This window comes from Haemaphysalis longicornis, unplaced genomic scaffold (assembly GCF_048455015.1).
Source record: "Haemaphysalis longicornis isolate Haplotype H1 unplaced genomic scaffold, Haemaphysalis longicornis Haplotype H1 scaffold_1, whole genome shotgun sequence".
Taxonomy (NCBI): domain Eukaryota; kingdom Metazoa; phylum Arthropoda; class Arachnida; order Ixodida; family Ixodidae; genus Haemaphysalis; species Haemaphysalis longicornis.
The window spans coordinates 401,009,127-401,127,325 of record NW_027526203.1 but is presented as its reverse complement, the minus strand read 5'-3'; the positions used below and the strand labels follow the sequence as shown (position 1 = coordinate 401,127,325).

General features: G+C 49.0%; 1 long non-coding RNA gene and 3 other non-coding genes across 4 annotated transcripts; 1 reads left to right on the top strand and 3 right to left on the bottom strand.

Annotated features, from left to right (window-relative positions):
- Positions 1-19,816: 19,816 nt before the first annotated feature.
- Trnaa-ggc (transfer RNA alanine (anticodon GGC)) lies at positions 19,817-19,890 on the bottom strand. Its single transcript has one exon. It is a non-coding gene; the product is annotated as a tRNA-Ala (tRNA).
- Positions 19,891-24,495: 4,605 nt separating this feature from the next.
- Trnas-gcu (transfer RNA serine (anticodon GCU)) lies at positions 24,496-24,577 on the bottom strand. Its single transcript has one exon. It is a non-coding gene; the product is annotated as a tRNA-Ser (tRNA).
- A 4,408-nt stretch (positions 24,578-28,985) lies between these two features.
- Trnar-acg (transfer RNA arginine (anticodon ACG)) lies at positions 28,986-29,058 on the bottom strand. Its single transcript has one exon. It is a non-coding gene; the product is annotated as a tRNA-Arg (tRNA).
- A 31,834-nt stretch (positions 29,059-60,892) lies between these two features.
- On the top strand, positions 60,893-117,293 carry LOC144155412 (uncharacterized). Its single transcript, XR_013319573.1, has 2 exons — positions 60,893-61,493; positions 104,317-117,293. It is a non-coding gene; the product is annotated as an uncharacterized LOC144155412 (long non-coding RNA).
- The last annotated feature ends 906 nt before the right edge of the window (positions 117,294-118,199 follow it).

The following is a 118,199-nucleotide window of genomic DNA, read 5'->3' as shown; positions in this document are numbered from 1 at the left end:
ATTTTAATTTCCTTAGGAGCGGCAGTTCGCGTTTTCCGTAGTAGATCTTTGATAGTGCGCCAAGTTTTCTGAGGGTCAAAATATATCTCGGCAAATTTATTAGTGTAGTAAATAATCCGGGACTTTTTAATATCAGAGCTCAGCCTATTTGGGATCTTTTTGTACTCTATAAGCATTCTGAAGTCCCTGTTTCCTATAAATTTATGAAAGACTTTATTTTTTTCTTTTATTCGATGCAAAAGTTCATGGGTTATCCATAGTTTTCTTGCTTTCTTACTCTCCTTAATTCTTTTGGTCGGAAACGCAGGATCGAATGCTCCAATAATTTTATCAAAAAATGCATCATAGACGGCATTAGGATCAGTTTCTTGCATTAATCTACCCCAATCTATCGACGATACAAGCTGTCAAAAATTATCAATACAACTCGATGTTATAGGCCTAATGCTATAACTTCTCGCTATGGGTTTCACCCTGTGCACCGAGTGTTTCGGAATAAAACAATAAAGAGATATATGGTCACTGATAGCGGTAGTAAGTACACCAGCATTAACATCGTTTTTATCAAGATATGTGAGGCACAAGTCAATCAGACTCTCCGAAGTGGCTGTTATGCGTGTGGGAACATCAATAAGATCCGAAAAACCGTTTAGTGATATAATATCTACAACGTCTCTAACTAAATCAGTTCAGTTTAAAATGTTTATATTGAAATCACCTAGAATAATTACTGGTGATTTAAAAGATGAAAAATGTTCCAACAGTGGCTCAAAAAAGTGGTAAAATTCTTCTAAGGATCCAGAGGTCAGGCGGTAAATCATTCCAAGCGTGAATACGTTAGCTGTAATGAAAAGGGCTCAAAATGTGGGTTAATAACAGAGTATTCGGGCAAAACGTTATATGAAAATTTATTTTTTACATAAAGGGCCACGCCACCACCCCACTATCTTTTCTACACAATGCCTCGCAATTGTACCCATCGAACTGTACGACATCACAGTCACCGCTAAACCACGTTTCACAAAAATAAAGCACATCGAAATTATAGTCTACAGTAGATAAAAAGAGTCCAGTTCTTCCTATTTATTCCGTAAGCTCTGCGCATTTAAATGGTAATAAGAAAAAAAAAACTGATTGTTTCTGTTGCACAGATACAACATTACGGAAAGATGCAATATCATGATAGCAGCAGGAATCCTTTGCGACGGGCATTGGAAATCCCTATCGCATTTTAGATCGGACGCTTAACCGCCTAAACCAGTTTTTCGAGATCACGTTCGTCATGGATGCGAATGACACCATCGCCCTCGTCCTTACGGACCAGCAGGTGCCCATTCTTTTTCCACACAAAGCGGTAGCATTTTTCTCCCTTCTTCTTTCGCGCAAGCCACAGATGTTTGTTGAAAGCAGTCAGGTTATCGAAGATACGCATGTCAGGCTTTTTTAGTTTAAGGGAAGAGCGGCTCTGTAACCACGCTTCCTTAAGGGTGGTTGAACGAAACCGAGCAATTACAACAGACTCTTTACCGGCGCGTGCTGGTAGTCGGTGAAGGGCGTCAACGTCAGTGCTCGTTATCTCGGGTAGTAAACGCAGGAGTGGAATAAAAAGTATGTGTGTACAGTTCATCACTGTAGTTTTTATTCGCCGGTGGGTATATTATATTATTATATTCATGTATTCTTGCAATTTCTGTATAACTTCCTACGGTTTCACTGGAGTGCCTCTTCAAGATTGCACTTAAGTGCCTCCTCGCGGGGTTGAAATTTTCCGTTGACATAATAAAAGTGGAGCATTGTAAAAAGAACAGTTGGTTTTCTACTACAGCATAAAAAACAAACTCAAAGGACACCATCGTCAAAAGGTATCTGTCACTTTTCTTTGTTATTGTTGATATTATGATAACGCTGCGTTTGGAACGTGCAAAATAGCGAGTATCTGTCTATACGTCGAACGGTAAGTAACAAAACTTTCTCATTGTTCAATTATGTCGTAGGGCGACGGCTATTCTCCGCATATTTCAGGTAGTTCTACATTGCGTAAAGCGCTCAGCTCCGCGCTAATTAATCACGCGCTACCGCGAATGTTAGCATACTCTCGGCGTTGCGCAAACACGGCAGAAAATAAATCGCCTCCGAGCACAGCACGCGAGTGTTTGTTTTCGTTAGCGTTAGGCGGAAGCGACGTTCCTCGCTCAGCCTCCGAACCTCGTTCGCAGTCCGGCCTTTTACCTCGCGACTGGTGGAGCTCTACCTGGCTAATAATACCAGCCCCTTGTTACTTCTCGCAAATTATGTTTAGCCTTGACTCAGTACGCCCCGATGCTTTTTTCACCGTTTCACCGGCGATGTCTTCCGGCAGCCGGATCTAGGAAACGTAGAATTCGATAGCAATGCTTTTCTCTCATGGAGAATTTAGAAGAAGGGGGGGGGGGGGGGGGCGGAAGGGGTGAGGATCGTTGGGAAAACTTACCGTGTGCGTGTTCCTGTCGAATAATTCCATATTCACAAGAGGCCGTCGGAAAGGATTTTCACTTTCACTACGCAGGATATCACTTCAGGGGTAGGTGGTGAGGAGCGGGGGAGGGGAAAGGACGGAAACACAAGAAAAAAAAGGAGGGGAACGTGATAAGGGGAGAAAAAACAAGTCCAAAAGAAAAAAAACAAAAGTAATTCACCACATAAAAACTTCGGGAGGTAGCGTCCGTAACCTTCCATTTGTTTTCTTCGTGTTTTGTTTTATTTGGGGCCGCTGCCACATGGCTCATCATTATGGTGAGAGCAGACATCGAAACCGCGTAAGCCTGGGGCATCGGCTTCGGCAGAAAAATAATTATTGGCAGTCGTTCTTGACTGATGAGCAAAGTAAGTCACTTCCTCCCTTCCCACATTCCGCCCTGCGTACGCCAGTGGGCCGTGACAGGCGGGAGAATAGCGACAGTTATGAATTTAAGGTTTCTTGGGGGGGAGGGGGGGGGGGGGGGGGACCTTGGCGACATTTAATTAAAGTTGCTTTGTAATAGTGTAGCTGCATAAATGTATCTCAATTAACGCGTTCCCAAGTGTCCTCAGACCGATGGCAAAAATTAGGGCAGCGCATTGTTTGATCGTTTGCACCTAGCATAAAAAAATACAAGATGAAATACGAGGAGCTCACTCATGAAGTTGAGAAGTCTTGTTTTCGGATCTTCCGTCCGGCTACTTTTCATTGTGTACGCCGCCGATAACATGAACTGCCGAGTGTTATTTTTGTCATGACTTCTGTTTCGGGGCTTCTACGAGATGAGATTCCTATAATGACGGGCATTGTTCCCATCTTTGTGATTTTACTGTGATAATTGGGTAGTCATAAAAGGGGTATGCGTTGTTGTTCTCACGCGAGTGCATATGCCACTTTCTAGGTGGACACCCCTCTTTCCCGTTCGAATAGTTAATATACATTAGTGGATCAGGTGCTGAGATTGCGCGCTCGGCTAGAAGAAAAGGACGCGTTATTTTCTATTTTCTACTCATCGACCATACATATATATATATATATATATATATACATATATATATATATATATATATATATACATATATATATATATATATATATATATATATATATATATATATATATATATATATATATATATATATATATATATATATATATATATATATATATATATATATATATAGGAATTCGTGAAGTGAACAATGAAGCAACAGAACACCGGGTATTAAACGCGCGCATACAGCCCTGACATTAAGTTATACATTTACTTGGAACGACACGTATGAACGCCAGGCGTATACGCCTCGAGCGCTGCCTGTAGGGGCGCCACTGAAATCCCCCTAGCGGCCCGTTTCGAAAGCATACGCGGGAGTCGCCGGCCCTCTCAGCACTGTCGCCGTTGCGTTTGAGGCACCTTCGCGACCGATATTTTTCGTTTTTATGCGTTGGAAATACATATTTATGTGGAGCAATCACTCTGTTCGCAAATGTGGTGTATTTACGAGAGTGTAAATTCTTCTGACGCGATCTTACTGTGGTACATTTTGTCCGCATAAGCGCCAGGTGTGTGTCACAGCCCGGCGTCGCGAAACCAGGCTATGCATGGAGCTGATTGTAATTCCACTGCCCTGAAATTTACTAACAGTACCACCGTAAGCAGCGTTCGCTCAGATGCTCATGCTAAGGCTACACACTACGATGTAAATCGGTTTCGTGTGCTTTCATAATCCAGCGGAGCACTCATACCTGACAGCCCGCCAGTTACGCTTCATATCTCGGATATTGATCACTACCCTGAACAAGCCAATGTGGCATAAATTTCACGGACATTCTACACAATAAGTACGATGGATAATGCAAAATTACATCCGGGAGTCAGCACAAATAATTTACGGCTGGGTCATCTTGTCGCGAGATGAGCTTTCCCAAACAGTCATCGGTTACATATATCCCCCGCTTATATCTGAGGCCGTTACTAAACGCTTCTTCGAAACATCATCAAATGACACAGGGAGCCTGCAGAATTTAGCACAAAAGTGAAATCAGAGGGCCTAGCAGATACCACACTCTTCCAACTACACCTTTAATCGCTTGTAAACTTCCGTACTGTACACTTAAAAAAATGTTTCCGCCGAGTGATCAGCTGTTTGTTAAAGTCGAAAAACAAAATAAAGGTGAACGCTCAGCTTGTGTGTGATTACTAAAACGGTAATTCCTTGATTTCGCTCCGCATTTGTACACAACGACAGTTAAGCGCCCCCCTCCTCCCCCTCCCTGTCTTGGAAAATATCAGTGCATTTCGCCACCAGTTGGTCCAGTGAGTTGATTTCCGAAGCTCTACTGGGTTTTTTAATTCCCGCACAATCTGTTACATTGCTTCCGGACTTGGCAGACCATTAATTTTTCCGTGGTTTCATTAACTCTCCTTGGTCCATGCTATCAGGCGGGAGTGGACCCATATTTAACGACCCACAGACTTGGAATATACTTAACTTCTATTTATAAGGGCATTCTATAAGGGCTTCTATAAGGGCTATTTATAAGGGCTTCTATTTATAAGGGCACAAGCTATTGTCAGGTATTAGGTAATCGCCTCCCCGAATGATATTTTTATACGACGTATACATTCAAAACAAGGCCAAATTTTTTGTCCGCGCTGCAAAACAATACCAACCGCTCACTGTGCCAATGTTAGGACTAAACGAGGCGTCAGTAGAATTTACTTGCGCCTGAGATATTTGGAGGTGACAGTGGTGATATGCCGCTGCCGTCGCCGACGGCCGTGAGCGGCGAAGAAGCGCGCAGTACCGCGTCCCCGTTTAGCTCTTGTTGGCGTTCGAGCACTCTAACCAGGACGCAGCTGTTTTTTGAAGTGCCACAAACGTACTATTTGCTTACAGACATCACCATAACAAAATGTTCAGGGCGCAGGAAGGCAAAAAGAAGCGAAAGAGAACCAAACATTGCATGAGCCGCTATCAGCTGCGCAGCGTACATCCCGTAAGCACCGCGGAGAAGCGGCGGCAGGCGGCGCAGCGATCACGAAGCTCGAGGCGTATCAACACGATTGAGCAGCAAACAATGCAGCGACGTGCAGCATTTCTTCTCACACCGTCCGTTTCCAAGTAAGCTATATCTCTCTAAATAGCGAAGCCGGAGGGCCCAATAGTAACAAGGAGTCGTCGTGACTGCTGAACTACGCAGAAATGAAGATTGTTGAAAAAGGGGTTCGATAGGGTGAGCTTTGATGTGCAGATATTCACTTTTGCCAACGCATTAGGTAACATTAATAATACGAACTTGGAAGACGCCTAAGTTTCACCTTTAAGTGTAGGACACGATGGCGTAATCGGGCCCCGTTCGCATCGCATGAAAATATTCCGAGAGGCGAAAACTTTCCGCTCTTTCTCCCACACCATCCGTCGGGGCAGCGCCTTACGATCCCAGGTGTGTCGGCGGGCGCCACAAGGTGGCCCTACGGAATTTCTCACTCACGCTGATTTTTCGCTCACGGGCAACGCCGCCGACTGCGCCGGCTTTTCTGCGACACCGGGTCCTTAACTTCGGGCGTTAATAATAACAATAATAATAATAATAATAATAATAATAATAATAATAATAATAATAATAATAATAATAATAATAATATTAATAATAAACTAGCCGCGCTGGCTGAGACTTGGACATGGAGTGCTGGCACTGTAGGGCATGATGGTCGTATGACGCACTCGGTCGGTATATAAAGTAAGCCATACTTTGTTGTCAACATATTCTGCCAAGCGAAACTAAAATAGCCACTGCGTTATTTGTCTGTCGAATGAACGGACTGGCCAGAAGAAAGGGGAAAAATGAAACAACGAGCGGCGGTTCACCTTTTGGTGCAGCCGCTCGAAGCGGAGCCCGCTGAGGGCTGCCAGTAGGTGAGCCATTTATTTCTCATTCTGTGCGATGGCCGCTACGCTCATGTATTTTTGCCCACTCGTTTCCTCTCTTCGAGTCTGGAGTAAACGCGAGCCAAGAGTAAGAGCCCGCCAGTCGCTTCCAGGCCGGATCGGAAGGGAGGAGGCGGCGAACAAGAGAAAGTCCTGTTTACTACACTGCCTAGCAGACACCGCCGACGGTGAACGCCCGACTTGTTCGCGTGGAAACAACGAACCGCATCGCCGTTCGTCTGGGCGTTTGGCGAGTGCTTCGCTTATCTGGGCGGCTGACCTCCCGGCTGAATCCGAGAGGCGTCCATATCGCGCCGCCCCTTGGGAGAAAGTCAACTTGCAGGGCAGCAGGCAAAGTGCGGCTGGAAGACACTTGCTGCTGCTGCTGGTGCCGCATGCACCGCCACCTGTCGCCGGCCGTTCCGCGCGCGCCAGGAGGGTCCCGGAGCAACGAACGGCGGCGGTCTTTTTGGACCACTTGGCGCGTGTGGGGTATTGATCAGTCTGGGAGACCGGGCCGGGGCCCCCCTTTTGCGGGCCCCGTACTGGGGCACGGAGGAGGGCGCGCCGGTTGTCTGGTCGGGGCCGCCGGCGCAGACGTCTGGCCCATATTGCTCTTTGCGCTCGCGCTGGTCACGTGACGCGAGTCGATCGCCGAGCGCTCGCAGCGCCGTCCTCCCCAATGGGGAACGGAGGGAGCCCCAGCGCAAAGCAAACACATAGCACCAAAAGCGGCAGCTCGGGGCGCTGGCCCGGTTCAAGGTCGGTCGCTCCCAATGTCGGCCAATGTCAGGGCCGCCGCGGCTCCCCCACGGCGCTTGCGAAACTCCGCCGCAGGAATGCCGTGCAATGCAGGAAGCGGCAGAGGAAGAAGCGGCGCTGGCCGTCGCCAAGACCACCCCGCCTCCCCCCGCCGCCGACTGGCGCCGCGGCGCACGTAGCGTGCACTACTAATCCGTTCGTCGTGATGAATGTCGAATGTCCAGTACAGCTAGGAACGGGACGGAGTGGAGCGCAATAAACTCGCGAACTTGTGAACACACGTTCGCCATTTAATCTCCCGCCCCTGTTCAGAACCCTGTTCAGAGGCATGTTTGCACTAGACCCGAAAAATACATATCTAAGACTTTTGCTTTTCCAGGTCCTCCAGTTCGCCTCTCGTCCATTATCAGTGCAGGAAATACGTGTGCGTCTCGAGTGGAATGATCCTGCGGGGCACTATGTCGGTCTTATTGCCCGTAATTAAGTCGGTGGCGTCTGTGGTAAAGTAGTGCAGCTTGACCACAGGGCCTGGCATCCAAACAGTCTGAGAGGATAGTTCTCTTTCAAGGTGGGATGAGAAGCCGAATGAACGCAACACTTGCCAACATAAACCATCCAAAAGTTATACCGGCTGCACGATTGCCCGGCGCCTACTTGACGAGGCAAGCCTCACCCGTTCACTGCTGATGGGAAGGAATAACGGAAACGTGGATTTTCGACGTTAATCTTTCGATGTTAAATCACCAATTTTAGACGATCTTTAACAGCGTCAGCCAGCGTGTCCACTGTGACATTTACTCATGCAGCGAGATTACAAACCGATTTCAGCGTTGTGCGCTACGCATGGTGCCATCGCGAAAGATAATTGAAAATAAGTAGCGAGCCACGTCCCGCAAAGGCAAAGCGCCTTTTGCACGCGCGTCGAAGTTCACCGTGCTCTGAGCCATTTCGTTCGGTGGTAAGAACGTACGGCAAATGAATACATGGTCAGAGTGCAGAAACGATGTTTGCAAAGTTTTAGCGCACTGCCTCTCTAGCACAGAGATTAAAAAAAAAAACGAATTTAGCTGTTTAACGCGCCGGTGCTACACTTGGTCTATGAGGCGTGCCGTAGTGGAGGGCTCCGGATTAATTTTGACCACCCGGGTATCTTTAACGGACGCTGAAACCTCGACACATGGGCGCTTGCGCTTCTCGCCTCCATCAGAAAAGCGGCCACCGCGGCCGGAATCGGCCCGCGTCCTTGGGTTCAGCTGCACATCGCCTCAGCCAACTAGCCACCTCGGCGGGACCGCTCTGGGGTTACACTTGTACGAGATTTCGGCGCACGTTAAAGATCCCCAGGTGGTCAAAATTAATCTGGAGCCCTCCACTACGGCGCGCCTCAACGCCTGCGTTGCGTGGGCGCGTTGAACCCTACAATCAAAATCTGGGATTACACTGTTGAGATCGTGTTCAACGTAATAGCGATTGGCCCTAAATGCTAGCGTGCTTGGTGTAACCGGCAAAATATTTCACGTATCAAAAATAAAACCACAGAAGCGACCCCTTCTGTAGGCTAACGAGCTTCTGGTGTTACTTCCTCAAGCTATACGTACAGTTTGGCCTTACGGCTCACGCGTCTTGCCTGGTCAAGCAGGCCATTACTGCGCTCGCAAACGGCCATCTATTTTGCCGGCATGGTCACCGAAACGCCTCACGTCATCGTCCCGTTATATCAATTTCGAACCTGTTTCCTCACAAATGCTCCTTTCCATCACCAGGGACGGCATTACACGGGTGGCCCACCACCCTTGACGTTTTTAATTTCGGGGGTTTCCCGTAAAGCCCGTTAACCGGTATTAGTCAAAATGTGCCGCTGTACGCAACTCGCTCTATTCCGACAAAAGGCCACAAACCCAAGAACTCAAGGGTTACCGCAGTCACCCTCACTAATTTGCCCCTGCAAGAAATTGAGCCGAGTGTCGAAGTGCACAGCGCTGCGGCGGGCCCACTGCGCCAGCCGGCTGTCATTTTTTTGGCTGAGCGGCCTGGTGACATTGTAACACATAGTGTCTGCGCCCGAGTGTAGCGCCCAGGGCGCTGGAGAGAAGGCCCGGCGTCTGCATTGATCGACCCCCCAGCGGGCGCGCCCGCCGAAATCCCGTTGAATTAGGGAGCAGCTCCCGTGGCCGGGCAGCTAGCGCCCCCTGGACGAGACCTTCACACTCGGCTCCACGTGGCGCCCGAGTTGCCGGCGCGTTGCCATGCGAGTGGCCCGGCCAGCCGCCAGCTCGATCCACCGGGCACCCAGGCCGCAAAGGGAACACGAAGACGCGCACGCTTGGGAAAAACTCGACCTCGGCAAAGTTGCAGTATATTGCACTGAGTACTGTCAACAAATAAACGACTTGTTTAATTTTCACGCTATGCTTAGAGAGTTTTACCGCACATACCGGTTGAAGCGCGAGCCTTTGCTTGAGCAACACTCGAGATGTGAGAACATCAACATTATCGCCGCTCCGGCTTCTCCAGCCCTACCTTTGCCCTCGAAAAAGCTCGTACATTGTCATAAGCGGGCGTACCCTCCACGCGGATACAGAAATGGCGACTCCATGGGCTATCTACAAAAGGCGAAACCAAGTAAAACCTGACGGTCCAGCCTCACGGCAGGGAGGTTCAATTACCGAAAAGGGTGGGAAGGAAGGCTGCCACAGATGCTGCTTTCACTCTTCTTCTGAGAGCGTACGGGCAGTCCATGTGCCTGAACAAAAAAGCTCATACGTATGCGACTATCATTAAAAAGAAACCGGCACAATAAAAAAGATGGCAGCGTTTTCGCCAAGAAAATCGGATCATTGCCTACGTTGCAAGTGGCACATAAAGGGTCAATTCAACTAGGGCTCATCCTAGTTCTAGTAAACTAGGACGGACGTTGATTGTCTGATGCTACGAGACGAAGGCGCGTTGACAGGCTACAGCCGCAGCAGTGCCCCACGCCAATCGCCGAGTCGTCCAGAAATGGCGATATTGAAAACATTGCACTGCTTCCTGCCTTTGTTAGAACCCCATGTTTTTATCATCATGGTATGGTATCTGAACCACTTCTGCGTGCCTACGCCAGCTTATTACGGGACCTGCTTTGTAAACCAGCCCTAGAAAAAGTGAGCTGGAGAGAGAGAGAGAGAGAGAGAGAGAGAGAGAGAGAGAGAGAGAGAGAGAGAGAGAGAGAGAGAGAGAGAGAGAGGGGGGGGGGGGGTTTATTCGAGCTTTCTAAAGTGGGACTGGTTCCCTAGTCCGGGAATCCATGAGGTGAGCAGAGAGCCTTCGCTCTGGATGCCAGGAGCAGTTGTACATCCAGGTGGTCGCTGGTCACCAGGTTCTCCCCAAGCTCTGGGGTGGGAAGAGGGGATCGGAGAGGTGAAAGTTTAGGATTGCACCCACACTGTATTATAATATGAGGTATATTTCCGGGTTGTGAACAAAACTGGCATACAGCAGAGTATTGTGTCATGTGACTAATACGGTTATCATTTTTTCGAATCGGGGGTTTTTGCTGACACTGAATATATGAGGCACCACCTAGTATTACGTGGGGAGATACTTTCTTTTTTCTGTGTACCGGTCACCTTCTGACAGCGCATCGAGTATTGCGCCCGTCTTGTGAATTTCATCCGTGTCCGTCGTCGTTTATTGCGCTGTTACATTCAATCATGAATGCGTAGGTTGAGTCAATCGCCTGCGCTATAAATTGATTTAAAAAAAAAGGGGGGGGGGGTTATATCCCAATGTTTTTTTTTTTTTTTTAAAGGCTTGTACATTACAATATCTGGGCACGTGTCGCGCATCTAACAGGTTGCCTAGTTATATTAAATTCCACGTTGTTTGCAGAATGGCTAAGTTTACCGTAAATGGGGAATAATAGGAGCAGGAACCACTGCTGTTTGCTATATACGGGTCACGAAAATCTCAACGGGGACGTCGGCGGTGTAGGTGTTCCTGTGCAACTTTCCTGTGCAAAAGCGGCCCTGATTCTCGACTTGCACCTTTCCACGCCACCTCTACTTATCCATTTGTATTTATCTATCTTCATTTCTAACGCGAATATTTCTTTTGCTCTCCTCCCGACTTTCCGGGTGCTGCTGCTGTGGAAAGCTTGCTCGGACGCTCCCCTGGATTGCTTATCCCTTTGCGACACGGCGTGTACAATTAATTGTACACACGACTTTTAAAAGCATTTTTGTGAGTTACAATCGCCGTCATCCCCACTTGAACCACTCAGCCAGCATTCGCATTTCCCGCTCTACAGCGGGAAATGCGAATGCTGGCTGAACGTCGGTTCAAGAACTCCTACTTGACACGCCAAATGCTCGGCGCGTCAAGTAGGTGTTCTTGGTTTAATGTTTTCTATCTAGTTAAAACGTTTATTAAAGCAAAACTGAAGTTGTTACCTTAATATATAAGAGCTGCAGATCCCAATAATGTATATAAGTTTTCTATTGCAGCAATGGTTAGAAAACGGTGGTCACGTTTACGATAGCGTGTTTACGATTAGGACACGGCTTATAACTACTTATGAGATCGAGTTGTTTATGGTTTTTAAGTGAAATTTTGGTCATCAGAAGCATACACAGGCAGTTTCCAATTTTTCTGACAGCCACATCCTAATGCGTGTCGCGAAGGGTTATAGTAGAGAGTTTTGGCATAGGAGCTAGCGTACACAAACGCTACGGCGGCGGGTGCCAGGACCCGACTGGACAGGTTCGCGGGGGACGGCGCCCATGCCTCGTCGAGCCCGCGCATTCGTTCTGCTAAAGGGAGACCTCCTTGCTCTCCCCACGCGCGCATGCGCAGTCGGGTCCCGGTAACCCACCACCGTAGCGTTAGCGTACGCTAGCCGCTATGCTAAAACTCTCTAGCGCTCACCTCCACGCATCTTGTCCCCTCGCCGTCGCGGCACCGTTTAAAAGAGGCTTCCCCGTATGTCGCAGTCGGTCTGGCTGAGCTATTACTGCCGGCCAACAGATAGGCCGAGCTAATCCTCTCTGACTGTGTAGGCGAAGCATGCGTTGTTCAAGTCAAGGTTTGGCCACTCTTCGTTTGAACATCGCTTTGGCCACTCTTTATGTCAGCCGGGCAGCAATGCATACATAAATTTAAAAAAAAAACGTTGGTTTTCAGCGAAGACTTTAAAGTCGATCTTCGACAATCGGCAAACCAGTGGTTACCGGCCTTCATGGAAGATGTCTACCATTTGCGCCTTTTCAGCAGCCACATTTCCCCCTCATCACTTCCCACGTCAAGCGCTGGTGATCACGTTGTCGCCAGAAGGATTGAGACGTTGAACGTTTCTCGTTACGTCTAGTATTTTTGGCGCACTCGCCACTGCTTCGCTTTGCGTCATTTCCCCTTATGTGTGGGATACGCCAAATAATTTCCCCTTCGCTATTCAACCACCCCTTGCCACTTCTGAAATAGACCCAACGTGACTTGCGTCAGGCGTAGTCACCGTGCATATTAGCCACCATCCCTCGGACACAATTAACGACCCACACGAGTTCTGAGCAGCAAATGATTCTTCTCTAAACATCCGCAACCAACACTCGTTCAGTTTGAATCCCTTTCGCAAGAAAGTACTTTTATTCAAATGGAAGGAGCGTTAACGATCGCGAAGCACTTTAATGACTGACTGTGTTAAAAGTTGAAAATAGTGCGCGATGAATTTTACGTATGAAGCGCCTAATATAGCTCACAAAGGTACACAACCATTTATCGTTGAACACTGCATGAAAGAAACCCGTATCAAAACGAGTCGCATAAGAGTTTTTATAAGTAACAGAACAATATCATGTTAAAACTATGAAATAAAATTAGAGCTCTGCTGCGCAGGGCAAAACCGTCGTTATTGCCTAATTCATTAAATTACAACGTAAGGAAAAATTAATGCTTCGTTATGGAAGCGGCTTAACAACAGTTTAAATAGTGAAAGTGTTGGTCGTGTTACGTCAGACGAGATTGTTCAACATAAGGGGAGATTTTTTCAAGTACCCAGTCGGCAAAGGAATGGGGATATTGCTTTTATAGCCTCAACCGCGGCGGATTAAATAATTAGTGTATTAATCTCCTGGAACAGTAATTGGAATAGTAATCGTTGAAAACAGTAACGGTCCAAAAGGGGGAAGGAGAACCCTTACAAAAGGAAAAAGAGTAAAACATGAAAGGAGGGAAAAGTAAACAAACAAGCACGCACACACATGCATACACCAGCCACGTGCCAAAAGAAGCTGTTTCGACACGCCCAGCCACGATTCTGGGAACACAACGTGCATTCGGTCGGAATCTTGCTATCCCTTGCAAAGCATTGTTAAGCTTAGGCTGTCTTCATTATCACAATTGGGAAACATCGCATTCGTTTTTGTCCACACGTGCCGTCCCGTAAGGTGGAAACACGTACGCAGCACAATTTTCTCTCGTCTCTTCGATGTCAAAAGACTCCACCGCCTCTTCTACACCTTCGAGCTAACGCTCCTACTCCTAAATGTGGTTGTCGATTTCGTATTTTGCAGACTACACACCAAATAAAATTTAGTTCAACTTGTTGTCCCAGTGGACACCATGGTGCCACAGCTCTGCAATGGCCGCAGCGCACTCGGCACATCATATGGATGCCGCGGGGTCGGTGTACAAAGCTTGTACGGCGTTCACCGGTGGCCGAACTGGGGACCCACTAGTTTCCACCATGTTTCATCACTCGATGGTCACCGGTGATGACCCATGCATGACACACGGGGGATTCAATTGTGGGTTATTGGAGGATCACTAGTAATTTGTGACGACTCCGCAGGTAACAGGACCCAGATGTGAGCTTTGGGTGACCTAATGATTCAATCACGTGTGGGTCCCTGGTGGGTCACTAGTAATTTGCGGGACACTAGCGGGTCACTGGCTAACCAGTGGTTAGCTAGTGACCGCCGGCCCTAGCCACCACTTTGTGGGCCACTAGTAAATTTTAACCAGCGAATCACTAGCCACCGCCTATAGTGGGTCACTCAGGGGATTCGGGATGGTTTTCAGAGGGGTGGGGGGGGGGAGGTCAAGCCTCAAGCTCTCCGATTATTATTATTATTATTATTATTAGCTCAATCCGTTCTTGTACGGCTTACATTATTCAATCTGCATATTTCTCTTGCCTGTATGTGTGCATGCGCAATAACCGTTCGCGTGCATTGCCCTATCGCTATAGGCACTACAATTTCTATATATATATATATATATATATATATATATATATATATATATATATATATATATATATATATATGTGTGTGTGTGTGTGTGTGTGTGTGTGTGTGTGTTTGTCAAAGCGTGTAATTGTCGTTCAGTGTAACCAATGGTATTTCCTTTTTTGTGTGTGTGAGATGTGCACGTCTTGCGCCGCCTGTTTCCTTTTGTGTTTGTTTTTTTCTCGTGCGCCAGCACAAAGGCCCTCCGGCTGTTCCTGGCCACACTAATAAGCATTGATTGATTGATTGATTATAGAAATTTGCGTTTTTGAATGTGAACTGCATAGTTTTTTTAGAGAGCTCGGTCAGGGCTTTTCTAACTGAATCTTAACTGAAACACCAACTATTTTACGTAAAAGCCCTTTATCCACTGCGAACATGCTACATAATCTAATAATTAAGTTAATATTTATTTGGCTAGGGAAGAGCATTCATACCCTCTGCGTAGCACGCACACTGCAATTGCAAGCGCCTTCACGCGTGATACAATCGACATTGTGAATAAAACTATGGAAGGAAATCCTTTACGCATACTTACAGGAACAGCAGAACTCCAGTGATAGTAATGTGACAGTAACAAGTCGCAAGAAAAGAAACAAGGCGAATTGGAAATTAAGGAACGATTATCCTTGGCAGATGGGTAACGCGTTCTGACTAAATAACTCCGTCGTTTTGAGCATCGTGCTTTGGACCACTGCAGCCACTTGTTTTATTAAAGCCACGATTTTAGAGCCATTTTAGAGCCATTTATTTATACCAGGGGGGCTGAGCCCCTCCTTTTTGACAACCCTTCCGGAGCCTCTGGTCACTAGTAATTTGGGGGTCGCTAGTGGGGAATTAGTGGGTAACCCTTCGTGGTCAGCCACTGAACCACGATCCAACACCTTGGGGGTCACTAGCAATTTGTGGATGACTAGTGGAGCATATTAGTGGGTCACCACTGGTGGTTAGCCAGTAACCCCTTGTCACCACGTGGTTGGTCACTAATAAATTGTGGGTGAGGCATTGGTGGCAGACCACTGGTGGTTAACCAGCGACCCACCAGCCACCACCCGGTGAATCACTACTAATCTGTGGGTCACTCGCGGGACATTGGTGGGTCAATACTGGTGGATCGCCAGTGACCCCCCCAGCCACCAGCTTGTGATTCCTGGTGATTCACTAATAATTTGTGGGCCACAGGTGGGGCATTGGTGGGTCAGCACTGATGGTTCGCCAGTGACCCACCAGCCACCACCTGGGTGCTCAGTAGTAATTTGTACGCTACTTGTGGGGCAGTGGTGGGTCACTGATAGGTCACTGGCTAACCATCAGTTTTACAAATCGTTATTGGTGCGTCGCTAGACCCATCTGGGGGTGACTAGCAGATCACTGGCTAGCCATCTGTGGTGACCCACCAGCCACCACCAATGAACAGTGTGTCAGTGAACCACCAGCGAACACGCCAATTACCCTTCAGCAACAGCTGAAGTTTCTTTCTTGACTGATTCAGAGAACATACAGTCAGGATGACAAACAAATGAAAATTTCAGTGTGCATAACCTAAACGTGCCACCGACTTCAAAAATCTTAGACGCATGGGCAGACTGTGAGCAGTGAGCCAAGGTCTTCGCCGTCGTCATTACGCTGTGAAAGCGGGGGTATGCGTATGATTCTCGGCCACGGAGACAGAATATCTGTTTGAGGCGAAATTCAAAAACTTGCATGAGATTTCGATGTACCATTAAGATGCACCGATGTACCGTTAAAAATTAACCCATCGGCCATCCCGGCGGCTCACCGCACAGGTCAGGTGGCTTCGGCACGTCGAACTTTACGTGGGTCCTATGGCGCGCAGTAGTTCTGGGCTAATATTTACTTCAGCCCAACTGGAATTATTTAGCGCGCAAAACCCCGATTGGAACTTTTTTTCACTTTTCCGTTCTCGGGTAGCAGCATGAGGTTCATCCATGCAATGAAAGCCAACAATGAGCTTGAACAGAGGAAAACGGAAAATGAGCTATCCAGCGGGGCGCTTTAGGCTTTCAGTCTCTTCTTTCTTTATTTTTTGCACCTTCTTCCTTTCTATTTCGTCGCGCATCACAGCTCTTTCCAAGCGCCCCGTCGCCGTCGCTTTTTTCCCCGGTGAGATGCAGCGCGCGCGTTTGACGCTCCGGAACCTCCGTTACAGCCGCTAGCGCCACTCGAGGCACTGCGGGACTCTGCGTCACCGATTCCATAGGCTTTCTGAAGATCCCCCCAGGTGCCGCTGGTTAACGTTTTGCTCGCTGCTTCAAGGCGCGCGCCATTCGAATGGCGTGAAGGATTGGGACTCAACTACTGACATCACCCTACGTCGGTACTGGCTGTTTATGTAAACTTGTTTTATCTCTTTCATTAGCGGAGTTTAGAAGTGACTTTAAGGCTTTAATCTAAAGTATTAAAACAAAATCGATGGGGTGTAATCCTGCATTCGCATTGTGCTTTAACACAGGGAATGTGTGTTCGTTTATTCTTGATTGGTTATTTGCCTGGATTTACAAATTCGGTGGTCGGATGCGGAAGTGCTGCACTTCCTACCAGGCAGGAAGTGCAGTACCAGCGCTACAACTATGTGGAAGAGCGACGTAAAGCCAAATTATATAAGTTCATACATTGCAGAAATTACAAGCTGCACGATTCATGCGTAAAGCTACGACAGCGGCACGTAATCGACAATATCCACACCTGCTTGGCGAGCCGTGAACTTTTGCATATACTAAAAGCCTGCGCGCAGGTGGTGTTCCGGCGCCCAATTTTCAGTGGTCACCCAAAACAGGCCTAAGAATACTTGTACTACTAATGGTGGGTATAGACGGCTTTTGAATGGAAATAAAGTAGGTATGACCCAAAGGAACCAATTAATCAATAAAATCACAATTTGGACGAATTACAGATGCTATAATTATTAAGTAAGTAGTTACTACGTGATTGACAGCTATTGAATTCAATTGCTTGATGGACTTGTCGAAAGGTATTCTTCTGTTTATTATTAAATTAATAATTAATTATCAAGTCGACCTGTTAGTTGATTGATTAATTAATTGACGCATACCTCAGGGAAGCGGTGACATTTATCGCCATCGCCAAAAGCCGGCTAACCCACCAGCACCGCTCGTAACCGCATGTACCACGATCGTAGAGAGAGAGAGAGAGAGAGAGAGAGAGAGAGAGAGAGAGAGAGAGAGAGAGAGAGAGAGAGAGAGAGAGAGAGAGAGAGAGAGAAATATCAATTTATTGGAGACGTTAGCCCGCCCCTATCGAAGGAAGGCAGGACTACCCAAGGCATTGGAGTATCGATAAGGCACAGTTGTATTTCTAAGAAACAAGAGGAGAAAATACACACCCGAAACGACATCAATTCTGAAATACTATGCGCGCAAAGTATTTTAATGATATATTTTAAGTATATGCATCTGCTGTGTTTGTGTGCACGTATGTGTTCTGTTATGGCAACATTTTGTGTTGTATTATGTATATACCCTCCAAAGAACCGACAGTATATGTGCGGCCAATATATGGAATAATGAAATAATATAGTATACAGTTTGTGCACATGAATGCGCAATATGTACTGAACTGTGAACATTTTGCATTGTATGTAGGCGTATATAGATCTACTGTGTTGCATTTCGATGTCGTGAGAATTCCGCGTTATATACACACTACGGACATATTGTTAGTTTATGCAGATGCGTACAGGTGTATATTGTGCAGTGTGTATAGACTGCATGGTGTGGATCTATTGCTCCTACGGAGAATGAAGGGAGGGGGGGGGGGCAAATATTGGAGCCGCAACGGTCTTTCTTCTGTACATTCTTCTTTGCACATTCTTCCAGGCGTAGTTATTACCGGCCCGTGCACATCGTTTAATATCGCAAAACATTAAATGCCGTTTTCTCAAGGGCCCGCGTCGCTGCATTGAGCCGTACGTTGCTTGGACGAAGGCGCAGGCATTGTCCAAGCAACTGCTTCTCAGTTAGGACTTCAGTGCTCGTCGCACGAATCCGAGCCACATCTTTTGCACCCCCCTGGCAAGCAACCCCCCACGGAACCCCCCATCACAGTTTACGTCGACAACCACATCGTCCCCCATGTCTCCTCCCTCCGCGGGCCGAGTATCACCATTCAGACCAACCGGGGCAACGCGACCACCTTAACTAAACTCCGATCACACGTACTTCAAACACTCGACCTCCTAAAAAGAAGTCAGGCATTTCCGAACCTGAACGCTTGCAACTTCTTCATTCCTTCGTACTCTCTCGCTTTACGTTTTACCTTCCGTACTGCAAACTCAGTGCCTCCGGCAAAACAAAACTAGACTGCCTACGACGGCGCATCTAACGCGTTGAGCTCCTGATAGCTCCCAACCAGACGTCTATTAGCCGTGGGAATTCACAACACCCTCGATGAGATCATGGATGGTCACCGCACAGCCCAGATGGCCAGGCTATCGCGCACACATCCCGGCGGCGCCCTTCTCGCAGCGGTCCACTTGATCTCCCCCTTCCCTCACCTATGGCCTTCCTCATTCCCTTTACGCTACGCCAACTCTTGCATGTACGCCCACTGTCACGTAATATGCTCCCCCATACCACGCCTACCGCCGACCGGCCAGGGCAAGACATCTATCTGCAGCGCACATTCCCCCTCCCATCATCATTCATACGTCGACGCAGCTAGCTACCACGATAAGCCGGCTTTGTCATAACCGTCATTTCTTCTCTCGACAGCAGCTCCCCCCCCCCTACCCCTTCGGACGCACTCATACATATAACATCAGCAACCGCTGCGGAGGCGGCGGCTATCACCCTCGCCCTACTACACTCTCTCACACCCAGAGTCGTCCTCTTGGACTCTTCTCAATCGGCAATGCGCAACTTCCCTGCAAGACTACTTACCCCAATTGCCCTCAAAGACCTCTCCTGTAGAGCCCGTGGCTCTGCTGTGGACCCCAGCCCAACACTGGAACAGAAGCCAATGAGGCGGCCCATCGTACAGCTCGAGCTCTTATCACCCGATCAGGCTCTTCTTTTGGCCCTACCCACGGCACCCCCAGCTTCCGGGACGCTCTAGTCTCGTACCGGAGCATTACCCAGCCCTTCCGCCTCCCCCACAGGATATATCCTCCCCCACCCCCTACCCTCACCCATGAAGCCACTCGCTACTGCAGCGGCTACTTCAAACCCACACAACCCCCTGCGAATCGTTCAGATTTAGGGGAAATCCCCAAGGTGGAGTAAGTTTCTGTAAAGGAAAGTTTGACATCCACCTAAATGCAGCCATACGGCTACAAAGGAAAGCTATACAGCTTTCTCGGAAACTTCGCAGTTGAAGAAAAATTCCTCCTGGTCCAGGATTCGAACCCGGGACCACTGCTTAGCCGGAGCAGTCGCTCTACCAACTGAGCTAACCAGGAGGCTAGTCGTTAGTAGCGCGAAAGCGAATTGATCAACAACTAGAAGTGAAGGACAGGTGTTAATCGTTCAGATTTAGGGGAAATCCCCAAGGTGGAGTAAGTTTGTGCAAAGGAAAGTTTGACAAACTATCTGCGAAACTATCCTTCACCGCATCAACCCCAATCTCTACACTCCGCCTCTTTGCCTTGAATGTCTCGAACCGGATACCCGCTACCATTCCCTCTGCGAGTGTTCCCACGACCCATTTCCCCCTTTTCCTCCCCCCCTTACACTGGGAGGAGGCCTTGGAGAGCCCCGACCCGGAAGTGCAGTTGGCACTAACCAACCGGGCCGCCCAGGTCGCGGAGAACATCGCATCCTCCGCCACCCCTCTCCCTTAGACCCAGTTTTTATATAAAGTGTTACTCCTCCTCCTCCTCCAACATGCGTGTGGGTAGTTTGGTCGGCTGTAAACATACGAGATGATCGTGCTATCGGTGTACATACGCTAGACTGTGCATGTGAAACTTTCCGAGGAAGGTCATGAGAGAATCGTGCAGCACAGGGGCCAAAGAGAAAAAAATCGGCGAATTGACAATAACATTTGACAATAATTGACAATAATCTGGCTAAGTGTGAAGATGGGGGATAATGACAACCCCATTTGAGGTCAAAACTGGAGTGTTGGCCTTCAGATAGGAAGTGACAGGGAAAGGGAGGGCGAAGGGGGGGGGGGGGGGGGGTTCTGAGGACGTGATGGGGGCCGCATACTTCCCCATGGGCCGCATGTGTCCCGAGGGCCGCAGGTTGCCTGCCCCTGGTGTAGCATATTCCCTACGAACCGAAGACTCAATTCATGGCCCTCAGTTCCCAGCAGCTGTAGAGCACCGGAACATGGCGGCGGTCAAGTCGCCGATACAGCAGACTGTGCTCCGAATATCTGGGTCCGGACAGACAAAACTTTAGGTTTTACACACCGAAGCTGCACCTGGGTTATGAGACACGTCGCAGTGAAGGGCTATACGTATTAGTTCAGCTGGATCATCAGGGGATCTTTATCATGCTCCGAAATCTCGCCGCACGGGCTTTTGTTTTCGCCCCCATCAGAAAAATTACGCCCACCTCCCCTCGCGGGAACCCTGTTGTGATGCAACGCATCTCATGGGGGGTTCCATTGGCGTTTTCCATCGTATTGATTACGCTTATAGCAGGGATTCTCACGCGAAGGGGAGGTGGGCGTAATTTTCCATTTTCACCATGCAATGCACATGCAGTACACGTATGCCCAGGTACGGTCTTTATTGCAGACGAGAATGAGTGCCTTGTGGTCCGTAAAGTGCACAGTTAGGGGCTCGACGATTGCATCAAGCAATCGTCGATACTGCGAGAGAGTGCAAGCGTAACGCGGACGACCGTCGACTGAGACCGTCGGAGCGCGGCATGCCGCTTTATATTCACAGCGCCCGAAGGAGAGGAGAGCGCGGAGAGAGAGAGAGTACTGCACATCCGCAGCGCCGCCCACCGGCGCCTAGCAACGGAGTGAGAGCGCGCTGCGCCAACCCGCAGCTGTTTGGGAGAGAGTGTTCACCATCGGAGAGAGGAGAGGAGGAGAGGCGAAGCTGTGCGGACAACGCCGGACAGACGCAGGAAGGACAGAGGGGCGAGCATGAGATGCGTTGCATCTAAAAACGGCTGCTGCGGCCGAGATCGAACCCTTTCCCAGGGCTTAGCAGGAACAGGCCCAAGTCACGGAGCCACTGCGGCGGGTAATTAGGCCTTAGGTAACAGACAAGGAACTTTATTGGTGGTCCTGAGAGACTCCGATGCCCCCTTTTCAGGGGGGTGATGAACCCGCGGGCCACTCCCACGTTTGTACGGGAAGTCCAAGCTTCACCGCCGCATCGTGGGCTCTCTGGACAGCACATAACTGACATGAAAACTCGGAGCTTCGTAGCGCAGAGCTCCACTCTTCTTCGGTGCAGCTATTCGGTCCTCTCTGTAACGAGGGGCATCCCCAAAGCATGTGTTCTAAATTCCACATCTCGGGCAGTCCGGATTATAGCTGTCTGGATCGATGGAGTGAAATAAAGCCAAGTTTGGATACGATCCTGTCTCAACACGGTAATAAAATATTTAGTGGAAATCGGGCACACAGAACAGTGCACACATAACAAATTCAGCCATCTGTTTAGTAATGCGTACAAGCATTCCAACGCTGCATCTATTCACTTTGAGTTTTTTTCCTTCAACCAACGATCAGCATTCACACTGTTCTAGCGATTAAGTTTATTAACTTCGCCGATTGCGCATTTTCGTGCAGATATATGGAGGGCGTTGTTTTGTTGGTGGTTTTTTTTCATAATTTTTCGTTTCGGTTTGTTTTGGGGGATTTCTTATTTTTGTCTTCGTCATGTGAGGGCGATGTATGAGATAACATTTTTTTTATTTTCTTAGCTAGTTTTTAGTACTTTTTTATTTTTAAATTTCTGTGTTTCCTTTTAATTTTCTTCCACCGATAATCTTTACTTACACTAGTTGAATGACTAAATGTGTTACGTTCGCTAATCATGCACTATTGTGCAGATACAGGCCTTTACAGGGGTGGTGTTATAGGGCACTCAAAAAAAAAATACCTGCGCCTTAAGACAATGACTACTGAAATAACTAGTAATTCGGAAAAACCTTGAAGCGCCTTCGACGTTTGTTCGCTCCATTAGTAGGCTATTCCGAGCCCGGTTTTCATTCAGCACATCGTCCTCATCCGCAACGGCATCATGGACAACGGACTTTGTCGCTATATTTGTTGCATCTCATGGCTCATAGGCGCAGTCGCCATTGATCAGGAGGCTACATTACGGGAAGTCGCCCACTTCACCATTTTGTCCCAGTGCGGTAATGAGGAAACGGAGACAGGTTCATAGAAGGGTTCTGGCTATCATGACCACCCACTAAGTCCATCATATCCCTCCCGTGTAAGCCGTAGTTCCCTTTATTTGTTCTCCCTCCGCGTAACAGTTCTTTCTCCGCATGAAAACTTTTGCCTCCGATTGGCTCTCACAGCAAGTGTCTTTGAAAGTAGGAGGAATCCGTTCCTCATCTGTCCTTAAGCCACATTCTGCCGCGACGCTTGCTCTTCGTTTTCTACTTGGATCGTTGGATCGTGCAAACAGTTAATGTGCGAGACCGCCAAACAACGGTGTTGAAAATTTTCAGTTCGGATACGTGACAGCAACGTGCGGACAATAAAGCGCCATTGCGTGGAATTTTGACGTCACCCAAACAGCACGCGCGCAGCCTGTTTTTGTATTTCCCGCAGATAAGAAGGAATGCAACCACCACGTCTTGATATCAGTCATGACGTCATGCTCAGTTTCGGAATGCTGGTGAGCCACCGTGACAGAGAAATAACAAACTACCATATTTTCTCGATGTGGGCCTCTATCTCCCCTTCCCCAACGCCCAACAAATATTTCTCTTCTCTACTGGGAATGAACCGCCATAAAGCACCCTCTCCTAGTTTCATGCCAAAAGAAAGTCTAAAAAAGTCAGCATATATGTTTACCTTTTGTGTCGTGTTCGTAGTAACAGGCGAGGGGACCAGTAGCTGAGCAAGGAAGGAATGACCCACCGGTCGTTTATTCAGTCGGTTATATAGCTGCGTGGGCAGCGAGGGGAAGGGAGAGTTGGGCAACAAAGTGAAAACTGCTATCGGCGCACACGCGCGATAGCCCGATCTGATACAGACAAGTCATTGCCATGTGCTTCAAAGAATATCTAAGCAGGCCTACCGCCGGTAGCCCCAAGGATACAAACAACAAAAAAGGATTGGGGTGCTTATAAACGATAAAATATGGTACATCAACGCTGTTCCTGGTATGTTCGGAAGCATTAACTTAGTACTGCTGGTCTAATGGGCAAGCACGTCCAACATAACCCGTAACGTCAGCAGTATTAACAACTCGGACGGAATGGACTTGCGAAGGAAGAGCAAGTCAGGCAGTCTCTGGAAATATAAAGAGCGTAGAAATAGCCTTTCCAGAATTTAACAAATTACATTTATATCTGGCAGGACTTTACAGAATAGTAGTCACGACTCTTTCGAACAATAGGCTCAGCTTAGCTTTGCCCCGCCTCTGTGTTGCAGGCAAGCAGAGGGGTATCCACCCTGCTCAGAATTTAGGCTGGCGTAAGTGGCGTATTTCAAGCGGAACAAATCTCGCCATAATGCCGCTAGATGTGACAAAATGAACTGAACTTCGTTACCCAGTGGTAAGGAAGACAGCCGTTCTAAAAGGCGCTCCTCCACGGACTTACTATCCGTTAATGCGTGTGTAGGACATACAAGCGGCGAAATTTGTTCCTGAGGAAGTCTTCGTAAGAGACAAAGAAATATGGCCTCAGTTTGACGTAGTTTTAGTTAAGAAAACCACGAACGCTTGACGAGCATGTCAAGAGGGTGTAAAGACACGATCAAGAATACTGCCATAGAAATGGTACATTTACCTGTGAAATATCCAACGAGAAAACCGAATTGGGAAGGTGTGCAGTTTAATTTCATCTGTGAAAGATCCAATGATAAAACCTAATTGGGAAGGTGTGCAGTTATTTAAAAAAAAAAAAACTTCCGACGAGGATGGGATTCGAACCCACGCGGGCAGAGCCCAATGGATTAGCAGTCCATCGCCTTAACCTCTCGGCCACCTCGTCCTGACGACGAGACTGCATACGAGATGCAAGTTACGCGCTGCTGCTGTGCAGCCAGGGGATTTTTTTTGTATGTGTGTGTGTGTGTGTGTGTGTGTGTGTGTGTGTGTGTGTGGTGTACGTGTGTGGCAGCGGCGCGCCTATTGTTTGTCAAGACAATCGTAACATCACTTCCGCGTACCGTGCCAATAACGCAATTCTAGCAGGGGAGCTGTTCCAGGGCTGGCCCTGACGACAGTCTATTCTGATATCGTGTAACGCTCCGTTTCTCCGCTGCGCACAAACCGGTTCCCAGATAGAAAAACTTCATTGAAATAAAAAAAGGCCCGAGAGCCTTCATATTTTGATATAAAACGGCTTATATTGCCCCCAGAGAAATCTCTTCCCAGCAATGCATCTGTGTTTAGGGGTGAAGCCGACTTTAAGGGGCCAGGTGTAAGCTCCTTAGCCTTTCTAATCTGGCTTTTCCACATTCTGTTGCACAGAGAGAGAGAGAGAGAGAGAAAGAGACTTTAATGATGACCAGCGAGGTTAGCCAAGCCGTTGCGCTGGCTTGCTACGCTACAAGATAGAAAGAAAGCAAAGAGAAAGGGAAAAAGAGAAAGAAAGCAAAAAACAAAAGAAACAAAACAAACACTAAACAATACGATAAAAATGAAAAGATGTCATTTTATGCGCCCAAAATTTTCAATCACAAAACTCTGTCCAGTTCTGTGCTCCGAAGAAACTCCAAGAGAGCTTTGACTGCACGTGCAGCCTGACTGAGACCCGAACAAGGTCCCCCCCAAAAATACAGCCCTCAGTTCAAGTCCCGCACCAAGCCGCCTGCACAAAGGTAATGTTAGTTTCTCTCTGTGCACGGTGTACTTTGGGCACACGCACATAACATGGCGAATGTCTCCTCGTGAGCCACATGTGGGACAAAAAGGTGAAGATGCCTGCTGGATTTCGTAGAGGTAATGCACAGTGATGCATGACAATCTACGGAGGGAGTTTGATTAGAGAAAACGGCACTAACTCTTGCGTTATTGAAGGTATCCTGAAACAAGTTATATGAAAATTAGCCGCTAAGGTAACTCTACCATTACGCCGAGTTCCATTTACTTGTTATGAATAGTTATTTCACAGTGACGTTGAAAACGTTCGAGAATTACTGTATACTGCCAATACATGGCCATCTACGGAGGGAGTATGGTTACAGAAAACGGCTGTAACTCTTGTTTTAGCGGAACTATCCGGAAACAGATTATATGACAATTAGCCGGTAACATTGCGCACCGCAGCTTTGTTGGTCGTCCTTCTTCAGACAGTGGAAGGGTACTGAATTTTATTTTACTTATAAACTGGCTCTCAGGTTGCACTGCTGTCAGCGACGCTGTCGTCGCATAGCTGACGGCCTAACTATGATAGCCTTATCGGGCCTCGGTAGCAGCGAGGAGGATGTCACCTGGCACTGTCGAGGCCTAAATGAGGGGGAAGAAGAAGAGAAAGCTGGTTACTTCTTCCCATCCGCCGTATTGGCGCATTGCCCCATTTGTAAACTGTTACGTCTCTCGTCGAACTGTTCGATTTCTGCGTGACGATTCCTCCTCTTCATATTGCCTTTAGCCCGTGCCCTTGCAGCAGACTGTAAGACGTCTCCTCTAAGTAAGTTCAACTTTCAACTTTCTTCGTCATTGAGGTTTTAATTTTGCCAGGTGACATCGTCGTTCTCGTTGTTGCCGAAGCCCAATAAGATTAGTATCCCAATACAAATAGCCTCACAAGCACTCCAGTTTAAGCTGCAGAGAGACCCATGCGAAGGGGCTTTATACTCTGAAGAGGCCAAACATACTTCATATGTGGTATGATATTCAATACTCTGTTGGTGGCTCTTACAGAGATCATTTGTTCTTTAATCAGTCAGTCAGTCAGTCAGTCAGTCAGTCAGTCAGTCAGTCAGTCAGTCAGTCAGTCAGTCAGTCAGTCAGTCAGGCAGTCAGTCAGTCAGTCAGTCAGTCAGGCAGTCAGTCAGTCAGTCAGTCAGTCAGTCAGTCACACAGTCAGACAGTCAGTCAGTCGGTCAGTCGGTCAGTCAGTCAGTCAGTCAAGTCAGTCAGTCAGTCAGTCAGTCAGTCAGTCAGTCAGTCAGTCAGTCAGTCAGTCAGTCAGTCGGTCAGTCCTGCGTCGTCGTTTCCGGTTTGCGGTGATGACGTCCTTCCGCGGACTATTGATGACCACGACTGATAGCCACGGCTGCTCCAAACAGCCATCGCCAACAGGAGGAGGAGGAGAAAAGGGAACGGAAAGGCCGCGAGGTTATCCAGGCTTACAGTCCGGATTCCTACTCGGCACTGGGGAAGGGGGTGTTCAGGGAATGAATGAGAGGGCACACCAAAAAATCACTCAATGGGCCTTTAGTAATGTTCTCCCGTGGCGGAGCTATAACATTCGGGATATGTACCTGCCGCGGTGGCGCATTGGGTAAGGCGTTGTGCTGCTGAGCACGAGGACGCGGGTTCGATTCCCGGCCGCGGCGACCGCTTTTCTGATGGAGGCGAAAAGCGAAAATGCCCGTGTGTGCGAGATTTCGGCGCACGTTAAAGATCCCCAGGTGGTCAAAATTACACGGGAGCCCTCCACTACGGCGCGCCTTAGTGCCTGTGTAGCGTCGGCGCGTTAAACGTCATAATCAATCAGTATTCGAAACATGTGTTAAAGAGTGATCGCAAAAGGAACCGGGTGTGGTTGAGTCCTCGTGTTTTTTTTTTTGTTTTTTTTTTTTTTTTTGCTCTACGCGCACTCGCTCCCACAATTTATACCGCTTTTACTCACATTATATCTCGAAACAACACAAAACGACGAGCCTAAATTATCAAGCTATTTGCAACTGAAACTGACCTATTTGTAATCAGACATAAGTATTAACATAAACTAAAACCTCTTAAACGAACTTTGCGAGGTTGCGCTTCCACAAGGAAATTCTGTTATGTGCGATAGCACGAAGGTAACTGCAATTATTTTCTACTGTCACCATGTATAACGTTTATAAGGGTGTAAATGTTAATGCAATTCGTTCATCGTACTAATACTTGTTCGACTGTTACTCTGCAAGTAAAAAGCGAGCGTCGTCCAGGGAACAGCAGGATTTATTTCACCGAATGACCACTCATTTCACAAAAAATAAGGCGTTTCGCCCGCTTCCATGTGGTTCATAACAAAAAAGAGCAGGGAAAAAAATTCAACCAAGCCGCAGTCAGACGCGTTACCCCTTGCGCCCCCGGCCCCACACACGCAGTGCACGTGCCACATAGAGGAGGCTATGGCTGAACACGCCACATTGTGAAAATGATCTTGACTGGTTTCAAGGATAGCACTTCGAACAAGGGCGAGGCGAACTGCGAAATAAGGCCAGTGTGCTGAGGATATGGAAGCTTACTGTGGCGCACTTCCTTCCCTTGGTGGTGCACGGACGTATTTTCACACAGCCAAAGACGCCGCAACGATCGTGTACTACCAAAAGTTTATCGGGACGAACTCTCGCTCTGCAACAAATCAGGAGAGCACAAAAGGCCGTCAAAAAATTTTCTCTGTTATTTTCGCATCCAGAACAGCTTTGAGCAGTTCTTAGAAAGTCCAAACGTGACTGCGTCAAGCATGGTGGTCGCCTGTCTCGGTAGACAAGCTCGAGGACTCATCTGGGTCGTTTTCTGGGTAGCTAATGTGCGCAAACGTTGAATACGGCAGTACTTCGTCCAAGCCTTATGTTCAACGTCAATGTACATAGACAGCATACCATTGATGGTCTTGTTCAGACGTTAAGTTCAATAGATTGGGGGTGGCATGGCGTTGTCCTTCGGTGGTCCGTGTTGCTGTAGCGTAAGATCCCTTGCATGAACTCAGCAGTAAAGACCATTCCTTGGTATGTGATAAGGACTTCAGGGCCTCTATGTGGTAGCACAACTTAATGAACAAAGAATTCGGACACTCATTGTGCAGTTTATGATTGGTTGCACTCACATTTTCACTAGGAACTTCGTAAGAAAACCAGCGAAAATTATCGGCTTATTAGCTACTGAAACTTGACGCATAATTATTAAGATGAAAAAAACAATCTTCTTCTACAAACTTTCCGTTGATGTAGTTCCGGCTCAAAAAAGGGTGTTATGCGTGATGGCACATGCAGAGTTGAAAGGACTTTTTTTCCTGTGTAACGATTAATAGTATTCATGAAAACGTAATTGTAAACTTAGTTAGTTCTATACTAATTATTCCTATTTGGTACCTTTTTAAAGTGCGTCTAGTAGATAACAGGAGATTCATTCAACTAAATGATGTCTCGTTTCAGGAAAAAAAAGATGTTTCACATCCTCCCGTATGGTTTGTGAAAAAAAAAAAAAAAAAAAAAAAAAAAGGTACGAAAAAATTTAAACGAGCCTGCCAGGATTCGAACCTGGAATCTTCTGATCCGTAGTCAGACGCGTTATCCGTTGCGCCACAGGCCCGACGCCCTCGGTGCACGTACAACATTTAGCTGAACCCGCCAAATTGTGAAGAAGCTCTTGGCTGCTTTCAAGGATAGCGCTTCGAACAGGGCTGAGGCGAATTACGAAATAAGGCCAGCGGCCTGAGGAGATCAACGCTTACTGTGGCGTACTTTCTTGCCTTGGTACTTCCTTATCTTCCTTCAGCACCATCAAGGAGGTCTGCCTCAAGTCACCTCTCTCTCTCTCTCTCTCTCTCTCTCTCTCTCTCTCTCTCTCTCTCTCTCTCTCTCTCTCTCTCTCTCTCTCTCTCTCTCTCTCTCTCTCTCTCTCTCTCTCTCTCTCTCTCTCTCTCTCCGGCTCCGTCTCAACAAACACCTTTACCCACCCGCTCACCCGTCACTCACTGTGCGTGAGGCTCGATTCCTCCGGCACATCCAAACGAATTCTCTCGGTAGACAGCCCTCTTTTTCTGACTATCGATCCGGAGAAAGCCTTTCTCCTACTGTCGACCCCCGCTATCGGGCCGACCCTTCCTGTCCCAACTGTCCCTCTGCCTATGATGATTTACCCCGTTGCCTTTGGCACTGCCCGGTGGCTCAGTTGGGCCCAATCCGTCCCCTTCCCTTTCTATCACCACCTGGTTCGCCTTGCTTGGCTCTGAGGGGAAAGTATAGCGCCGACTGTTCGCCGGTCGGAATGTTTTTAAACTTGATCCCGTCAGATATTTCTGCAAGGGATGCGTCACCAATTGACTTTGACTACGTGCTTTGCATGTTATTGCAGTTCTCGACGCATCCGATAAGTACGCTTCGTGTCGTATTTATCGGTAACTCGATCAAGACCCCGTTTATTACGTTTCGGAAATACAGGAATAGAATGGAGTTGCTCAGCCGCTCCTGCAGTGAGAATGACCGAAGGTTTTGCAGTCTTGCATGAATGGAGTAGAATTGCGGCAAATTCTAACAGCCCGGAATGAAGTTGCAACAGTATAGGGGTGCCAGAGGTAAATCTCGGTCGTAATGTCGTGTGGTCGCGATCGGGTAGACTGGATGTGGCGGTGCAGGTTGAGCTGGAGTAACAGTATTGATGAGAACTATGTAAATATTGCGCGTACGTAGCGTGCAATGGGGTGTTTCACAGAGGTGCAACAGACCATCTGTTCCCTTCAGGTCCAATACGTCATCGAAATTATTTCAACGAAATAGTCGCGAGACAATCCTATGGCATATCTTGAAGTTGCCGAACACAAGTAACGCTAAAAACTCGCTCTGATACTAACGCGCTTTTCTAGGATGCCGTAACAGTTCTCGCGATGGGCAGAAGGCCGGTACAGTTAGGCGCATACACAAGGGTATCCTTCGTGAGGGCACCCTCACCTTATTTTTCCTCCTAGTCACGTGATGAGTGAGCGAGATAGGTGCGGTTTCGGGACGCCTGTGAAGGAAGGGGGGCGCTGGTGACGTCAGCATTACGAAGGATGGCTAGGCTGCCCTCACCGTCACTCAGTTCTTCTTTACACACGGTATTTTCTAAATTCGGTATCACTGATTGATTGATTTATTTATTTATTGATTGATTGTAGCGTTTAACGCGCCAACGCAACGCAGACGATGAGGCGCGCCGTAGCAGAGGGCTCCGGATTAATTTTGACCACCTGGGGATCTTTAACGTGCGCCGAAATCTCGTACTCACGGGCGTTTTTGCTTTTCGCCTCCATCAGAAAAGAGGCCGCTGCGGCCGGGAATCTAACCCGTGACCTCGTGCTCAGTAGCGCAACGCCTTAGCCACTGAGCCAGCGCGGCGGGTAAATTCGGTATCACGACCAATGAATAATTCTAGCTGCACATGTCTTTCTAGCAGCCATGGGCAAGTGTATGGGTAACGGAGCTCATCAAGGTGAGCTGAAGGTGCGCGGCCGAGTAAAAAAACCCGCCCGCATCTTCCCACGGGGGGAACTCGAGTAAATGCGTCGCAGAGTGGTGGGGGTATCGCGTGAATGTTGCGTAATTGGGTATGGTTTGGGAATGCCTAATTATTATTTCGTCTTTATTATTCTTATTTATTGAATGAAGGAGAAGCGAAGGCAAGGAGTGTAGTTAAAGTCTGTCTTTATTGCTTGGTGCCGTCGTTGTATTGGACGGAGAGGATGACTGCTTTGTGGTCGCTAAAGTGCACTGTCAAGGGGTCTTTGAGGAGCGGTCGTGCGATTGCGTAACTGGTGAAGACGTTGCTTCCATCGCATCTACTCGAGTCAAGCAAAGTGTCAAGTCAAGCGAAAGCCAAGCAAAGACGCCCTTGACTGAATTCCGAACGCGCGCTCCGCCGCTTATATACACACCGCCCGCGTTCGAGGGAGAGGAGTACGGGGGAGAGACGCGCATGCACACACTTCCGTACACAAGCGCGCGAACTTCCCACGCACCCACCACGCCGTTATCACGTGTACACGCCCTGCCGCCATTACTGTTGAGCGCGACGCAGCGCACGGGTAGCTACGACGCATGCGCGCACAGACGCGCTCCCCCCGCACCGCCGCAGCTGTTGTTGAGAGCGACGGAGCGCACGGGGTACACGCGCTCCTCCCGCACAGCCGCACCTGTTGTTGAGAGCGAGGAGGGTAAGGGGGAGAGACGCGCACCTGCGCCTCGACGCGACGCGCATGCGCAGTGAGCGTGTGGACGGCGCCGACAACATCGACGAGTGACATCGCGAGCCTAAAAAATGCTCTGCATTTAAAAATCTCTTCAGAAAACGCTGGTGTGCAATAAATGTGAATGCTCAAGGGTAAGCATGGGTCTAAACTGACAATCGGGACTGGCTCAGCAGTGTTCATTTGTGCGCCCGTAGTTGGCCGGCGCGTCTACTTGCGTCGCCTTATCACCAGCCGGCAGAATAACGCACGGGTGAGTGCATGCGTGGTAATGCAAACCGCCTTGTGAATCTGTCCTCCCAATTGTGTACTGCCGAGCTAAACAAAGCGGTATTACTACGAAGTTGTAGCACATGAAACATAGGAAGGAAATCTGTGGACCCGGGGGCGCTTATTCTGGGATGTCCCGGCCTTCGCTATGCGCTGTGTCCAATGGTCGCCCACTGCTCGTTAAAGCAAGAAAGTTTTTGGCACTCCCAGAACTGACAGCATATATAGGGTGCCGGGCAGGGGACAGAAACAGGTGGCGGAGTATTGGGTAGGGTACATTTCACAAAGGAAGGTGTGACTGGTGATATGAGTTGGTCTGTAATCTTGAGAAGGTGCAAGTTTATTTATTGTTTTCTGGATAACTGGGTATGTCGAGGTGAAAATTTTCTTCAGCCTTGGTGGTAGTGGGCCATGGTGCCTTCATACTTGACCAGCGGTTCTGCCTGGAGGCCAGCAGGTGTTGCTTGTCTCTCGTAGGTACTGACTCAGCGTATATTCGCGCGGACAGTGTAGTGGGCCGTCTCATTATTAGTGAGGTATGTGTGCCCAGGTGCCCAGACGATTTGTATCTAGCGTAATTGAGCGATGGTTTTGAGGATACACGGGGCCATTTTGGAGATGCGTCCCCGTTGGTAAGAGCGGCATACTGGCAGCGAACGAGTAAGTACCTAAAAGATAAAAAAAAACCATGGTCGCAAAATTGAACAGCGGTGAACATGTTTCAGTGGCAGTTCTGTGCAGACCACTTCAGTTGCGAAATATTCTCATTCAAAAAAAAAATAATAATAAAATGAAGGTGAACCACTGTGCACACTTTTTTCCTCTTTGAGCAGAGTTGAATAGGTGGCAAGTAACTTACACACTAGGCTGTGGTACATAAAGCCGATATTGTCTAATGGTACAGCGTTTCTATTTGTCAGACGCTGCATAACAAATTAGGCTCTGTGATTTTTACGGCTTTTTTAAAGACGATAGTCTTTTTTGGGCTACTTAAACCCAGAAATTTTGGTCTGTCTGTATGTCTGCCTGTCTGTCCGTCTGTCTGTCTGTGACTCGATTCAGCCACCCGGCCAAAGTAAAATTGATATTGCGCAATAGTCTTATATACTCACAGCCACATGTAAACGTCTAAGCCCGGTTTATATGTTCATACTTGTCAACTTTGTTGAACAAGAACAAGACATTACGCAAATATAAGACAGGAAATTAGTACGCAAGGGATATTTACAGTGTTCCTTTATTAAAACATTCATGGATGCTTGGTTTTTGGATATCAAATCATATCCTACATCTACTGCAGAAAACCGCCGCCTCCTGGCGGCACATGAAAAATCACGCGGAAACAGCAACGAAAGGTTCCACTAGCTAGGTTCCACGTTCTGCTTGGAACGCACGTGGAGCACGGCCACGAGGCTCTATAAACCTTCTATAGTCGGCCGCCCCCATTCACGCGCGTGTCCGCCGTACTGCAGCGCTGGCATCGAGGAACCTGGCCTGTAGCAGTAGGACGCGGTAAATTCAAATCGCCTTGCGCAAACAATTAGTGTGTTTACCTTGGAATGAGCGCGACGGTACAGGAACAGCACGAGAGGTGAGCAGAAAAGCAAAGGGGGGCATTTCCTTGGCAAATGTCTAAAAAGACTATCGTCTTTTGACGACATTTGCAACGAAAGGAGCAGATACGCGGCCAATTTTTTTTTTCGAAGCTCTTTTTAACGCTCAGTTTTTGTTTGTTTGTTTTTTTTTTACGGAAGAGAAGTAAATAATCCACTGAAGGAAATTGTGTTTTGCGTGGTGTAAATTGTCGGCGGCTCTCCGGTCACCTCAACTCCTTCGCGGAGAATCAGAGGGTGGTGTCGTCGAGCCAAAGCAGCGCTCAACCAGTACAGTTTTCGACTTCTTCGACAGACCACTCGGCGACACTTCGGGGTGTTAAACAGGCCGCCGCAAAGTAGAAATAGACGATTTCGTGGATGAGCAGGTGATATCTCAAGGATATACCCTCGCGTATTAGAGCATATCAGAAATACTGTAACTTTCAGTGTCATCCGGTCCTAAGTAGGATCGTGAAGTTTCTAGCAGTATCAGCACCTTTTATAGACACTAAAAGCTTGTTTTTTACATCGTAGGGAATTCAGAGGTCACACTCCTCACGTTTTAAAACTGAGAAAATTTCTGATTTGCCAATGTACGGAGAGGGCACCGATTGAGAGCAATGAGCAAGAACTGTAGGACAACTACACGTGCTCACAGAACTTCGCCAGGTGGTAGCCGATATTGGCTACAAACCACGCGAACCAGGCGGTGTTAGTTGCTGTAAATAAGCACGAGTTGTGTCACGCACTGTTCTCTATTTTTAACATGTGCACTCGAAACAGCTCTTAAACAGGGGTAAGCCGGTATCACTGATGATTGGTACAGTTTACAGTACGTTGTGAGGGCACTTTTGTTGCACCACCACATGTGCAAGGTGCTTGCTTGTTACAGACGTCATAGTGGCTTAATGCGCTGTCGTGCGCATGTAATCCCTGCCTGATCATCTCAAAAGAGTCTTTGTAGGAACTTACATGTTTTTTTTTATTTACATCCTCTAGTAGCCAGCTCTGTATTGAAGTCCCTTGGTCGGTGTGGCCTAACTGGCTGAATGTTTTGCGTTTTTTTTTCTTGCTTTGGCTGCTGTGTGGCCTTGTAATTTAAGACGGTTGTTGCAAAACTTCTTACCACCTTGGCCCATTGAGGAACGTAAAGGCAGCTAACAGGCCCCACTGAGTACCAGCGCGATAACATACGCAGGAAGAATGCACTGATGAAAATCCATATATTCTTCTTTGCACTCACTATCTGGTTGAGGTAAGTGCAAGCAGTTTTGCTGCAAGTTGGACACCAAGTACATGGCATTTGGCTGAGCCGAGGAATGACCAAGCCTCAGGTCAGACTCAACGTCATTCCTGTACCATACCCTCGACTTTACGTGACATAAACAAATACGAAGAACGCTGACCTAGAGAGGAAAATATTTGGAAAGTGCAGCAGCATTCTGATTGTCTCCTCGGTAGCGGAGGACGACACTCATCTCCGCAATCAGGCCCAAAGGCTGAATAAAGGTGGCAGGCGAGGCCTGTTGTTCGTTTTGCAGGAAAGCCCAATGACAAAATGTCCGTCTAGCGGTGGCAGGTCCGGGCATATTTCGTCTTGAAAACGATTCATTATTGAACTGAAGATGTCGTGAGCCCGCAAATATTCCTCCAGTCTATCTCCGAGCGACTTTCTTTCTTCCGCGCAACTTACAAATCGCCCTGATATCAGAGGGTGGAAATATTTGTTTGCCGGACTGAGGAGAGCATACACGCGAGCTGAACCTGTCTAATCGAGTTACCGTAGACCCCCTCGACCGCATAATGAGGGACCTCGAGAAATCCGCGGCTGCCCATTTTGTTCTGAGGCCATACGTGCCGCGAAAACCGTGGGAAGGCTGTAGCGAAAGATAGCACTCACATTAAAATTCGCCCCTCCGTGCACCGCCAGGTCCCCACAACTACATTATGTTCCGTTAGATGTGCCCGGTCTGCGGTAGCGTTGTGATTATAACGACATCATAAAACTCACCGACGATTACGGTGCTGCTAATGCGGCATTTCAGACCATCTCTTCAGGTGTTTCGACTTTTGCAATATATTGCTAAGGGCCGTATTCTGAGTCCACTCCATTTGCACCCTCCACTCAGATGACGGGAGGATTCCGCAATGCTTATACATGGGGAAATCGGTTTCAAGGACCTCCTCCACTGAAGGCTGGAGTGAAGGAAGGACTCAGAATACCAGGGTATGAGTCTAACAGAGGCGTGCATGTATACCGCTGTAACGAAAGCTCTGGCACCGTCTGTTCGGCGCCGCAGACAGAACTCCGCTCACGCAGCGTAGCGTTTGCAATTGTGGCATCTGTGGAGTGGATGCCTTCACCGCAGACCTTACCCCTGAAGTCACGGGCGAATGGCCCGCTGCTCTGCCGGGTTACTCTTGGCGGGTCGCGGCTGTGGAACACGCCTCGGGTGGCACTCCGCCTTCCTCTTCACTGTTTCGTAGGGATTTACGAGCATTAGAAACTGTCGAATATCGAAGCGAATAACGCGATATGCAATTCGGGTTCGAATCGAATAACTATTCGGAAACTTTGAGTATATTTGAAGAATGTCGTAGTTCGAAATGGAAAAGAAGCGGTTTTCAACGAACTGGTATACCTAAAGTAAGACCTCGTGGAAAGCGTGAAGTTCCTCGATATAAAAACGCATGAAGAAATATATTCTTTTCAACAAGTTTGAACTAGTTTGGCACCGAATGTGTTGCACTTTTTCGAGTGCCTACGATCAACCACCGCAAACCTCCAGCGGCTTCCTCCGCTGACGCCGAAAGACTTTTCCGCAATGCACCGGTGGCGTGCGGCTAAAGCGCAAGAGGAGACTGCTTTTGGGGAGCCCCTCTTATGTCCTTGGCATTGGGATGCTTTTCACATCCTCATAACGTCGTCGTGCTCAAGTTGTGATCACTCTCTAGATAAGAAAGCACAGCTCCGTTCTAACAAAGTCCCCGGTTTTCTGATCGAATGTTTCGCAAAGTAACTGTTTTTTTATAAAACCTGTAACGTTCATTTTTTTCTAAGCAATACGTAAGAAAAACGGTTAACTTGTCTAGTTTAATGCACCTAGACATCGAGATGAAGCCTTATTGACAATAGGACGTTGAAGCCGTGGCATTCGCGAAGCTAGTTTACCAGTGCACCGTGCACATTCGTGCACGTTATTAAAACTTTGGACTCAACTTTTTTATAGGTTTACAATATTAGGCATGAAATGTCTTGAGCGGAACTCATATTTAACATTTTTGCGCGTGCTTGTGTGCGAGATATTCACGGCGGAAGAGTTATTAAAAATACAACTCTTGCGTTGTAAGTACCAGGAAAGGGACTCAAGAGCAAATGCGAAGCGGGGTGAATAACACTACGCCAATGGGGCATCAGCTAATTTTGCATGTCTTGCATTGCCCTATACGCCGGTTTTTCGTCCTAGAACTCACGCCCTTCGAGTATCTCCGCCACAATGCTTCAGAATGACCAATCCAAGTGTCCTAGTGCGCAAAATCGGCGAATGACGAAGGCCAACATATGATTTCACTAAAAAATCAAAGTCCCTTTCTTAAGAAAAAATGGTTAAAACGCGAAGCTTTCTCTCGTGCAACCTGAGTCAAAGTCAAAGTCCAAAATTCAAACTGCTTCGACCATCTCACTTTTGTCAAATGATTGTTAATCTTAAAGATGTCTACGACCAAGATGATTCTCGCCCTGACTGGTATCCCCTGCCTATTAGTTGTTCACTCTTGCCCCCGTTTTAAACCAAATATACATAATTGTTCATTGTGTTTAGTTTCATTTTTCATCTTGCATTCAACTCATCTGTATGCGTATACATAGTTGTGTGTGTTGTAAATATCATTTCCTACATTTATTTGTAGTGCAAAAAATCCCATGTGCAAATACGTATGGCCCAATAGGATAGACGTCGGCTTCATAACGCGAGGGACCAAGGTTCGATTTCAACCCCAGGAACTGCGCTTTTTTTTTTAAGCGATTGTGTGAAGTTGGCTTCCCTGTAGTGCGTGTTTTGCCGTGCGCTTGACGCCATCAGTGAGGAACAGAAAGCTTCGATTTAAAAAAAATTGTGTGAGCAGGGACCACACGCAATGCGTGCAAGGAGTTTTGCATTACGCAATGTCCCAGCGCAGAAGCCTTTTTCACTCAAATCGAATGCTCGGCCACGCCATTCGCCGAATTTGCACATAGGCCACTTCGGTTGGTCATTCTTGCGCATTGTGGTGAAGACGCCCCACGGGGACTTCTTAGAGCGTATTAAGCGTTGCCAGGTTCAAGTCTCAATGGCGCGCCGCCCGTCAAGATCCAGGGGTTCTTAGCACCATGCGGTGTTGCTGACCTGACCACCGCCTTGATCAAACGCTTTACATCTGCGGGTTGATCCTCCAGCCGTTCCTGTTTTGCGATGCCCTAGTTTATTGTTTGGCTCCGAAATGGTGTGATTCGACCACTCCGTCGGGCCAATGGTCTCTTCCTCTACTCTCCTAGTCCACACCCTCAATAGTCCCTCTGTTACCCTGATGGTTGCCAGTTCTCCGTATTGCATGCCCAGAGTAGGCCCACTTCTTCGCCTTAATCTTAACTATGGTCGTTGGAGACTGACATGGGATGCTCGGTTCCTATGCATAAGAGCTACCTCAAATATCATCCTTCTTTTCTCTGATCGTTGGGCTCACCTAAGTTTGCCTTCAAGACGCTTAGCAAGGCGCCAAGTTTCTTCTGTCCCATAAGTCATCACTGGCAGTACGCACTGGCTGTATACTTTTCTTTACAGTGATAGAGGGAGCCCACTGTTCGTTATTTGAGAGTGCTTGCCGAATGCCTCCCAGTCCATAATAAGTCGACCAGAAACAATAAGATAAACAATAGATAAGCAAAAATTCTCCAAATAATTAAGTCTGCTTACGTGCTTTGAAGGCGATTACCAGACTTCACTACCACATCGTGTTTGCGTCTCTTTCTTCGCTTTCGTTTCTTCGTCTTTTGACGCGGATTACTCCTGCAGGAATGTTGGCTGTTGGGGGTCTTGGTGGAGCAGTTTCGTTATGTGATGTGCCGATGAGCTGTCTTCCTGTTGACGGTATGAAGCAGATGACGCAGGAGTTGCCACGTGCTAGACATGCCCAACATGCCCTTCATGCGATCCACGGAGCAAGAATATATAGGAGGCGAAACGGCCCATTGCGATAAGCGCGGGCGAGAGACCAGATAATGTCACAATGAAAACCAAGGCGGTCTGCAAAGCTTCGTAGCTGCGACGGCGAAGGAGAGGGTAGCGGCACCTGATGGACGAATTGAATAGCGGTCGCACTTATTCCGCGGCTGAGCAGTGAAATGCCGATTGCGGCGGCCGTGCAGTTTCTTCACCCGCGGCAGATGCCGCTAGCTTAACGTATGACGAGCGCTTGTGACATTATCTGGCCGCGTTAGGAAGCCTAGTTTCACCTCCTATCTTATTCTTGCTCCATGATGCGATTGCAAGTTTGTCCCCATTGTTGTCTCGCGAGCTTCATAGAATGCGATTCTATAGCCCGATCCAGTTAGGCGATACGAAAGCGGAGCTCTCGGGTGCAGCGGTTACGCTTCCATCTCCGCATAAGGCTTTGTTTGGCCTCCCATAAATGGAGGATCCGATCATCTATCGTTTCCAGTGGTGTTCCCCCAGGAAGCCTGCTAGTCTGCGTCTGAACATCAAGACTGAAGAGTGGAAATCCACTCGGACAGATTTTCAATTCAGGTGGGGGCCTGAAAATCCCTTCTCTTACGGAAATCATCCCATTTAGTAAAAGTAAGGTGGCGGGGTAGTGAAGGTCGATGGTGAAAGGGGAGTGTGATAGTAACAATGTAGTGATCACTTCCTAAATTAGTCTGCGTGTTTACCCAAGAGGCTTGAGGGAGACGGTGTGCCAAGGTATTATCTCTTAGACACACTGAGGATGGTCACTAAAACAACACACACTCCGCCTCATCAACAGTATTTCCAACAGGCACCGGGGCCTAAAAGAAGCTGATTGCCTACGCCTCATACCAACGTTGCCTCATACAGGCTTTCATCCTCAGCCGCATTACGTACACATTTCCTAACTTGTTCCTGTCTCAGGCAGGTGTATATACTGTCAACACCATCCTTAGAAGAGTGTACAAGCAGGCCCTCGTTCTTCCACCCAACACTTCTACATGGCGCCTTTTTTCAAACCACATTAAACTAGCTGTGCCAGGCCCACCTGCTCTCCCAGCACAATCTCCTCTCTCGCACCGCAACGGGCCGCCATATTTTGCGTCAACTTCCTATAAACTTTGACTATGCTCTCCAGCACAATACCTACACAGATACGAAAGCACTTCCCCATTCTCCCGTTTCCCCGAAACATGTACCCTACGCATCACATTGCTCGCCGTTCACAATGCGCTAAGGCCCTACACAGGTCACTCAGCTCTAGGAAGGATGCACTCAATGTCGATGCGGCTGCCTACCCGTACCCCTCCTATGCCATCGCAGTCGTTACTTTAGACGGCCCAGTTACTACGGCAGCCTCAATTTCGGACATTTCTCCCGAGGAGGCAGAGGAGGCCGCCATCGGGCTTGCCATGTGACCCACTCCCCTGCTCCCACGATCGGGAGTGACTCGAAAATCGTCATACGCAATTTCAGCACTGGTAGGATCTCCCCTACTGCCCTTACCATCCTCTCCACCCGACCCCAAGAACGCATGCAATAGCTATTATCTGGACACCCGCACATTCTGGTCTCCCCGGAAATGAGGCAGCCGACACCAGGCAGCCACAATCACCGGGGCCACCTGCCAGCTCCCGCGATCGCATCCTCACCTTTCAAGACATTACATCACATTATCGTCTCGAACGACTCCTCTTCCCCCCTGCCTATCGCTCTACCTCGCGACACCGAGAGGTCTTGTGGCGTGAGCTCAAGACCCGCACAATTTTCACACCAGTCCTAAGGCACCTCATTCACCCTGCCCTCTACTCTCCCTCCTGCCTCTTCTGACCTGAAAGAGCTGACCTGAACCACATAATTTGCGCATGCCCCAGACGGCCCCCTCCTAATCCCTCGAATAACCACGTTCGAGCAGTGGGAGGCTGCCATGCGCAGCTCAAAGCCTACAACCCAGGGCAAAGTCTTGGCTGGGCGGAGAAGCTGGCAACGGCATACTATGTATAGGCTATTTCCTACCCTCCATCGCTGCTTTTTGTCTACCAAACAATAGAAATGTTCTGACCACTACCAATGCTGGCTGCAATTCATACGGCAATTTCCCCACAATCAGAGCTGACCTCCGCGTACACCTGTTCTGCGCACGTGCCGCCACGTGCACCTGTCACGGCGCACGCATCGGCCAATTCTTGTTCCATCCTGGCCGCAGAGCGCCGGGTTAGCGCTGCGGTTCACACACCTGGCTGCTGCTCTGGCGACACCGGTTCAAATTCTTCACGAACCCAACTTGTTCTCTCTTTACAGTGCCGGCCATTCGTGTTGACGCTGACGACGACTACTGTCCCTTTTCGCCTTCAGTGATGAGACGTCTTAGGCTCTTAATAAGAGAAAAATTCGACGAACACTAAATGCAGAAATGGGAAGGAACACGCTAGCGCGAAATGAGGGTTCACTTCGGGGAACGACTCTATAACATATACATTTTCAACGTGTGTACATCTCGCCATCATGGACAGTCAAATAATGTTTTGTGTAGCGATATTTGATGTATCATCGTGTTTATCACGCCTGTATCCCGATAAATATTAGTACTATAAATCATTTACTCTTATTTTTCCCCTTTTTGTCTTTCCCTCTCTTACTCTTTTTTCGCCCTTTCATGTCACTGTATGCACCCCCATCTGGAGTAGCAAGCCCTACCGTTAGTGGGGCTTACCTCTTGAGCTTTCATTACAGTTTCTCTCTCTCTCTCCCTCCCCGTAATATTTTAGAAGGTGAAATTCCCAGCTTCAGAAAAAGACAGGGTGCCCAACAGAAACAAACAAGGCTCTAGGTTGTTAGCAGTCGTACTGATAAACTGCATGTATTTCAACGCGAAAGCATTAGTTCATCACTTTGTTGGTCGAAAATCCGGCATCCATGGCACACAAAATGGCCGACTGCTCAAGGATACAAGATAGGTCAACAAATGCTTGCAATGACTCCACCTTTCCCGCGGAAGCACTGAAATCAAAGTAACTGAGTTGAAAAGAAAATTGGGCAATGTTGTGCTAGTTGGGATTCGAACCAGGGTCCTCCGTATTCTAAGGCGAACACGGAAACCCTGGACCACCACAGTTTTTAAGAGCGCGGCTAATAAGCGGCAGCTACTGTGGTTTCGCGGCGTCCCTCGCCGTCGTGCCTCGATGTAACCGAGAGAACGGGGACACGGAAGAGAGGGATGAAGAAAGATGAGGTGCAGGGAATGGCGAAAGTGTGAGGCGGAAAGCAGTATGTCCAAGGGGGCCTTTCGAGACGCGCTCCGCTGCGGCGACCCGCTATGTTCGAGACAACGCCAGAGTAGCGCGCGCCGTCGTGCGTTCGCCGATGACGTGATCACTTCCTGCGACGAAGGAAGTGCTTCGTCTGCCGCTGCAGCTAAACGAGCTGCTCGAGCAGGGGCTCAGCACCGCCGACGTCAGAATCCAGAGGTGCGCGCCGCTGAAGTGACAGTTATACACGCCATCACCGAGGAGATTGTGCACTTCGCGCTGCGCTCAAATTTTGCATTAGGGAGTACCGTAATCGTTAGCCAATTTTTTTTTTATCTTTATTAACCTGGACCACCAGAGCTTGATGACTGTAGCTGATTACAGGTGAACTTAGTGAATGGGTTGGGTCCTACGAAAACAAAACGTGTGCAAGAGACACTTACTCAGTACTGCTGGAGAAATTATAGCGTGTTAATTACGCAAGTGGCAATTAGGTGAGTTGCAAAGCAAGTTCCCGCTAATAGCGTATATGCAGGGCAAACAAGGGCCATCGGCCAAGCTTTTGAGCCATAGTAACCGAAAGAGGAAGAGAACGTTGCTGACGTGTCTGTCAGCGTGGTCGCTTGCTTTTAAGCTGCTTGTTTTTTCGTTTTCCTGGTTTATGTGATCGGCCAACCTTCAAGCGGATTAGCGGTTATTTTTCGTTGTTCTTTTGGTCTTTTCCTTTCTTCCAGGTTGCTGGTTACTGCGCCTGGATGTCTTTTGAGTCTCCTGGTCGGGGGAGTTCCCCCTGGGTGACCTCTATTCATCCGCAGGACGTACAATGAAGGCCCTAAAGCGCAGTGTGGTGGGTAGCATCACCGTGGCTCTGGCGCCAGTAAGTGGCGGATTCATCCGGCTGAAGGACCCGCGGACTATATAGGCGGCACTTCGAGCTGCTGCTGAGAGGTTCGAGCACATCACGGAGGTTCGCCCGTTTGGCAAAGGTGGCGTCTTGTGGCGATCGTCAGACGAGACCTGTGTCGCTGACCTATCTGAAAGACACAATTTTCGCCTCTCTTAAGGTGAGTGAATTTATCCCCCACATCTTGCTTGCGTGAAGGGCATCATTCGAGGAGTTGTGGTCCAGATGACACCTCAGGAGGTACTTGAGCAGTTTTAGGTTGCAGGAGTCAACCCAGCCGTATACCATTGTAGCGGTGGTGGAAAAAGCGTAAGCCGAACTCCAACAGCCTTCCCTCACTGACCCAGCTTTTGCTTCTGTTGTTGCAACGGCTGTTGAAAAGGGGTCTCTTCAGTAATCACCCAGCTAACTTCTGGCATAATCGAGTGCGTATCTCGCACAGTGGTGACTCAGCTAGCGCTATATATGCAACCCGCTCCGCCCCTGTGTACGTCTTCACCCCAAGTGATTCCACAAGTGTCCACCGTTCCTGACAGGCCGCTGCTCTAAGCAGCAAATATTGCCGCGGATTCTGTTAAACTCTCGTCTATTCTCCCTACTTCCCTGTGTGGATCGGAACCTCTCACTCGCTCTGAGGCTGGTACCTTGCCTGTTCGTTGTCCTACGGTCGACGCAGAATATTTGCCCCCCCCCCCCCCCTTGCCCCCCCTCTTCAGATTCGGACATGGAGCTGCTTCAGGCTTGGCATATGGGGTCTGTACCTCAGTCTAGTAAACGTTCGGGATCACCTTGATTGATTGATTGTAGGGTTTAACGCGCCGACGCAGCGCAGGCGATGAGGCGCGCCGTAGTGGAGGGCTCCGGATTAATTTTGACCACCTGGGGATCTTTATCGTGCGCCGAAATCTCGTACACACGGGCGTTTTTTCTTTTCGCCTCCATCAGAAAAGCGGCCGCTGCGGCCGGGAAGCGAACCCGCGACCTCGTGCTCAGCAGCGCAACGCCTTAGCCACTGAGCCACCGCGGCGGGTCGTTCGGGATCACCTAGTGATGAAGCCCTGGAAGTGGAGCCAAAAAACAAAATCAAAAAAAAAGGTAAATCTGTTTCAAAGCCCAAGGATCAGATATTAGAGGCTGCAGTTGCTGTAGCGGGACTCTCCGTATAGGGCTCTCAAAGTTTTTCAGTGGAATTGTCGCTCTGTTTCAGCCGGCTCTGCGGATTTACTTTGTTTGTGCTCCCAATTTTCCCCAGACGTAATTTTTCTACAGGAAACCTGGCTGAGTAGCAACCAAGAATTTGGTCTTTATAGCTACCGCACCTTCAGACTAGACAGACCTACCCGAGGTGGTGGTCTGTTAAGTTTGATTTCAACAAAGTTTGCACACAACGCGAAAGTGTCATCCCAACTTCAGCGCCCAGACTGTGAAATTTTAGCGCTGGAGTTAACGCTACCTTGTTGTCTCCCCTTCTCACTGGCCAACGCTTACTTTCCCAGTGGTGTCGCTGATTCCGAACCGCTTGATTTGGCTACTGCTTCGGCTGCACCTCCCATTAACTTTGCGGGAGTCTAATTCCCACTACGTTACTTGGGGCTTCCGGACGGATTCTTGCGGTAATCGCTTGTTGGTCTGGATTACCGATAACAATTTTGCACGCATAAATTCGGATTCTCCAACCTACCTCAAAGGACCAACGCAATGTGTTTTGGATTTAACTATATCTTCTCGAGGTGTTTCAGTGTCTTCTTGGCCGACTGTTGACGGCGGGTACAGTAGTGACCATATCCCAATAGTTTTCGACATCGTGTGTCCCATCCGTTTAATTAATCGCCAGAGATGATCTGTTGTTAACTATAAGAGGTTTAAAATGTCTCTGAAGGAGTCCCTATCCTCTCTGGACACAGAAAATCAAGCTGAATGTGTGACAGGTCTTTGCTCCACCCTTTCCACTTCAGCTCAGTCGTCATTTTTTGAAGTCCTGTCGAAGAAGTCACCTAGTCCCTGGTGGAACGAATAATGTTCGCGCAGCTTTAGACGTAGAAATGCGGCCTGGAAGAGACTTTGCCAGAACCTATCTCACTTAACTGGTGCAGCTACAAATATTTTTCAGCGGTATTCAAGCACGCTGTTTCCAATGCTAAACGAACTTATGACACACATCGACGTTCGTGTTTTTCCTAGCCAAACATTAAGCGTGCGCTTTTTCGATTTCCTCTATCGTGGAAAGCAGTCCCCTCACCATATAATACATACTCTGTGGTGTTATCTCCAGGTGAACTCTCAGAGTCTCTAGAGTCGACTGCTGATGGACTTCATGCTCGTTTTTCATCTTCTTTAGCGATGTCATTTACTCCGCCAGGCGGGGTAGACGACTTCGTAGAGGTAACTCTCTCAGAGCTCGCTGATGTCATGACAAAATTGACTGCTACAGCTCCTGGCCCGGATGGCATCACTACTGAAATGCTGAAAGTATTATTCGATGAGGCTCCGAATCATTTACTTAACAAGATCAATTATTCTATTAGACATGCATGGATCCCCGATGTATGGCGCTTCGCCAAAATACTTCCTGTTTTTTAGAATGGTGGTCAAGGCCCCGTGATTGAAAATGTCAGGCCTGTTGCATGGACATCGAACGTGGTTAAATTAATCGAGCGGATCTTGCAGCAGCGCATAATGAAATTGGTCTAGTATCTTTAGCCCGAGACAAATAGGTTTCCGCCCTGGTTGTTCGATTTGGAGTGCGCATATGGACCTTGAAAGCCGGATTAAACTAGCCGGTTGCACTAACCAGTTTGCGGCTCTGGTGACCCTAGATATAGCAAAAGCTTTTGATAGCGGGGATTATCCTGTGTTGTCCAAATTACCAATCTTAAACTTCCCAAGGTACATTGTAGCTTGGATTTGTGAATTTCTGAGAGACAGGATGTTCAGTTGTTCAAAATTTAATATTCCTCACAACGGCCACAGTCTAGGGGTGTACCGCAAGGGGCGGTCCTTTCTTCTGTTCTTTTTAACATTCTCGTCAGTGCTATTCCGGTAGTTTCTGGTGTCTCTTCACATGTCTATGCTGACGATATTGCGTTTTTTGCATCAGGAGATGACATTCAGGCACTTTACGCATTATTGCAGTCATATCTGAATATTATTGCCTCCTGGTTGAACAGTATTTGTCTATCTATGAATGTCAACAAATGTCCCTTGCTAGTTTTTCTGATCTGAACCCCTGCTAACATTATTCTCAGTTACCGACAGTGCATAATTCCTTAGGTTCTTTCTTTAAAGTATCTCGGGATAATATACACCGGTGAGTTTGACTGCAACCCGCATATAGCCCTCATAGAGGCCGAAGGCACACGGGCTGTTGGTATGCTGAGGCGTCTCAGTCATACTAAGGAGGGTATGCGCAGAGAGTCCCTCCTTATGGTATACAGAATGCACGTTCTCCCAATTTTAGAGTTTGGGTGTGTGTTATTCGCTGGGTCTGCGTCGTATAAGCTACGTCATCTGGTTCTTCTGGAGCACCATGCTCTTCGCTGCTGCTTAGGGTTACATAAGAATTCAGCTAATGCAGTTCTTTATTTGGAAGCGCGCGTTCCTCCTCTGCTAAATAGGTTTCGGATACTCACTGTGGAAACCTTTCTGAGAGCCTATAGCTCTAGGGTTAACAGGGCGCAGTTTACCTTTATTGCTGAACCAGCTGCGTTTTTTGGCGCACCAGTGGCCCAGATCCTTATGCCCGCATAGCACTTTGGTACAGAGCTTTCTTTCTCCATTAGGTGTAGCGATAAATAAGGCTATTCCCTGTCTTGACAGGAGTTCTCTTTCTATAAACTTCCGAAACATTTTTCCCAAAAATGCTAAACGGTTACCAGCCTGACTGCTCAATCGTCTCCTTCAAGATCATTTGGCCTCCATGCAGCCAGGTGGTCAGGTGCTATAATATATACGGATGCCTCTCAACGAGTAGAAAAATCCGGTATAGGTATATTTTCCCGTTTTCTTAACTGCTCCTTTTCGGTTCGTCTGGTTGGTTTTATCCCCATATTCTACGTGGAATTCCTGGCAATAGTCTTGGCACTACGAAAGCTGGATGCATCAATTATATCTCCAAAATTAATTTAAGATTCTTTTTTCTGTATGTTCAGCCCTTTCTTCCCCTAAAGACACTCCCCTTCTTCGGACGTTTCGGTCACTCCTGCCACCTCATCTTACCGAAATTCACCTTCTTTGGGTTCCTGGACATGCAGGGCTCACATTCAATGAGACCGCAGACTCTCTAGCAAGGATCGCACTCTCTGGGCCTGTTGTAGAAGACGTTGAACCGACACCTTTAATAACCGCTGCTAGGTACCGTAGGTTGTCGAAGCTTCGAGAACAGCGAGATCAAGTTTTATTGTCTTTAAGAGATTTTAAGCACCTAAAATTCTCGTGGAAATCTCAATGGTGCCCTTCGCGCAACTTAGAGGTTATTATTACAGCCCTATACGTTGTCGGGTATCCCAGTGAAATAGGTACTTACACAGGTCTCGTCTGGCGCCAACAGCTCTGTGCAGCTATTGTAACGATGACGAACCTGTGGACCACTACCTTTTGACATGCCGATGTTTTTCACGTGTCAGACATCAGTTCCTTGAGGTGCCGCTTCGCAGTCTGGGTATATCCCTGTCAGTGCCGGCTCTGCTATCATTCGGGGCTTCCGAAAGGGGGTTCTCCCGCCGGGGTGTATGCTCTGCCCTCCTGCCCTTCAGTGAAAATTCCAATAGGTTCACTTTATGATTGGGACTGGGTACTCCCGCCTTTAATTTTCAGTTTTCTTTTCTTTTTTCTGTCATTTATGGATCCAAAACTCTTTCCAACCGGCGACTCGTAATTAAATAAGAATTATATTTATTTTTACAGTCTTCTGTTGATTGGACGATCCCCCGACTGGATATGTGCCATACCTAAAGGCGCAGCAACAACAACAACGAAGGAATGATCGCGATAATGAGAGGACACATGCGCGTGCACTGACGCGCGCCACCGTCGGCACCCCGTCGTAACCGTGCATGCAATGAACGCGCGGCCTACCGCGTGACACTTGCTCTACAAGTTTCATCGGCGGGGCGTATGCGGACTGCGAGCCGCGTACATCAACAAAAGCTACGAAATAAAGTGGCGCACGCAATACCGGCATGTCTTGGCTGTAATTCAACACGCTAATTCTTCCCCATTCACTACACGACAAGGAGTGCTTAGGTGTGCTGCGGTTTTAACAGTGGAGCTGTTGTATAAGCCGCAAGTTCGCCGTTGCAGGAAAAAATACCAAAATGCCGAGCGCTCGTGAGCGCATGCCTCGAGGCGACCGGCGAGCGTCCCCGGCACTCAAAGGGGCACTAAAAAAAAAAAAAAACTGGCGAAATCCCCGAGCAGCGAGAAAATGCCGAGCGCTTGTGAGCGCGTACCTCGCGTGGTTGCATTACATGCATTACATTACATTACATTACATTACGCGGTTACATTACATACGCGGTTACATTACATACGCGGCTACCGCACAAGTAATGCTTGGCATGAGGCACACGGCGTTATCGATGCATATGACGATGACTACAACTAGCACAGTGCAAAGTGACGACGGAACATGTAAATGTGTCCTTCAGAGCTCACGTATAAAGCAATCCTGCAGCTTCGCTGTGGTTCAAGCCTTGCGCGACTTATAATATAGTGCAAGCTTCGCCAGTTGAACTGGTGCTTAGGGTGACTTTGCATCCACCACTCGCTACGAAGAAGACGACTACCTCTTCGATGCATATGACGACGATTAATAGCACCGCAATTATGCAAATAAACAATGATACTGAAGCTTAACTATGTATCCGGCAATACTCACCTACAACAGCTTCGCCATTCAAGTCTTGCGCATGAGTGCAAGCTTCCCTGTTTTTTTTTTTATTTGTACCTAATCTCGTTAACTATGCAATGCGAATAAGCAAGTTTTTACTCGCTGGTTTAGGCGCCGATATATCATTGGAATTTTATAAATCACGCCTTCAAATATCCAGTTCAGTTGATTTCAACGTATTTTTTTTTTACCAGATAGCCGCAAAACTACAACAGGAGCACTTTCGCGTGCTCTGAGTGCCAGCTAGAGTATAGTTCGGCGGCTACGTTACAACGAACGAAGTTAAACCTGCTTTTTATTTTTCACAGGGTGCCAGCTTAATATGACTTCAGATAAAAGAGCTTCGTTTGAAATATCGTCGAAATAAATTCGCCAATACAGCCATAAAAAATTCTCAGAAGTACGTTAATACCTCGCACTAACGGTACGTCGTTTTATGTCTCCATTTTCTGGTAATATATTTAGTTAAATGGCATTTAACTGTGTGGGATGACATGGGAATTAGAAGAATGTAATCCGGAAACCAGTCAGGTTTCAGTTATCTGCTTGAAATTTAGGGGTTGGGTAAAAAGGGTGTTGTACTTAAAGGTTATTATTTCTTATTTCAGAAACGTGTACGTATTTACACGCTGTTTTTATTTTAAGGTTAAATATTTAGCAGGTTAGGTAATATGGCCGTCCCGAGGGTTTTAGCATTCAGTAGGTAAACGCCCATTCTTCCCTTGTTCTGTGCGGTCGCGTCGCAGAAAACTGCCGCATAGGTGGATTTTCCAAAGCCGACGTCATCTTTAATGCAAACTTGAGGAAAACGCAGCTGCATTTTTAACATGCCCGTCTGGGTGCTGCAGTCTGCCAGCCCAAAGCCCCGTGCCACCGGCAGCAGCGGCAGCCTAGCAGAAGGCGGCTTCTCTGGGAGCGAGGGGGAACCCAGTGCGGAGAGGGGGCCGAGCCAAACAAGCGGAGCGGAGGAGAGGAACCTTGACACGCGCCGCCGCGTTTTACCCTGACCGTTTCGGCCCTGGGAGGGCTGACAAGTAAACGTCAGTGCTGCAACGAATCCGACTGTTGGCGATCAATAGAGCGGGCCTCTGTGCGCGACTAGCGGGGGCCCCCGCAGGGGTTGGGGCCCCCGAACCTCCTAGGGAGAACTCGGGTCTTGGTTCCCCAGCCAGCGGCAGCGTGGTGCATGGAGCTGGGGCGAGGATTGAGCGCAAGGGCGCGCGCAGCCGAGGGGAAGGGATGTTGTTGCCAAACCGCGCGGCGACCGACCCCGGACTGCTGCAGTTGGGCGCCCCGTAGTTGGGCGCCGTTCGTTCTTGCTGCCGGTGCTGCTACGCCCTGCGGATTGCCGGCGCGTCTAATGAGGTGAGTGTTTGTCCTTGCGTTGGCAAAAATGGTGCGTTCGAAGCAATTGTTACTTGTTGATGCGGTGTAGCAGAGAGAGGCGTGTTGCAGAACGAGGAGGACTACAGATCCTGTGTTTTCAGGATCGGTTGTCCGTCTTTGTTCGGGATAGGCCCAGCTGCTTAGGAACTGCCGGTGATGGCGAAATTCGCGGCAAACCCTATTTCCGCGAATTTTGCGGGTTAGAATTTGTCCGTATGCCTTCAATAAAAGCACTCAATTCGTACGGAAACAAGGTAACTTGTGCACGTTTTCATCGCGTCACAGCTTTGCTTTCTCGAACGGCTTAACGTAGAATTCTCGATTAAGGCACTATATTTAAGGTCTGCCATACCTTGCTTTCACAACTGTGGGCCTTTCATTGTTTAAGCTCAAGAAATTTGTACTTTGTCGCTAGAAAGGGGCAGAACTCACTGCTGCGAGTTATGTCCTTTTTATCGAGGAGCACGAACTGCAGGCGCTGGTGGTATGCGTTCCCGCCATCCGTCATTTGTTTTCCGCCAGACGTCACGTGGTTCGCACTCGGCATAGCGTGGGGTGTTGTGACAGCGGTCGGCTGCTCGCTGCTACGTAGCGCCGGTGAAGCAGCTTCCAGGGCGTCTCGGGGAGCCAACGCCCGATATCGAGCGGCGCTTGCCGGAAGCGAGTGCGCCCCTGTTTACAGTGCAGTGCGCCTTGGAAAAAAAAAAGTCTCGCCAAATCGATAAGAAGGCCTGTGGGCTGCTCGTAACTGCATTAGGCATATACGCACGTACTATGAGGGCGTGCGCTGTTATTTTTACCGGCTGCGGAGACGGAAAAAAGAGCGCGTCTATACGACTCGCACTCCTTCCATGGCCTGCTTCGTTGCGTCGTAAACAACAAACGACGCAACGAGTGTAGTAAACACACAAACGTAATAAACAAACGTTGCGTCGTCGTTGGGTCGTGGAATTACAAAGTATAAACAACGCAAGGAGTAACGCGCCCAGCTTCAACATGATATTCGCGAATTAAATGCATACTTGGCCTAGCGGCATGCCTGGGCTGTAAGTAAGGCAGCCATTGCAGGCGTTTAGCGTGTCGCGTGTTTGCGCAATTTGTTTCGGACAGGAAAAAGTAAACAAATTTTATTGACGCTCAGTACAGGGCGTCTAGGTGGCATCCCGTAGGACATTATTAAAGGAGGGAAGGGAAGTGGATCATGGAGACCGGTGATGGGCAAAAGCGTGTTCCTTTTGCAGCCGGATTAATCACGTCATTGCCCGTCGCAGTATAGTGTTGAATCACGAGTGAAAAAGGCAGAAGGACCAGTGAACGATTGTACAGTACTTGGCTGTATATGCTCCTACGAAAAACTATATTCTGTAAACAATGCTGGTTCGTTACCCACAAAAATTTAAGCAAAGATGACAGCAGATTCTTCATTACACTTGTTGGCAACGGCTTTGTTCAAGATCAGGGGAAAACGTGCGCTGTGCCGTGATAACTAATTGTATACATATATTTATTTGAGGTAGCAAAACGGTTACTTTCGTCCAAATTATGCGGACGCGGTCAGACACGTGTCTGTGACGCCTACTGGGCATTCAACAAGCTGGAGCGGAAACTGGAGGAGTCAAAGCGCGGCTCCTATCACAATGAGTGGTTCGATTTTCTCTGTCTACACCGTTTATAGAGCGCTATTTCTAAACTGATGCACCCCTCCGTCTAATCACGACAACGGGTGAACGCGAAGCTTTCTCGTGATGGGCTTCTTGGTGGGCCAATCCCACACTGGGAGTATGTGTATACCCTGGAGGTAGGCGCCACTTTTTCTAGAAAACTGCAGCAGCTATAACGCATGGGTTTCGGGTCTACGGCGTGAACCCGGTATACCTGCTGCTTGGAGTACAGTGAGTGTCTTTTTCAATGGGGAACCGGTTCAAGGTGTTAATCCTGGAAATGCGACGTTACGCCTAACGTCCTAAAGCTCAATTGCGACGTTAGGCCTAACGTCCTGCGGCTAACATCGTTACAGCCTGCTCAGCGACGTCATTTCCATCATGCATCGCTCTGTGCGTAGCAGCTGTCGACGTTCACCTCAGAACATGCCGTTAGGCCTGTATACGTCGCGACGTCGCACGCCTGGGTCCTCCTCCCTCTGCTGCACAGTGCACACCAACCTTTAGCGGAGGAGGCCTAACAGAGCTATCGCCAAGATTCGCAGGGAAGCGTTTTTATTTTTCTGCCCTCCACCCACGAAACTCATCATCGTCAGAGAAAGTTGGCTTTCCTGCAGTGCGATTTCGCGTATGGACCATGTGTGGGAGAGAGGCTGAAAGCTTCGCTTAAAAAACCGTGTGTGATTCATATTCCGCAAACCTGCGTCAAGGATAACGTGCCGTAGGAGATTTTCCAATATTCAACTACCCGTCTGGTCGCCCTGGGCAAGGTAAGGAAGGGGCTCGATAAGACCTTCCTTCTGTGCAATTGAAAAGGATTGAATAACTGAATAAATGTTTAATAATCGAGCATCGCGTGCTCGTGATAGGGCACCCGCCCGGTGGAGGGCAACCCTATATAGTCCGAAATGTCCTTGCCATCTTCACTGGTTCCAGGGTCCAGGCTGGTCAAGCATGCCACCCACTGTTCGTAGGAAGGGTTGATCTTGGGAGAGACGCGGGTGTCTGTTTGTGCTCCCGCACCTTATTGTACCAGGCGCCGGGTGAAGGACACAAATTACAGGTGCATGGGGACGTATGGGGATACGTATACTATTCTGTAGGCTCCGAAAGGTGGTGGGTTCGGTCTTGGCTGCGGCGCCGACTATTATCTTCGTTTCTGATGCGAATGTGTCAAGACGTCGGCGCACTTGAGGAGCGGTTCTGCCTTAGGAGCAGCAGGTAATGGCCGAGTTATTACGCGTGCGGGCAGCGGCACGTGCCGCCTAATTATCTTCGAGGGGCTGGTGCCCGGGAATCTAGTTGTATTTCAGACAGCCGTGAGATGGCACCGAGCCCGATCTTGGGTGTACGTCCACTTCGGTTTTTGCGGCAGGCTGTTTCGGAATCGGGGTGTATGGTGACAGCGTGTTCTCCTGCCGTGGCGGCTGGAGCTATTGCGGTTTCTTCAGCGGCCTCCGTGGAGTGAGTGAGTGAGTCAACAGACTTCATTTGTCCAGTTTAGCTGTGGGCTGTGGTCCCCCGCGTTACTTCGGCGACGGCCAGGTATCCGGCGGTACCCGGCGGCGCCTGAAGCGAAATTCCACCAGAGCTGAGAGAGAAGAGAGGGAGGGAGGGGAAGCCGCGTGGTCACTTGCGGTCTTCAGGCACACTTGGGTCGCGTGGAGAGCACAAAGAGTCCAGGGGCTCCAGGATTCGCTGCATGTTCTGCACGAAAAAGTGGCATGATGTGGGTGGGAGGGAGGTCTCTTGGTGGAGCGATCCAGCTGCTTCAGGTGTACGGAATTCCAAGAGGAAGGAGGGATCGCGGGGGATATATTGAGGGAGAACACCGAGCCCCGGGGCATTCCGATATAAATGTACATTATGAGGGTAGCTACCGCATGCTTAGCAATGGGGTGTACCTCCGGTGGTGCGGATGTGGTGGGCCGTGGCCTGTAGTGTAGTGGCCTGTGCTTGTGTGACGAGTGTGGCGTCTCGTGTGGGAGAGTAAGAGGAAGCTTCTGGCGAGTGGTGAGTAAGTAGGGCCCGGAGACGTATGTGTCATTCCTTGTGGCGCAGCTTTCTAGCCAATCGTGGGCTGTAACCGCCTGGCCACGGGATGCGATTTCTCAGTGTTCCCTGACCGCGAGCAAGGGCATGCGCCCTTTCATTCCGTTTTTAACACGAAAGTGTTTTATTCCCGGATGCACAAAGATGTGGCTAACGTCATATCCGTCACGGAAGTGACGCCAGTACAACGAAGCAAGTGGCCTGTAAAGGGTGCACCCCTGCACACGGGGTCTTCTTGCGGGGAAGCAACCTTTAGTAACGGGGAAGCAGCTTTTAGACGACATCGTTCTTTTAGCTGATAACAAAACAGATATGCAGCGGCTAATAAATATTAGCGGCCAGGAAGCCACCGACCTCGGTTTAAATATCAGTGCAGAAAAATCAGGAATAATGGTTTTCAATGATGCTACCACTGACATAGTGTCTATCCAGCAAGGCGAATTACCTTGAGTGAAGGAATATAAATATTTGGGAGTGTGGATAAACGAAGGGGATAACTACTTAAGAACTCACGAGGAGCAACTTAAGGTTAAGGGAAAGCGAAACGCAGCTATAATGAAGCATAGAGCTTTGTGGGGGTATAACAAATACGAAGTAGTATCAGTACGTTATGCTTATCATCAGTACGTTATGCTTAAGGGTTGTTCGTTTTCGGGTTTTATATATTAACGCGAATGTGTTTTATGTCGCGATACCCCAAGATTTTACTGACGTCATATCCGTCACGGCAATGACGCCAGTACACCTTTGCCGAAGCGACCCGCCAGCAGGATGTCGCTCGCCAAGCACACCCACAAGACAGCCGCCGACCCGCAAATCATGCTCAGTTGCAGATTTCGCTGCACGTTTCACTTTCATGTCTTACCGATTTCTTTGAAAAAGGAATCAACGGCAGGTTTTTTTTTTTTTTTTTTTCGCTTCGTGGCCTGTCATGAAGGTTGGGGATGCCCCTCCACGTATAAGTGCACCATGCACATTGCCGGGAATGATGTTGGAGAAATGTGGAAGGGCAGCTTGGCTGTCGCTTGATTACATAATCTGAATGGTGCTCATGCAGTATATAGGATAGCCTCTCCTATGGCCTGTATTTCGGCTGTCGGAATTTCTGGTACGTTGATAAGTGCTCTACCCGCTCTGATGACGGTCCTATATATGGGCACCTTTGTAGCATTTACTTCTTTGCTAGCGGGGAATCCGAAAGATGTGCTTTGTGTGATCTTTTTTTGTTTACTTCAGGGTACATATTGCGGGGTATAGGTATTATGGCAATGCGCGGGACATGCTTCCACGGAACAAGCGGGGTAGGTATGGGAAGATCATTCATTACCACGTTCCCGTGGACTCGAGGACGCCTCTTCTTTACTTTTGAAGTTGTGAGACTGCGACGGCGTGGCTGGTCAGTACCGGACGTAACGATGACGTCACCGTCACCTCCTACACGCAAATTGGCCCTCGGCAATGCGCAGCCGTTATTCACCGCTCCTTTGCACTTCACGGAGCTTTTCCCCTATTGTGATATACCTTATCATTGAGTTGTTCGTTTTCGAATTTTATATTTTTTTGAAAATCGGGGGTAGAAGTCGGGTGCTCTTTTTCAATCTGATAATCGGGGAGAAATGGTGTTTTTTTTTTTTTTTTGTAAAACCATTCCGGAATTCGGTTTTTTGGGGGGTTAAATCTACAGATTTGCTACGTAATACACTCAGTTTGTTTTATCAGTGGGCATCACAAACTTCTAAACTTTAAGGCATTATAATTGGTGTTTGTTTCATTCTGGTAATTGTGGGATATCAGGGTTTTTATTTTTTGTTTTTGTTTTTAATTAATCGGTACTCATGCCAGTAAAGAGCATTGATAACTTCAAAGAACTGGACCATTTTATTCACAAAAAGCTGGTCATTGATTTCTTTAGACATCCTTCTTTACGTATATAATCATCTGCATTCGCATCATGCCCGTCTTCATTCGAGACCAGTCCGGCGGTTGAACGTATTTCTGCTGGGAGAAAGTTCTCTCGCCATCACAGCTTTCACTAGCTAGGCACAACAATGCATTTGCGGCATTGCGACATTGGGGCAGCGAGCGGCAGAGTCATGCCAATACTCAATGAGTTCGACAGCTGCGTTTGTGGGGTTTGCTTCCAGCAAGTACTGATTGACAATGGCGGACCGTCAGCGCACGATTGGGCCGATCGCTACTTTGAAAAGGTCCATTCGGGGAGAAATAGGTTTAACCCGATTCTCCTGAAACGTGTTCGTGGTGTAAAAATCGAGTAAAACCGGGCTTCACCCAAGACGAACAACCCTACTTATCATACTGTTGTTCTCCGTGAGTCGTTTGCAGAACCAATCGCGCTAGCTTCAATAAGCGTTTTTGACTGATTTTACAAACTTTTTTTGAAGGTCCTTCATAGGACCGTTCCAGGCGTATGCATAGTTCATGAGTCGCTCTTGCTAGGTTTGCTCAACATACCGAATTTGCTGTCCTGCCTTCGTTCGCCCTCTACGTTTTTGTCAACGAGAGACGCCCAGCACCGTGCGTGATCTACGCGTTGGCTTCCGTGCGTTCCGTGGGGAGTGAATGGTGGGGATAGCAGCCACGGAGCCAGAAAAGAAAGGGGAAACTAAATCGGCGATGACTGCTGTTGACGCAACTTACCGCCCGCTTGCGCCACTGGCGCAGGCACGTTGCGTTCATGTTTGCCGCCCGAGCAGCAGCACCGTTTCACACGTGATGGTGGCTTGACGCGTCATTTTCTGTGTCAGGGACCCCATGCTCATCGCTGCCCCTGTTCGTAAAATTAAATTCGCGTCAGCGTCCGCGCCTCCACGGCGAAGATTACAAGACGTTAGTGGCGGATATTGCAGCCGTCTCATCAGGTTGGGAGAAAAAAAAAAGGCAGGGAAGATCGATGCACCGGCTACCGAACCAGTTTGGAAACTTGAACTGGTTCGCGAACCGGTTCGATTAGTTGCATTATCAGCTGAGAGAAAACGATTCATAAAAACGCCAATGAAAACCAGAAACAAACAAAAATTCAAAATGCTGCTGTTTTCCAATAACAGTGGTGAAATTTCCAAGCAAACTTTGGCGAGATATTAGGAACACGGATGAAGTAGTGACGATTTACTATAGCTACTTTCCCGCTCAGACCTTATGTTGTCCTAGGGACTACACAAAGCCACCGCCAAGAGATACGACGGTGGGATATATTTTCTGCCCTTTCTTTTTACTGCGAAGCAGTGTATGTATTGCGTCGGTTTTAGCATTATTGCGCTAATTTTTACGTGTCGTTCTTTTTTTCATTTGCTATCCTAAAAACCAATGCAACGTGTTCTCTTAAGTAGAAGAACGTGGATATTCTCTGTTATGTACTTACATTTTGCCTAAGATATACCGAAGGTTTTCTTTTCGCTAAATAATGTAGGCATCTATGAGCTATCCCAGCAGCTTTAATAGTTTTGAACGGTCCTGCGTATATACTTCTTGGTCAAGTATTCCTTTGCCTAGGCCTAGCGACTGAATCGAGTGACAGATAGACAAACGGACCAAAATTTTCGCTTTGGGTCGCCAAAGAAAGACTATCGTATTTAAAAGTCGTTAGTCTGCTGAGCATGGGGACCCAGGTTCAATTCCCGGCCGCGGCGAAAGGAAAGTTATCCGTGCGAGAGTTCGACGCACGTTAAAGATGTCCGGACGATCTAAATGGATCCGTAGCATTATGATGTCCCTAGGCCAGGTGGCTTCAACGCGTGAAACCCTTTGCCGGAGCATGATTACGCTTCTTGGTCGGCGCACATGTCGTCGCTCTTTTGCGTTGACCATTCAGATCGACCCGTGGGAGGAACTGCGCGCGAATTGCCCTGAGCAGCGGGATCCTCGTGAAGTGCGCGGGCGTTTGGGCCAAAGATTGGGATGATTTTTTTTTTTGTCGCAGGCGATGAGTACAGCTTAGGCGGCTCTCTGCTTCCACCACCACGATTAACAATTTCAGCGACAGCCGTCAATAGTTTATTAAACTGGGTACTTGATAGGTGGTTAGTATACTTCCTCTCTGCGTATGTACATTGTCGAGTGTCCGTCGCCGGTATCACGACACATGCGCTGGGTAGCAGAAATCTGAAAAGAAAAAAAAAAAGTGCTTGGGGATCAGCCCCAGGACACGCTGGTTCTCAAGAGGAAGTCTTGAGAACCAGAAATCATTCGGCCACGAGTTCTTGCTGATAACAAGTTATAATTGCTTGTTCTGAAATCAAGTTTGGTGTCCCGTTATAATGCCTACAGTGAGCAGCAGAAATATCGATCGTGGCTTGCAGATTTGGGCGCAAACAGAAATACGAACAGCAGAAATACATGCCGTTTTTGCTGCATACATGCAAATGCATGGCTGTGCACACATGGCACACAGCGCATGTGCACACGGGCATTGGCCAAAAATGGCGAAGCCGCTGCCAGTATATCAAGGAAGGTCGTCTGCCCTTTGGGGACAATACGTACGGACACATGGAACACGTCCCGATAGGGATTTCTTTTTCTCTCGTTTAGGGCTACAACTGCAGAACTTACCGCATAAAAAAATGACCTCAAAGAATCATTGTAATTGCGTAGAATTGTAATCGCGTACGTCAGCAGCTGACGCTGTAGGTTGTAACAACTGGGGCTGATCGCCTGTGAATATTTTTATCGAAATGTCCCAGCAGAAAAACAAAGAATCTAGAATAAAATCATGCACCCCTCCGTCAAACGACGACGATCGTTGAACGCGAAGCTTTCTACGCGAAACTTTCTCGTGGTGGATTCTTTGGCTGGCCAATCCCACTCTGCGAGTATGTGCTACTCTGGGGGTGCGCACCACTCTTCCAGAATACCCACAGCAACTCACGGGAGTGTCATCCGTAGGCCTAACCTTTGGGTTTGGGGTGTACGGCGCGAGTCGGTACCTGCTGCTTGACGTTCGCTTCGACCTTGTCGAAATGGAGCACCCGGATGGACGCCGGCTTCATAGCGTGATAAAACCAGGTTCGACTCCGGCCACGAGAAGCGTTTTTTTTTATCTCACTTCAACCACGATCATTCATTATCATCGTGAGAGAAAGTTGGCTTTCCTGCAGGGCGTATTGGCGTACAAAGCCATCAGTGAGGACACCGAAAGTATCGCTTTATTAACCAGAATGCCATGAAAATAGTGCGCAGTGGATTAGGGGGGGCTTATTAATTTTCAACTTTGTGTTGATGATGTGGTCCTTAATTAGTGGTGGTACCCACGGTTCCCGGGTGTACCGGTGTATCAACGTGTACAACACGTACAGAGTGAACCGTAAAGCGCATAATCTGCCCCCAATACAGATTTGCCGGATTAGACACCGTTTGCGACTGACGGGGGACATTAGTTTTTAGTCATTCGTAAGCGCTACACACTTGAGCAAAAACCAGCTTGCTATAGAACGGGCCTGCAACATAGTCAAGAATTTCCGGAAGAAACTCTTTAGCTGTTTACAACAACAATCACACTTATTGAGCTCTGGGTAGTGCCTAATTTTTAAAAAGGAGGTTGGCCCTGCTTCCCCCTCTCCCCCTGTTCCCAGATAGAAGATGGGCCACTGGGACAATCCTTGTTCACGCCACCCATTGCTTCGCTTAGAGGCTCTGAAAGCATGAATATTGAGAATGCACAGCTTGCGACTGTTGCGACACGACAATACACGGAGAGCGCACAGCTTGCGAAGCGTGTTCTGCGAAGTCGTGAATGTTGTGAGCACGACTTGCACCTATTGCGACACGAGCGTTAACGATGCAGCGTCGTCTCCGAAAGCATGTTTTGAGTTTGCACGGCTTAACCTTTGGCGCCAAAGCTTGAAATGTACGACTGCTGCAGACGTATGCAGTCGGGTCGGAAAGAATTTGCAAGCACAAAATGGCCAATCTGAAAGCATAAATTTAGCCTTTTGGTTCGATAGGGTAATGGCATGATTTATTTATTGATTAAAAAAAAACGAAATATGGCCACCGTACTTCGTGAAGAAACCGCAACTACGGCGTTATTTCTCCCTCACGAACAGAAACCTTGAGAATTGCGCGTTCACGTCGTTATTTTACTGTTCTCACTTTCGTTCTCGCTATCTGCCGCTGTTAACGTGCCATAGGAGCTGGCTGAATAGTTCCATTTATAGTACGCGCCGGCGAGACGCCAAACTCGAATCGATCGGGTGAACGTATGGGTTCTGGCGTCGGGTGCAAATCCGCTTTTCCTGTACTTGCGATAATGTGGAGGAGGCGGAAGTGCTTCACATGTCCGCCCGGGGCTCTCTGTGTTCGCCCTCATAAGCAGCGCTCTGCAACTATTGTTGGCCTCGCCCAGCCTCGCCTCTCTCTAGCCTTCGCGGAGGATCAGCGCCGTTGCGAAAGGAGACGGAAGTGAAGGGAAAGCTGGCTGACAAGAAGGGCGCTGACTTGGAGGGCTTGTGCTTACAGGGCGTTCGCTCGTTTTATGTTTCTGTTATGTTTCAAGGCCGAAGGAAAGGCACATGGAGCACAGGTTAGGGATCGCTTTCGCACTTCCGTTTACGATCTAGCTCTGTTTTTTTTTTTTTTTTTTTCCGTGGTGTTGCGTTTCCTGTATGTGGGCTAACAATAAAAAAATGTCACTGTTAATTGAAATCAGTTGGTAGCTTTGTTCGTATTTTTCTCGTTTCCGCTTTGAACTGCAGAACGTAATCGTGTTCTTTTTTTTATGTCATATATTTATTCCGTGGCCGAATGTGCGTGAGTGTGCGTGGGCGTGTGCGGGCGGGGGGGGGGGGGGTGCAGAAGTGGCAGCGTCTGCAGCGATTAAGGCTTTTCAGGAAGCGACTTCCCGTACCACACCAGTAGCTGCACCAGAACGGGCCACCGGCGCTGCTCCATTCAATGAACTCTCAATGGAAAGTTCATTCGAGTACATCCGAGGCGCCACAGCTAGCGCAGCGGCGAGTGGAGACTCTCTCACCTTTTTTCCATCTGCCTTGCCGTGCAGGAAAGAAGTGTCCGTTGTCTATCCACGCGCCGCGGCTGTTCCAGCGCGCGGACGCACGCCCGCCGCGCCACGAGGAGGAGGCGGAGCTTCTCGGCGTCACGTGCCCGTTGGCGTCAGACGCTCGCAGCCTTGATTTGGAGCTATGAGCAACGGAGCGGCCGCCGCGTCAATAGAAGTGTGCTCGCTCCGTGGCAAACATTATTCGGCAATAAGTAGCGCTAGTAATGAATTTTCTTCTCGTAACATTCCAATACAGTTCGACTGGCAGTTATAGATGGGCCGTCGACGCCGCAGTACGCCAGGTGAAGGGGGGAACGGAGCCGGCCGACGGGCTCTACCGAGAACGGCGGGCGTGTAGCGCGGGTGGCCGCTCCGGGACTCTCGCTCCGGTGCACACGTGCCGACGCCGGCGGCGTTCGGCACGTGGAGCGGAGTGAGGGGCGTAGAGGACGAGAGAGCGGTCGCGGAGCTCGGCACGTGCCAAGGCTACGCAGAGACCGAGCTGCGAGCTCACTGTGCTCGGTGGCCCCCCAAAGCCGACGTCTCGGGGTTTACTCGCTAAAAAGGTGAGCTTGCTCGGCATCGAGTACCGTTTTATGCTTGCCGTACCAGATTTGGCGCACACTTTACTGTGATACAGTTTTCTTCCGGCCTGTCTGCGAACTAAATAAAGCTCACCTGTCTGATCAAATCCGCCGAGGGACCTGGCATGCCTCGAGTCCTGTTTTCTCGTCGTCTGGGTGCCGAAAAGAGCAGGTATTCTCGATGTGCGAAGGGGAAATGGGGCTCGCGGAACGCTCAAACGATTGACTCGCTGGCCTTAAGCAATCCCAGAACGTAAACATGTAGTATTGTTAAATGCCGAAATTCTTGCCACTGGTGCCTTCCTCATTACCTTCAGTGGTCACCCACGCTTCACACTCAAAGCTCATTGAAAATCATTCTTTCGTCACTCCGTTGCCGGCGTGCAAGTACGTGTAACTTGTTCGCAGAACAAGGCTACGAGCGCTGGAATCTTGTAATTCAGTTTTCGAAGGATTGCCGGAGTGCACTATTCGGGTCAGCTTTCAGTGCTTGCATAAATTTCGACATTCATGGCCTTAGAAGCACTCCTTGCGTGACGTCACAATGGGTTACGTCAAATTTGGCGCACCCAGCTCGAGTGTTGCTCGCGGGTAAAATTTTGTGCTGTTAACCGATACATCATGTTTTTTCCCCAACGCAAAGTACACAGCTTCAACAGGAGTTGAAGCTTCTTGCTTCGCTCTTCACAATCATAGCAGGCCCCTTGATTGGGAAATATCTATCGCAGTGTGGCAAATGGTGCCACAACTCTTTGGTACGAACAAATCGCTCGAGGCTTTGGTGAAATCTGTTGGTGTAGGTCAAGCTGTCGCTGGTTTCCGCCGATGCCGCATCGCGGTGAAATAAACGCGAGGAATAGCGCGAAATGCGGGCTGCGTGACTGAAGCATCCGGGAGCGCATTCAAATCGGGCGCGCAAACGGCCGGATTGACCGGCGCGTGCGACCGTAGTAACGCGTCAACTAGCGCCGCTGTAGCATCCTTCGGTGCTTCCGTGGCCCAGTGTCTCCATTCCTAGGGCACTTACACTACCGAGGAATTTTTTTGGGAAACGTAGGGTAGTATGAAGGGGCTGGCATTTTCCCGCCGCGTGAAGAGTATTCCAGCATTTCGCTCTTCGTCGGTCTGCAATGAAAAGAACCCTGTAAAAGCCAGAGAATAAAATTTATACTGTGGGTCTTGGAAGAGTAGCCCGTCGACGCAGCATCTCCACACTTCCACAAAAGCAGAGCGCTGGCAACCTTCGAGTAGTACACTTCTCTGCTTCCAGGTGGCGGGCCAATCGTCTGCTGCGAAATGCGCTAATAATTAGTGGGGCACGTCTGCCAGTAGGAATAAAATTGCAGCACGCCTGCATGGGGCAAATTGGCGGAATCAACTGAGCCTGATGCCGTAGAGTTAATAAAGTATTGCGACATACATCACCTGGCGCTTACAGGACTTGATTTCACCTTGTGATTCTAAAATTTACGACGGTTCTGCGTAGTTTACTGGTTCGTTGCGGGGAAGCCAAATTTAAAGACAATCATCGAGATTAAACTATGCCTGCACTTCGTTTTTTTCGCTACGCCATCGCGAAATACGCGCTCCGATGGGGATGACAGCCGTTGCTGTTCGCGAGCGTCATTGTTTTGTTCCTGCGCTAGAAGAACACCCACTTCTAGTTAATTTACCCAGCTCTCGCATTCATTGGCAGGCCCAGGCTGCTACGTATACCACGATGAAAGTAGCTCCGAAAAAAGGCTGCTGACATTGCCGGATCGCGACTTCACAGCCGGCTTGCAGCTGCGCGCTCGCATATGTGCCTTGCGTAAATTGAGCGCTTGCATCTTGCCGGCGTCCGCAGCTGTCCAGAGAGACCTGTCCGCGCCGAAGATGTGGAAATATATACGCGGCTGCCGGCGCATTTCGTAACAGGTCCTCTCGTTCTTGCTTCTCCGAAAGTGACGAGTAGTGCGCGATCGTGGATAGCAGAAACCGTTGACGCGTGGCGCTGCCCTTTTCGCCTCTCGTTCCCAGCTCCTCGAGCTGTCCTCGTGCCAGACTCGTCGCCGACAGACAACGGCGAGTTTCAGAACGACAGAATCTAGTTGGGAAGGGCGCATCCATGGCTCGGTTTCTGCTTCTGAGCAGTACCATACGCCACTGTTTCTTTGCGGTCCCGACGCGCCTGTTGACTGCCTTAAAACTGACTAATAATAGGTAGCACAGCACGCAGCTTCTGACGATTGCGTGTTCTCTCTAATACAGCACGCAGACTCGCTTATCTGATATTCCCTTCAACACAATCTGTATGCGGATAACCTAAATAAATAAAGAGCTCGCACTTTTTACAGAGCAGTTTTATTTGCTATTGTTCGTGGCCGCTGTGCTGTCAAGGGATCGTAGTTGTTGGGGCGGGGCAGTCGGACTGCAGGCAACGAGGAGAAAGTATGCCCTCCTCTGGCTACCTTCTCCGCACCTTCTGTGGGGTCATGAACGGACGGACATAAATCCACAAAAGGGCTCTTCCGTCACTTCTTTACTCGACAGCACGGGTTGTCACTCAGTATGAGGGAGTCTAAATGAAAGGACCGAATAAGTGAAATGAAGTCGCTACATCGCATCACGTACCTGAAAAAGGCCCTTCCCACGCCACCTAAAGAAACCGATTTCTTTCAATTTGTTATTCAATTAGTGATGTACACGTGGTGCGGCGAAACGACTTGCGTAGGCTCTTCCGTTACTTTAGGGAGGGGGGCTCTCGCTTGTTGGTTTGGTTTTGCTGCTTCAAGGAACTTCGTGTTCCGTGCGGTCAGGTTTTTTCAATTGCTACGCCACCGTGCTATTTTACGGAAGGTCAGTTTCCTGCCCTGTTGACTCTAGCCACCAAAGTAAGCATGCCGAGCGGGAGAAAGCTAACGTATGCCTAACTTTTTTTTCATAAGTCAAAATAGTCCAAGGCGTAGCTGATTCACAGAGCTGTAGAGCGAAAAAAAAAAACATGGAATGCCGACGGTTCAGCGAGAATTACTCTAACCGGGGAGATCTAGCGTTGCCGTGTGTCACAGGTATGAAGGCGCTAGAATGAAGTACAGAAAAATGCAGGCGCGGAGGGATTTGGCGGCCGACTGCATTTGCGCGCTCATAACTGCGGCAGCTGCGCGTGCGCGCAGCAGGGCGACGCCAGCCACTCGTTCGAACTTGGCGCGTTTTCTTCAAGCGCTGAAAAACCTTCTACACCCATGGGATTTCCGCACGGACTGTTGCATTAGGATTTTTTTTAAAGCAAAGCTTTTTACCTCTACCCCCCAAGGGTTCTTTCGCGACCGTTGGTGTCACCAGAAAACTCCAGCGAACAATAAAATAATTTACTGGCACCGCCGGGAATCGAACCTGGAACTAATAGACTAACAAAGCGAGAGCCCGTTGTCTTACCGATTTAGCTACGAGCCCACGCGAAGACGGGGAAGACAGGTGGTGTACTCATTGAGCACATCTGCGGGTTTACCCCCTGCGCTCTCGCTGAATACCACGTGAAAGGGTCACGCGACCACTCACGCACGCCTAGCGGCCCTGTGCGCACCTTGCTCATGTGCTAAGAGTTACAAAAGTTAAAGGAAGCTGACACCAATGCATGGCATCTCACTTCTAGTAGGCCAATGTGTTAAAGCCTGCGGCCTCCAGTGTTCACGTAAAAAATCACAGCTCCTTGTCGTGCGCCCTCACGCCAAATAAAGGAATACATTCAAATACTCCTTGATGGCCAGGCCATCACTCCAAGCCCCAGCATCAAGATCCTGGGCCTACATCTCGAGGCTAACACCAAGAGTGGCGTCTCCTGCAGCGCCTCAAAAACAGCATTAATCAAATCATACACATGATCAGGCGAGTTGCCACCAAGAAGCGAGGCCTAAAGGAATCCGGTACCTTTCGATTAATTGAAGCTTTTGTCCTCTCGAGAGTCACTTACGTCAACCCCCTGTCTTCTTCTCGACAAGGACGACTAAATAATGATTAGAAAGGCGGTCGAGCAGACCATTGGTCTTCTCATGAGTGCGTCCACACAGAGGCTGCTTAGCACGGGGCTCCACAACACGGCGGAAGAGCTGATAGAAGGCCATCTTTCTAACCAGACGATCCGCCTCAGAACAGCGGTGGGTAACCGCATGCTTCACCAGCTTGGCTGGGCAGCCCAGAATTCCACTCCGCTTGACGTACTCCCAGACTCCTGGCGACTAAAACTAAAGATGCTCCCTATGCTTAGAAATATGAACCCCTCACAAAACGAGGGTCACCGAAAAGCACGGGCTCAAGCACTAAACATGTACCACCCTCGGTGGGAATCATGCAGTTATCTACACAGACGCCTCCAAACATCGAGGGCAGCAATACGCCATCATCGTGGCTACCTCCAGAACCAACCTCCTTGCGTGTACCTCGCTTAGGACCCAATAAATGACGGCAGCAGAAGAGGCAGCCATCACTTTGGCTCTCACTCAACCAGGGGTACGGAGGGTAGTCACCGATTCCAAGCAAGCCTACTGGAATTACCAGTCGGGTTGGGTGTCCTGACCTGCACTGTGCGTGCTAAAAAACCACTCCCCAAACGGTTCCATACAGCTCATCTGGACACCCCCTCACGCTTCAATGGAGGGCAACAAATATGCCCACCCAACAAGCCTGCGCTTTTACCTTCCGTGCTACGGAGCTCCACGAGGGCAGTCACCCGCTTGTCACGTTCAGGGAGATAACCCAACATTGTCGCCTTCTGAGACAGACCGTACCTTCGCCTTACCCTGACCTTTCCAGGGAACAATAAACTACCCTACGGCTCATACAATCCGGGCTCCTTCACACAGCCTACGCGTCTTCACTTAATGTATCCGAATCGCTACGACGCTGAATGTAAATTTTGCTCAGAAGTAGGAAAACTCCGCCCCGTAATAGGGGTGTGCGAGTTTAGCCCTGAGCACCCTCCTCTCCTTCCGTCAACTACCCAACAAGAGCAATGGGAGATGCTCTGTCCAGGCCCTCTCTACCTACCCAGCTTCAGCGGGTGGGCAGAACACAGGCCGCGCGGAATGAATATTGGCCCCAAAGGAGAAGGAATCACTCCCCAGGGCTGCACTCTGGGCCGTTCAGAAATCTGAACAGAAGTATTTCTTCCCCCACCTCCTCCTTCTCTGCCGCAAGTCTCGCCGCCTCCGTCCGCGGCGCAGAGATGGATAAGTCAGATCGTCTAGCAGCGGGTTGGAGCTTACTTTAATTTTATAAAAAAAGTTTCCACTCTTGTTCTACACCAATACAACTCAACCAAACACCGTTCATGCATCATGCATTGATTTAACCTTACCAAGAATATCTCTTTGAAGTAATAAATGGTGTGGTTAAGTGCATTTCACTTCTCTCTGGTTTTGCTATTTGTAGAGCGATGTGAGTGAATTTAAGTGACGTCGCATGGGTAATCGTTATGTGTGCCGTTTACGGCTTTGCTTTCCAACCACATTCACGGGGTGGATTGACGCGATTTTTTTTTTTATTGCTGCACTACTTTGCGATGAAAATTTCCGGAATATTCACTCCTGGAAATGTTAATAATTCTAGTTTAACGTAATCATTAACGGAAGTGTTAAACTAAAAGAGTGGAACTTACTTTGTTCTTGGAAAATTCAGCATTTATCATTTTGTATTTTGGGCGGAAGTTACGTGGAACACCTTAGACACGTACAACATATCTCACGTACTGTAGAGCAAGGATTAAAATTAAAAGCGTTCAATTCTTTTAGGGAACAAAGTAGCATATTTATTCCACTGCCGGTCGACCGTTTTCTCTTCAAATATTGCTCGAAATAGGGTGGTCGACCTAAGATACCATACTCGTGGTCAAAGAAGTTCAACAGGCACCATGTTAGCCCGGCGAGATCCGTGGCGAGCAGTTTCGGTCGTTGTCACTCTGTAACTTCTCACCCCTCGTATGGATGTGGGAGCGAAGTTGGGGGCGGTGTCACAGAAGCAAGAGGAACACAACCGGAAACACATTGTGCTACTCCGCAGCATGTTCCCTACGCACGTGCAGCCCCTTGTGAGGGTACAGATGTCGAACTGAGGCCGCGTGCATGTGCATGGGCAGCAAACCAGGCCACCAGGCGGCTGCCTTTTGGCACGTTTACTTCGTTTCTACTTCGTCGAATTATTGTTTTTGCCAAGTTGACCCAAGACCTGATACTTCGTGCTGTGATGTTTCACCGCGTGCACACGCAGAAAGTCGGCCAAATTCGCGGGGTATTTTTAAGCCCAATATTGGCTCATAATTAGGTGCCGAGCCACATTCGTTGGCGACGGAATTTAATGCTCCACCAGGGTGGCCGTGTCGTTCTTACCATTTTTACGTGTTGAGTAATTAAAAAAAAAACTGGCGAAGCTTGCACCAAGTCGCGCAAGGCTTGAACCACAGTGAAGCTGCAGGATTTCTTTCTGTGTGAGCACTTCTGAATGACCAGTAACCACGCAATTTTACAAGTTTGGTGTTGTTTATTTACATGTCCCGTCGTCGCTTCGGACTGTGTTAGTAGTATTCATCGTCATATGCATCGATGTCGTCGTGTTCCTCATGCCAAGCATTACATTCGCGGTAGCTAGCCTTTGACGAAAGCTGTGGCGGCGCGTACGTGCACGGCGCATGCCCGGCGTTCCTGGAGTCGCTTTGAGGTTCCGTGGAGCAAGTGTTCAAGTGTTGCGTCTGCTGTGACGTTGTTGGTTGCTGGGCAACGGGAGGCGTTCCTTGAGGTTTTGCGCGAGTTCTCTTCTTTTTATTTTTTGCTAACCCACTGCGCAAGCCAGGGACGCTCGGCGGTCGTCGCGAGGCACTTTTCTCGCTCCTCGAGGTTTTCATCATTTCTTTTTTTTTTGCTAAAGCCACGGCACGTGCCGGAGACGCTCGACGGTCGCCGCGAGGCACGCGCTCACGAGCGCTCGGCGTTTCCGTGGTATTTTTAACGCATTACGCGCCACGCATTACGGCCAGCTACAACAGCTCCGCTGTTAAAATGAAATAAATTTGCTTTTAGCGATAAAAATCAACTGAAAATTTTCAATGCCAAAGATTGAGAGCCTCAGCTATATAACTCTATGGCCATACTCTCGACTTCGTGAGTCTTTCGTGAATTCGCCGCGCTATTTTACCTAAACAACCGGCAACGTTTGCACATGAAGGCCTGACGAAGTTGGTGCCACCAGTTTGGTGCTTAGGTCAACAACTCAGCCCTAAGCTACCTAATATCGAACGCAAAAGATATAACGACGGAGTGAAGCTTAATGAAATACACGCGTTTTTGTAGTTGGGATCAGTGTTAATATAACAAGTCGATCTAGTATTGTTGGCCAAAATGTGATAGAACGACAAATGTTGATCTTGGAGAACAACACGCAGTCTCTTTATTCGTATCTATTTTTCTTTGATTTTTGTCGCTTTTAGCAACACAATTCTGCGGTCTGTTTGAAAACGGGAATACTGTATTTGCGTCATCAATTCCCAACAACGCTGCCCCGCTGTCGCCTGCTGCTCGGCGCACGCTATGACGTAACTGTATGTTCTGTGATGCGGCATACTGACCGCGAAGCACTTTGTTTTATAAAGCGTACCGGTGAATTGGAGTGATTACTCATCACTTATACCCTGACTATGGAGGCTTTTTTAAAAAGTTCGCAGAAGGAATCGTAGAACAGCTGGATATTCTGTCTAATTATACGTTCAAATAGGTGTCAAAGCAGCGAGAATGGGAACGGTGCAGCCATGGAGCGGCTGACAAAGATACGCTAAAAGGAAACTGACGGTGCAACCGCGTGTCATCATGAGAATATTCTGACGGTCCGAACCGGCCATGACAAAGAGATTAAATATTTCTTAATACACCACAAATGCACATTATAATTTTTGCACCGTATATTTAGATCAGTAAATCAGGACAATCTGTAAAAGCCGTACATATGTGACAAAAAATCAGCGTCACGGTCAGCACCACCAACGCAGCTCATCTGCCATTACGAACTACGTGTCGTTTATACTGTGGTTGGCAGAGATGGAGAGGTTTACTCGTAGATATACAACGTTTACGCACTGTTCTGGCTATGCATTTTTTAAAAGTAACGCTGGCACAAATGAAATATGTTTTCGTGGGTTATTGCGAAGCTTTTGTACGGCCGACTTTGCCGGGCAGAATAGCAGACAAATCGCAGACAAAGAATGATCACGTAGTCATCCTGCTACAAAAACGGAGAAGGAAGAAAATAGAAGCTTCCATTTTAGTTTCCTATTGTTCAAGCGTATTTTTATTTCTTACCTGTGTCAAAAAAACAGTATTCGCGATATTTTTGGGGCACTTTGCGCATTTTCACAGTCACTAAAACTGTGCATGCCATGCCAGTTACGAAACTAATACAAATATTTACTTCGTTAACTTTCACAGTGGCACGGACGGTCTGGAGAGATTCGCATTGACGCTAGCGGTGGATTTAGCCCTCGCGTAAAAGGCACATGCATCAAAATAATAAATACCACGCAATTAAAACGCAACCAAAATGGAGCAATGGGCTTCCTTGCTCTTTTTTTTCTTGGGGGGGGGATGAGTATCCAAAAAGATGACTCTGGCGTCGTTTTTATGTTCAGACAACAAAGTAAATTGCGTCGTTGAAAAACTTAGTGGTTACATCGGTGCCCCCTCGTTTTCGAGAGAGATCATTTTGTTGAAAAAGATAAGCCATGAAACGAAAAATATGTTCGGCCATGGTGCCAGCCACCCACCATGGACCAGCACAAGGGGACGGGAAAGTAACTCGCGGGCAAGTCCTGCCCACGCCAGCTATACACCATGACTATAACCAAATATGGCTGAACTCAGGGTTGTTCGCCACACAATGTTAACCCTAGCTGCCAGGAAAAATTAAATTGAAGAAGGAACGAGACGAAAGGAAAGTTGTTAGAATTGATTGATTGATTGCGGGGCTTAAAGCGCCGACGCAACACAGGCGATGAGGCGCACCGTAGTGGAGGGCTCCGGATTAATTTTGACCACCTGGGGATCTTTAACGTGCGCCGAAATCTCGTACACACGGGCGTTTTTGCTTTTCGCCTCCATCAGAATAGCTGCCGCCGTGGCCTGGAATCGAACCCGCGACCTCGTGCTCAGCAACGCAATGCCTTAGAGACTGAGCCACCGCGGCGGGTAAATTGTTAGAAAGAAGATAGTAAAGTGAAAGAGGAAGTGGAGGACAGGAAAAGGGGACTGCCGATTCCCCCCGGATGGGTCAGACCGTAGTTGACGTCTACGGGAAACGGAGGCCAAAGTGGTGTGTTGCCTTCGCCAAGGGGCCTCAAAGGTCCAAGCACTTGGTGTCGGCTCAACTATCAGGATCGTCTTTTTCCCGATCACGGCGCTGCCACGTACGGCCAGACGTGGGTGCTCGGCGTCCGTGGTGTCGCACAGTACACGCAAACATCCGCTTGAACAGATGCCCCCTGCGGTAGCTTTCTCCCGGCAACCTGAGTCAAAGTCCAAAATCCGAACTGTTTCGGCCGCATCGGAATGGCGCAATCGGATAGGCGTCGGCTTCATAACCCGAGGGACCCAAATTCGGTTACGACTGCAGGAAACTTTTTTTTTTTTGCTTAGAACGCTTGATGTACTTTTGTGGAAACCCATTGTGTAAGTTGGCTTTCCTCAGCGCGTCTTGGTCGCAGCGATTTGGATATAGGACTTTGACTTTGGACTTCGAAGAAATTGGCTTTCGACCAGAGAAAGCGTCTCGTTTCCATCTTTCACTTCCCCTGCGATTAGGGAAAGCTGCTTCTCCTGCAGCGCCTGTTGGGGCAGCGTCGCCATCAGCGAGGCATTGAAAGCTTCGCTTTAAAATAGTGCAAGCATGTATGCACCAACCGCTAGCTACACACTACACTTGTTTACACCGATAATAAGGCTGTCCCTATCGATGACGAGGCTGTTGAAAGTTTCATTGAAAGAGGCAGAATAAGCAATAAACAAAGGTACACGATGATACCCTTATCACGCGTTACACGATGGAAGTGGGAAACTTTAAAGCAAAAGTAAATTAGCCGAGGTGATACACTGGTTGGATTCATGGCAAGAAATAACCTGAGGATCATGAATACATTCCTCAACAAATGAAGAAATCGGAAATTGACATGAGAAATCCCTAGCGGTATAACGAAAAACGTAACCGCCTTCATGTTAATCGACAAACCAGATATTGTGCAGGACGCTGAGGTGCTGGGCGAAGTCACAATAGCTGCGGTCACAAGTTGTTGAGGTTCAGGATAAAGCTAAATCTCGAAAGGGAAAGGATGAAAGTAGAGAAAAGTAGGAAACCATCTCGCAATCGAAGTTACAGGGTGCAAGAGTTTAGAGTATCCGTTCAGAAGAAATTCCCGGTTTTAACAGGAGAAAACGAAGATATCGTAGACATTCTGAGTGACAGCCTAACGACGGTAATCACAGTCAAATAGAGTTGACGGAGCTATCTAAATTGATTAACAGAACGGAGGTTAGTGACAGTCGTACCGACAACATAGCAAAGCTTGAATAAACTTTTTAAGAGGGAGGAAGCTTAGAGCAACTAAGAACAATGACAGAGTGCATGCACTCAGTGACGAAAGAAGTATTGTTACGTACAACGTAGATTATATAATAATGAATGTAGCGGAAAGGTTGTTCACTAAGCTTCGCGCTAACATTGTTAGGCCAGGGTACAGTACTAAACCAAGCAATTCTCGAGGTTCCATTAGTAACTAAACAGAAGGTGAAAAATTTGCTTAAAGGCATGGAGAGAGGACAAGCTGCAGGAGGTGACGTAACCGTAGACCACCTACGAAAAGGAAGGAGCTGTTACGCTAGGAAAGCGTGCAAAATATTTTAAGAATGCCTCAGAAGTTGCGGGTTCCCGCTCGCTAGACTGGAAAAATTCCAGCCAATCTGATTCACTAGAAGGGTGATGTCAAAGGGCTTAGGGATTACAGATCTGTCAGCCTACCCTCGATTCTATGCAAGCCGTTTACAGAGGTAATAGTTGATGGCATACGCGACAGCCTAGATTTCCAACCACTGAGGAAACAGGCTGGGTTTAGAAAAGGCTGCTCAACTGGCCACATCCATGTCGTCAACCAGACAATTAAAAAATCTGCGGAATATAATGCGCTCATTTATATTGCATTTATAGACTACCGAAAGGCGTTCGATTCTGCAGACCCCACCGCAGTACCGTAAGCAGTAAAATATCAGGGAATAAAGGATACTTACATAAAACTCCTGGACGACATACAAGGGACGTAAGGGCAGAATAATCCCTCACAAGAGGAGTGAAAAGTTCTCGACAAGGAAAGGAATGATACAGGGAGATACTATCTCGCCAAAATTGTGTCAGCTTTTCTGGAAGAAGTATTCAAGAATCTTGAGTAGGAGAAGTCAGGATTACGGTTAAATGGAAAATAATTGAGCTAGGTGAGATTTGCGGATAGAGGAGGAGGAAGCAAACGTTTTACTGAGCAAAAAAAAAAAAGGTGGGTGGCGTCTCAGTTGAGGAAGCCGCGCGCTTTTGCAGACCGGGCCCGGCTGATCAGGCTTCGCTGGTCCTCCGGGTGCAAGGTGGTCAGTGCACATCCCCCCCCCGCTGAGGGGAAGGGCGGGGGGGATGGGATGGGATGGGATGGGATGGGATCGGGATGTAGTTGGAATAACCGTACGAGATGGGCTGATGTGGCGGCGAGAATGCAGGAGTGGCAGAGAGAGGAGAAGGTAGTGGGGAAGATGTGCGAGTATGGTGGAGTTGGAATACGTGCCGGTCTGTAATCTGCGCCACGTTCGGGCCTCTGCAGTGGTGAGCGGTGGGTGAGGACGAGGGTAGTGGAAGCGAATGTGGCAGCAGTGAGCAAGGAGGTCAGTATATCTGAGCGGTAGAGGGTGAGGGTGTGGAGTGGCAAGTCGTATGTCCTCGGACTGGAAGCCCGGAACTTGAGTTCGCGGGCAGCGGCATGTACGGCCTTATTCCTTGGGAGGGAGGCGTACACAGGTGTCCGCACTATGTGTATGATGGGGGGGAGTCTTGAGGGACCGGAGGATTTTGAGATCCTGGTGAGGGATGCAGCAGAGAGAGCAGTAGCGGCAGGCCTGCTGACAGTGTTAGTAGAGTGAACGAGAAGCAATAGGATGGTGAGGTGGCCGCCAAGGCAATGGCGGTTGCTTCTACTGTTGTGGCGTTAGGTGAGTGTACTCCTCGTGGAGTCTGTGACTGCTGGGATGGCAAGAGATGGGGAACTTCAGTGAGTAACGTCGGTTGTGGTAGGTGCTGCACGTAACGCTTATTGGGGTTACTCGGATGAAGTTACGTAGGGGCGGCGGGAGGGGTTGGAGTGTCCTGGCTGGTGGACGTGTTGGACAATCCGGAGAGTGGAGGGCTCTTCGACCAGTGGGTGATAAAGCCAGGTGGGAGAGTTGGTTTATCTGCTACGCTTCCAGGGGTTCATGCACACCTAACTAGAGTAGCTTTTGGGTGGGGGTGAAGGCAGGGAGACTGAGGCCTATTTTGCATACCCGGCGGATGAGTGCGTCGATCTGGGAGTGTTCTCGGGGCTTGAGCTGGACGTATGGGGTGCCGTACGGGGTGCAACTGACGAGAATGGCTTGTATGGTGCGGAAGGTGTCTTGCTCACGAAGACCGTGCCCGGGGGGGGGGGGGGGCGGGGGGGGAGGGGTGCAAATGCGCTTGATGAGATGGACAAGTTTTGCGACTGTGAGGTGTGCTTGCGGTTAGAGGGCAGCATCTGAGCCGCCAGCCTGAAAGGGTATTTCGGGGTGTCGAGACTCGAGGTACAGAGGTGCCTTTAATGGTAACTGTAGGGGTCCGGCGTGGGTTGTGGGGGGAGTGCGGGCTCGGAGAATGAGAAGTGCGGACTTTTTTGGGCGTGCACACGTGAGACCTCATATGGCGAGGTACGTCATGGTGGTATCAATTGCCTGTTGTAGACTGTCTTGGACAGGTTGTCAGTGCTGATGCAAGCCACGAGAAAGGAATTCGGCGCAGAATTGGTATTCGTTGGGGTGCGCTCTGCCAGCATTCTCGAATAATGACTACTATATGGGCAACCTCTATAAAAAAATACTGGTATACAATCAGTGCGTTTTGCCAGTTTTGACGGAAATTGCAGATAAACATGCTCTCGGAGTGGTGACCTAACCCACGACCGAATAATCCAAGGCGCTGGCTACCACCCCCAAGCGTCGGATAAAATTACATTCACGTAAATACCCGAAGAACTGGAGGGGAGCAGAGCTTTCCCAGTAGCCTAGTTGGTATGCCATCCTACGCGTATTCGTCAAGTCGTGGGACGACGTGTGTATTATTTCCACTCGGGGAGGATGTTTCTCTCTCGGCTCATAGCTCTGGGCCGGCGTTCACGTGCCACGCATTAAACTTTATGGTTCGCCTCAGCAGTCCTGCCGCCGCGTAACGTGTTCTGGTGAAGACTGCGGAGTCATCCCCATCCTGGCCCTCGTTCTGCTAGGGATGCCTGGATCGCTTCGGCTCACCCGAGCCCCTGCGCTTCATGACCACGCCCATGTTCCCAGCCCCGTGTCTCCAGCCTGGGACCCGTATACGGTGATGCCGCTCCCCCTGCAGCCCGCTACACCGGCGCGTTCCAGGGGTCCTTGACGTTTCTTCTCCACCTTGGTGGGCACTAAGGGCCAATGTTCACCTTGCTCATCGTCGTCATCGTTCGTTGCCATCGCATCGTTCATGACCCGTCCGTCAGCTGCGGCCTCGACCGGGGTCCTATGCGACGAGAAGAGTGGGCAGTGGCGCACACCGCCGGACCCTCTGAAGACGAGGAGACGGGCTAATAGCCCAATCGGGGCTCGTGTTCTCTTGGCCCTGCATTAAACAGTATCCTCATATGTACCACGCCTCATTTGTCCTGCCGCTGCTCACGCTAAGCAGCACATGCCCGCAGAGGTCTGTTGACCAACGCTTTCCCAGAGGTGTCTTGTTTCGTGCGAACCAACACGTACAGTGTTGCCAGCTTAAAGAAGTTTCATTACACGACACTAACCGTGGTCCAACCACCTCGCATTTTTACATGACAAAGCTAAGCGATTGCACGCGTCAAGCCCCTCGCGCTCTTGGTTGCTATACGAGCTAGAATGGCTAATACATCAGAACACAAGCCAGCTCCAGGGTTTGTACTAAGTTGGTTCCTCTTCAATATGTGCAAGGCAGATCCATGGCCTGCCTTATTGTTTTGCACATAATCGGTGCCTTACTGGTAAATGTATAACCTACCTTGGAGCGTGACATCCGTGCCACTTTCATCACTTCTTATGAGGAGTAGGAATAAACATTTAATTGAGCAGTCAATGTTGTTGGGTTGACCGCCAGGTGGGGGATCTCCTTAGTCCAGGAAGCCCTGGGTCTTGGTGGCCTGTCTCGTCCGGTCTACCAGATGTTGTTGCTGATCCGGGGAGCTGGTCAACCGACCCTCCCACTGCTCAAATGAGGGATTTGGGGCAAGGGATGGTGTGTGAAAAATGACATTTGAAAGATCGCATACACGTGTGCGTGTGATTTGATGAAATCACCTGATAGCCGGGACACCGTGCAGGTGGTTGAAAAAACTTTATTTGAGATCAGTATCTTATGTGGGACGAATGGGCAGGTCTATTGGCTACGGATGAGGAGGAATGGGAGGAAGGGAGGAAGGGCACGTTCGAAGACTGCACACACCGGTCTCGACCCCTGCGTGGACCCCTGGATCATACTTGCACACGCAACTGAAAAAAAGTAACCGATATAAGATTACAATTATTTCGCTGTAAAAAGTAACCGATTATGACTACAATTACAGCCTAAAAATGTAACCGAGTACTTCCCACGTGACTTTTCATACATTTTTTTACGGTAGCCCGGATGTACACGTATTGCGTGGCATAAATGGCCAGGCCGCCGGTTATGGAGTCGGAAATATCGTTACCTGCACGCACGTACCTCAAATTTTCGTCAAATGTTATTTCAGGGGTGCACGCTACCGTGTAGAATTTCGAAGTGTAGCTGCGCTCCTGTGAATAGTAAAAACATTTTTTATTCAAAAGGACGTAGAATGGGGCTAGTTGGTGATGCTTCATATTGAGTTGCGCTATGTATACAGACAAATAGGACGCTAACGGCCTCGTCCCAGTCCCGTTAGCGTCCTGTTTGTCTGTATACACAGCAATTCAATATGAAACATTTATGAGTCTACTATTACTGTAATGGGTAATTTTGTAATCGATTACAGGAAAACGGTTCTAGAATTACACGAAAGTAATTGTTACAAAATTACAGTAAAGTGTAATCGATTCCAAGTAATCTATTACTTGTAACGCGTTTCGTACAAGTCTGCCTATGATGTACAGGCATTCCCCTGGCCACCCACGCATGATCCCGCCCGCGCCCAGTTGCGCCGCTTGTGACGAGGTGCTTACAGAGGATCTATTTCATGTTCCGCATATCATCGATTGCCGGCTAGCTCACCCGCATATCTGGTACCCGAATTTCCGGCAGAGGACTCAGGCACGGCTAGAGAAGCGCGAGTTAGATCGCGAAAGCCTTGGGTGTGAGTAATCTGTTGGCTACTAAATGCCCACGCAGCTCACTCTGATCGAGGCCCTTAACTGCTGAGAATACTGTCGTTGTGTCCAGTCTTGCTTGGGGGGAGATTCCGTTAGCGGGCGTACTGCGAACCCTTTTGGTTTCCAGTGGTTGTTGCTGTTCCATTGGTTGTTGATCTTGCTCCTTCCGTTGTTCTTGGTGCCGCTTGTTCGTTTTTCTTTTTGTTTCCGTCCTGGTTTTTTGTGACAGCTTCATTTACGCCAACTTGTACATGTTCCTTTATAAATTTTTGCCTCACTTGATAAAGACAAACGAAGTATTGTGGTAGTGATGTCTTCTCTTCCGTTCATGCGCGTCCACGAATGATCGCAGCTTGACGCGCGAGGTCGTGCTGTGCCCGCTGTATTGCCGTCCGAGTGGCGCGCCGCGGGAGCCCCTGGCGTGCGTGCGTGCGTGCCTGTGTGTGTGCTTGTGTAAATATCAAGCGCAGAAAAAAGTTGCTCGTCGATCATTGCATGAGGCATACAGCGATTTATATTATTTTATAGTACAGTGAAAGCCCGTTAATTCAAACTTGAGTGGGCTCCGCCATGGATAATTCGAACTACGCGCCCCCGTGCCGGTGGCGTGGTGCCTGGGGTTAGGCCACACAAACGCTCCCCGGAACGTGGGGGGAAAACGCAGAGAGAAGGTGAAATTGGGTAAACCAATTAAAGCCCGCATGGCGGACGCCTTCGAAGACGTCTTCTTTGCGCACTACGTCGGTGAGAGCGCGAGTGCAGTGCTTTGTGGTGCGCTGACAGATCAGGACATAATTTCTAAGGTCAGAAACGCCAAACCTGTCGCTGCCAGTGACGACAAATAGGAGAAGGGCGCAGCACCAGGATGTCGGGGTCGGACGGAATACCGTCCGTCCCCGACATCCGTTCACGAGGTGCGCGGCAAAGATGATCGCGTGCGCGACGGAAACAGTACGGCGTGGACGTGACGAGGAGAGTGCTGAGAATGGGAGGGCGGAGTTCGACGAGATCAGTCAATAGAAATACGATGAGCAGTGGTAAATTAATGGGAAGTAATAAACACGACGACTTTTGCGAGGAGGACGCCGTGGATGCGACTGTAAGTGTGACGAGCAAGAGCTAAATTTCGGTCACTGCTCTGAATACTCCTATCTTAATGGCAGCGTTGGCTATGTTTATATATGCTAATTTATCGTCTACCAAAAATCTACTTTTTTCACATGCACGCTCACATAGACACACACGTCGTGAATTGGCCGCAAGCTTCTCACATCAGGTGTCATCGCCATTGGCCAATCCTCTTAAATGGGTGTGCAAGATCTGTGGGTTCGCGTGTTGCCGCCGCAGCCAAATGGGAATCGGGGAATCGGCCGTGAGCTTGTGACGGCTGCTGTGATCTTCACTGGCCAATCCAGGAAAGTAAGCCTGTTGTTAGGCCTATATTCAGCCTTAACGTCAAGCCTTGCGACGTGCCAGGCAGCACAAACTGGCTCTGCGTCTCGGGTATACCGTAGGACGGCGTTTGACCTCAAAGCGTAACGTTGGGGCAACCGTCGGGCTGCCAGGTATACCCAATGGGGACGTCAGTCCGCCGCATGCCCCCTTCGCAGCCACACAACGCGTCGCAACCAATAAGGACGCTTGGCCGGCACATTCGCAGCCAATGCAAATTTTGACTATAGGTTTTGGCTACACACAAACAGTGCGAATTTTGATTACGCAGCCAGTGTGATTTTTTTAGACAAGTTCTGGCCACGGGCATTTAGGGACGGAACTTTTTTTCGCCAACTGAGCGAAGTATTCTGTGAGTGATGCTTACACTTTAAAAATCTGTAACCTTTCTTTGCCCAAGAGACGCTGTCGCTCGCTGCGTTGTCCTTCGTTTTGTTCTTTTTTTTTTTTTTATCGGCCGAGAAAATCATACAAGCACGTTTAAATAATAGTGTTGGGAAACATACATTCGTTTCCTTTAAAAATAGGCGCCTAAAATTTACGAACGAGATATAACGCAATCACGGCGGAAGAACTTACCTATATATAGTCCTATTCGTTTGCTCTGCAAAGCGGGCAGTAAGCCTGACTTTCTGCAAGCTGCCCGAACCGCCTCCGTACATCTGCGAGCTGCGCGGCGTCTGTATATCTTCCTTATAGGCGTACCGCTTCGGCCGACCGTGTGCATACATTGCAAGGGTGAGTGGGCGAAACTTGGTCCCAGACCGACCGGTTATGCATGCATGATCCATATTCATACCGCTAATGCGCTGCTCCACTCGACCTGTGTAGCGAACTTGTTTACCCTGGTGGACAACGAAATAGGTCGCGTGTGACTGCAGCCGTCTCTAGCCCCGTTACAGTTTTGCAAAGACGGGAAAGTAGACAGCTCAAGAAGATACCGCCTGATCGATGCAGGATACTTTGCTGCTGTACCTTTTTTTTTTTTTTTTTTTTGTAGAAAGACGACTCTTTCACGGGTCGTGCTGTGCCCGCTGTTCACGGAAAGGGTATTGTTTTTACTCGACTTTTTAGTGTAGTTATGTTAAATGCGAATTTCTGTGCATTAATTTATTTTTGCAAAGCTTGGATTTACCTGACACGCCCGCTGTAGGGAGTTGGAAGCCTGTCTGTTCGAAGCTTCTTCTCAGATAGTAAAAAGAAAACGCTATCGTGGCCGCCGTGAAACCTGGGTCCTCTCGGGTGCGAAGCCAACGTCTTCCCGACTACAGTGACCTTACCGACGTCAGTGACCTGTCGCCCCGCCCCCTTGTTCCCTACCCGGTTCTCTGTACACGGACTTTCCCTGGAACAGGCAACCCCCCGGGGAACGCATGCGGGGGATGCATACAGGACCTGCAGACAAACAGCTTCCCTGTAAAAAAAAAAAAATGGCGAAGCGTGGACACGGCTATCGTGCCATATGCCATTTTCCGCACCATAATATATGGACTCACAACTGCGATTAAGAAATGCGACCTCGTCATGATCACCAGCCTCTGAGTGTCCACTTCAGGGTGAAGGCCTCTCCCGTAGACTCTTAACCGCTCCTATCCCGAGTTTGCCCAGTCCCTTCTTTGTACCGAATTTTTTTATTATCTCATCCCTCAATCTAACTTTTTGTCTCCGCCTGTTTATTTTCCCGTCTCCCCGTAGCCATTCCATTCGACGGATGGTCCGCCTGCTGCCCGTCATCAGCATTACACGACCCGCCCAACCCCACTTCCCTTCGTGGCTCATCGGGCTCGTGTAGTGGTCTGGTTAGAAAGAAGAAGAAGATGCGAATATAATATTGACGTGCATCTAACTCGACTCTGTGGGATATTAATATGGGAAGCGAGAATATGATAGGGGAGAAGCGTATACGGGGAGAGGAACTCGTCACTGAAATGAAACTCGCCGCGCGCGAGCACGTCACGTACACGGGCTGCAGGCGTTGTGTGCGCACCACGGTGTAAGAATATATCCATTCACCGTGGTGTGCACGCTGCGTCTGGGAGATGAATCTCGACGGGAGCGGCAAAGCGACCAAGCGAGCCTGGAAGTGCAGATGTTGATAGTGTGCGGCGTGTGCGGCGGTTCCGACGTTCTCAGCAGTGACTGCCGAACTCGCTCGGGCTGACCTAAGTTTTCTTTCATGGTGCTTAGTAAGACCAGAGTCCTTTAATGCTTTGAAGGACTTTGGTAAGGCACTCAAGTTTCTGCCATATTGTTACATGGCGGCAGAACGATGAGACGAGCCATGATGGGTGAGGCGATGATTTAATGGGCATCAGCCATCTTGGCGCGAGCACGGCTACGACACTATATAGGTGTGTCATCTTCTAAGATGGGCAAGCATGTCGCTATGTGGAATAGTTCACTCCGTCTTCTCGTGACAGCATAAGTGATCAGCGGAAGTACGCATCGGGTGTTTACCGCTCTTTTTGATGACAGAGGTAACCTACATCTCATTATTTCAGATTGCGTGGCGAAATTACCCCAGCCCGTAATAATTCCACGCCTGATTTTCTTCTCGTGGTTTGGATCGGAACTGAAAACGTGTCCAAGGCGGTCATACTGATCCACCTCTTCTAGCGTTTCGTTACGTATAGGTTGAAAGGGACGCTTTCTGCACTCAGTTAACCGTTGCTTTCTATTTCTCCATATTGATCGTCAACGTCACAACTGACCTTAGAACAGTTTCTTAAGCATTTGTTTTCTTGCCCCTTGTCTTTTTATTGGTGGCCTGTATAATCTGAGCCATGCTATTCTTGTCGGTTCGGTCTAAGATCACAAAGTTACCGTGTCTTTTTTTTTTTTTTTTTTTCCTGCAGTACTGACTGCTGAGCGCTTCGCAGGGATTGATTCTTGTATACTCGGTTACAACTCAAGAACGGCACCACCTCATGTAGTGTATCACTCCGCCAAAGCGCCGGACCCTTGACGTCAGTGCGCGCGCGTTTTGAACGGGGTTTGCTATGAATGCGTGATATCGTCTGCCTTGTCTCACGCAGTTTGTTTGTCGTCACTGAAGTCGTTTATAAGCATATGAAGTCCAAAAAATCATGGGAACGGCTCACGCCATGTTCAAAATATTCCCAGTAACGCCCTACTTGCGCCGCGCGGAGAAACATCCGGCTACGGTGATAAGGCACAGCGGCAACTTCCGATCATGTATCCGTGTGTACATTTCGGTGCACGTTAAAGGACCCTCCGTAGACTATAGATTAGTCAAACCCTGCGCTACGGCGCGTGAACAGCCAAATTTGAATTGTCTTTTTATAAGCAGAGATGATGAAAATAGATGGGACTGGAGCCCGTCATTTTTCCCATTTGCGATCATCATTGTGTGCTCTGTAGTTGACGCTACGATATCATCATGTATGATCAGAGCGAAATTTTCCACCTGTAGATAGGGCCGGTTTGTTGTGCCTCAAGAATTCGTGATACAGGTCGCGTCTGTCGATGCGGTAACCGCGCTTTTCCTCAGCGGACTTCCTAAGGATACGCGTGACTGCCTGTCCGGTTGTCGTAGACCTTTTTTTTTTTTTTTGCTCGCTGGCATCCGCACGCATTGTGACATAGCGCAGCCTCGCATATCACGTGACCTCCCAGCTTCCTTGTCAGTGCCCGTGTGGCACCATTGTGTTAGCATGGGGCTGCGTTCATGCAGACACAGTCAGGATGGAGCCCTTTTCCCTGCTTTCTTGCGTCCTCCGGCCTTATTCGACGCAACCCTCAGTGGTGAGTCTGGCACATTCATGCGAAAATTCTGTGCTCTGCAGTCATCTTCCTTACATTCGTTCTTTACCTTTCGTCCTTGCAGTTAGCTAGCGCGGGTCCTACACCACGTGGTACTTTGCGTAGCTGCAGGGCATGCTACTAACCGCAGTCGCATCGTTTTTTTTTTTTTTTTCGCCGTAGCCGCCCACCTGCGTTATCTTGTGTTTGAGTAATCACCCGAAACAAAACAAAACAAAACAAAAAGACGCCGACCAGTCCAAACAAAAACGTACTGAAGTTTCGGCTTCCAACACGGAAGCCGAAACCAGTCCCTGTTTGGACTGGTTGGCGTCTCTTTTTTGTTTCGAATGTACCCTCCCGGCCAGACGTCATGCTCTCGACTTTTTGAATAACCACCAAACGTTGATAGACCCAAACGAATACAGTGTCTTAGATAGTAGTCATGTATTCATTTTTGCTTATATGTTCGGAGTCGCTTAACCGCCTTCTCGAACTGCGTTCCGCGCGTTCGGAAAGCGTGACAAAGGCGTGATTATTTCTTGTCAGCCCTGATACCTGAGACTGCTCGTCGGCGCAGGCACTGAGGCGTTCAGCAAGGCAAGGCTGAATAGCGTAGATCGGGGCGATTGAAGTGTACTTGGAAAGGCGCTGAATGAAGGTACGAAAGCTTCATTATCATTTTACCAAAAAAAGAAATGAAATACCCAATACTCCCCATTCTATGCGTCGATACCATTTTTCCCTCCCAAAGGAGGCCGAGTCGAATGGAAAAGAATTGACATCCCCAGGATTGAGGGACACCACGAGGTCGGGGGATCGATTCCCGGCCACGGCGGCGGCTTTTCTGATGGAGGCGGAAAGCAAAAACGCCCGTGTGTACGATATTTAGGTGCACGTTAAATATCCCCAGGTGGTCAAAATTAATCCGGAGCCCTCCACTACGGTGCGCCTCATCGACTGCGTTGCGTCGGCGCGTTAAACCCTATAATCAATCATCAAAGGACACGCGCCGCCGAAGCCTGTTTGCGCCCTCTCCCGGCTCTTCGTTCGTTCGGGGCGTAACTGAATGGTGCAGAAAATAAACGGCCGCCATTTGATAACGGGGACAGCTAGGGAAATTGCCTCCGGGATATCTGTACCACGGCTCCAGCAGCATGCCGTAACAAAATTTTAGGCTTGTACGACTAATGCACGAGCTTCCCAGGGCGTCTAAACTTTTTTTGCTGCTGCCTACGAGAACAGGCTGGATTTCAAGTTGTGCCACTCTTCGAGAACAGACAGGGAAAACGACTGCCGGGTGTAGCTTCCCTGCAACACTTTTCATGGCTAGGATGAGGCGCATCGGCACCAGCTTTGAAAAACTGACGTACGTGCCCCTTTCCCCTCCTTTTTCCTGCGAAGGGCGGAGTCGCTCACGTTTCGCTCCGCTGAAGCTTGTCGAATTATGAACACAAAAGAAAAGGAGGGTGAGGACGGAAGGCCCTCGCAAAACGGAATATGCGTCGCCACGCTCCAATCAGCCGGAAGGCGGCGTACCGTCTCCGCTCCTCGCGCTGTAAAAATATTCGCAAATGGGGCTTTTCCGAAGCAGGTTTGACGGTGCCCAAAATTTTTGGAGCCCACGTTCGCAGTATCTGCTCACTTCGCTGCAGATGGCGTCGAAGCACGACAGCGTGTTCGTCGCCCCTGCCGCGTATACCTCTCTCCCTCTCTCTCCCTCCCAAGTTAACGCTCTTTCTCTCCCCATCCCGCTCCTCTCTCGATCGAGGAATACAATGGAGGTAGTATTTACAGTAAAGGAGTAATCACACGAAATTTTCGTGTTACGTTTTTTTTTTTTTTTTTCCCTTCACTGCTGTGGGTGCCCAACAGCCTACTAATCATAGAATGGCACGTTAGAAGAGGGCGAACGCATTGTTTATTCGTGTCAGTTTCGGTTTCGACAAAACGACAAAACGAACGCCGAGCGGCCGCCATGACAGGAGGGCGCCTGTGACGTCACCATTCTTGTCGCACCGCTGCCGGTCTGGACGCACGCGCGCGCCCAGACAACACCAGACAACACCATCTTTTTTTTTATAGGCCCAGACCGACCAAGGTATTCACCATCCTTGCGCGCCCGGGCAGCATGACGTCAGTCCCAAAACCATGACGTGTACACACGGCGTAGCAGTGCGCGCCAAACGCAGCCAGCGCGTCGGCTACGTCACGGGAGCCCCGACGTCGGCAGTTTGGGGAAAGGAGAAGATGATGTCATTCTTGCCCGCTGGGGGTTCGTGCGGGCAAAGATTAAAATGGACTTAAAATATGTTATAGTGAACGGTTACTGTTGAAACTTGCTGGAACCCCTGATAAAAAGGAAGCATTTTGCATAGTTATCACAGCTTCGAAATTTCGCGTTACTAGAACCGAAACTGACACGAATAAACGACGCCGTAAATGATTGTTTACGCTCCGATCGGCCATCTAACGTACCATTCTATGATTAGTGGGCTGGTAGCCAGTCATAGCAGCGAAAAAAACGCGACACGAAAATTTCATGTCACTACTCCTTTAAGCCAGTGGCTTCGCGCGGGGAGTTCTCTCCGCACGCACCAAATTTGCTAAGTTTAAAAGTTCGCTTTGAGTTTGAGGTGGACAACTTTTTTGATAGCACGCTCGGTGTGGTTAGGTGTCCGCGAATGCCAGCATTATCGCGGTGGTATTTTTTTGCTTGCATTAATTTCTTTAGAACTTGGGGCTGTGAGAGCTTTTAGGCGTAGTTTATATGTATGAATCTTGAAGTTGCGAAAGTAAAAATAGAATGAGGAAAATCTGTCAAATTATTTACGGGCCGATTTTGATGATAAAGATGTCAAGTTGTGCATTAAATTGTGGTTAATGTACAATTATTCCATGTGAACGGAAAAGTTACAGGGCGGGATATAACTCGCCGGTTTTTTCAAACTGCGAGGCTAACCTAAAAACGAACCGTCCGATTTCAATAAGGGGAATGACTGTCCTCGCGTGGTCTAAAAGAATAAATTGGTGTTAATTTCTAAAAAAAAAAAGTGCGACAATGTTTGGCGAGCTTACGGCATTCGAAAGATCTGGCAAAAAGAGGCCGAGGACATATTGCAGAAACTGCGTGCTTCTTTGGCAGCGGCCGGGCGACAAGTAGTTGATTCGAGTGACAAAGGCACCAAATTTTCGCGTTTAGGATCGACTGTCGTCTTTAAAAAATTCCCACGCCGTCTTGGTGCTTAAGATGGCTGTTAAGTCATGCACGTTCGGGAGTTTCGTGTCGCGGCGCCTATTGGACTATAAGTAGCTCGCTTTATTGCAGATCGTCGCAATCCTTTTAAAGCCATTATAGTCGATCGGTAAAAGGAGTACCATTGTTTGCGACACCACGGCGCTGCAGGGGCCGGTTCTGCCGCGGACCGCCCAGCACGTGCGTCGTTCCAATCCGGCGCGAGTTTGTGAAATGAAGTAACCGGCAGTGATGGACCCGAGCTAGCCTCTAGTCCATTGTGCAATGCGTTAGTTCCCACCAGAGCCCACGCCTTGCTGCACTCGATGCACAGCCACCGCAGTGAACGCGTTGCAAAATCGTATCCGGCCGCCGCCGGGTGAAAAAGAAAAGCTCGGGCGCTTCTCGACCGCCTGCTTCAAGATAGAAGTGAGTTGCCCAATTCTCGAGGCGCTTCGGCCTGTGCGACCAGCCGAGCGCGCTCGCGCTGCAGTGCGACCGAGCGCCTCGCAAGGATGGACGTGCTCGCGCGGGCCGCACGTTTATAGCGCGCCCCTCCAGAGGTAAGGCTACCCTTTGACTACTCTTTAACTTGCATCCGAGTGTATACACTCGGATGCAAGTTAACAACGGTGATAGCTCACATAGTGTGCCGCTCCGCTGTGGCGACAAACGCGTTACGTCAACGCACGCGCGCGCATTTTGAAAGGAGAGTGCGCTTAATGCGTAACATCATGTGCTTTTATAAACGAGTATGTTTGTCGTCGCTGCAGTAATTTATAAGCACATTAAGTCTGAAAAATCACGGAAGCAACTCGTGTTACGTTCACAATACTCGCAGTAACGCACTCTTTGTGCCGCGCGGAAGAACAGCCTGGCTGCGGTGACGAGGCGCAGGAGGGTATCAACTTATGACCTGCTTTTGCGGTGTATCACAGAAGGTACGGTTTTACCGAGGTGCAGTTTAGCGCCCAGATTATTCATTTCTAAGCGTCGCGCGCAGCCACAGTGATCGACGAAACGTTACGTGCAATGTTTCGCAGGGTGCAAAGCGCGTGTGCCTTGCACACTGGGTCATGACAACCGTAGAGTTTCTCTAGCTTACCTAGAGCGGAATCTGGCGCTAGTGTCTACGTGATTCTGCGAAAGCGCTGTATGGGTGCCGCCAAATCAGGTAGTTCGGCCGTCAACGACTTTGTGGCTATGCTAATGGAGTTTTTGTTTTAAAAATGCTGCCAAAGTGCTGTCAAAATTAATCCGGAGCCCTCCACTACGGCGCACCTCATCGCCTGTGAAGCGTCGGCGCGTTCAACTCCACAATCAATCAATCAATCAATCAATCAATCAATCAATTTTTTTCGCTTGTCGCTGTAGCCCACACTATCTGTTTGTTGTACACAATGAGTTACGTTTTCCGCTCCGCTTGTCGCACATGCGTTAAGGGCTAATCACGCTATTATTTAGACATACTTGTGATAGCCATTGAATGCCAGAAAGTGGCTTGCCGAAAACGTAAAAGCATGTCGAAAATAGAAGTAACAAACACTTGAGAGCCGACAAGTCTAATCCATAGCACTTTGCACTATACTTGCGACCAATTCGATTTTCGCGGTACCGACAATTCCCATGGCGGCGTGCGATTGAAGCGACAGTTTCCACTCTAGGTAATACTGAGAAACCCTATGATGACAACAACTGTTTACAGCACTGCGTTTGGAATTTCGCGCCATCCTCTTGTCATTTTGTTTTTAATTCGATAGCATTTCTAGTGCTCGTATTTTGCGCTTGAGTGTTCGTGCGCCACAGCTCGGTGGGGTGAGACAGCAACGGAGTATTTGCCGCAGCCGGTATACGTCTAGAGTGGCTAGAATAGGTATTCTAGCCACTGTAATACGTCCGAGTGCGGAAACGACAGCGCCGCGTCGTGGCCGGATAGGATGAGGAAGCGAGCGCTGTGCGGGCGCTGGCATCATAGTTAGGTCGACGAAACTGGATCGGTTGCGATATGCAACCGTGGATCGGTTGCGATATGCAACCGTGGATCGGTTGCGATATGCAACCGAGCAAAAATGTCAGGGTGTGCACCGGTGGCCTATTCTACTACGCTCCTCCATCGCCATCTTTTGACGAATACAGGCAGAAAAGACTATGTGACAGCATGCCTGTCCTGTATATCCCTTTTTTAACACGAAAGTTTTATTCCGGGATTCACGAAAATTTCACTTACGTCACATCCGTCACGGAAGTGACGCCAGTACTACGAAGCAAGCGGCCTGTAAAGGGTGCACCCCTGCACACAGGGTCTTCTTGCGGGGAAGCAACCTTTCGTACTGAAGAGTACGTTATAATTCGGGTTTTTCGTTTTCGGGTTTTATATTTTAACACGAAAGTGTTTTATGCCGGGACACACAGATTCCACTGACGTCATATCCGTCACGGAAATGACGCCAGTACATCTTTGCCGAAACGACTTGCCAGCAGGACGTCGCTCGCCAAGCACACCCACAAGACAGCCGCCGACTCGCAAATCATGCTCAGCTGCAGATTTCGCTGCACATTTCACTTTCGTGTTTTACCAATTGCTATGACAGAGGAATCAACCACAGTTCTTGCATGTATTTGTCAGAAGTTCGAGCTGCTGGCCACCAGTAAAGTCCCAACTTGCACATATTAGCGCCATCTTTCTTCTACCCTTCCATGTTTTCCACCCAACATGATGGAAATTTTCCGGCTGCCTTGTTTTGCCTGTGTTGAGTGCACCATTGACATCGTGTCGCGGTTTTCGGAGGACCAAAGTTATCATTTGTGTTATTTTCTCCACATTCAAGCGCCGTCTGGCAAGTGGGCGATTGAAAGTGTGCACGGGCTCGCACGGGCCTTAAAGCTCGGGCCCGTGCATCCGCACCCCTAAGACCTCCACGATCAAAGTTTGACCTCCAAGATCATAGTTTGTTACCCCGGCGGAAGTCAAGCCAATCCCCATCCAATCGGAAGCTATCCAAGTGGTTAGGATTCAAAATGGCGTCGTCCTATAGTCGAACCGTGGCTGTGTCGCGGAAAATTTTGTCCAAAAAATAGAACTTTTGGCTTTATTTTGTCCAAAATAACCGTTGTTCGTATACATTACTCCTACGGGACAACTGGCTAACCTCGGGAAAGTCCGGAATAGTCGGGCAAGTCGGAAAAAACGGTCGGCTACTGTAGCTTTAGCGCTTGGTGGAGCGCGCGCGGGGGAACGCATCTGAGACGGATTACCACTGAAAGGGGATACCACTATCAATCAATCAATAATCAAAAGGGAACTGTCGGGTGGCGAGAGAGGGCGAGGCGCAGTGAGGCAGGAGAGAGCGTGGCGACTGCGCTCGTCGGTGATTAGTGGCAGGGAGAGGGAGGGCGGTCCCGCCGCCAATTACGTGGACACCACCGGGTGACAAGTATACGGAGCAGTAGTAGCACGAAATAATTCAAAATATTTATGCCATCTCGGATGTCAAGATTGTGGGTTCAACCCGTGTAATGTTTGATGTAAACGTTTTGCTTGTTCACGCACAGGTTCTACAGGTTTAACAAGCCAGCAATCCGGCAACTTTACCTCCGCAGTCCTGCCAGTGTGTTGGCATAGCCGACGTCAGCAAATGGGCGGGGGGCATGGTGCGAGGGTAGCGGCATTTTCGCATGCATCTTTCTCGTTAAAAATTCCGCCTCGCAAAGGCTTATAACGTTGCCCACGCGCTTTACACTGTAAGAAGTAATTAGTTGATGTTTACAACTCCCTTCATAAGACGGATGGCTGCCCTCTATTGGGCTGTTCTCTCACGCTGCGTTTGTACAAAATGACGACCGCTGCTCCTACCTTACCTAACTTCTGATCGTAGCATGCGCGATGACAGTGTTCGCCGCGCAGGACAGCCGTTACTTTTCGGAGCAACAGAATGGACTTGTGCGCATTTGAGATGGCCTCCATTCCCTTCACAGGAACCTGTCGTCAAATGTTAGTGCTATTCAGGAAGTTCGTTTCATGCCTTAGTTAATAAAAGTATCGCGACTGTTGTTTTCGCATCTACTCCCGTTTGCACACAGCGAAATAGACACTGACATTACCGTGATCCTTGTGTAAATAGGTTTATAGCAGAGCGGACAACTGGTCCCGGTACGCTACCCAGTGGGCGGCCGGCTCCACTGCGCTGACAGTGTACCGGGTGCGTTACCGGGACTGGTTCTCCTCTTTTCTATAATTCTCTAATTTGAATGCATATGAGAACCGACTAGAGCAGCCATGCAAGTCCGCCTCCAACCGACACAGTGGTTGCGGCGAATGACTGTTACCTTTTCAAACGTCAGTAACATCACCTGGCATGCGTTGGCGTTTGAAATAGCAAAGAGTAATCCTTTTTCCGTCGCTCTGTGTCATGTCTTGGCATCCCTCCTCTTCCCTGGTACATATTTTGATGGTTCCGCTGCAACTGTCCGTAAATGCTGTGCGACGTATGGAGGAGGAGGAGGGGGAGCACAAGGGCACCCCAGAGCTCTCATGTCCCCCCACGTGACCCGCTGGGAGGCGGGACATGAAAATCCTCTCCTCTACCAATTCCACCTCGGTTAAAACCTCTCCCCGGCAGTGCACAGTTCGCGCATGCAGAGTCCATGATATAGTGAACGGTGACCTGCGTATTCTGAGGACACGAGTATGCAGGTTAAACACCCTATAAAAAGTAGCACCCATAACTTCCGGACCATTAACTGTGGAGAGAGGGACGTGGGCTCTCGCCGCAAGCGAAGCGGGAGAACGTCCGCACAGTGTCATGCGTGCATGCACCATACACCTGCATGCAACATTCGGCGAAGGTGGAGCAGAGAAGCTAGACGCGTCAAGTCGATACCCCGGGTGCCATTTGCCATTCAAGCTGTACGGATGCGTGTCACTGCACTTATCAGAGTCTCTATCTGTTCTCCTTTACAGCTGTTCTCCTTTCTAACACCTGTCCTGCTAGCCGGCAGTGTCCGAATGAACGGGGCTACGCGACAAGGGATGCAAGACGCATGCTTGACAAAACAAGCGTCACATACATTTAGAAATACTAAGGGCGAACGCGGGCATTTCAGTATTAGGTTCGATTAGTGTGCCATAATGACATGCTTCTTTCGTCGTAGGGTTCTCGCTTCACATCACTATGGTTTGCATTGTGAACAAAACCGTTCGAGATTTGCTGCTTCGGAGCATGCCTTCCTGCTCGTGCCAATGTCATCTTGACTGTACATATCAGCTCGCGTGACCGCAGAAGTTGGCTGTGAATGGCAGGCATTTACATTTGGCCATCATTCACCGGCTATTTTGCGAGTAATGATACACGCGAAATAGCCACTGAAGGGGGGGGGGGGGGGGGGGTACAATAGAGGAATGGGGAGGGGAGGGGGGGGTCCTGCAGGCACTTCGTACTTACCGTTGCCAATGCGTGAACTGGCCGAAAAGTTCGCTTCGCGCCCTGGTACACGGAATCGTACGGAGTGCCTGCAAGACCGCGTGCTCCACGACGAGCATCCCATGGGACATAACCTCACCTGAAAAGAGCAACGCGCCTCTGTGGAGCCCCCGACCGGTCGATCGCGCTTGTGAACCCGGCGACATTAGAGGCGCGCGCATCCCACGGCGCTTTCATAAAAAGCCGCTGCTCGGAAGGCTGCGCGTGTGGCGGGTTACGCAACGGCGCATGCGGTTACCTCGCGACTAGTCGAACTTGGCGCGGCGGCGGCGGCGCTCGCAGCGGATCGCGCACACGCCGTAGGCGGCCTTCGGAGACCCGCCTTGCGAACGTGCAGCGCCGGCGCCCCGCCGAAAGCACGTGGCCGCGAGCAGACTACCCGGAAGCCGCAGCTGCGTCGCGCTCCGCGAGCTGCAGCGAGGGACGCGCCAAGGTCGCACGTGCTGCGTGCCGCTCGGATGACGCTTCTGCCGCCCATTGTTACCGGGAGCAACCTGCGCCCCAATGTTTCCTCTTTGTTTCCTTTGCGGAGCGGCTTCTCGCGTGCCCGCAACGTCGTTCATCGCGTGGCAGATTCGCGGGGCCCGACGCTCCTTTCCCCGAAAATGCCACTAACCGCCCATTGTCATGCAAAAGATTTTGGATGCCTGACTCGCTGGCGGGATATCTGTGTCAGTGACGCTACCGACGGTACTGAACTGCTTGGAGAGCGGAACTAGGCCGTGTTGCTCGGACCACCACTCAAATTTAGCAGTAAAACAAGCGAGAATTCCGCACGCTTCTAACGAAAGTACCGAGCGGCTCACTTAGTCCGGATCTGTTCCTCGTTTAATGAGGAAACATGAATTAACTCGGTGTGTCGAGAATCCGGCGTGGTAACCAAATGATGGCCCACAAGATTGTCGACGGCTCAAATAATCAAATAATAAATATAATAATAATAAACAGGGAAAAGAATGCTTGCACACAAAGTGTGTATTATCAAGGCCGTTCCAAACTCCTAAAACTGCTGGCGCGGCTATTACAGGTCAACATTGCTCATCGCAAAGGAAGCCTTAGGCGTATTTGAGGCAGAACATAAGTGCATTACAGAAAGTATAACCGTTTTTCTAATTAAGAATACACGTTGGATGAGTTTTTACGACACCTATTGGAAAAATAACTGTTAGAACAGAGCCGAAGGGGGGCGATATAAAAGCAATCACAAAAACAAGAGCTGTCAGCTCAGTCTCGTCCAAGCAACTACAAAGACAGAATAAATACGCGCGCTGTCCCAACACACGGGGCGCGCGAGCAGTGAGAACGCGGGAATGAACTTTTGCAAAAACGATGGCCTGAGCGTGAAGTGTCCACACATGGAAGAAGAACGAGGCGCACAGGGAAAGCGATGGCGGTGCTGATGGAAGGACACGTTCGCTAACGGGGCACTGTGGTGCTTTCGCGTTCACTGTGCATCGCAAGGAGCGATTGGGTGGCCTCGCGATTTTTTGTCACAACGATCGAGGTTCGTTCCATCAGCTTACTTCTATATTATTACTCTTCACCCCTAGCGAAGATCACTGCAGACGGCGAACTATTTTTTAAATACTCCGTTAATTGCGTCATGTGCTGACACTCGTTAGTGGGATCAGATCGTGTAAAGTTGGCTTGCGGCGTTACCCACACGCAGCATCGCATAAGAAGACATAAAATAACCACATGGCACTAGCATTCATTTGAAGGCCGGTCTATGTTCTGTACTGTGCTACTTTCTCATCTTTTTTTCTTTGTAATATATATATATATATATATATGTTATGCACGTTATATATGTATATATATATATATATATATATATATATATATATATATATATATATATATATATATATATATATATATATATATATATATATATATATATATATATATATATATATAGAGAGAGAGAGAGAGAGAGAGAGAGAGAGAGAGAGATAGAGAGAGAGAGACCTAGGTAACAGCAGCGACGGAAGGGTTTATTCAACGGTTCGGGCGAGAGTCCGGTCTTTATTTTCTATTTCGACGTCTTCGGCCCCATCGCCACCATGCCCGATATATAATATGAAAACGTACGTGCATGCGTCCGTGCGTGCGTGCATGTGTGTATGCGGGTTTGTGTGATGTGGTGAATAGGAATTGCGAATCAGGGGCTCATTGAATGAACCTAAAAAGAATATCCAGCAATCAAGAGCGCCAAGAAATGCATAGGGGAAAGGAGCTCATCCATTTTTTGCTTTGAAATACGTTTACTTTTGAAAATGACAGGAGGTAAGAAAGTGGAGAAAAACACGGTTCCCGGGCGGGACCCGAATTCGATTGGGAGGGAGTGTAACGCTTCCGTCACTTGCCTTCTGATTTGAGTGTGCTGCGGACCAAACGCCGCGGCGTTCGATTCGCCGACTCTCGACTCTGCACGTCGCCCTGTTTGACCGCTTCTTGGACGTTTGTTCTTTTCGGAGCGTATTGCGGAGTGCGAGTTCGCTCCAGCGAACTCTATTGCACCAAGCTGTAGGTGGTCGCTGTTTTTTAGCTTTTAGCGCCCACATTCGAGCAAGGATAACTTCCGCAGCAGTGCACTCCACCGAGCAGCGCATTCTCGCATGGGCGTACGTGTTGGGCGGCACTTTCCCGGAATTGTACCGACATTAGGCGTACGCGTTACTATACTTTGAGGTCTAATGACGCTAGCAGGTGTACCCGCTCAGCTTCATGCACTGTGAGTTTGACGTGAATCAGGTACTTCTGTGGACTCGCATATTGCGAGGACCCCAATCGAGCAACCTCGCGGTGGTCTTGTCCAAGAGTGCAGCCCGAGTAGGCGCAGAACCCATCGATGTGTGGGTCTGCATAAGACGACAGTGCGATCGTCAACCGTTACTCCGAAGCGATAAACCGTGGCGTACACCAAGGACGCGGGTTCGATTCCCGGCCGCGGCGGTCGCTTTTCTGATGGAGGCGAAAAGTAAAAAAGCCCGTGTGTTCGACATTTCGGCGCACGTTAAAGATCCCCAGGTGGTCAAAATTAATGCGGAGCCCCCCACTACACGGCGATTACGAGTCAACACATCCAACGAGCCAGTACATACAACGTACCATCACATCCAACGTTGGATGTGGTGGCTCGTTGGATGTGATGGCACGATATATGTATTGACATGCTTTTGGATGCAGCTGCTCGTTGGATGTAGTGGCACGTTGGATGTAATGGCACGTTGGATGTAGTTGCTCACCCATCTGGAGAGGAAAGGTCTGTAACAAAACGCCTGGGCCTCCTCACGAGCGGCAGCCTCAAGACAGCATTTTTAATTTTTTCGGTCTATTGATCCCGTTCGTTAAAAAACTTAGGTATACCCATCGTATTAAGGGTAATTTTTTAATCGGTAAGGCTTCTTTGGCAACCACAACACTAACAACGCTCTTTACGTGGTCGGAACATGGGAAAGGCATACAGAAAGAAATGCCGGCAGTCTACTACGCCAAAGAAGGCATAGGGGAATGGTTAGACTATTTTTTACCGTTAGTGACGTTACATTATTTTTTTAATTATTACGTGAGAAAGAAAGAAAAACACGCGCCCAGAGTGGGGACCGAACCCACGCCAGTGAAGGAGAACACAGTCGCCCAGATAGCTGAATTGGTAAGGCATTCAAGATCTAATCGAAAGGCGTGGGTTCGGTCCCCACTCTGGGCGCCTGTTTTTCTTTCTTTCTTTCTCACGTAATAATTTTAAAAAATAATGTCACGTCACTAACGGTAAAAATAGTCTAACCATTCCCCTATGCCTTCTTTGCCGTTGTAGACTGCCGGCATTTCTTTCTGTATTTCCTAACGAGCCCCTCATTTCCAAACCCTATATATATATATATATATATATATATATATATATATATATATATATATATATATATATATATAGGGAGTAGTAGAACTTTGAAGATGGTAGAGAACACAAGAGAAGAAAAACTTCGAACAAGGTAAAAGCACGATTGTGGCCTACGTTTCAGCAAAGAGAACTTGCTTTCCTCAGGGAAGCAAGGGAGCAGGGAACTTGCTTTCCCTGAGAAAAGCAAGTTCTCTTTGCTGAAACGTAGGCCACAATCGTGCTTTTACCTTGTTCGAAGTTTTTCTTCTCTTATATATATATATATATATATATATATATATATATATATATATATATATAGTGAAAGCAGTCGACTGACACGTTTCCCGTTTTTGTTGCCAATTGTTTCGGAGTTAGAAACTCCTTCTTCAGGGCTGTATTTTAATTTCTCACATTTCGCCTTTATACAAAAACTTCTGTGAGGGAGGCTTACTTCCCTCATCCCTGCAGGAGAGTTGGAGGGTGAGGGGTGTTTCAAACAGTTTGAGCAAGTGAGGTATTCCGATTGGCTAGAAAGGTGGAAGGTGAGGGAAGGGGAAAGAACACGGACGAAAAGGCAGCACGAAAACACGATAACAAGAAGCACACAAGCAAACACAAAATCAAAAACAAGAGTGAGTCCTGCGCGCTCCGTAAATGGTGTAAAAGTAGTCAGCGGGAAGGGAAAAGGGGCAAAAAAGGGGGGTGAAGGGAGACGGACATAAGATGACGGCACAGGCATAGATCTTCGATTCGGTCATACTGCAAGGCCGCATGCATGCACGGCCCGCCCAGTCGACACATGGTCCCCGCGTCATACTCGGTATTTCCTGTCCCATTTTCGGTTTTGTTTTACTCCTGGTTAAACCCACAGCAGCTCGCGTCTTGGCGCCACTTCGACGAAACCGAGTGGTGCAGCAAAGCTTTGCCGCGCGGCCAGCGAGCCGCGGAACAAGAACAAAAACTAGAATTTGGTTTCGTTTGCGGCGAATTCTTCGGCCGTTTGTCTGTCAGCGGTGCGGCGGTCATACTGTGCGTCGGCGGGCCCGCGGGGCGCGCTCACAGCTGTTCAAGGTCACTGATGAGACGGGTGGTGTTTGCCGAACGGGCGGGAAAGGGGGGGCGTTCTATCACGGCGCTTTCATCCAGCGGCCGTGGTTCTACACGTTCCTTCTTCCTTTCTTTTTTTAAGTTGTATGCACGGTCCCGGTTCCGCGCTCACCCCCTCCATCGCCCGCAAGGCCCCGATATTTCCGTCTTGCCGCAAGAATGAGAGGCGGCCCGGCCCAACGGGCCCGGCCCCGGGTCCTCATTGATGCCATGGGTGAATGCCTGGAATTTATGTATAAAGTAGGACTCCCTCTGCTCGCGTTCGAGGGAAGAGCGGAAGCCGGACTGCAGGAGAGTAATTCTGATATGCTCAATGGAATGGTCCGGCAGGCGCATATGTTTGGAAAATGGTAGATCCGGCTGTGAGGTGACGTAGGATTTGTGGTTGTTGAATCTGAGCCGGAATGCATTCTCGGTCTGGCCAATATAGTCCTTGCCACACATTTCGCAGTGCAGTCTGTATACGACGTTACTGGAATCACAGTCGAGGCTTTCTTTTATTCGGAAGGAAAATTTGGAAAAGTTAGGTTTTGCCGTGTCGGTTGGGGTGATGAGGGGACAGATTTTGCAGCGAGTTTTCCCGCATGGGAGGCAGCCTGAGGGTTGTTTCGTGACCCCAATTTTAGCCTTAACAAGCATATCTCTTAAGTTCTTGTCTTTACGATACACTACACGGGGTGGTTCGGGGAAGATAGCTAACAGGTGCTCACTTTGTCTGATCATGTTGAAATGCCTGCTCAGTATGTTGTTTACTCGTGGCATGTTCGCACCGTATGTTAATACCAGGTTGGCCTGGGGTGTTTCCTTTTTTTTGTGAATTGGCTTTTGACAATGCTGACTGGCGGTCTGTTCGGCGGGCCCGGTTGATTGCGTCATCAATTATATTTTCTGGGTAATTTTGATTCAGAAGGATGTTCTTTAGATTTTGCGAGTTTCTGTCAAATTCTTGGACATCAGAACAGATTCGGCGGTATCTGTATGCCTGCGAGTATGGTATTCCAACTTTGCAATGTCGTGGGTGGTTGCTGTCAAAATGCAGGTACTGTTGGCGATCCGTGGGTTTTTTGTAGACGGTGGTCGCGAGGGAGTTGCCATGTACCTGAAGGGTTACATCCAAAAAGTTGATAGTATCTTGAGATATGTCGTGGGTGAACTTGATTGATTGATGGAGGCAGTTAAATTTTGAAATGAAGTCAAGAAGGCTCGCTTTGTCGTGGTTCCATATCATGAATATGTCATCTAGAAAACGCCTGTAAAACAGTGGTTTCTTTTGTTGCTTCTCAATAAAAGGAGTTTCCAATGATGCCATAAAATATTGGCGTAATTTGGAGCCATCTTGGTTCCCATCGCCGTGCCACTGATCTGAAGAAAGTCAAGTCAAAGATCCTCGGACAAAAATCCTCGGACAAGTCAAGCAGTAGAATAGACAGTTGGGCTAGTTGGTGTTGATGCATCGCAAGTAGCGCTTGAAACGGGACGACAGAAGAGAAGACACACACGACGGCGCTAACTCACAACTGATTTTATTACGCATAAACACAAATATTAACACAAATAAAACACACAAAAAACGTGTTCATTTTGAGTATATATTTGTGGGCGTTAAGCAACAGGGCATTACGCACTAAGTAATGAAACGTTGGAGATGCTCACAACTGATTTTATTACGCATAAACACAAATATCAACACACAAAAAAAGGTGTTCATTCTGAGTATATATTTGTGGACATTACGCAACAGGCATTACGCACTAAGTAATGAAACGTTGGAGGTGTGGTGCAGTGGATGTACTGGCCGAAATTGGATGTAATGACACAGCTTTGGATGTGATGGCACGTTGGATGTGATGACACGAAATTGGATGTTTCTGCTCGTTGGATGTGATGGCACGATGGATGTGTTGGCCCCAAGCGCTACACGGCGCGCCTCATCGCCTGTGTAGCGTCGGCGCGTTAAACCCCCACAATCAACCAACCAATCAATCAAACCGTGGCGTACACCTTGTTCAGCAGTTGTTCGTCGGGATAGCGACTGAATGTTCTGAAATACGAGGATCCTGCGTCATTTCTGACCCCCGTGGCTGTACTGCCGGCGGAGACCGTGCACACCAGCCTTTCGCCTAACCTTTCACTGTGCGCACCCTGACTTATTAAATTACGCGCGCCTTCTTTTCGACGGCACCGAAGAGCGGCTGTCTCGCTCACAATTTGTGGCCTTTTACTTTGCGTCGCACATAAAAAAGAAAGAAACTGGAAGGAAACAGCTGAAATGCCACGTTTAACTATGTCCACCCAGACAGCGCATTTTCGTTAAGAAAAACCGAGGCACCGACAAAAAGGTCAGGTCTTTCAGTTAAAAAAAAAAGGTATTCAGCGTTTGATGTCATTTTAACAAGGGGCGAGTTACCGATTGTTCCTTGCTCGAGTAGATTAATGGCTCCTAGCATATAAGATGCCATTTCGACAGTAGCGTTACAGGAACAAAAAAAAAACAGTTGTGACGCTTTTTCTTTTTTGGTTTCAGGTGCGGCGTTGTGGAGGGCGTTTGAATAATTCGTAACGTTACTTGCCGTTGCGGCGTCCCGGGTATACTGTATCACGAAACGAATCATTAATATTGGAGACATGGTGTTTGGCGTACATATTAAATTTAGAGCGGCGTACCCACTGCATACCGCGGCTTGTCAACCGGTGGGTCTTCTTGTGCGGTGTCGGAATGTGCCACTGGCAGTGTCACTTTTCTTTTTGTTAGACACTAGTCCTCGCACTGATATAATAAAGAAGTGTTTCTTAAATTCCTATTTCACGCACGCCCCTGAAGGCCTATCGGCTGTCCCTGCGCGCGTAAACAAGCGTGATTATTATTGTTGCTATCGTCTAAGGTGATATAGTCATCATTACTGGAAACAATTCCCTCAGGGCACAGCCACAAGTGCCCCCATAATAGGCGGCGTTGTTTGCTTGTAACATATTTTTTATTGTTACACCGCGGCCACCTTGCAGTTTCGTGCGCGTAGCCCCCAAGCTGCGAGTCCCGCTTGGTCCGCGTTCTTGCGCTGACGTCATTGTGAGTGGCACACACGGCGAAAGGCTGCACGATCCGATGCTCTTGGCGAACGCTGAGGAAGCTGGATGCGGTTCTCCAAAAGTGGCTGAGGCGGCGTCATGTGCAAGCTTTCTATACTGCCAATGAAACATACGAAAACCCTAATGTCTGCAGACGATGTCTGCTGCTAATGTCTGCATACGATCTGCAGCGTGCAGTTTGGACTTGCGAGATGCAGTCGACAGGAGGGTCACTGCGCCTTCAAGCGGTGTGCAGTATACGGCACATGCGGGCTTGTTGCATGGATCAGTGAGTCCCGTGCGAGCGTCCCGAGGAGGTGAATTTGTTAGCTGATTGCAGCCAGAGCGAAGCTGATTCTCTGTCGGCCTTGTCACATGCGCCGGCAGGCCGAGTTGGGAATACCGCTTATCTAGCGGCCCATGCCGGCGTTATCGAAGCGCACGTGCGGTGATGTGGCTTTTCTTCCCCGTACAGCAAACAAACCTGTTACTCTTGGAGCATTGCAGCAGAAATCTTCCGGCTTGGTAAAGCGCACGAACGAAAGCACGGGGGTCGCCGAGTGGGCTCGACGATAGCGCGCGTAGATGCCCAAGAGTGCAACTTGGCAAGCAGCATCGTCCACGAGGCTAAGTAGGACGCGCACAGCGGGAATGTATGAATCAAAGCTGCGTACGGAGTAGAATTGTGCCTCTGATTGGCTTTCAGGATAGGCACTAGCATAGAAGAGACCCCACCGGGAGGTCCTCTTCCAGCGCATCAAAATGGTGCTCGACTGCTAACGGGAGTACTCAGAGGGCACGCAAGTGCTTTTTTTTCTCTCTCTCCCTTGCTGTCTCGCCTGTTGCGTTCGCAAAGCGCAGTTGGCACTGCGTGGCCAACTGCGTGGCCTCACGTGCAGAGATCGACGGGCTTCGTTCTAGGACAATTAAGGCGGAACGTTGGGCAGGTTGGTTTCAAGCTAAGGAATTCATGACTTGCGAACAATTATCTGGACGACAGCCAAAGAAACCCCCCTTCTTCGGCTACCGATCGTCCTGGTTAGAGTCATGCTTCCTCGATACGCTCCACGAAGGCCTCGATCGTTTCACCGATGCCCCAGGGCGAGCGGGGAAAGCCCCCTCGGCGCGGCACGAAACTTGACGAGTCTCGTAAATCGCGCAGCCTCCGTATGCAGAGAGGGCTGGCGCTGTGCCATCTCCCTCATCGTGATGCGTTCGAGGTAGCCAGCGGCGGCGCGCGGGCAACTCGGTGCAACTTTGTTGGAGCCGGTGTGTGGCCGCGGTGAGCTCCAGCGCCGCCTGACGGGGGGCCCGAGCCCATCCGGCCGCGTTCCACGGCCCCGTGCCGGTTAGCAACAGCTGGCCGTGTGGTTCTCGGCTGCAGTGGCGCGCAGAGGCGCCCTTGACTCAGCGCACTCAAGGCCACCCGCGGAGCCCCTCCTTCCGAATCGTTAGGAGCCAGCTTTAGCGTGCTCCTCGTATGCGCCAGCGGAGTAGCGGCAGCCAGACCATCGGCGCTATTTCCAAGAAGCGCGGCAGGCTGCTGCGGCGCCCTATTGGTCGTGCAGGGTGCCCTAAGCGGTCTCGGCCCCACAGGGGCGAGAGTACTTACAACATTGGGGACGTAGCTGTCAGGTTCTGGACTTTGCTGCATGTGCACCACCTGTCGACATTATGGCGCTGGTATTTTAAACGGGGGGAAGACGCAGAACTTTAAGCAATCCACGAGCGTTAAGCAATCCACACTGCACCATGCTACGTGATGTCAGTGATCTGTTGTAGTGCGTACTGCATTAGACGTACACGCTTAATATGCCACAAACAACAAAGCGGACAGGAGAGTGTCACAGCATGTTGGAAACAAGTTGCTGGGGTCATAAAGAACTCTCGGCTGGATTTGCGCTAGGAACACCGCTGTAAGAACCCTGGAGTTGACGCGCAGTATTTGTTCGCATTTCGTCTTGGTCTCTGTCATAACGAATACCTACATACGTGGACTCACGCCTGCTGCACTTCTTTTTTTTTTTTTTTTTTCCACATGTCGCCGGCTACAGACCGGTACTTACTTCAACCACACGGTTCTGTCCCTCATTTCTCTGTTACTCTCCAACACGAATGCCACACTAACTACCGCTTGGTGCACTCCTCCTCAACGCACGCCTGAGCAGTAGGAGTTGCGCCGACCAGCTGGCTCCAGATCAACAACCTGGTCGACCGGGCTCTGGAATCGGCGCGGCCTCCTAGACTTATGAGGCTGTGCACTCTTGCCCGTTTCCCTTTTAAGATCAACGAACGTTTATTACTAGTACATCGCGCACAAAATTCCCACTTCCAGTCGAGAAGTCGTTGCTTGTCCTTTCGCGGGGTCGCTGAACAATTTGAACACGCACACCATAGTGATCGATAAATCCCCACAGTTGCGCTACTTTTGCTGTCCATGCAATGTTTTGTCCTTTCTTTTCCCACGGCGACATTTGCAGCCACATTGGGCCCGCGCGTTCAACTTTGATGCTGTGCAGAAAAAAAAAAAATCGCATGACGAAATTTGAAAAACAAGGGGGGGATTTCCGTTGTACTGTTACGAAGCGATGTACCACTGCAACATGCTGAATATCAATCCGAAACGGGGTACGCACCTACGATGCTGCCTACCTACAATGCGCACGCATAACGGACGACACGACCTGCCTTTTGTCAAGTCGTGCCATCGCGATAAGGGGCGAAATGCGTTCTCGCTTCTCTATATACAATGAGCCACGACTGAAGGATTTCAGGCCCGCGAAATGCATGTGGATAGCGAGGCTTCGGGAACGGCTCCGCACGTGCAGTTGGCCGCCGCTCTCCGGACTCGTCCCGCCATCTCTCGGCGGGAAGGGGCGAAGCGCCCGCGGCGGCGGAGCGATACACGAGCTGCACTCGTACACGTGTGCTGCTGCCTCCTCTCCCGTTGAGGGAGGAAGAAAGCGCACGTGCAGCGCTCTGCCAACGTGGTGGGCGCCCCCCTCTTCACTGCTGGGTCCTATCTGGCGCTCTTCCCCCCGCGGGGTCACCTTTCCGCGCTATCCGCCCGAGATAGCGTTCCCGATCGCTTCCAGGTTGCCTGACAGCGGTCGTCAAGGCGAAGGCTAAACCAAACTCCGCCGCGCCTCTTTGTTGTATTATCTTTGTGCGCCTTTCTTTGGCAGGCGGCACGTGTATGCTTATGAGATCTGCCCCGTGCCACATATCGACGCGCCGGAAACGGTAGAAATGTTCCCGCGCAACCCGTAGATAGAAAAGAAAGGCGTAACAAAAAGCCGTCAATCAGCAAGAATGTCTACTGCGACCGCGCTTTTTTTTTTTTTTTTTCTAATTCATTTCTGTGGAGGCACAGAAACAGAATGAAAGTGGCTGGGTACGCAACAGCGAAATCTGACTCTGATCTATATCCCCGTTTCTAGGTGGGCGTTGCTAGTTTGGTTTGTCACTTCATGAAATAAACGTTGCGTCGAGTCAAACGTGATATCTCACTGTGATGTCACTGCCTGAACACCTGCAAGTCGCGGCTTGGAGTAGCCACCTGTAGGACAAGCGTAATTGCAGATGCAGAGCAATGGCAGATCCACACGTCGGTTTGTCGACCTTAGGTTGATCAATCATCTGTTCTCAAGGTCGCATCGTTGCGGCGGCCTTGAGCATGATTAATCCTCTAATTGAGGTCATTAGGGAGGACGGAGAATGAATGCGCTTGATTCGCGATGTGTTGTGAGAGCAGAACATTGAAATTTAGATCGCGCTGATCCCGTGCTTGTGTTGGCTCACGTCATGAAGGCAGAACTTTTCGCCTTGTTATGTATTCTTTTTACGTGATGAACTAATAAAAGAAATGTTGGAATCCTTAGCCACCCTTAATCCTTATCCAAGGAGGTCTAAGGCTATAATGAATACGATAGCATTATATATACATATATAATTGCATGTGTGGTGTAGTGTTACACCTCGAGCACATAAAATCTGAGACAATCGCGGTTTTTGCTCCCATTTCGCTTGTAGAATTTCAGCCCAAGATACTTTTTACTAACGCAAAATTTCAAGTTGCGCATGTGATCGCGTGTAGTGAGCCGAACATTAATTTCTCCCGTGAATTGCATTCGCCTGTCTTGTGCGGTCGTGGCGCCAGCAGTTCCAGATTCAGTCCGCATCAACGCCACATTTAAAACAGGTCGCATTGTGCGCGAAGAATAATCGGCAAAGAAGCGTGGGCGGTCGTGTCACAGGCAGGCGCAGGACAATAATGGCGAGCAGAGTGTGCATGGGTAGCCCGTTGTCGTGGTAAGCTGGGCGAAGATGTATACAATGCTCGCAGGTTAGGCTCTTTGGGGGAATAATCGAAGCGCGGGAGCGCTTTTCCACTGCCATTAAGCCATTATTAAAACCTCGCTTCCCTGTCGTGAGGTCGCGATGTCGAAAACGATGTCGAAAACGCCCATACAAAGGGCCATAGATGGTTGCGTGTTCTACTCAGTTGCATCCCACACGGTGCACATTTTGTGGGGTTTTGCTTTGTCCGAAGGGCGAAGGCAAAACGGTATTGGTCAACAACGTTTTGAACAAGACATTTCCCTCGCATTTCGCATCTCGGGACCTTAGTGTGTTCTCGTTATTCATTTCAGTTAATGCGTGATGTGCTGAGGATCAGTGAACTTGAATGCTCAATGGAAAAGCTACTCATGTGCTGGCATTATCCTTTTTTGCCTTCTTCCATTTTTCGTGCAAAAATTAAGCGCCGGCCACTGACATCCCTGAATGCCATCACTGATAAATATATCCAGCCAGTCCCGGTCGTCTGTGACATCCTTCCTTAGTTAAAAGACCCTTGTTTTCTTTTTCTTTTCTTTTTTTATTTATCCGTAACTTGTGGGGTGCAAGAAGTTGAGTTGGCAGCGAACTCAAGGTCTGAGTAACGCTGACTTCATCACGCACCCACGCTCACGTTTGCCTTCAGTGCCAACATCATGCTTCGTCATCATGCTTCATCACTAGCACACGCGACGTTTTCTATCGGGTGTAATTCATGGATGCTAGAGTAGCATCTGACCTCGAAAATTTCGCGGGGGCCCCAAAACCGCCACTCCCGCTTGCGTGCTTGGCTTGACCGTTTCTTCTGTCTGGTTTCTCGTTCCAGAGGTCGTCTATCGGTGGCCCCACTCGGCGGAGCTGGTGACACGTGGTACAGCCGAGGCAGTCTCGGTGCCCTGTGGATTACGCCAACCAAGAGAGAGCGAGAGAGAGAAAAGGCAACGGTGTGGATATGTGTGCGTGCAATCTTCCCAGCGGGCGCGAGGTGTGCGGAACAGACGCCGGCCCGGGCCGACAGAGTTAAACGCCCCACGGGTCGAGTGTTTGTGCGCCACCGCCAGACGAGTGCGGTGCCTTCCGGAAGAATTTGTGGCTCTGCGCGCGCGTGCGTGTGTGCGTGTGTGTGTGTGCGTGGGTGTGTTGTGCTCGTGTTGCACCTTGCTACCTTCGCACCTTGCGGATATTACGAGGGAGCCTCACTCGTCTTCGGTGTGGGGTTGTGTAGATGCTCTGGTAAGTTCAGGAGGCAAACGGAGGAAAAGCGAAGCAAGACACGCGACGAAACCCAAATCGTGTGGACTGCTCGGCGAGGGAAAAGGCTGTCATTTACCTGCTTGGAGGGCTTCCGAATAGTGGATCTGCGCCTACAATCACTGCGCTACTTCCTAAATTAGCGAGTGCAAGAAAAAAAAGCGGGGTTGCCCAACAATTACTGATCCCTCAAGATGAATTGGCGTGCACTTTTCGATTTTTTGTGCTCGGTGGAGGGAAAGCCACACACAGGGCATAGACGTTCGCACCTGCTAGATGGGCAGGTAATTCGCGTTGTTACATATAGAAGTCGAGAGCGTGGCTATATCGCCGTCGATGTCGTGGTGCGTCCACTGTCATTTCGAAAGTCGCTAACTGCTGTCAGGTGACTAGGCTGCATGTGAATTTGTCAGATGCTTAGCGCGGTGCAAGCAGGCGGCAAGCTGAAGCGATTGCTGAAAACCGCTTCACCTTGTCGTTTGTTTGCTGCCCTGTGTGCTCTAATTTTCCCCGTACTTTGTTCACTAAGCCTCCACGACGCCCAGCGGATCCAGCGTGCCCTCTCAGCAGCAGGACTGGCGTTTTCACGACTGATACTGCCCATTACGCTGACTGTCTACAGTTGCCCTTCCCACTTATGAGAGCTCTTGAGTACTGCAACAGTCCTCGACTACGAGAGGACCGCGTTTGGTCTCGTGTAGTGCAAGCAGGTAGTACCTACACAAGTACGGTAACCGGCAAACAGCTAGCTGCTGCAGTAGGTACTCGCGCTTCATATTCAATCGTCAAATGGCGCGAGTGCAAAACACGCGAATCACCGACACGTTGCTTAAAGCAATGTACACGAGATTGCCAACGTTGAATCTGTGTGACCTGTACGCAGTAAGTAGACGCTGTTGTCGTGGCCTACATTGCATTCAATTTCACACGTTCGCGCTCACCATGGCTGCGGAGAGCTCGACACAGTTCTGTTTTAATTGTGACGTTGTTTGTTGCCAAAACATTTCCAAGAAATGACCTTGTCTGAAGTTGCAAACAGAATTTCGCGAATCGCCGTTTCTTACGGTTATCGGTACTGGTAAGTCTGTTGCTTCAGTAGTCCGAACATAGCATTACGCGCTGCTAACTGGTGGTTAGGACTGGTAATACGAGCCAACTGGCGCGCCCCAGAGCGTATTTCTTCCACCACTAACTGCGTGTGCTCTTTTTGTCCTCTCTTGGGAAAAACAAACAAACAAAAAAACAGCCGAGAGCAATGACTCGGCTTCTGCCCTATACTAACCGCGTCCACAACACCGTTTTCTTACGAAAAGCGCCTAGTGTATACGTACTTCAGTAACACTTTTCACTTGTCATTCGCGGCACGTTCCTAATGTATCTGTTTAGCGAAATGACAGCCCCGTCAGCATATGTCGAGCGTCTCAAAAGTTTATTCCTGCGGACGCACGCGACCTGGGCGGCGCGATGAAAAAGCCGTCGGCACAATGGCATGCTTCAGACAGCAGCTGCCATTTCGCGAGCACGCTGTTCTGCGTCACCTGTGATGGGGGGCGACGGCAGGAGAAAACAAAAAGAACTCCTCCTGGACAAATGTTCGCTGAACCCAAACAAGCGAAATCGGAGAGCAACAGAGGGAAGGTTCGCGCGTATTGCGGCTACCGGAGATGAGCGCCCAGCTTGTTCCTCTGCCGCAACCGGGTCGGCGCTCGGGCACCGATAGACTTGCGCGTTGCAGCTTAAAGGAGTACTGACACCAATTTTCGGGGTTAATATTATTGCACAGTTCGCTCCCCTTACCCAACAGAATACCCTGAGCGGCCTGCGTCGCGAAGAACACACTTTGATTGGATCTCATTATCGCGCCGACGTAACAGCACGCGGAGCGGCACTCAGCAAATAGGCATCGGCGTGACATCATCCCGTGCAAGCCAAAAGAAGTGACCCGGACAGCGCTCGTCAAAAACTCGTGACGTCACTTGACGCACGCGGCCCCGCGAGCGGCGCCGGGCGCCGCCGCATTCACAAACGGGTGCACGTAGCCAGAGCTACAGGCACAACCGCTGCCCAGAAAGACACTATTGGCAAAAATAAAGTTCCACACGGGAAAGGAAGCTATAATATAGCCCGTAATCGCAATAGAAGTCGCCATCAGGATTTTTATTGAAAGCGGTCATCGAATTTCCGCCGCAATGCTAAGCCTAGCACCTTCAGGCAGCTCAGCCGTTCAGCTCCGGCTAGCGTCACTAAATAAAGGTTTACTGGCTCTAGCTCCGGCGGCGGCGCGGTCGAAACAACGCCCCCACCGGCCTCCGCAGTGTTTTGGCGTCCGCACAAAGCGGTGAGGTCATGCCGGGATTCTGGCATATGCGCCTTTCGGGCTGAAAGCGCGGGAAATTGAGCCAAACGATTTTCAAGCCGTTCAGTGTAATTAATTATCGCGCGCTGAAGTATTTAAAGTGCTGTGTCGGGTTCTCCAAAACATTTTTATTGCTTTTATCGATATAAAAGCAATAAAAATGGGACATAACATTTTCGTGTCAGTACTCCTTTAATGTGGCAAAGCGTCGCGTCCCTGCCCTCTCTTATTTGCTCTATTTGCGCAAATCAGGCATGGTCGCAGCATGCAGCACATGAAAAGAATAGCGGTAAATGTGCTCAGCCGGGAGGTGTTAATTAATACGACTGAAACGATGGCTGTACATATACATGCTCCAAACGGTAGCGATTTCATTCCCTCCGTTAAACTTTTGAGATCGCCGTATGCATGGAGGGGGATGCCCTCCCTTCTGTCTTCACGCAGTATGCTTTTTGCCTCAGGTATAATTACCCTCAACTTTCGTAACTCTTTTTAATGCATGTCGATCAGAGCCTGCAGAGAGCCGTGGGAAAAACACGAAGCGGAAAGATTAACTGAGAATGGAGAGAGTACACAAAGAGCATATTTCGCAACGCACACATCACTGCGTGCCTATGAGCGTGGAAGCACATAGGCACGCACTAAAAAAAGAAAAGCGCTCTGCTCAGCTGAATGCATCCCGCAGTAATGTTGCGCCATCTCACCGCTTCCTTTGTCGACGGTTTAATATGCACAACCTGCAGTGCGAACGTGCTGTCAAATGCGCTTCATATTTGATGTATTCGTGGCAGATCATTCCTTTGTACCGCTTCCGTCGAGCTTTACCAGAGCACTTTGGAGCATGATGCAAATGCAGTTAGCTACCCCGTTTTTTTTTTTTTTTTTCGTTTTTTTTTTCCTTCTTCAGGACGGGTGTTTTATGTACGCCTGAGCAACACAATGCCTTCGCTTGTAAACGGTGCTTTAGAAGGCAGTTCGATAAAAACTGAGCGTCGCGTCGAGTAATTGCCTGCGATCTTCATACGCGGTGCAGTCAGTGATTGTTAGATATCGTGCTAATTTCTCTGAAGACTTCTCGTTTCTCTTTGGTCCAGAGGTTTCGTTTCCAGCATTTCGCTGGTTCATGCCAGAATCGCTGCTTGCCTATTTATTTTTCGTGCACCGTTATTCTAACTTCCCAAGCAACGTCAAAATGTAATGCTCAAAATGTTACGCTCTGTGAACGCGGATGGTTTTCCTGCCTGCTGGATGTTTGCGTGGAACGCTTATGTCACTCTAACCTAGCTTGAGTCTGTTATAACCCCCCCCCCCCTTCCTAGCAGTCGATTCTGCTTTGACGTCTACATTTGCGCGCGAAATTAGTGGCCAGTAACGGATTTAGCGAGGAGGGGGCATAGAGAACTTCACGTGAAAATAAAGCTCTCAATAACTGCTACGTACAATTATTTCGCGTCTGGCGTGCTTCCATTACTTAACTCGATGGACGTTCTTGTTTGCAGCAGGAATAATTTAATATTAGCCTTCAAGGGAAAGGAACATTTACCTCAGGAGTGCTGTTTGTAAAACTGCAAATTTTAGACTGACGAAAAACCCTACTTATAACGTATACCTATATGTACTCTAAAAGTAAATGCCTGGAGCCGGTGTTTGTCGCTTCTATACTATGTAAACGTACCCCAAGTGGTTTTTTTTTTGTCTGTTTTTGGATATGTGAAAAGAGGGAGCTTTTCTTTAGTGTTCATATGAGCTGGGGCGTGGAAAGTTTCGTGCATTAAAATAATATAGTTGAAACACGTAATTCTTTATTAGTAGTCTGCTGTAACTAAAGATGCGCAGGGCGCACCTGCATTTCCTGGAAACGAGGTGTGAGGCACTGCTTTGTTCAGTCAACGACGAACGGACATAATTCAAGGCAAATTCAAAAGGCTGTGCACAGCAAGCAAGACGCGCCAGGTGTGTATACGTTTAACACATTGGCGTGCTGAGGTTGCCGCTGGCCCGGGAAGATTGTCTAGCGTTCTCTTTGTTTCTTACCGTCTCCTGTCTCTCTTCTCTTCGTCTAGATTTTCCCCTTCCTTCGATGGATCCAGGAGTTCTAGTTATCGCAGGTTCAGTGAGCTGTAGCCTTTACGACGGGGGCAGCAGACGTTTCAAGCAGCTTGTTCGACTTGCGACTCGCCGCTTGGGCTCGCCTGGGGTTTCTGGCCTCTCGCTCGAGTACACAAGCTCGGGGCGTCGTTGAAATGGAATGCCGTAATTGCCACGTGTTGCTCTGCCTGTATTTCGCTTCGAAATGTCAAAGTAGGCCAATGAAAACGAGGACAAAGAAAGAGTGGCAATGAAGAAAATCATCTTATCGTTTTTTTGGGGCACCTTTGGTCAGGGCAGTGAAGTAAAAGAGCGGGTGGGGGTGGAGTAACTCGTGCGCGAAGAAAATTGTAACGAGAATTGTCGGGTACGCGCAAATATCGCTAAATCAGAATTAGCGATGTTTTAGGGATAGCCTTCTTCGCCCAGCCAAAGGCTATCTCTTACAATGGCGCGCACAAGCAGCGCTCGGCTAGCCGCCCTAGCTCAGCGCTGCACTATGAGACAGGGTAGGGTCATCGGCTCTGTGAAGGCGCAGCAAATTTGGCAAGTGCGTCCAGCTGCCCTCAGACCTTTGCATTCCTTCGTGAGGCAGCGATTTAGTTACGCGCAATTCCGGGGCGAAATCCTGAGTTTTGTCCGTTTCAAAGTGTCCACTTCGAGTAAGCCTGACTTGCCGGAGGTAGGCGACACATGACGCAAAGTAATCAAGGTGCCTAGGCGTTGGTTTCTGTGTCAGAGGCCCGGCAATCTGAACTATACGCCGCGACTTGAAACGGGCGCGAAACGCGCTTTTTCCCCCTCCTTGAAACGGACACAACTGTGAATTCCATCTCAGGCCAAACTCGAAGCTCAGCACATCCCGATGGCGCCCGTCCCTGCGCTGGGCGAGAGATTCGGCTTATCGGTGTGACCGACGCATCGCTCGCCCGGGACGACACGCGCCAAGGTCGCCGAGCAGCAAACGGTTCGCCTTTTATAACAGCACTGCCCGCGTAGTAGGACGAGACGCCCGCGGAAATAAAGCTGGTGCATATGGGAAGCGAATGGGTAATAAAAGAAAGCGTAGCTGTGCAGATGCCTTCCCGCTGTAACTCATCCCCCGGCTTGTTCCCTCGTCCTGAACCGGGCATAAAAAGTTCGGCACTGTTTTTCATCGCAGTTTGAGTAATACGCAGACAACGCCAGCAATTCTGAGGCCTCAGTGTGCGTATATTCTCCATCACGTGCTCAGGCGGCAATAAATATGGGCAGGCCCAATATTTATATTCTCGCGAGAAAAAGGGGTGGAAAGCAAAAGTTCACTCTGCTGCTCACATAGCTTTAAAAAATGCGCATGGCAACAATATAAGCTTTGAGGTGACATTATGAAAGCTTTGCATCGTAACAATAATAATAATAATAAATACAAGTTTTGTGGATGTTGTTGTGTTCAGTTAGTAAATTTGAACATTCATCAGCTGTGGGAAGTTCGGCCCTTCTCTATTCGCTGTAGGATGAGGCAAACTATACCTGGTTACCTTTATTCGAGGGACATGGCTTTTGACAAGAACGCGCCACCGCTCCTTTATTTAGCTATCTCGTGTATCTTCGACGAAAAGTGAAAGGACCAAAATGCAGGTGCATTTCGATTGAAGCACTGGTGCAGATTATCTGGCCTATCTGGCTTGCAAATATAAATTTTTGCGCGCTGCCGTAGAACTCCATTAGAAAGTAATAGTATATAGTGAGTGTTATCCCACCGATTTGGGGCGAATGGCAAGTTTTATTGGACCTATTCAAGAAAGTGAAGAAGAAAAGTAAAAACGTTCAGCTCTCAATGTTATTCGTTTAGGCTCTTTGTTACTCTTTCGAACGATGCTTATTTGGCTCCCTGCTTGGCCAGGTAGGGTTTCTATGCCCCGCTATACTTGCACAGTCTAAAGGAGGCTATAATGTGCGCAATACGCGTTGTGTCACCGCTGTGATAGTAAGCGGCAAGCGCACACGCAGAGTGCGCGCGGGCTCCGCCCGGAGCCTCGACTCCTCGACGAGGGTCTCGCGCCATCTGTGGGAGGCTTCAACAACTGCTTCCGGCGCTGCGCTTGAATAGAATATTGAGTGAAACGCGTCTGCGCAGTGTATCGGGGTGTTGAAGCATTCTTGCTGACACTTTATAAAACATTTGTTTTCGTCCAGACAGGTACCGTCGTTACTGCTGTGATTGTGTGCAAGGATCACATTTTATGCTTTCATAATTCCACCGCAAAGATGAACTTCATAACTCTACTGAAGTAGTTATTTAGCAGTCGGAGCAAGAACTAGCTTTCTTCCTATCTGCGTGGGCAACTTTTGCAGCAGAGGTTTTTTTTTTTCCTCCTCTCCTTTCTTTTTCGCTATGCAATAACTGTTAAAAAAAGAACTCTTGGCGTGTGATGCCCTGGGGTACGAAGGTGGGATTTTATTGTAGTGTGAAATAACCATGTATTCGAAGTCGCCAACGGAGGAAGCAATTGTATTGCATTGAGGAGCACTTAGGCTCAGCTTGAGTGTACGAGGGCAGGGCAGCTATAGCTCAGTGTGGAGAGAGAGAGAAAAAAAGAGTGATGATGGAGGATGACGGTGAGGCGGAAGATGATGGAGAGATGAGGAATGTCAAAATATGATATGCTGCCGATTTTTGCAGTAAAGTGACCCAGGATCTGAGGTCGAGGTGGAGGGTTTTTCTGCAGCCACGCTGCTAGTCACTTTTTGCCAGAATCTTTCACGACCCTGGCCCGGCGTTTTTGCGTACTACTTATTACACTGCAGGGTAATGTAGATAGTATTTACAACTATGTATACATATGGATGGGTTGAATATGAGATGAAATCTCACCGCGGTGGTTAAGTGGCTAAGGCGTTGTAATAGAGTCCAAGTACGCGGGGTCGATATGTGGGCGGCCGTTTTTCTGATGGAGGCGAAAAACGAAAACGTCTGTGTGCCGAAATTTCGGCGCACGGGAAAGATCCCCAGGGGGTAGAAATAATTCAGGAGCGCTCCTTTATGGCGTGCCTTATATAGCCGTGGTGTATTGGGCGCGTTGCACGCACGAACACGCACACACGCACACAAAATCTAAGACAAGTAAATTGAACGTACTTATCAATTAAAACACGCAGTTAAAACAATTAAAATACGGGGGCAGCTATGAACAGGGGATATTAGTCCGCGCGGGAGTCATTTTGGTGATACCTATCTTTTCGATATCTGATCATTTGACACCAGTGGGCTTTGTTAGAAACCTTTAGCTCAGGGTGTCCACGCATCATACGTGTTTTCGATAAGATTTAAAAATAACAATAAGACGCATCATCGTCTCCACTCCAGCTTTGGAAACGATACGTCGATTCAATGTCGTCTTCTAGAAGTTTTCAAAGGACACCGCAAAGCACTATGACATTCTTGCAATTATTGAAACAGCGTTAGATTGGTTTGGTTTGGGTACATCAGGCACACAGGCCTCAGTTTACAGAAGACACGAAAATATCCATTTGTGCAGCCAACGAGGAACTTTTCTGGTTCAAGCTTGAAGGAGAAAGTTTTTTGTTGGTAGAGAAGGTTGCACTTTACTGGCACGTAAGAGGCCTGGCACTTGCCGGTCCGAGTAAACGTACAGTGGTATACCGGTAAAGCATGCTTTTTGCAATGTTTACTCGGGACACGTTGAGCATATAACCAGGAGAGAAGCGACAGGTTATTGCGCTGTAGTGGCGGCTCCGTGCGGCAGATGAACACACAAATGTCGCAAAAACCCAGATAAAGTGCAAGCTTGGGTGATTCATGTTCGACTAGAAAGCACCCAGCGCAAAAGACAAGGACAAGAGACGAGAGAGCACAGGACAGCACCTGGCCTGTGTTCCTCGTGTCTCTTGCCCTTGTATTTTGCGCTGCGCATACTAATATAAAAATCCATACGTGCACGTACTGCAATTTCTTCGTTGTGTCGAGGCCACGCAGTTCGAACGGCGCGCTCTTTTTGGCGTGCTCGAGAGAATGGCGGGAGTGTTCAAAGCGAAGCATTAGAAGGCGTATAGGTGTTTACAGGAAGTGGCAGGCTTGTACGTATCCCAGAACTAATGTCGCATAGCTTCCATCAGTAGTCGAAGCTAATTGCTCCCCGGAAGTGGTTCACGGCCGATTAACGCTTATTCAATCCGCACATATCCACTCAAGGAAATGGGCCAATGATGATCAGCTACCATCAAAAGTTAAGGGTGTGAACGGCTCTTCGGAAGAAATTTACAGCCGGTTCACCCGTCCCTCACTAACGTGAAAAGTGGACATCTAGCTGGGGGTACGAACTTGACAAAGTCGATGACGGTCACTAAAAATTCCGGCCCTGTGCCAATTTACCCCGCTACTTGCGTTGAAGTGACCACACTCACTTCACTCCATCCTCAATCAGCACGTGACACCCACCGCTTCTCAGTAGATACATACCCCCCACTCTGCAGGGGATGCCAATGACGTCACAGTTTCCATGCGTAAGTTGAGGATAGTGGCTTCTCGGGAGCAGTTCAGGGCGTTTTCGTTTTTCGTCACCGTGGGAAAAACAGCCGCCGCGGGCGGGATCGAAGCGGGGTCCATACGTGCTCCACGCGGGCGAAAACTCTTCGCGTTTCTCATTAGTATTCCTAACAATAGGTCTAGAAACAGCGTTCTTACACTTCGCTGCCTAAACCGCTTCTATCTTGCCTATGAGGATAATTCAAAGGCAGAATGCATCATGTAGACTGCTGTACGCATTATCAATCGGTTAAAAAATAATCGAACGAGAAGCATTTGATGCTGAACGCACCTTTCTGCCCATCGTCGTCAGTTTTTTTCTGCATATGAAAAAGTGGAGAAAGTAGAAGCAGTGAGCCGTCGCGGGTGATGGGCATTCGTGTAATGCTATTGTCGTCGGTTGTGTCGTGCCGCGAGAGCATTGTTCGCGCACCTCCACTAGTCTCCGGCCCGGCCTCGCCAACAATTGCAGGGGGGACGCTGTCCAGTGGAGGTCATCATTCGAGCGAGTGCTCGTTTGGGACATTGCAGCTGACGTGAATATTTTCGTCTCCTTGAGTGCGCGAACACGGTACTAAAGCCGAAAGAGGCTGCTTGTCATGTCGCCGGGAAGATAAGACACGAAGAAAAAAAAATGTGAGCACTATTAGTTGGGCGTATCAACACTGTTAGTTAGGCGTACGCTAGGAAGGCGTGCGCAGCAGTGATGCGGGTGACGACTGTGCATATTCAGAACCCACCAACATGGGCGATGCTACGAGTACATTCCTTGTCCGTGCAGCAAAAACGGGCCCTAACGGACGCGGATCCGTCCCCACAAAAACCAGTCATACGGAAAAGAGGTCGAGTTCCGTCGAGGAGCGACATTTTACGGAACCGTGTCCGTCGGGCTCGTTTTGCAGCTCGGAAAGAACAAAAACGGGCTTCATCGGTTTCTTGCCAGGCCGATCTTGAGGATGACAGCGCTCCGATTGAAAGTATGGTCTGTCGCGTGCACTACTCAGTAAGCGACGACCTTGCCGTTCTAAAAGGCGTACAGGCGAGAAATGAACAAGCAAAATCCACCGGGATAGCGGTGTTCCGCTTGTGGCGGAGGGAATCCCACTTCCGGAACTTGGAAGAATTTTCACCTGTGCCACAGCTTTGTGAGCGAGACGAACACGTTTCGCGGCCCGCGTGGCGCGAAATCGATTTTTGTGCGACTCCACTAATCGGTGTAAGTGCGCAATAAGAATGCTGTGCGCAATTCGCCGAGCTGCGACATTGGAGTGAGGTAACTGCTGTACCGGCTGCCTAACGGCGATATCGCGGCGCATTCCACGCTCAGTATTTGCCGCATGTTCCTAGATTATTTCGATGCTGAATAAAACAAGTATGCAGACCACTGCCTTTCGCTTCAAAACAGTATTGCTGTGTGCTCGAGCAAAATAATTGCAACGGCGATGTGGTGCCTTCCTACTAAGACAGTATCAAGATAGGAAGGTCGCTTTATCATGCTCAGTGGAAATCGTACAGTCGGAGTCATTAAAGCATTGTTTATGAGTAAAACTCGCCAAAAATCGCTACCGCGTAACCGGCAGCGAGAGCTAACTGTTTGGCGCACGCTCGGCAAATGAACGCCAAACTAAAGTGTCTTGTTTTGAGGCGCGGAAGAGATTCGGCACTTATTCGTCCCCTAAAAATTATGTGCATGACAAACGCATGCACACATGTACAACTCTCCGCCGCACTGTGCCGATTCTTGTCAACCCTACCGTGATTCGCTGCACGCACGGTAATTCAAATACTACTCCTGTCTCTCAATGAACAGTAAGTGCTTCCTAAAATGAAAGCACCGCCCCCCCCCCCCCCCCTTTTTTTTTTTTCATATGCAGGGTCTTTTTCAGGTTTTTCGTGCTAGTGTTTATGCCGCCTTTTTTAGCGCTCGCCCAACGGGTCGGGGGTGTGTGCTCACCGCGTTTGGCGAAGACAGCATCTTGCCCATCGTGCGTTTTCGAGTGACCGATAACGGCTCGAGATACCGGACGTGGTTTTTCTACCGCAGCGGGAGAATAGGCGTGTGCAGAATCTCAGATAGAGGGCATATGTATTCGCACTCGACCGAGCTGTACGACATGTAGTATTGTTATGTCCGCCCATGGAGCGACCGTGCGGCGAGACAGGAGCTTCGCCAGCAGCGTAGGTTCAGTGGTCGCGGCACCTTAAAATAGTAGCTTGTGAGTAGACCTACTGCGGTGACGGCCGTACTGGTGGTTAGCGCCAACACAGGCAGCGCTGCGTGTGACGTGACCTTAGGGACTCGCGCCTGTGTCATGTGGATCCCTCCGGATCAGCCATGCTCGCTGCAGCGCATGTTTGGTTCACTCTGAGTAGCGTTTCTTTTCAGTAGATTGTATCTTATCAGGGTAGTTATTATCATAATATAATGCTGGAATTTGTGTAACTACTTCGAATTGTGCTGCAGGGCGGATTGCTTTGTTATATCATCGCCTGTGTCCCAACGCCAGTGAGAAGTACCAAAAGTGAGCGCTGCTTGAGGTTATGAATTTGTGATTGACGGGCCGACGCAACTCAGGCGATGAGGCGCGCCGTCGTGGAGGGCTCCGGATTAATTTTGACTTCCTGGGGATCTTTAACGTGCGCCGAAATCTCGTACACACGGGCGTTTTTGCTTTTCACCTCCATCAGAAAAGCGGGCGCCGCGGCCGGGAATCGAACCCGCGACCTCGTGCTCCGCAGCACAACGCCTTAGCCACTGAGCCACCGCGGTGGGTGTTATGAATTTGTAATGTATCCCTCATCGGTAGCTTTCAAGAAAATTTTACTCGCATGTTTCTAATGCCTGCCCATTGAGAAGGGCAAGAGAGGCAAAACAAAAAAGAAAGAAACAAGGAAATCGGGATTTCAGTAGTGTGTACAATGTCGCGGGATGCTCCAAGGCGGCATGCCACGCTGTTGGACCTCTGGGTCCGCCAGCTGCAGCGCGTTGCAGGAAGCGGAGCGACACGTCTTGATGGGATGGAGCTTTAATGGAATCTGCTAGAAAAATGTTGGCGCGAACCGGCGCAGCCACGAGAGCATGCGACAGCTCGTGAACAGCAGAATGAAACGATGATGACCAGCGTCGTCTGCTAGAAGCCGTGAAGACGGGGAAGTCACAACACCCGCTATAAGGTGGTACGCGCCAAACCGGACGTGTTTAAGACGCCTGAATTTTTAGGTGCTTGCACGTCTTGACCAGGCCTTGAAACCGCAGTACTGTAATTTGTTAAGATAAAAACAACGTTATCGGCTCTCCGCGTTGCACGCCATAATAGACCCAATACTCTCGTTCGCAAAATAATCGTCTTCTCCAACATTTCTCCGCTTTGCCAGGATGAATATCTATGTATGACGTATACTTTTCGGTAGGTATTGCTTCCATTGCAGAATTATTGCAGAATAGTCGATGAGAATCACTGCATTACTATTCCTTGGCGCTCTCACGCTGTCATAATTTATGTATGTGGTGTGCTTTTTTTTTTCTTCCGCTAAATGGCAGTCTCGGTCGACAGAAAAACAAATCCAATCAATCAAAATTTATATACTCGTTCCCGCTTTAGAGCTGTCACTCATCAGACATTTACTGCGAAAAAATAAAAACCGCACTCTAAAGGATGCTGATAAATTTCTTCAGTTCAAGAATAGGAGAAGACACAAAACTAAAACAAGACTCATAACTTATACTCGCCGATCCATTTATGTGTTTTGTTGTTGTTTAATCACTCAACCAGTAGGCGCGCTATTTCTGGATTTTTTTTTTTCGAGTTCCTGTCCTCAGCCTTTGAATTTATCGTTTTTGCTGTGCGGCGCATTCTTGCATGACATTCCTATGTTGCTTCAAAAGACCTCTCGGTGCAGTGACGAGGTATGGACGGGGCAGGCGTGGCCTCATGAGCGCAGTCCTGCGCGCTGAAGGAGTCTGACTGTAAATCAAGCCTTTAGGCGCCGCGGCTTGTGATTCTTCGGGGACTGATGCACGGCACCGTGGGGACTTGTGGCTTTCGCCGCTATGGTTCACCGTCCGAAAAGTCTACGTACGGCAACTACAGCACGCGTTGATTCTAAGGGGCCGTGAACCTCCTGGCCCACGAGAGAGGGCAATTGCGTCACAAGGCAGGTCTAAAGAGGCCGGATGCCGGTCAGATACGACTGCTAACAGGACCCTAAGCTATCGCAGCGTGCCTCGTCCGTGATTGCTTAGGGGGCCTCGCAATTACTGAGGAAACGATAAGAACCGCCTTAACCTCCCAATTTGTCCTCTTGAAATAACTAACAGCCAGGTTATTAATGCCGGCGGCAAAACGAATGCAACAGGCCAAAAATACTCGTCTACTGCGAATCCGAGGCAAAAGATCACCGGATAAAAGCTCACCCAAGTTCTCACGGACCGGACATTAGCTCGGCGCTGTTCCTCGTAACCTCTCCATGGAGAACTTATTCGCGT